At 46.1% G+C, this 144,179-nt stretch overlaps 3 protein-coding genes and 2 non-coding genes across 5 annotated transcripts; 2 read left to right on the top strand and 3 right to left on the bottom strand.

The window, feature by feature from the left end:
• The first annotated feature begins 10,231 nt into the window (after positions 1-10,231).
• trnaw-cca (transfer RNA tryptophan (anticodon CCA)) lies at positions 10,232-10,303 on the top strand. The gene has a single exon. It is a non-coding gene; the product is annotated as a tRNA-Trp (tRNA).
• A 36,322-nt stretch (positions 10,304-46,625) lies between these two features.
• On the bottom strand, positions 46,626-46,697 carry trnae-cuc (transfer RNA glutamic acid (anticodon CUC)). The gene has a single exon. It is a non-coding gene; the product is annotated as a tRNA-Glu (tRNA).
• A 10,209-nt stretch (positions 46,698-56,906) lies between these two features.
• Positions 56,907-80,609, bottom strand: LOC148143881 (uncharacterized). Its single transcript, XM_087975279.1, has 5 exons — positions 80,199-80,609; positions 77,670-77,735; positions 73,734-73,906; positions 67,337-68,452; positions 56,907-58,538 (listed from the first exon to the last, which is right to left on the bottom strand). Exons 4-5 carry the CDS (start codon positions 68,045-68,047, stop codon positions 57,327-57,329), a joined length of 1,923 nt encoding a protein of 640 aa, XP_087831405.1. The 5' UTR covers positions 68,048-68,452; positions 73,734-73,906; positions 77,670-77,735; positions 80,199-80,609; the 3' UTR covers positions 56,907-57,326.
• A 46-nt stretch (positions 80,610-80,655) lies between these two features.
• On the bottom strand, positions 80,656-107,693 carry LOC148143880 (uncharacterized). Its single transcript, XM_087975278.1, has 3 exons — positions 106,435-107,693; positions 91,923-92,615; positions 80,656-81,826 (listed from the first exon to the last, which is right to left on the bottom strand). Exons 1-3 carry the CDS (start codon positions 107,294-107,296, stop codon positions 80,901-80,903), a joined length of 2,481 nt encoding a protein of 826 aa, XP_087831404.1. The 5' UTR covers positions 107,297-107,693; the 3' UTR covers positions 80,656-80,900.
• A 12,017-nt stretch (positions 107,694-119,710) lies between these two features.
• Positions 119,711-123,377, top strand: LOC148143879 (uncharacterized). Its single transcript, XM_087974518.1, has 2 exons — positions 119,711-119,837; positions 120,809-123,377. The coding sequence occupies exon 2, from the start codon at positions 121,076-121,078 to the stop codon at positions 121,616-121,618; it is 543 nt and encodes a 180-aa protein (XP_087830644.1). The 5' UTR covers positions 119,711-119,837; positions 120,809-121,075; the 3' UTR covers positions 121,619-123,377.
• Positions 123,378-144,179: the final 20,802 nt, after the last annotated feature.

Raw genomic sequence — 144,179 nt, 5'->3', positions numbered from 1 at the left:
TTTGATTAGCAGTGCCAAACTTCGACCTTTACCTCGCTTCTTATTCAACTTGAATGCCACGTACCCCCTCAATATTTAGATCCAATCCTTGTCATCCTGAAGCCATGTCCCTGTAAGGAGTCTCAGATCATAATTATTCTCTTCAACGTGTGCAGTCAATTCATTCAGTTGTGTTACATTGCAGCACACATTCAGCCACACAGTCTTCAGTTTCAATTCTTGTGTTCTGTGGAATCCAGTTTTGATTGATTAGCTTCGATTCCCTACAGTGTGGAAACAGGCCCTTCGGCCCAACAAGTCCACACCGACACCCTGAAGAGTAACCCTCCCAGACCCTTTCTGATTAATGAACCTAACTATGGACAATTTAGCATGGTCATTTGACCTGACCTGCACATCTTTGGACTAGGACATTTACTTTCCGTGTCCCTTTCTATCATTCTCCGATGTTCATTTCCACATCACTACATTGCTCACCTGCCTTGATACGGATTGGCCATAAAAAATGCATGTTCATACATTCCCAGTAATAGAAGCAGGAGTAGGCCATTTGGTCCATCGAGCTACTCCACCATTCATTAAGATCATGGCTCATCTATCCATCGTCTCAGCTTCTCTTACCTGCATTATCCTGACTATTCTAAATTCACCTACCATACAAAGTCCCATCTAACTATGTCTTGAATATGGCTACTTCTACTGCTTCCTTGGGCAGAGAATTCCAATGATTCACCACTCTCTGGGAAAAGCAGTTCCTTCTCCTCTGTCTTAAACCTACTCCCCCTAATCTTGTGACGTAGTCTCACTCACCATAGAAACAACTAGATAGGGTGGGTCTGGGTGGCATGCTCGTCGGATGGGTCAGTGTGGACTTGATGGAATGAATGGCCTGCTTCCACACTGTAGTGATTCTATGATTTACCGCAGTTGTGTTTGCCATGGACCGCAGCACCAGAACCTCCCACCTTCTGCAAATCGAAAGACAAGTCCCACCCTGCCCTCTTGTACATGTGTTATCTAACTGCTTAATCATTTCTAGTGAATCCAGCCCACGCCTCCCGCTGCTGCCAGTAATCTTTACAAAGCTGATGAGACAATGCTATACCTGCAGTACTGAAAATCATAAGGCTTCTAACGATACCAGTTGCTGATTCACCACTCCCACTGATGGACAGCATTGGAAATACAATGTTGGAGGCAGAAAGAAATGAGCAGTTTAAAACAAAAACTCACATAACCCTTCACTAGGCTCCCTGCTCAGCACACTTTACTTAAATCACTTCAACTCCACATTGCAACAAATTCCCACTTTCCACCAATATCCTGAATGTCCTCACTCACTCAGTTGCTGTCTCACAAATGAAAGGTTTCATTATAGCTGCTGCTCCCAGTCAGGACAAAACATCTTTGAAAGCTGCTCTGAAAGTCCAGTCTTCACAATGACACTTCTGCTTTCCTTCAGTCCAAATTGTCCGTGCTGACCAGATATCCCAAATTAACATAGTCTCATTTGTCAGCACATAACCCATACCCCTCTCAATTCTCCCTATTACCAGATGCCTTTTGAAATGCTTTAATTATACCAGCCTCCACCACTTCCTCTGGCAGCTCATTCTATACACACAACACCCTCTGCGTGAGAAAGGTGCCTGTAAAGTTCCTTTTAAATATTTCCCCTCTCACCTCAGACCTATGACCTCTAGTTTTGGTCTCCCCTACTCTGGGGAAAAACGTTTGGCTATTCACCCTATCCATGCTCCTTATGAACTTCTATAAAGTCAACCCTCAGCCCCCAATGATCCAGAGAAAACAGCCCCGGTCTATTCAGCCTCTCCATATAGATCAAACCCTCCAACTCTGGCAATAGCCTTGTAAATCTTTTCCAAATCCTTACAAAGGTTCGTAACACTTTTCCCGTAGCAGGGAAACCAGAACCGAATACAGTATTCCAAAAGTGGCCTAATCAATGTCCTGTACAGCCGCAACATGACCTCCCAACATCTGTATTGAAATGCACTGACCTATTAAAGCAAATATACCAAACACCTTCTTTGCTCCCCTGTCTACCTGCGACTCCACTATGAACCAGCACTCCATGGTATGTTTATTCAACAACACTCCCCATCAAATGTGCAGATCCTTCCCTGATCTGCCTTTCCAAAATCCATATTTCAAAATGGGGTCGAGAAACGTACAAGCCGTGATTGAATGGTGGAGCAGATCTGATGGACTAAATGGCTTAATTTCTGCGCCTATGTCGTATGGTCTCTTGCTGTCCTGGACACAGTGAGAGAACTGGAAGCAGGAATAGGTCATTTGTCTTTCCAGCTTTCGCCAGTATTGAACAGTTCATAACTGGATATAAATATACCTGAATCTAGATGGATAGGCTAGGACTTTTTTCACTGGAGCATCAGAGGTTGAGAGGTGACCTTAGAGAGGATTATAAAATCATGAGAGGTATAGATGAGGTGAACGGCAGGTATTCTTTCCCTAGTGTGGGTGGTTCAAGATTAGGGAGCAAATTTTGAAGGTGAAGAAAGAAATATTTTAAAAAGAAATGAGGGGCACCTTTTTTAAAAAAAGATAAAGAATAGTTCGTTTGAGGAATCAATGTCCAGAGGAGTTGCTGGATGCAGGTACAGTTACAATGTTTAAAAGACATTTGGATAAGTACACGAATAGGAAAGGTTCGGAGGGATATAGGCCAATCACTGGCAGGTGGGACCAGTTTAGTTTCAGAACACCGCCAGCATGGACTAGTTCAACTGAATGGTCTGTTTCTGTGCTGTATGACTCTGTAACCGTTCTGTACTGGTTTTAAAACCATTTTCTTGCCTTCTCCCATAACTTCTTTGTTCTTCAAAGTCACATGAACTCAGCCTTGAATACATTCACTAACCGACCTAACTGCAGGAAGATATCCCCACTTCTGAACTCAATTCCTCTTGCTGATATACCATTTGCTTTGCTCATTGCTTGCTACACTTTCTGACAACTGGCAGTGACTGGTGTAGAAGGACACTGAGGCCCCTTGGTCTATCCACACATCACTCCTGATGAAGGGCTCGTGCCCGAAATGTCGACTCTCCTCCTCCTCAGTTGCTGCCTGACCTACTGTGGTTTTCCAGCGCCACAATATTCAACTCTGATCTCCAGCATCTCACTTTCGCCACATGTCAACAGATCACCATTTAAACAATGCACCTCCTTTCAGTTTTTTTTTATACTGCAAAGGCTAGAACTTCACATTGTGGTACTGCATTTTCCATGTGTTTGCAAGTTGACACACAGACCTGGATCAACTTTTCCAGAGTCTGGCCCCTCCCTCGGTTCACTCTTGAACCCCAGAATGAAAAGGTGGTGAGAAAAACACTGTTGTACTCACAAATGTTAGACAGAGGAAGGAAGTTACAGTCTGGGGTGAAGTTTAACCTTATGCAGAGAGAAGAGACCAACAGCAGCTTCAGAGCTCATGGTCCAACCTCTGCATTTTCACAATGGCCTGCTCTAATTGGTAGGAGGACCAGACTCCTTCCGGTCCTCCAAGCTTGTCCACTGCTCCACGGAAAGGGGCTCGCGTGCCGTTTCTGCGTACTCCCAAGAGGATACGCAGTGCTTGCTGACACCGCGGAGCATGCTCAGTGTGCAGGAATTTGTTACAAATTTTAAAGTTAAAAATCACAAAGCACCTGGTGATAGTCCAACAGACTTATTTAGAAGCACTAGCTTTCAGAGCGCTGCTCCTCCATCAGGTGGTTGTGGAGTATAACATCGTAAGACCCAGAATTTATGATCTTACGATCTTATATTCCACAACCACCTGATGAAGTAACAGCGCTCCGAAAGCTAGTGCTTCCAAACAAGCCTATTGGACTGTAACCTGGTGTTGTGTGATTTTTAACTTCGTACACCTTAGTCCAACACGGGCACCTCCCGATCATGACAAATATTAAGCGTCCAAATGCGAATACGAGAGAAAAATGCCGAAGCTATTTTATTTTGCCGATCTTTTTCCCCTGTGCCTCGACATTTTATTTCTTTTGCATTTTGTTTGGCTGCTCAACGTTTCTGTCTTTTCCCCAGGATAGAGGTATTCCAAAACTAGAGGGTAAAGGTTTAGGGTGTGGGGAAAGATTTTAAAAGATTTAAAAGACTAGGACGAGAACATTCACCCCTTACTGGGCGAAAGTGAGGACTGCAGATGCTGGAGATTAGGGTCGAGAGTGTGGAGCTGGAAAAGCACAGCAGGTCAGGCGGGATCCGAGGAGCAGGAGACTCGACGTTTCGGGCAAAACCCTTCGTCAGGAAATAGCCATGGGGAACTGCAGGGCTGTAGCGTAAACGAGTGAGTCTAAGTGGGATGCTGTTGGGAAGGTCGGTGTGAATGGCCTGTAGGGATGATATGGTTCCACTACCTTATCCACGCGTATTTTGAGAAATGTGGGAGGAGTGGGTTCCAGTTCGTGGGACATTGACACGAGTCCTGGAGAAGGTGGCATTTGTGCTGTCTCTCTCTTCACATTCTGCCCCCTGTCCATTTTCTCCCCATCCATTGCCCCCTGCCCATTCTCTCTCCTCACATTGCACCCTCTATTCTCTCCCCCAACCCTCTGAACCCCTGTCCATTTCCCTCCCTTCTCCACCACCATCAGCGACCCCCTCACCGCCTCCCCCCCCGCCCCCCGACCTCCACAATCGTCCTTTCTCGTGCCTCAGCCCTCTTTGATCGCTGTATGAAGTCTTTCTCAGGGAAGAGAGAGAATGGATGGTGATGACTTTACCTGGGAAACACGGCATGTGAGAAATAGCTGATTTTTAAAATTGAGAATAACTAAAACCATATATTCAGAAACTTCGTTACAGTCGGGAAGAATGTTATTTTTTTTCAAAAAAAAAGCTGCACAAATCTTTCTGAAACTTGCATTGATGTATGTGCAGTTAGGCCACAACAAAGGACAGGCTGTAAGGAGTGAATGAGTGAATAAAAGACAAGTCCAACCTTGCTCTCGAGGAGAAGGTGAAAAATGCAGATGCTGGAGATCAGAGTCGAGAGTGTGGTGCTGGAAAAGTACAGCAGGTCCGACAGCATCCAAGGAGCAGGAGAATCGACGTTTCGTGCATAAGCACTTGGCGCTCGGCCACCGCTCCTTCAATCCCCCTGCGATGGCGCGTGAACGCACTGGTGCCTCCGCAGGTGGGAGGAGCAGGTGAAGCCCTCCCGGCACTGACAGCAGGTGAACGGCCTCTCTCCGGTATGGACCCACTGGTGGGTCAGCAGTGCAGCTGACTGAGTGAAACCCCTGCCACACATGGGGCACGTGAATGGCTTCTCTCACTTGTGGACTCACTCATGCGTCTGCAGATGGCTGATCCGACTGAAGCCCTTCCTACACACTGAGCAGGTGAATGGCCTCTCCCGGTGTGAATGCGTCTGTGGGTTTCCAGCAGGGATGGGGAAGGGAATCCATTCCCACAGACCCCACATTTCCAAGGTTTCCCCTTTGGAGGGAGCTTTCCTTGTGTTGCTCTGGAATTGAAATTACAAACAGAACGGGTACATAGCCTTTCCCACCTTGAGGGGTGAGACTTTGATTCCTCCAAGCTGAGTAAATGGTTTGAAGCACTTTTCACAGTCAACGCACTGAATCTCCCTCACTCGGTGTCTCAGTATTCTTCCTGCCACAGGACTGTCCAAAATCTCTCAAACAAAAAAAAGCAAACATGCCTTCTTGATTGGAATGATTGCTGATATTCAAGTCCCAATGAATCAAGTGGCTGTCAGAAGTTGATGTATCATTTGCTATAAGATTTCTTTCTGCACGTCTTCCTGCAAAGAAAAATCACAAAATAAGTGATCACTGTCAGTACAGTTAATGAACATAACATTGGTGGCAATTCCTGTAGATTGCGAGATGTCTGCTGATCACATATTATCCAGGCCACAGAAACCTGAAAACACTCATGCAGCCAGATAGCCTGGGCTGTGCATGGAGGAAAAGTTCATTTCAGTGACAATAACATGGAACAAACTGCCTACAAAGATGCTGGAAATGGAGCTGAATCAAGGATATGAAAATGAAATGTTAATGCTGCTTGAGAAAAGAAAGGCAGTAAAATTGCTGAATGACTTCCTGCTGACCTATTAAATAAAAATATTATGACAAAAAAAGGACGTAACTCCATTACTACATTAGAAGGTGAATAATAATTACAAAGAAACTTTTACAACAGCCAACAGTATCAGATATACACCATATTGAACAAAGAACAAAGAAAGTTTACAGCCCAGGAACAGGCCCTTCACGCCTGAGCCGATCCAAATGTACTGTCTGAACCTGTCGGTCAATTCCTCAGCATCTGTATCCCTCTACTCCCCACCCACTCATGCATTTATCCAGACGCATCTTTCATGAATCGACCGTGCCTGCCTCGACCACCTCTGCTGGCAACGCGTTCCAAACGCCCACCACCCTCTGTGTGAAGTAAAACGCGTTTTCGCTTTGAGTAAGTGCTGCCCTTGCCGCGTTCATTGTAACGGGAGCTCTGCCCCATCCCTGACTCAGGCAGTCGGATCTCGTTTAATGAAGCTGCTTTTTGAGAGTATCGACTGGCCGTTTTTGCACAAGGCAGTATAAGAAACAAGGGGTCGTCCGGGATTTGAACCCGGGATCTCTCGCATGCCCACGCAACAGAAGGCCCGAAGCAATAATCACACCTCTAGACCAACAACCCACAGGCCCCAGGAGTCTTACATTTTTTGAGCAATGTGCCAATCCCGTAAATGCTGCTCAGTTCCTTGTGAATTTAACCTTTTAGTTGTGAACATGAGGAAAGGAGCAATCCTTTTCTAGGGTGCAAACTGTATACGTGCCAAACTGAGGGAATACACAAGGAAAATAGCTTTAAGAGAGATAGAAAGTATTTGAGCACCTTTGGAGTGTCTGCTCCCTCCCTGGATTCACTCCACTTGCGACAAGTGAACAATGTTTCACCCACCCCGACATCCCCTTTCCCCTGGCTGCTGGAGGATGGTATATGGAAAGGGGGAGACATTGCTTGGCTCCCAGATGTTGCCCAGAGGGAAGGAGTTTCACTCTGAAACTGACAGGGCTGCATCCGCATTGTGACGTCAACAATGGAGGGCGGGCTGGACAGCTGTCCTGCAGTTGAGGCACGTGTGGAGGGGAGGACACTTTGCAAATCCAACTCTCCTCCAAGTCAATGCAGTTTGAGTCCAAGCAAAGCAAGGGGTTTAAATATACTTTAGCAAACCTCCTTTGTGCCGTGGGAAAACTCCGGCCGCGGGAAATGCAGTATTACAGATTCATAGTAACCTTCCTACCCTCCAACCTCCACCCCTGGCAACATCCTTGTAAATATTTTCTGCACCTTTTCTAGTTTCACAACATCTTTCCGATAGGAAGCAGACCAAAATTACATGCAATATTCCAAACGTGGCCTGACCACTGTTCTGTACAGTGGCAACATGAGCTCCGAACATCTATCCTCGATGCTCTGACCAACAAAGGAAAGCACACCAAACGCCTTCTTTACTATCCAATCTGCCTGCGTCTCTACTTTTAAGGAACTTTCAACCTGAACTCCAAGGTCTCTTTGTTCAGCAACACTTCCAAGGAACTTACCATTAAGTGTAAAAGTCCTGCTCTGATTTGTTTTTCCAAAATGCAGCACCTCATATTTATCTACATTAACCTCCAACTGCCATTCCTCAGCCCATTGGCCCATCTGCACAAGGTCCCGTTGTGATCTGAGGGAACCTTCTTTACTGTCCACTTCGCCTTCAATTTTGGTGTCATCTACAAACTTGCTAACTATACCTCCTCCGTTTACATACAAATCATTTATATAAATGACAAAAAGTAGCGGACCAAGCATCAATCCTTGTGACACACCATTGGTCACAGGCCTTCAGTCTGAAAAGCAACCCTCCATCACCACCCTCTGTCTTCTGCCTTCTCGCCAGTTCTGTATCCAAATGGCTAGTTGTCCCTGCATGCCATGAGATTAAACCTTGCTCACCACTCTCCCATGAGGAACCTTGATGAACGCCTTCCTGAAGTCCAGAGAGATCAAGTCCATCGCTCTGCCCTCATCAATCCACTTTGTTACTTCTTCAAAAAACCCAATCATGTTCATGAGACATGATTTCCCAAGCAGAAAGCCATGCTGACTATCCCTAATCAATTCTTGCCTTTCCAAATACATGTAAATCCTGTCTCTTAGGATTCTCTCCAAAAACTTGCCCATCACGGATGTCAGGTTCACTGGTCTATAGTTTCCTGGCTTTTCCTTACCACCTTTCTTAAATAGTGGCAACACGTTAGCCACCCTCTAGCCTTCCGGCCCCTCAGCTGTGACTATTAATGATACAAATATCTCAGTAAGAGGCCCAGCAATCACTTCCCCAGTTTCCCATGGAGTTCGAGGGTACTCCTGATCAGGTCCTTGGGATTTATCCACTTTTATGCATATCAAGATATCCAGCAATTTCTCATCTGTAATATGGGCATTTTTTCAACATGTCACCATCTACTTTCTCACATTCTATATATTGCATGCCCTTCTCCACAGTAAACACTGGTGCACAATATCCGTTCAGTATCCCGCACCCCCCGCCCCATCTACTGCAGCTCCACATAAAGGCCGCCTTGCTGATCTTTGAGGGGCCGTATTCTCTCCCTTGTTATCCTTTTGTCCTTAATGTATTTATAAAATCCCTTTGGATTATCCATGACTCTATTTGCCAAGGCTATCTCATGTCCCCTTTTTGCCCTCATGATATCCCTCTTAAGTATGCTCATACTGCCTTTATACTCTAAGGATTCACTCGATCTCTCTGCCAATACCTGATATGTGCATCCTTCTTTATCTTAACCAATATCTCATTTTCTCTAGTCATCCAGCATTCCCCAACCTACCAGCCTTTCCTTTCACCCTAACAGGAATATAGTCTACATCAGACAATCACCTGATGAAGGACCATCGCTCCAAAAGCTTGTGTGCTTCCAAGTAAATCTGTTGGACTATAACCTGGTGTTGTGTGATTTTTAACTTTGTCCACCCCAGTCCAACACCAGCATCTCCGAATCAGGAATATACTGTGTCTGGACTCTTGTTATCTCATATTTGAAGGCTTCCCATTTTCCAGCAGTCCTTTAACCTGCGAACATCTGCCCCCAATCAGCTTTTGAAAGATCTTGCCTAATACCTGAGTCTTCCTCCAATTTAGAACTTCAACTTTTAGATCTGATATATTATTTTCAATCACTATTCTAATGTTCATAGAATTATAGTTGCTGGCCCTTAGGTTTTGCACCCTCGCCAGTATGTACATCCACATTGTGAATTAGAAAATGTCCTTGGACACACTTAACAAATTCCTATATTTGGCAGACAGGTAAATGGGCAGGAGTTATACCTTGTGTCCACTCTTTCTTCATTCCCATCAACCCTAACCCCATTCCCACCCCAATAGTCCGACGGCACTTTCCCCTGTAACTGCCGAATGTGTGACACCAGCCCATTTACTTGCTCCCTCCTCACTATCCAAGGGCCCAAACTTGCCTTCCAGGTGAAGCAGCACTTTACCTGCACTTCCCACAACCCAGTCTACTGCATTTGCTGCTCATAATGTGGTCTCATCTACATTGGGGAAAACGAAGCATAAACTGGGTGACTGCTGCACAAAACATCTACGTTCTGCCTGCAAAAAAGACCCTGAGCTTCCAGTTGCCTGCCAATTCCACACCCCACCCTGTTCCCTGGCCAACATCTCTGTCTCAGGTTTGCTGTAGTGTTCCAGCGAAGCTCAGCACCTGCAGAACGAAGAGCACCGAATATTACACTTGGGGACCATACATCCATCTGGTCCCAATATCGAATTCAATAATTCTAGGGCCTGAAACCCATAGTATCCTCGTCCCTTCCACACACACTATCTCCTGCATATAAACCAACGTTTTCCCAATCACCATCAGTTCTGTGGAAGGGTCACCGGCAACTCCTGTTTTTTGTTTCTGATACACAGCATCCACAGTTCTTTCTCCTTTTTATTGAGGTAGAGTTGGAAATTGTTTCGAGAGACAGAAGGAGAGGAGGGAGAGACAGAACAGACATGAACTGTTGATCTCCCTTGTTTCTCACAACGTAAAATTATTGCAGTGCAATCACTTCCCTTAAGCATGAATAGAGGGGGCTGGCTATGCGTGAGCTTGTGGCGCAACGGTAGCGCGTCTGACTCCAGATCAGAAGGTTGCGTGTTCAAATCACGTCAGGCTCACTAACGTCAACTTTTTACATTTCAAATCAATAAATGAGTACGTTTGCTCCGAATATCTGTTGAGCCAAATCTTCTTTGCGGAAACGTTCAATCACTCTCGTCTGACGGCCTCGCTCCACATTAACGGTGAGCCTGAATTTTATAAACGGTGTCAGTAAAATCCAGTGGCGGACACTGATTTGGTTCAATCGATTTTTTTTGCCAAGCGTAATTCACCGAGAGGATGCTGCTGTGTGAAACAGCGTGGGGAATTACTGCAGGGCCTCCTGCACATGGAACACACCGCAATTGATGTGTTTCACTTCACCAGTTTATTCCTATCTCGGAGAAGAGAGGTTTGATGATTCGGATCATAGCAACCAGACAGAGGACAGGAGAAGAGCACTCAGACATTCACAAGCTTGTCACCACAGCTGGGTCACCGTGGCCCGTGTATCAGTATGGGGTAGTGAGCTGCATCTACTGACTGGAAGCACAGCAAATTGGAGTGCTGGTGGGACTATCACACAGGAGAAAACGGCTTCGACCTATCAACTGGAGTGGTTCACAATGCGCAACTCCGCTCACCTCAACTGAATAACTGTAAACAAATTACTCCGTGATTCAAAGGAATGCTCGGTTTTGAATCTGCATTGTGTCATGTACCTTCGAGAATGATGTCAAAACACCTTCATTGCTGTGATGGAGTATCCTGTTGGGCACAATATACCCGTTGTCAAATTTCCCACGTTCTGTTGGTCCAACTCCGATTTCACTCAGAAACACGAAATGTGTGACAGCGCAGACTGAGGCTACGCAGCCCACCTTAGCTCTGCTGGTTCAACACAATATGTAAATAAGTGTCTCATTCTGTCGCCTTCTCCCTGTAAATCTGCACATTGTTACATTGAACATGCCCACCGAATTCCCTTTTGTGTCCATTGAATCTGCCTCTTTGTCACTGTCAGACAGCGACTTACTGACCCCACTCCCTGTGCGAAAACTGTCTTCCTAATGTCACTTTTACTTATTTTCCTGATGACTTTAAATCTCTGCCAAATCCTTCTCGCTCCTTTCAGGCCTGGGAGCATTTTCACTGCATTATTTCCTCTGTCTAAAACCCTCATGACGTGAAAAACTTCAATCAGACCAGTTCTCCAAAGAGAGCTGCCCCAAACTTTCCAATCTCCCTTCATTGCTGACATTCCTCAGGACGGCACTATTCACGTTAACCTGTTCAGCGCCGTCTGCAATCACTTCACTTCCCCGCTTCCTGAAGTATCACCTTCAGAATTGAGCGTAATACAGGTGGAGGATTCATTCAGACTCGGATTGCGCGGGCGAAACATCTGCAATTCTTGTTCTCACTTTGAACAAGTGTTTCCCTTCGCCGTGTTCACTGCAATGGCAGCTCTGCGCCGTCCCTAATTCAGGCAGTCCGATCTTATTTAACGAAGCGGCTTTTTGAGAAAATTCATCAGGTATTTTTGCTCAGGTCAATTTAAGGAATGATGGTTCACCTGGGATTGGAACCCGGGAATTCTCACACGGCTGCATATGCTCGAAGACCCAAAGCTAGAATCATATCCCAGACTAACGAGCCACCAGCCATGGGTGCAGCCACCTCCGGAAGCAGCTGAGACTTGCTCAGTATGAAATACATTGTACATTGCTCCCAGAATTGCAAGAAGGGAAGAGTTTCAAGAACACCTGCTTCTCAATCTGTCTCCCTGCTCCCAGGACGCTGCTGTTTTTCCTGTCCCCAGTGACCGGGCTCTCTCCACTGGTGGATAATTGAACCATTTCGTTTCTACTTGCAAGCTGTGCTGGTGGAAGGCAGAGCCCATTCACTCTTCTGCTCTCTCACACTATTACGTGAGGCAGGAGAAGTCAGTTACAGACATGCGTAGGAAATGGGCAACTTTGAACTTGTTCCAAAGGTCCTGTTAACGGAGAGATAGAAAGATGCTGTGCTGTCGGGACAGAGAGAAATGGACACCGGAGACTCTTCCCTCAGGTAAATTGATATCAGTGCATTTTTGTGCAGCCTGCTTGGTGCTCAGAATTTGTCTTAACACAACAATCCTGCAGGAAGTCTTTTCTTACACCGTTCGTTTCTTTACTGCGGGAAATGGACTAAAACAGCAAGTCATGTGTTTCAACTTCACCGGTTCATTGCCGTCTGAGAGAAGAGGTTTCACATGAGATCAGGACACACCGACAGAGACCAGGACAAGACAACTCAGAGCTCCACAAGGGTGCCAGCGCAACTGTGTAAATTTCACTTGTGTATCGATGTGATATATTGAGCTCAGATACCCGAAGTTTTAGGAAACAAATGACATGGCAAGGAAAAGAACAGAGCGCCGTTATACGGGAAAGCTACTAAAGACATTAAGTGAGTAGGAGAAAATGGTTTCGCTTCTGGGTTATGATCCCAGCATGCACCCGCTGTACCATTCTCCTGCATTGCACGGTAGCTTTTCCAGAGAAGTATTCAGCTTTTCACCTGGCGTGTGACTTGCCTGTTCGAGAATGACATCAAAAGATCTTCACTGCTGTAGTGTCATGTGCTGTTGTGCAGACATGTCGCCGATGTGCAAATATAAACTCAGAGAGCAATGTACACGAGAGACTCTGAGCCAGCTGAAACTTGCTCAGTGTGAAATACATTCCACATTGCTCCAAGAATTGCAAGCAGCAAAGTGTTTCCAGAACATCTGCTTGTCATTCTGTCCCCGGGGCGCTGATATTTGTCTCATCCCCAGGAACTGGTCTATCTCCACTTGCGGATAATTAAACCAATTTGTTTCTACTTGTACGCTTTTCTGGAGGGAGGGAAGAGTCCATTCGCTCTTCTGCTCTTTAACTCCCAATCCCTTGGGGTGAGAGGTATCACTTACACTTTGTGGGCGGCACGGTGGCACAGTGGTTAGCACTGCTGCCTCACAGCGCTAGAGACCCGAGTTAAATTCCCGCCTCAGGCGACTGACTGTGTGGAGTTTGCAGGTTCTCCCCGTGTCTGCGTGGGTTTCCTCCGGGTGCTCCGGTTTCCTCCCACAGTCCAAAGATGTGCAGGTCAGGTGAATTGGTCATGCTGCATTCCCCGTAGTGTTAGGTAAGGGGTAAATGTAGGGGTATGGGTGAGTTGGGCTTCGGCGGGTCAGTGTGGACTTGTTGGGCCGAAGGGCCTGTTTCCACACTGTAAGTAATCTAATGAGTGGGAAGTGAGTAACTTTGATTGTGAATTTCCTCCAAACGTCTGTTATCGGAGAGATAGAAAGATGCTGTGCTGGCGGGGCAGAGAGAAATGGACACCGAGGACTCTTCCCTCAAGTAGATTCATATGAGTACATTGTTGTGCAGTCTGCTTGGTGTTCAGAATTCGTCTTCACGCAGCAATCTTACAGAAAATCTCTCGCAAAGTGGGCATCGCTTTCATCGCTGCGACCGTGCAGCAGTTAACATCTGAGCCTAAGTGCCCCAGATGAAGAGAATCCGAGTGAAACCTTCACTCACTGAGAGTCATCCCCACGGCCCTGAGCTGCGGGACTGCAGGCAGTCCAACACGGAAGGGACGGTTAAATGAACCATTGTCGCTCCCTCAGCCTCTCTGTCCCATAGACAGGCAGCGGGACGGCAGAAACACGTACCATCGTTCTCCCGCCGACAGAGGCGGTCCAGCCCATCGTGTCCACGGCGACTCTCTGCCACTTGTCTCTCTCTGAGGTGATTCACAATCAGTGATATCTGTCCGAATACTAAGGGGCTGTGTCTGAATGGTGATACCGTTTCTGACATGCTGATCGTCTTGTTGTTCACGTCCAAACCGGCGAGGCGAATTATGGCAGGGAAGGCACGAAACCACAAGGTATGCGTCTCAGCTCACTGGCATCTCAGAGAAGTGGGTTTGCGATTCAGTTCATAGGAAACCGACGAAGAACAGAAGACCACTCAGACCTCCAAATGCACGTTACTTGAACGGTGTGAGTTTCGCGACAGTATCGGTATGATACGGGGCATTCAGACACGCAGGAAATCTCAATGCTGAACAGAGAGCCATCACAAAGAAAAGTCGCTCAAGGAGACACTGAACAATAGCAGAGGATGGTTTCTATCCATCGACCTCTGGGTTATGGGCCCAGCACGCTCCCGCTGCGCCACTCTGCTCTTATGCCCGCCCATTTCCACAGGTCCCTTCAGCCTTTCGTCGGGAGCGTGGCATGCACGTTCGAGACTGATGTCAAAGATCTCAACTGCTGTCGTCTTGTATGGTGTTGCGCAGACGTATGGAGGCTTTGTAAATATAAACTTTTTCTAACTTTAAAACTCTGCCGAATCGTTGCCGATCCTTTCAAGCGTGGGAGCATTTTGACTACATTACTTTCTCTGTCTAGACTTCGCAAGCTTCAATGGGGCCAGATTTCAAACTTCTGTTCTCCGAAGAGAGCTGTCCCAAATTTCCAATCGACCCTCATCGCTGACAGCCCTCAAACACCGCACCACTCACGTCAACCTATTCAACGGTATCGCCAATCATTTCACTTCGCTGCTTTCTGTCCCATTGGTACGCCAGGGAGCCCAAACTCGTTTAACGAAGGTGCTTTTTGAGAAAATTGAACAGGCACGTTTGCACAAGTCATGAAACGCGGGCTCGTCCGGAATTTGAACCCGGGATTTCTCGCACGTCCGCAGACCCAAAGCGAGAATCATCCTCCTAGACCAACGAGCCACAAAGACAGAGCGCCTGCGCCCCCGCTCTACCTCTTGAACCAGCTGAGTCTTGCTCAGAGTGAAGTATAGTTGACATTGAACAGGCAGGGGCTGTTTTCTCTGGAATGTCGGAGGCTGAAGGGTGACTTTATGGAAGTTTACAAAATTATGAGGGGCATGGATAGGATAAATAGGCAAAGTCCTTTCCCTGGGGTCGGGGAGTCAAGAACTGGAGGGCATAGATTTAGGGTGAGAGGGGTAAGATATAAGAGAGACCTAAGGGGTAACATTTTCACGCAGAGGGTGGTGCGTGTATGGAATGAGCTGCCAGAGAAAGTGGCGGAGGCTGCTACAATTGCAACATTTAAGTGGCGTTTGGATGGATATATGAATAGGAAGGGTTTGGAGGGATATGGGCCGGGTGCTGACAGGTGGGACGAGATTGAGGTGGGATATCTGATCGACATGGACGGGTTGGACCGAAGGGTCTGTTTCCATGCTGTACATCTCTATGACTCTATGAACAGCTGCTTCTCATTCTGTCTCTCTGCTGCCGTTTGCCCGTCCCCAGGAACCGGGCCCTCTCTACTGGCAGAAAATTAAACTGTTTTCTTTCTAAACTTTTCTCTGACACCGGAGTGACCAGTGACAAGCATTGCCCTCCTCAACATAGGGTACAGAGAACAGGAGAAGACCCCGCAGACCTCCACGAGTGTGTCATCTCAACTGTGCACATTGGGCCTGTGCATCAATGTGAAATATTTACGTCGAAGTTTTTTGGGAAGCAGATGAGAAGGCGAGGTGCACAACAGTGCGCCGTTATACGGGAAAGCTGCTGAAGCCGACATTGAGTGAAAAGGAAAGAGCTGGCGGGAAAGAGAGCAATGTACACTGGAGACTCTAAGCCAGCTGAAATTTGCTCAGTGAGAAGTACATTTCACATTGCTCCAAGAATTGCCAGCAGCAAAGAGTTTTCAGAACATCTGCTTGTCATTCTGTCCCCGGGATGCGGTTTCTGACATGCGGACCGTCTTGTCATTCACGTCCGAAACGGCGATTTGAACCCGGGATCTCTCTCAGATGACAAGCAACATGAGTTTTACTGGGACAACACTACTATTATAGGACAAGCCAAAACAGAGAACAGCCAGGGAATTCCTAGAGGCGTGGCACTCATCCACAGATTCTATCAACAAGCACATCGACCTGGACCCAATATACCGGCCACTGCAGCAGAGAGCTGGAACTAACAACCGGCCGTGGCACGGCGGTACAGTGGTTCGCACTGCTGCCTCACAGCGCCAGAGACCCGGGTTCAATTCCTGCCTCAGGTAACTGACTGTGTGGAGTTTGCACGTTCTCCCCATGTCTGCGTGGGTTTCCTCCGGGTGCTCCGGTTTCCTCCCACAGTCACAAAGATGTGCAGGTCAGGTGAATTGGCCATGCTAAAAAAATAATTGCCCATAGTGTCAGGTGCAGCGGTAAATGTAGGGGAATGGGTCTGGGCGGGTCGGTGTGGACTTGTTGGGCCGAAGGGCCTGCTTCCACACTGTAAGTAATCTAATCTAATACAGATCACTATAAATGCCGGAGGAAACAGCACAGAAGCGCTTCACAGGAGCCTCCCAAGCACTGAGGATGTCACCTAGACAGGGGACGAAACGTCTGCAACACAAATTCCCAGCTCGGCGAACAGAATCACAACAAAGTTTTTGCTTGCAGGAACTGAGTGACATAAACAGGATGCTCTCAAATTTCGGCAGGAATTACACTTCCGTTCAAGATTTGCGGAAAGCTTTGTAGCTCGGCTGCCGATTGTCGCAGCTCGCCGAGCTGGGAAGTTGATTTGCAGGCGTTACATCCTCTGTCTAGGTGACATCTTCAGTGCGTTGGAGCCACCTGTGAAGCGCTGCTGTACTGTGTCTTCTGGAATGTATTTGGTTCTGTTTCTGCTGCTTTTGTTTGACCGTTCTGATTGTTCGCTGCAGTGATAGGCATATGTCAATGTGTTTATTGGTGGAGTCCGTGGATGAGTGCCGTGTTTGTTGAATTTCTCTGGCTGACCTCTGTTCAGATGTACTATGACCGTTGTGCTGTCCCAGTCGATTTTATCGTCCTTGTCATCTGTGTTTGTGTGGGTACCAGAGATAGTGTTTCATGGGTAGATGTTGTTCATGGTTACAGATTGCTAGTTGTCTGCCTGTTTGTCCTGTACTGTCGACTTTTCGTGCAGCCTTTGCATGGAATCTTGTAAACTATATTTGTTTTCCACATGATATGGTTGGGTCTTTTGTTCTGGTGAGTTGTTGTCTGAGCGTGGCTGTCAGTTTATGGGCTGTCATGAATCCGAGTGGTCGGAGATGTCTGGCTATTAGTTCTGTGAGGTTTATTATATAAGGTAAAGTGGTGAGTGTGTTGGGTCGTGGCAGATCCTTGTCCCGTTGTTTGTCTGCTCGGCCCTTGTGGATGAAGTTGCGGGCATATCCGTTCCTGGTGAAGCCTCTGTAGACGTGTTCTTCTTCCTTTCACAGGTCGGCAGTGCTGCAGTGTGTCGTCACCCTTTGGAACAGCGTCCTAATGCAGCTTCTCTTGTCTGTGTTTTGATGGTTGTAGTTCAGGGTCTGGTCTGGGGGTGTGGCTTTTCTGTACACTTTTGTAGCACATCCCCCGTTCTGTGTCCTTTCTCCCATAGACCGTTAGCTTCCAGTTTCCTGTCACTTCAACTTCCCACTGTGTTCCCATGACACCATTTCAGTCTCTGATTTGTTGCAGTGCTCCCACAAGGCACAGCGCAAGCTGGAAGAGCGGAACCTCATTTTCTCCTGAGAGACCGTGCTACTTCAGGACCCAACGCCGAGTTCAATCATTTTAGAACCTGTCCACCTTCTTCCACGGTCTTTACCCGCCCACTCATTCCATCAGTTCCGAAGACGGATCGTTGGGCTCAAAACATTATCTCTCCTTTCTCTCCACAGATGGACTAGACCTGCTGGTTTTGTTAATTTGAAAATGAACAAAATGAGCAGGGAGACAGAATGAGAAGCACTGTTCTGGAAACTCTTGCTGCTTGCAATTCTGAGAACAATGGCGAATGTATTTCACACTGAGCAAGTCTCAGCTGGTTCAGGAGGTGCTGGAGCCAGTGGCTCGTTGGTCTAGGGGTATGATTCTCGCATTGGGTCTTCTAACGGGCAGACTTGCGAGAGATCCCGGCTTTCTTGACTTGTGCAAAAATGCCCGATTAAACTTCTCAAAAGGCACCTTCGTTAAACGAGGCTGGGCTCCCTGGAGTACGAATGGGGCAGGTAGCGGGGAAGTGAAATGATTGGAGATAGTGTTGAACAGATTGACGTGAGTGGTCCCGTGTTTGAGGAAGGTCAGCGATGAAGGTAGTTTGGAAAATTGGGACAGCTCTCCTCGGAGAACAGAAGTTTGAAATCCGGCGTGGCAAGTTTTCCAAGTCATGAGGGGACTAGAGATTGGAAACAATGTCGTGAAAGTGTTTCCACGCCTGAAAGGATCGAGAACGATTCGGCAGCGTTTTAAATTAATGAGGAAAAGAAGTAAAAGTGACATTCGGAAGAACGTTTTCGTACAAGGAATGGTTAGGGTCAGTAAATCCCTGTCTGACAGTGATAAAGAGGCAGATTCAATGGACACAAAATTGAATTCGGTGGTCATGTTCGACCAACAGAATGTTTATATTAACACAGCCTCCACACCTCTGCGCAGCAGTATATTACATAACAGCAGTGGAGATCTTTGATATGTGTCTGGAACGTGCATGCCAGATGACTGTCGAAAAGCTGAAGGGTTCTGAGAAAACGCACGGCATACTAAACACAGAGTGACGCAACGAAAGCGTGCGGGCCCCACAACCCAGAGGCCCATAGCTCGAGACCATCCTCTATTGCTATTGCTCAAACTCTCCTTGAGCAGCTTTCCTTTGTCGTGAGTCTCTGTTCTATATCTTTCCTTTGCATCTGCTCCCCAAAGAATCGAGTGTCTGAGTGACATGTATCGTACTGATCCACTCCCCAAATTCACGCAGGTGAAGTGACTTGCTTCTGGAGGTCTGAGTGGTCTTCTCCTGTTCTCCGTCGAGTTCCTCTGAAGTGAATTGTAAAACCACTTTTCTGAGATGTCAATGAGCTGATAAAGTTGAAACACATGCCTTACGTTTATGTCCATTTCCTGCAGTAATTCGCCATGCCGGTTCGGACGTGAATGATAAAACGGTCGGCTTGTCAGAAACCGCATTACGACTCAGACACATTCCCCCACGATTAGGACAGATCACCAAATTGAATAACCTCAGAGAGAGACAAGTGACAGATAGTCGCCGTGGACTCGATGGGCTGAACAGCCTCTGTGTGCGAGAATGATGCTACGTGTTTGTGCCGTCCCACTGCCTGTCTCTGGGACAGAGAGGCTGAGGGGGCAAAACTGGTTCATTTTTAACCGTCCCTTCCGTGTTGGACTGCCTGCAGTCCCTCAGCTCAGGGCCATGGGGATGACTCTCAGTGAGTGAAGGTTTCACTCGGATTATCTTCATCTGGGACACTTGGGGCTCAGATGTTAACTGCTGTGCTGTCGCAGCAAAGAAAGCAATGCCCACTTTGCAATAGACTTTCCGTAAGATTGCAGCGTGAGGACGATTTCTGAACAGCAAGAAGGCTGCACAACAATGTAAATTTACCTGGGCGAAGAGTCCTCGGTGTCTATTTCTTTCTGTCCTGCCAGCACAGCATCTTTCTATCTCTCCGATAACAGACCCTTGGAGCAAGTTCACAATCAAAGTTGTTCATGTTCCCCGCATTAATGTAACTGACACCTCAGACCCCAAGGGTTTCAGAGAGAGAGAGAGAGCAGAAGAGCGAATGGACTCTATCCGCCCCCCACCCTACACCTCGTCCCACCCCCAGAACAACGTGCAAGTAGAAATAAAATGGTTTAATTATCCACCAGTGGAGGTAGTCCAGTTCCTGGGGATGAGACAAATATCAGCGCCCCGGGGACAGAATGACAAGCAGATGTTCTGGAAACGCTTTGCTGCTTGCAATTCTTGCAGGAACGTGGTATGTACTTCATACTGAGCAAGTTTCAGCTGGCTCAGAGTCTCCGATGTACATTGCTGTGTTTGCCGCCAGCTCAGAGAGAGAACAATAGGAAGGACGTAGGAGTGAATAACGATCCGCGTGAGAGGGCGAATAACTGTTAATGGAGACTGTTAGCGGCTAACAATACGTAGTGTGTCATAGCAGACGAGGTGATAACAAGGAGTCGTTTGTGTGGTAGGGGTCAAGGACATGGGGGAGTTCAGGCCCTAAAGTTATGGAACTCGATATTGAAGACCGGAGGGCTGTAAGGTCTCCAAGTGGAAAATGAGGTGTTGTTCTTTCATCTGGAGCGAGAACACTGCTGCAAGCCTGAGACAGAGATGTTGGCCAGGGAACAGGGTGATGTGTTAAAGTGGCAGGCAACCGCAAGGTCAGGGCCTTTATTTCTGCGGGCAGAACCGGGATGTTCTGCGAAGCAGTCACCCAGTTTATGCTTCATGCTACATTGGGGAAACGACACTGTGAGCAGCGAATGCAGTGGACTAGGTTGTGGCAAAAGTGCTGCTTCACCTGGCAGGTATGTTTGAGCCCTTGGATATTCAGGAGGGAGCAGGTAAATGGGCAGGTGTTACACATTCGGCTGTTGCAGGGGAAAGTGCCTTGGCACTATGGGAGGTGGGTGTGGGGTGTTGCGAGTGAAGGAAGAGTGGAACCTATTGTTCTCTCTCTGAGCTGGCGGCAAACACAGCAATGTACATCGGAGACTCTGAACCAGCTGAAACTTGCTCAGTGTGAAGTACATTCCACATTGCTGCAAGAATTGCAATCAGCAAAGCGTTTCCAGAACATCTGCTTGTCATTCTGTCCCCGGGGCAGAATGCCCACTTTGTCTGATCCCCAGGAACTGGACTATCTCCACTGGTGGATAATGAAACCGTTTTATTTCTACTTGCACGTTGTTCTGGGGGGTGGGACGGGGAGTAGGGTGGGGGGCGGGGAGAGTCCATTCGCTCTTCTGCTCTCTCACTCTCTCTCTCTCTCTGAAACCCTTGGGGTGAGAGGTGTCAGTTACATTAATGCGGGGAACATGAACAACTTTGATTGTGAACTTTCTCCAAGGGTCTGTTATCGGAGAGATAGAAAGATGCTGTACAAGGACAGAAAGAAATGGACACCGAGAACTCTTCGCCCAGGTAAATTCACATTGCTGTGCAGCCTTCTTGGTGTTCAGAAATCGTCTTCACGCAGCAATCTTACGGGAAGTCTATTGCAAAGTGGGCATCGCTTTCTTTGCTGCGACCGCGCAGCAGTTAACATCTGAGCCCCAAAGTGTCCCAGATGAAGAGAATCCGAGTGAAACCTTCACTCACTGAGAGTCATCCCCACGGCTCTGAGCTGAGGGACTGCAGGCAGTCCAACACGGAAGGGACGGTTAAAAATGAACCAGTTTTGCTCCCTCAGCCTCTCTGTCCCAGAGACAGGCAGTGGGACGGCATAAACACGTAGCATCATTCTCGCGCAGACAGAAGCCTTTCAGCCCATCGAGTCCACGGCGACTGTCTGTCACTTGTCTCTCTCTCTGAGGTTATTCACAATCGGTGGTATACGTCCTAATTGTAGGGGACTATGTCTGAGTCGTGATGCGGTTTCTGACATGCTTGTCATTCTCGTCTGAACCAGGGTGGCGAATTAGTGCAAGGAATGGACGAAACCGCAAGGCATGTGTTTCAACTTTACCAGCTGATTGGCATCGCAGAGAACTGGGTTTGCGATTCAGTTCAGAGGAAACAGACGAAGTACAGACTACCACTGAGACCTCTAAAATCTTGCCACATGAGTTGAGTGGATTTGGCGAGTGCATCGATATGCTACATTTGGACACTCGGTAAGTAGATGCAAAGGCAGGCAGCTTGCAGAAGAGAGCACCGATCTTAAGGAACGCAGCTCGAGGTGACATTGAACAACAAGCAAACGACGGTTTCGATTCATCGGTTATGGGCCCAGCACGCTCCCGCTGCGCCACTCTGCTGCCACGCCCTGCGGCCCTTCCACAGAACACTTCAGGTTTCCGTCTGGCACGCGGCAGGCACGTTCGAGCCTGATGTCAAAGACCTCCACTGCTGTCGTGTAATATGCTGTTTCGCAGACGTATGGAGGCTGTGTAAATATAAACTTATTTCTAAATTCCCACATTCTGTTGGTCGAACTGTGATTTCACACTGAATCACAACATGTGTCACAGCGCAGACGGAGGCCATGCGGCCCACCTTCGCTCTGCTGGTTCTACACTTAAGTAAACGTGTGTCTCTGTTCGTTTCATTCTCTCGCCTTCTCAGCGTAAATCTGCACATCTGAACGTGTCCATTTAATCTTCCTCTTTGTCAGTGTCAGACAGGGACTTACTGACCCTACCACTCCCTGTACGAAAACGTTCTTCCTAATGTCACTTTTACTTCTTTTCATTGTGACTTTAAAATTCTGCCGAATTTTTGAGGTAGAGGTAAACAGCCAGAGATAATCACCGTCACTGATTTCCTTCCATCGATCCAACTTTGAGAATCAGTATCTTTCACTGACAAATAAAACACCTTTGTCCTCAGGTGCCTGCTTCATTTCGACCACGACTTCACGCCCCTCACTGTTCTCGTCTCACTTCCAAACACTTGGCTCATATCCTCAAAAACAGCTCTGTGGGTATCTGCTTGTTCCACCCTGACAGGCAGTGGGTTGCAGATTCCCGATCAGTCCCAATGTGATTGAAATATTTCAACCCCTCCACTGATTTGCATCTTTCAAAAAGCCGTGGAGCAATCCCCTTTCTTTTTGACGACAGTTCTCAACTGTAGTCGGCAGGGTTCACACCTGCGTGGGGAAACCGCAATGGATTTCATATCCATCGCATTCACCACTCGGCCCACCAATACAGAACCACACTGACAGCTTCATTTCCCAGGTCTCTCTGCCTGTGGAGCTGAGAAAGAGTAAATCATTGCAGAGTTTGTTTGAATCCAATCACTTCACAGGTTTCGAAAGGGTTAAATATCTGCAAATGGCGAGTCTGGGTGTTTCATCCCGAAAGATGAAATGGACGTTCAGTTAAAAACAAAACCAGAAATTGCAGGAGCAACTCAGCAGGTCAGGCAGCATCTGTAGAAAGAGAATCAGAGACAACATTTCAGGACTTTTTTTTCCCTCATCCAGGTACAGCCAAACCTACTGAGTTGCTCTAGCACTTTCGCCTTCTGTCTCGGACTCTCAGCATCTGCAGTCCTTTACGTTAGAAATTCAATCAATTCAGAAACCCCTTTGTGCTTCCTCAGTGGAAAAGATTTCCGTTTGGGAAATATTTTCCTGACACCATTAAAAACGCGCATCTTTGCAGACAAGAAATCGGTAGGAGCGTGAACAGCAAACGCCCCGTCCCTGGGTGGTCTCGAACCACCAACGTTCCGGTTAACAGCCGAACGCGCTGACCAGTTGCGCCACAGAGCCAGGCTCAGTCATTACTCGCACAGTCTCGTTGAGGAAGCATCTATTCAATTCATAATTCAACCTGCCCCGCCCAGAATTACCATTGTCTCCTATCAGTTCAAACACGGCGAATACTGCAGAAAGCCAACGGGTCGAGCTGCATCCGTGGAAAGGTAAACAGAGCCGACGTTTTGAGTGTGCTACGGTTTTTGTTCAGAACTCAGTGTTTTGCCTCTTCCCGAAGTTGGTCCAGGTCTGTGTCTCAATTGGCAAACACATGGCACGTGCAGTGCCGCAATGTGTAGTTATCGCCTTGGCTGTTTAAAAAAAAAGCAGTGCATTGTTTAAATGGTGATATATTGGAATGTGGAGAAAGTGAGGACGAGAGGTGAAAGTCGAAAAATGTGGCACTGGAAAAGCACAACAGGTCAGGAAGCATCTGAGGAGCAGGACAGTGAACGTTTCGGGCACAAGCCCTTAATCAGGAATGATGTATGGATGTACAAAGGGGTCTCAGAGTCCCTCCACACCAGTCAATGCCAGTTGTCGGGCAGATGCAGCAGGCAATGAGCGAGGCAAGTGGTATATTACGAAGAGGAATTCAGTTCACAAGTGGGGTATTTGAACATATTCAAGGCTAAATTCATCTGAGTTTTGAACAACAAAAAAGTGGATGGTTATGGGGGGAGGTAAGAAAATGGTTCTAAGACCAGTACAGGTCAGTCACAGAGTATGACAGCACTGAACAGACCCTTCATCCAACTCGTCCATGCTGAGTATGTTCTCAAACTAAACTCGTCCCACCTACCAGTGTTTGGCCCATAAACCTTTGAAACTTTCATATTCATGTACTTATCTAAATGTCTTTTAAACGTTGTAACTGTACGTGTATAAAATCATGAGGAGTATGGATAGGATAAATAGACAAAGTCTTTTCCCTGGGGTGGAGGAGTCCAGCACGAGAAGGCATGGGTTTATCGTTGGAGGGGAAAGATACAAAAGAGATCTAAGGGGCAACGTTTTCACGCAGAGGATTGTACGTTTATTGAATGAACTGCCAGAGGAAGTGGTGAAGTCTAGTACGATTGCAACATTTAAAAGGCATTTGGTTAGGTATATGAATAGGAAGGGTTTGGAGGGATATGGGGCCGTGTGCTGTCAGGTGGGACTAGATTGGGTTTGACATAGTTGGTCGGCATTGACAAGTTGGACCAAACAGTCTGTTTCTGTGCTGTACATCTCTATGACTCTATGACTTCTTCTGGACATTCATTCTGCACTCAGACCACTCTCTTAAAAAACGATCCTTGTCCTGTCTTTATAAAATCTTTCTCTAATCACCTCAAAATATTTACTCCCTGATCCTGAAACGCCCAGCTGAGGGAAAGGACAACTGCTGTTCAACTCATCCGTATCCCTCATGATTTTATAATCCTCTATATGCAGTGTGTAGTGGCTCATTGAAATAATGTCCTGATGCAGCGTCGTTTGTGGGTGTTGGGATGATTGCTTCTTTGGTTAAGCACTTGGTTTGCGTGTGTTGTTTTTCTGTAGACGCTAGTTTGAAGTTCCCCATTGACTGTTCGCTCTCCTGTGACATCTAGGAATGGCACTTTGTTGTTGTTCTCCTCCTCTTCAAACCAGGAGCCCCCCTCAGGCCATAGTCTCACTACTTGGAACACCAATATACAGACTAGTCAAAGGCCTCCACTGAAGACTGAAACACCAAGTCGAAGATTCACACCACTCCATTTACTCCATCCAAGAATTCCTGAACACCAAAGACACTAAGTTAGAAGATGATGGAATAATGATGTCCTTCGACATAACAGCCCTGTTCACATCCATTAACATCAACGTGTTCAAAGAAAACTGGAGACACTACTCGAAGAACCAAAGACACAAACACAGCACCAACTTCATCAGCAAAGATAGCACTATCCAGCTCGTGGAACTGTGCCTTAACTACCCACTTCATATTCAGTAACAAGCCCTACAAACAAATCAACGAAACACCCATGAAACCACCAGTATCAGGATTCCCAGCAGAAGCAATAATTCAGAGTCTCAAGCCAACAGCCCTTCCAACGATCCAACCCAAACTTTGTGTCCGCCACAGTGATGACACTTTAGTCATCAAAAAATGAAGCAAATTAGAGGAAAACTACAACACATCAACAATATCCTTACTGGCATAAAATTCACAAAAGAGGAGAACAACAACAAAGTGCCAATTCTAGATGTCACAGTAGAGCGAACAGTCAATGGTAAATTCAAAACAGCGTCTACAGGAAAAACAACACACACGAACCAAGTACTTAGCTACAGAAGCAATGATCCCTGCACATACAAACACGCCGGAATCAGGACACTATTTCAACGTAGCACTACACACTTCAGTAACCAGTCACGACGAAGACCAAGAAGTGACTGTCCAGCGCATTTAAGGAGAATGGGTAGGCAAAAGATCCACTGAGATATACTTCCCTGACCGGGAATCGAACCCGGGCCGCAGCGGTGAAAGCGCCAAATCCTAACCACTCGACTACCAGGGAGACAGCAGCGCCACATCACAGCCCTTTTGTAAATTGCTTCCCTGCCCGGATTTCGAACCCGGGCCACGATCGTGAGAAGGCTTCCACCAACATCATTGCTTGTATCCATTGCTCCCGATGCGGTATCCTCTACATTGGGGAGAGTGGAGACTCCTCGCAGAGTCAAGTCACAGCGCTTGAGGGAACATCTCCAGGACACCCGCACCAATCAACCCCATCACCCTCGCAACTCCCCCTCCCACTCTGCCGAGGACATGCAGGTTCTGGGCCTCCTCCATCGCCGCTCACTCCCCATCCGATGCCTCATCTTTCGCCTCGGATAAATTCAACCCCAAGACATCAATGTGGACTTCACCAGTTCCCTCATTTCCCCTCCCCCCACCTTACCTCAGTTCCAACTTTCCAGCTCAGCGCTGTCCTCATGACCTGTCCTACCTGCCAATCTCCCTTCTCAACTGTTCGCTCCATCTCCTCTCTGACCTGTCACCTCCATCCACACCCCCATTCACCTATTGTACTCTTTGCTACCTTCGGCCCAGCACCTCCCAATTTGTCTCGCCAACCATGGAAGCGTCCTGCCTCTATTCCTAATTAAGGGCTTTTGCCCGAAATGTCGATTTTCCTGCTCCTCGGAAGCTGTCTGACCTGCTGTGCTTTTCCAGCACCATTCTGACCTAAACTCTGGTTTCCAGCATCTGCAGTCCGCACTTTTGCCTACCCAATAAACCCAGTGTGACGATTTCACATCAACAAACTGACACTAGCAGACACAACGTCTGCAGAAACCCTAGCCACATTACTTTACATTAAAGACAACTGTGAAATGATTTCCAGACAACTCAACCCTCTCAGCATTAAACAACGGCTAGTGAACCTTGAATACCCTATGCAAACAACCCGTAAACGAATGTTATTTACAAAATACCATACAAGGAAATATATACATGAACTCTGCCGCACAGTTCTCTGTGGCAAGAAATGCTGGGATGAGATAAGGAAGATTTTTTCAGCCAAAACGAATCGGCACTGACTGGACACAGCCATTTAAAATCAACGCTGTCAGGCCAGGATGGAAGACTGGAAGGGATAATCAGTTTTCTTATTTCCTGATGATTTACAAAGCTGAGACTGGGTTTTGGCGTTTCTTCCCTTTCCACTCCCAGAAGTCGCAGTGGTTGAGGCGGTGAGTTGGGGAAAGTGAAATGTGCCCGTGAGCAGCGTATGGGGCTCTTTCAGCTTCCCCTCCTCTGACAGCGCTGTGACGTGACTCTGATGTTCTCAGGGACACTGACTGACGCGAGACAGTGAAAAGATTCTCATTCCCGCAGATCGGGAATTCAAACCGTATGCCGGCTTCAGGACAATGTGAAAGATTACTTGGGGTGTGTGAAGAAGCTGTGAGCTGCATTTCAAACAGGTAGGTGGAGTCAGATGCGTCATCTATTGCGCCCCTGGCCGTGTGCGTACCTGACGCCACCATGATGCAGAGTTCTGACGTTAATATGGACATGCGCAGCAATGGGAACATTGACAAGGTGAACAACCAAAGATAATCACCGTCACTGCTTCCCTTCCATAGTCCCAACTTTGTGAAGCAGTGTCTTTCACTGGCAAATAAAACACCTTTGTCCTCAGGTGCCTGCTTCATTTCGATCACGACTTCACGCCCCTCACTGTTCTAGTCTCATTTCCAAACTCTTGGCTCATATCCTCAATAGCAGCTCTGGGGATATCTGCTTGTTCCACCCTGACATGCAGTGGGTTGCAGATTCCCGACAAGTCCCAATGCGATTGAAATATTTCAACCCCTCCACTGATTTGCATCTTTAAAAAAAAGTGGAGCAATCTCCCTTTCCTTTTGACGACAGTTCTCAACTGTCGTCGGCAGGGTTCACACCTGCGTGGGGAAACTGCAATGGATTTCATGTCCATCGCATTCACCACTCGGCCCACCAATACAGAACCACACTGACAGCTTCATTTCCCAGGTCTCTCTGCCTGTGGAGCTGAGAAAGAGTGAATCATTGCAGAGTTTGTTTGAATCCAATCACTTCACAGGTTTCGAAAGGGTTAAATATCTGCAAATGGCGAGTCTGGGTGTTTCATCCCGAAAGATGAAATGGACGTTCAGTTAAAAACCAAACCAGTAATTGCAGGAGCAACTCAGCAGGTCAGGCAGCATCTGTAGAAAGAGAATCAGAGACAATATTTGAGAACTTTTTTTTCCTCATCCAGGTACAGCCAAACCTACTGGTTGCTCCAGCAGTTACGCTTTCTGTCTCGGACTCTCAGCATCCGCAGCCCTTTACGTTAGAAATTCAATCAATTCAGAAACTCATTTGTGCTTCCTCAGTGGAAAAGATTTCCGTTTGGGAAACATTTTCCTGACACCATTAAAAGCGCGCATCTTTGCAGCCAAGAAAGCGGTAGGAGCGGGAACAACCAACGCTCCGTCCCTGGGTGGTCTCAGAAGCACCAACTGTCCGGTCAACAGGCGAACGCGCTGACCAGTTGCGCCACAGCGACAGGCCCCGAGCACCCTGCACAGTCTCATTGAGGAAGCTACTATTCAATTCATAATTCAACCTGCCCCGCCCAGAATTACCATTGTCAAAGCACTGATAACATGGTAGTTTGGTGTCAGCTCGGATTACAGGTCCTGATTTCTCTGTCCTCTGGTCTCCCTGTTCCCACAGAGTTAAATGTTGTCTGTTCTCAGCTCTGCTCGATTTCTGCTGAATCTTTGACCCCCTTTTACACCTTCTGGAGCAATTAAATATTCTGAGTCTCCAGGAAATGACACCTTATCTATACCCCTCCTGATTTTTAAAATCTCAATAAAGTTATCTGTCAACTTGCTCGGCTTCGTTGGAAAAATGTCCCAGCTTCTTCTTAACTCAAACCCTCCATTCCCAGCAGCACGCTGGTAAAGTAGGGAATAAGGATTTGTATCAAATCACATAAATGTACTGTCTGAAAAATTATGGCTGTGTTCTTGCCTGAGATATTGAGAGTCCCTGGTGTAAGTAATTACGAATGCAATTATTTTGGTCACAGAATTGAACAATCATTTTGCAACAAAGGGGTCTACTCTGATAAGGAGGTAGTGGTCATTTCTCGGGTAAGTGAACAGTTTGTAGATCAGGGAGATGAAGTTCCAGACACTTGGGAAAGGCAAGAAATGATTGTGATAAATAAGACAAAGAACTGTGGATGCTGGAAAACTGAAATAAAAACTGAGAACACTGGAAAAACTCAGCAGGACTGGAAGCATATGTGGAGAAAAAAGCAGAGTTAAGGTTTCCAGTCCAACAACTCCTCTTCAGGATTCTGAAATAGTTTGTGAGAACCTCTTAAGACTACTGCTCCGCTTTAAGACCATAATACACAGGAGCAGGATGAGGCCATTTGGCCCATCGAGTCTACTCCACCAGTCGATCATGGCTGATATATTTCTCCATCCCATTCTGCTGCCTTCTCCTCATAACCCTTGACCCCTTACTAATCAAGAACCTATCTCTGTCTTAAATGCCCTCAATGACTTGGCATCCTCAACCCTTCTCCTAGTGGAAACATCATCTCCACATCCACACTATCCGGTCATAGAGTAGCACAGCGCTGCCTGACCCACTGTGATCTTCAGCATTTGTTGTTTTCAGGAAGGATTCCAGCATCAACAACAACGCGCTTCTAAATTTTGTACCCAAGTGGTTAGCTCTCCCTGGATCCCGTGAGATTTAACCTTTCTCAACAATCCACTGTGTGGTACAATTAACAAAGTTCCCAGTCCCCACCTCCTTTTGCACACGTAAGTAGCACAATCAGTGGTGAGCACTGCTGCCTCACAGCACCAAGGACCCCCGTTCGATTCCAGCCTTGGGGCGACTGTCTGTGCGGAGTCGCCCGCACATGAGCGTTTGCATATTCTCCCTGCCGTGTCTGCGTGGGTTTCCTCCAGCTGCTTTGGTTTCCTCCCAAAATCTAATGATGTGCGGTTTCGGGAGAAGTGACCATACTAAATGGGCCCTGAGTGTGCAGGAAGTGTCGTGTAATGGGATAGGTGAAATTGTATGCATGGGTTACACTTTGGATGGTCTGTGTGGACTTGTTGGGCTGAATGGCGTGTTTCCACATTGTAGGAATTCTACGTGGCATTCCCCCAACTCCAGAGTCTCAGCGCTCTTGGCTTTTCCCATGGACAGTGTTGGGATGGGAGACATTGTTCGACACGGGAGGAAGGTTCAGCGAGTGTGAAGCTAAAAGTACACGCAGTGCATTGCTTGAGCTGTTTTCCCCGGAATACTAGAAACTGAGGGGTGACCTTACAGACGTTTATAGAGTCATGCAAGGCATGGATATGTTAAATAGACAAAGTCATTTCCCAGGGATGGGAGAAGTCCAGAACAGGAGGGTAGTATGTTTGGGGTGAGAGAGGCAAGTGTAAGGCATGATCTGCCGGAGGAAGTAGTGGCTGTAGGTCAAATTATAACATTTAAAAGGCGTCTGGATGGATATATGAATAGGAAGAGTTCAGAGGGATATGGGCCAATTGCTGGTAAATGAGACGAGATTAATTTAGGCTATCTGATCGGCACGGATGAGTTGAATCGAAGGACCTGTTTTTGTGTTGTGTATCTCTATGACTCTGGCTTGCCCGTAATGTTTGCCATGCCTGTATGTTCTGTTTCTGTCTGGTGTCGGTGCCAATGCCTTGATATCTCATTTCCTCCATCTCCCCAGATGTTAACCATTCCGTGTCTGGTTGTTTCTCAAGAAACTGCATTGAAGGTTCATCCTGAATTGATACTTGTTTTGCTTCCCAAAATCAGACTTACTCACTCCTACATATCGTGAAAGATACTAACTTTCATGTGGATGTATCCAAAATTCAGAGGTGTCTGTCTTGATGTTTTCACTTTTCGGTCTCTGTCAGATCCTGAATCAGTACCATCGGGAGAATTAGTTTGAGCGGAGTGGGAATAGAAGGGTGAGAGAGGGTGGGATGGTGCTTTCAATTTTGTGGAAAAAGAAAAGAGTGTTCTGCAGAAAGTAGAATTGCTTGTTTGGAATTTCTAACCTGGACTAACAGTGATGATTTTTGTAATCTCTTTTTACAGATTATTTGAAGATCTGAAGACGGAAGTTTCAATATCAATAGCTGAAGGGCTTTGCCTGAAACATTGACTCTGTTGCTCCTCGGATGCTGCCTGATCTGCTGTGATTTTCCAGCATTGCACTTGCACTCTGACCTTTCAGCATTTGCTGTCCTCAATTTCACGTCAATGTCTGACAGTCACTGAATCCATCGGGACTATAACAATTTTCGACCATGATTCTGTGAGAAGGAACCAAGCTTTTTGGTTCCTGTTTCAGTACTTTTTCAACATCAGTGAGACTGGAAGAGAGACACTACTGTTGCAGCACTCTGACTGTGGAGCCAGAAAATGTTATACAGACTGGGAGGTGAAATTCACGGCAGAGAGGTGCTGTACACGCGTTTGTGTGCAGGTGAAGCTTCGGTCATGGAGAAACCTAAGGAATCCCGTCCCGTGGAGAAACCATGGAAGTGTGGCGACTGTGGGAAAAGCTTCCATTTCTCATCTGACCTGGAGACTCATGGGCGCAGTCACACCGGGGAGAGACTGTTCTCCTGCTCTGAGTGCGGAAAGGGCTTCAGCAATTCCACCCACCTGAATTGTTACTTTTTTTGCTTCCCAAAATCAGACTTACTCACTCCTAGATGTCGTGAAAGATACTAACTTTCAGGTGGAGGTATCCATAATTCAGAGGTGTCTGTCTTGATGTTTTCACTTGATGAGCCATCAGCGGGTCCACATTAGGAAGAGGCCCTTCAGCTGCCCTGAGTGCGGGAAGACCTTCAGCAATTCCTCTGCCCTGCTGAGGCACCAGCGGGTCCACACCGGGGAGAGCCCGTTCTACTGCCTCAAGTGTGAAAAGCGCTTTACCCAGGCATCCCACCTTCGGATCCATACGGGGGAGAGGCCCTTCCCCTGCCTAGAGTGCTGGAAGGCCTTCAGCAATTCCTCCCACATGCTGAGGCACAGACGGGGCCACACTGGGGAGAGGCCGTTCACCTGCCCCGAGTGCAGGCGGAGGTTCTCATCATTCTGCACCTTGCAGAAGCACCAGTGGGCACACCAGTGCTCCCAACAATCTGATTCTGCTGGTGAAACTGCTGTGGATCACTGTGAGGACTGAACCCCTGCCCATTCTGACAGTGCTTATAGTGGGAGTGTCGGTCGGATTTTTTTGTTTTATGCCGTCGTGCTCCCCCACCCCCGCAACTTTGCTTCCAGTGGGGGAGCCCAGGAGCCCAGGAGCTTTCTCTCTAGTTTTTTTTCTGTCCAGTTAAAGAATTATTGCCTCTGTCTGGGAACGGGCTCCAGTCTGTAAGAAATAGCTGAATACTTCAGGGTGTCCATTCACATTCAGCAGTGACATTGAAATTAAATTTACAGTTATGTGCCTGTGAACAACTCATCATCGAAGGATTACCCAACGGCTTGGCAATCCATTGTTGGGAACTATTTGCTTGAATTGATAATTTTAAAAATTCTCTTCCTTAATTTACCCCTTAATTTTGTGTCTATGGGATGGTGGAGGACTTGATCATAAGGCTTAAATCATTGCTATTAACTGGATTATCTTGTTTAACTTTGCCCAAGTAAATTTGCGGTATTCATAATTGTTTGTTCTTGTTTAAATTATAATTCTGGTGTGCAAGATCTGTTCATCAAGTGCGGTCCTCTTGATGAAACTGCTGTGGGTCACTCCCAGGACTGAGCCCCTGTGCATTCTGACAGTGTGTGTGCAGTGGGAGAGTCAGTGGGCTTTTTAGTTTTATGCCCTTGCCCCACCCTGCCCCGCCGCCAACTTTGCCTCCATTGGGCGTTGCTGCTTGTTGAGCCCAGGAGCTGTTCTCTCTAGATTCTACTGTCCAGTTAAAGAATTGTTGGCTCTTTCTGAGAATGAGTCCCAGCCTGAATGAAATGGCTGAATACTTTGGGGTGTCTATTCACATTCAACAGTGACTTTTAAATTAGATTTACAGTTACGTGTCTGTGAAAAGCTCATAGTCCAAGTATTGCACAAAGGCTTGGCAATACATTGTTGGAAACTGTTTGTTTGAATTGGTAAGTTTTAAAAATAAATTCTTTCTTAATTTGCCGCTTAAATGTCTGTCTCTGAGATGATGGGGGACTTGATCAAAGGGTTTAAATCTTTGCTATTAATTAGATTATCTACTTAACTTTGCCCTAGTAAAGTTGCCTTATTTATAATTGTTGGTTTTTGTTTAAATTATAATGATGATGGTGCAAGATCTGTTCTTCATCAAGTCTGGTTCGGAACAGTTGAGAAATTAAGGGACATTGCATGTTTTAATTTCACTGTGTTGTGAATCTGGTGAGAGTGACATTCATTTGTATTGGGTTGCTTACCATTAGTTGTAATGTCTTTCACCCCAACTATTCACTATGGTAGTGAGTTCCAGAGTCTCACCACACTCTGAGGTTTTTCATGAAATCCTTAGTACAGACTTGGAAGGGAAAATGTTGACGAGGGCAGAATATAGGGTCTTAACTGCAAAAGCCAGGAAGTCATTCGACAAAGTAAGACCATGACAATGTAGGGACAAATAAGGAACTTTGACAGCAATGAAGAGGTCACACGTCAGAGTTCAAGATAATGGTCGTGACAAAAAGAAAAAGTACTCTGCGGATATTGGATATTGTAATTAAGCAAGTTTCGAGATGCTGCAGTTGGTTGAATATAATGACGTAAGAGATGAAATAACCAAAACCACGAATGTAATTTGATGTCGGTAACCATGAAGCAAGTGTATACTATTGATTGATAGAGGTCAATTGCGTGCAAGTAGGCCATTCAGCCCATCGAGTCAACATTGACTGACCGTCCCACCCAGACCCAGTTCGTTACCCTATCTCTGCAACCCTGCATCTCCCATGGTCAATCTACCCTCACCTGCACATCCTTTGGATTGTGGGAGGAGGCCAGAGCACCAGAGGAAACCCACGCATACACAAGGGGAGAGGTGCAAACTCCACACAGAGAGTCGGCCCGAGGGTGGGATCAATCCGAGGTCACTGATGCTGTGAGGCAGCAGTGCTAACCACCGTGCCACTACCACATGCTGCTCTCTAAACAAATGAATTTCAAAGACTCGGGAACACTTGAGAGAAAAACAAAACTCTCCTATATTAAATGAGAGGCTCGTCTCTGGCTCGAAATGAGTGGACATTACATTTACATTAAGTCCTCTCCAGATGTTATACAGCTTCATCAGATCATCTGTTTCTTCTAAACTCAAACTGATACAAGCCCAGCCTGACATCCTCCTGTCCCCGATTATAAGTTGAGTAAATCAGCGACCCTCGACCTGACTGGCATGACACAGGATGCCCCCAATCCAAGTTGACCTTAATTGTCTAACCTCTTGACGCCTACACCACCATGTGGTCAGCCGCAACTCAGCCCTGAACGAGAGCAGAGGAACTGAATAGACGGCAGTGAGGTGGACATTGCATTCCCAGAGAATATTGTTCAAGTGAGAAAGTTGTTCAGCTCACATTCGGATCATTGCAGGGACCATGTCTCCTGTCATTTAAATATCATAGATCCCAATAACAGTCTACTTTTGCTGTACATTGTGTGTGTTTTACCTGATTTACTGTTGCTGTCATTCCCATTAGGGTGTGTGAATTCAGTACCAGATAATAGGCTCAGTTCTGTATTATCCTTGAGGATTGGTGTAGAACTTACAAAGTGTCAGTCATAATGGAAGAAGCTCTACTGTTTATTTAACCCTTTGCTGCCATTGTCCTGGGACTAAATGAATGGGGAAGTGTAGAGGGAGTTTTACTCTGCATCTAACCCAATGCTGTCTTTGTCTTGGCAGTGTTTGTTGGGGACAGTGTTGAGGTAGCTTCACTTTCAATTTAAGAGTAGAGGAAGCTTTATTCTGATTGTAATCCCATGCTGTCCTTGTCCTGGGAGTGTGAGATGGCATCTGTAATTGAAGTGAATGCAGACTTGCTGTGGGAGTGGAGGGTACTTCTACCTGAGCACACCCATCTTTGAGATTGCTGTGCTGATCAAGACACTCTCAGACACCTTCATTCACTTTTCCAACCAACCACAGGGTGGTTAAGGATGGTATAAATGCAAACGTTGCCAGCGATGCCCACACACCATGCATGTATAAATACTTTTTGTTTAAAAGTTACATTCACGTTCCAAACCCTCTAATGTATGATTACTTACATGGAAAATTCCTGTCAGTTTCGAATATCATTTTAAAACATAGGAATGTGTCAACCATGTAGAAATATAACAAGAACAACAAATGGAGAAGTTAACAGGTAATGAGCAGGACCAGAATGCTGAGTCAGTCTGACCTCCATGGCTGAGAGAGTTCTCCCAGATGTTGAAGTTACACCAATGCCTTTTACTCTTGCAGCTTCCCCAAAAGTTTGTCCCCGATGTCAGTTCATTCAATGACATGAAGAACTAACTATTTTTATCTCCATAGCTGCTGCCAGACTTGCTGAGTAATTCCAGCCCTTCTGCTTTATTATTTCATAGGATTTGAGCTTCCCTAAGTCAGTGTAATGAAGAACTGCAATGCTGGAGATCTGAAACACAAAAATGCACCAATTGCTGGAGAAACTCAACAGGACTGGAATCAAAAGTGGAGAGAGAAGCAGAGTTAGCATTTCAAGTGCTGTGACCCTTCTTCACAACAGTTCTGGACGCAGGCCAGGATATTGACTTTGTTTCTTTCTCTCTCTCTATCCACCAGTGTTGCCAGACAGGCTGAGTTTCTCCAGCAATTTCTGTTCTGGCACTTTCACAAGGTTGATGTTTGTTATCCATCCCTAAGTGCAAGGTGTCTTGCTTGTGCCAATTTAGAGGGCAATTTAAGAGTCAACCACATTGCTGTGGATCTGGAGTCACATGTAAGCCAGACCGGGTAAGGATGGCAGTTTCCCTCCTGAAAGGACATTGGTGAACATGGGCTTTTATGACAATTGACGTCAGTGCCATCGATACCATACTGAGACTAATTTTGTGTTCCCCATTTATGATTTGAATTATTCACATCTCACCTCTTGCTGTGGTGGGATTTGAACTCATGTTCCCTGGATTACTCATCCTGTGACATTATGTTCACAGTGTTGCTTCCCATCCTTTGCTATTTTGTGTTTGCCCTTTATGTCTTTGTCCTCTGATGTTTGGGAAATTGAACCTGTTTAAAAGATTGCCCTAAACCTGCCCCTTTGACCAAGTCTTTGGTCACCTGTCCTAATCTGTGCTCCACTCTTGTGATTTTTAAAGGAATTCTCATTATGTTCACGTGAAGCACTTTGAGATAGTTCACTGTACCACAGAAGTTATTTGAATGCAGTTTGTATCCCTATCTTAATATCTGAAAGTAGAGGGTCATATTTTAAAAGTAGAAGACAAAAATAAGGATGATTTTTTTTTTCTTTCTGATGGTTGTGTGTCTTCCTCAAAAGGCAGTGAATTCAAAATCTTTAAGGCAGATGTAGATAGGTTCTTGATAACCAAGTGGATGACAGATTGTCGGGGATGTGTAGGAATGTAGAGTTGAGGTTGAATTCAGATCAGCCATGATCTTATTGAATGTTGCAGCAGGCTCGAAGGGCCGAGTGGCCTACTCCCGCCCATTGTATGTCTGTATCAAGCAGTCTGTGTCTCCCTTCTTATAGGTATGAACTGGGTCATTCCTTTCCAATATTGCGTCTTGTAGACAGTTAAGTGAACACCAGGTGGCCTCCTATTGGGAGCAGGCATATTGTCGGAATTGCAATATTTCTTGTGTTAATTTTGTTGCTTCTCACTCAGTGTTGCTGAGAATCATCTAAATAAAAACCAAAACACTTCTATTATTATCGCACCAATGGAAGTGTTGGTTTGGATGTAACATTGTTGAATAAGCCATTCCCAGCTTTTCCAGAATTCTGTGTTTAAAGCCCTAGAGTCTGGTTTGTACCCCTGAAACAGTTCTTATCAAGGTCATATTTGACATCCTTTGTAACGGTGATAGGGATGAACATTGCCTCGTCGACCTGCGGACAGCCTCGATCAGAGTTAATGACAGTACTGACCCTCTCCAACATCGCTGTATGCTCTGGGAGGGTCTGCTTTTAGCCTCTTCCGTTCTTATTTATTTAACCGTAGCTGCTGGTGTTGGCATCTATACTGATGATATCCAACTGTGCCTGAACACCACTTCTCTCCCGACTCCTCTGTCATTTATAATTTACCAATAATTTCATCTGAATGCCTGCCCAATTTCCAGCATTGGATAACCATAAACATTCCCTTAGTTAAATATTGTGAAGGGTGAAGCCATTGTTTTAATCCCCAAGTTCGACCTGACACCCCCTCCAACCCCAGTAACTCTGTTGACATCCTTCTTGTCACATTTAAAACAAGGATCGATAGATTCGTGAACAGCCGGGGGATGAACAGTTACAGGAAAAGGGCAGGGAAGTGGATGTGGGGAATGTCAGATCAGCCACGATCCGACTGAATGGAGGAGCAGGCTCAAGGGGCTGAATGGCGTATTCCTGTTCCTATTTTTTATGGTTCCCGAGCCCTTACCTCTGATACAGGGCCCTGGCTTCAGTATGTGCCATTACTGAGAGTGCTGATGTTCCCTTGTGTAATATCAACAACGTAGCAGCTGCTGCAACCTCTCGCTCCTTTGTTACCTCTAAACACAATAAGCCAATGTGTTCAGGGGAGGCGATGGCCACTTTGTTGTCACCAGACCATTCACCCAGGTAATGTTCACAGGACTTGGGTTCAAAACCTGCCACGGCAGATGGTGGAATCTGAATTCAATATAAATCTGGAATTAAGAGTCTAATGATGAAATCGTTGTGGTTTGTTTTAAAAACTTATCTGGTTTCCTGCTGTCCGAAACTGGTCTGATCTACATGTGATTCAGATCCACTGTCAGCTGGTTGAATCTTCACTGCACTTTCAATCAAAACCTCCAGGCGGAGGTTCACAATAACCTCCCCACTTTTATACTCTATTTAAATGCCAATCTCCCTTTTGCCTTCCCTATCACTCACTGAACTTAGATGAAGAGTTCATAGATGCTTCCAAATCCTCCTATTCAGCAACTTTCTCCATTTAACATTCAGCACATTTCCTGCTGGCAAAGTGCACGAACCCCATTTTCCCACATTCTATTCCATCTGCCAAGGGTTTGCTCATTTGCTTAACCTGTCGATATCCCTCTCCATGTCATCCTCACCACCTGCATTCCAATCAACTGTCTCTACTGCAGTCTTGGCAATAGTACATTCACTTCATGTTTCCAAGTAATTCATATCCATATTGTAAATAATTTTGGCCCCAGCCCTGATCCCTGTGGCACATTGCTCGTTACAAGTTGCGATCCTGAACATGCCCCTTATCCCTACTGCATCATTGGTTAGCCAATCATCTATCCATACGATTAGACTGTCGTCGATATCGTGCGAATATCATTGGCTCTGCCAGCAAATCTTTCCAAACTGTCCTTGAAAAAGTGGGGGTGGGCTGCCTCTTAAATTGCTTCACAAATATGATGTGGTCTATAATAAATGTTCAGGAGCGAGTTCCAGGATTTTGATCAATAACATCGAAGCAATGCGTATATGTCACAGTTGGAATGTTGTGTTTACACTTATCTCCTCTTGCTGGTTGAAGTGATGGAGTGGAAGTTGCTCTTGAAGAGCCGCCACTCATATAATCAAGCCAGACAGATCGATTGTGGCCAGAGACTCTGCCATTTCGGCTTCTCATAAATCTACATTCTTTCCATCCAAGTTTTAGTTACATCAAACTGCCACAGAACGCTGTTATGGCCTCAGTAAACTATAATAACGTGAAGATCGCTGGGATGACTTTCTACATCCTAATATAAACACAGATCATTGTTTCCAGTTTTGGTGGAACAAAAGACAGCATATTGGTGGATAATACAGTTAGTGCAAACACAGCTAGCCATCGATAAATATTAATCCTGTTCACTTCAACGGCCAAATTTCAATTCAGAAACCAAGTGCACTCGGCTGCTTGTAACAGAGACAACATGACAAAATGGCTCATACGAGGAGAAATGGGACATTGAGGAGGAGTGAAATGTTTGCTTTTGGTCACCTCCACAATTGTTAGAAAAACAGGTTGAAATGATTCTTTAAAGCTGGCTGAAGTAATGGTGAAAAAAGACATTTATTATTTCTGAAAGAATGGGGAAACAGAAGAGGGAATGAAATCTGACTTGGGAGCTATTTCCTATTTGTTGAGGATGTTGCTTCATCACAGTCTTGGTTTAGAGCATAAGCTCTTCATCAGGAATAAAGGGTGGCCCAAGGGTGCTGAGAGATAACTGGGAAGGAAGTGGGGCTGGAGGGAAGGCAGCTGGGAGTGCAATAGATAGATAGAGGTAGGGATTGATGGTGATAGGTCAGAGATGAGGGTGGAGCAAATAGGTGAGAAGCAAGGTGGACAGGTATGACAGGTCAAGAGGTTGGTGTCGAATTGGAAGGTTGGATCTTGGACAAGGTGGGGGAGAGGGAATTAGGAAACTGATGAAATCGATATTGATCCCATGTTGGAAGGGTCCCAAGGCAGATGATGAGGCGTTTTTCCTACAAGCGTCGGGTTGCAAGAGTTTGGCAGTGTAGGAGATCCAGGGCTTGCATGTCCTTGGTGGAATGGGAGGGGGAGTTAAACTGTTCAGACACAGGGCCGTCGGTCGTTTGGTTTTATTGTCCCAGAGTTGTTCCCAGAAACGTTCCGCTAGTTGGCGTCCAGTTTCCCCAATGTGGATGAGACCATATTGCGCGCAGTGGAAATAATCTTATAAATAGATTGCATAAATCTTAGCCTGCCAGAGTTATTTTCTTTAATTAAATTAAAGAATATTTTAATTAAATTGGGTGACTGCATGAAACGGTTTGTTGGTCAGACATGAATCATCACTCCCAAATGAGACAATGCCATGAATATTTACATTGCTGGTCAACCTTCTCTGGACTGCCTCCAATGCCGGTATATCTTACCTTAGCTAAAAGGCCCAAAACTCTTCCCAGTTTTCAGTTGTGGCCTAATTGGTGTCTGATTTAGGTTCACTATAACCTCCCTACTGTTATATTCCATTTAAAAACCAACATCCCATTTATCTTCCCTATTACTGTCTGAACCTGGATGACGTATTCATGGATACGAGCATTCAAATCCTCCTATTCAGCAGCTTTCTCCATTTAACATTCAGCACTTTTCCTCCTGGCAAAGTGCACAACCTCATTTTCCCACATTCTATTCCATCGGCCAAGGTTTTGCTCATTTGTTTAACCTGTCGATATCCCTCTCCATGTCATCCTCACCACCTGCATTCCAATCTACTGCAGTCTTGGCAATAGTACATTCACTTCACTTATCCAAGTAATTCATATCCATATTGTAAATAATTTTGGCCGCAGCACTGATCCCTGTGGCACATTGCCAGTTACAAGTTGTGATCCTGAACATGCCCCTATCCCTACTATATCATTGGTTAGCCACTCATCTTTCCATACGATTAGAGTGTCTCCAATATCATGTGAATATCATTGGCACTGCCAGAAAGACTTCCCAAACCGTCCATGAAAAAGTGATGGTGAGCTGCCACTTACATTGCTTCACAAATATGATGTGGTCTATAATAAAGGTTCTGGAGCGAGTTCCAGGATTTTGATCAATAACATCGAAGCAATGCGTATATGTCACAGTCGGAATGTGGTGTTCACACTTATCTCCTCTTGCTGGTTGAAGTGATGGAGTGGAAGTTGCTCTTGAAGAGCCGCTCATCATATAATCAAGCCAGACAGATCGATTGTGGCCAGAGACTGTGTCATTTTGACTTCTCATCAATCTACATTCTTTCCATCCAAGTTTTAGTCACATCAAACTGCCTCGCAATGCTGTTATGACCTCAGTAAACTATAATAACGTGAAGATCGCTGGGATGATTTTCGACATCCGACTGCAATATAAACATAGATCAATGTTTCCAGTTTTGGTGGAACAAAAGACATCATATTGGTGGATAATTACAGTTAGTGCAAACACAGCTAGCCATCGATAAATATTAATCCTGTTCACTTCAATGGCCAAATTTCGATTCAGAAACCAAGTGCACTCGGCTGCTTGTAACATAGACAGCATGACAAAATGGCTCATAGGAGGAGAAATGGGGCATTGAGGAGGAGTGAAATGTTTGCTTTTGGTCACCTCCACAATTGTTATAAAAACAGGTTGAAAGGATTCTTAAAAGGTGTCTGAAGTAGTGGTGTAGCATAACATTTCAGACAGTGGAAAGTGGAAGATCGCTTTCTAGTGGAAGAAAAAGACATTTCTTATTTCTGAAAGAACTGGAAAACAGAAGAGGGGATGAAATCTGACTTGGGAGCTATTTCCTATTTGTTGAGGATGTTGCTTCATCACAGTCTTGGTTTAGAGCATAAGCTCTTCATCAGGAATGAAGGGTGGTCCAAAGAGGCTGAGAGATAAATGGGAAGGAAGTGGGGCTGGAGGGAAGGCAGCTGGGAGTGCAATAGGTAGATGGAGGTAGGGATTGATGGTGATAGGTCAGAGATGAGGGTGGAGCAAATAGGTGAGAAGCAAGGTGGACAGGTATGACAGGTCAAGTGGTCGGTGTCAAATTGGAAGGTTGAATCTGGGACAAGAGGAAATGAGGAAACTGATGAAATCTACATTGATCCCATGTAGTAGGAGGGTCCCAATGCAAAAGATGAGGTGTTTTTCCTACAAGCGTCGGGTAGCAAGAGTTTGGCAGTGGAGGAGGCCCAGGACTTGCATGTCCTTGGTGGAATGGGAGAGGGAGTTAAAGTGTTCAGCCACAGGGCAGTCGGTCCCAGAAACGTTCCGCTGGTTGGCGTCCAGTTTCCTCAATGTGGATGAGACCATATTGCGAGCAATGGACATGATCTTATAAGTAGATTGCATAAATCTTAGCCTGCCAGAGTTATTTTCTTTAACTAAATTAAAGAAAACTTTAATTAAATTGGGTGACTGCATGAAACGGTTTGTTGGTTAGATTTGAATCATCACTCCCAAATGAGACAATGTCATGAATATCAGTGAACCTCTCTTTTTGTTAAAAACCACAAGTTCTTGATTTATTTTCACAACTTACTGGTATTCACAGAATACCAGTAAGTTCTGACATCAGAAATGAAATTACAGCATTAATTTTGACTTACAATATTCGAAGAAACAAATTAATAGCACACAATGAATCCCAAGTCTGATTAATATGAAGTTCTTGATTTATTTTCACAACTTACTGGTATTCACAGAATACCAGTAAGTTCTGACATCAGAAATGAAATTACAGCATTAATTTTGACTTACAATATTCGAAGAAACAAATTAATAGCACACAATGAATCCCAAATCTGATTTATATGAAATTAAATTTGACCCCCAAAAAATATAAAATCAATTGGGAGATAAGAAATGGGGGAAGGGCAGAAGGCAAGAAATGCAGCATCATAGAGGGTGCTCCTCCAGGGAGTGCATTTTACCAACTACCACTGCGAAATATAACACTCTGATATGATCCTCCGGTTTTAATGTAAAACATAGCCCCATACAGTAGGTACCATTTAAATGAGTTAAAAATACAAGCCTTGAGCAAATCCAGTCTCCAGCCTTACCCTCCGCTTCTTGGAGCTCGGGCCTTCTTCCAGCTCCGGGGGATTGATGCCACTACCACTCCTCCACTGAAGAAGCTTTGGGAAGCAGATGCAAAGGCAAAATACAGAACAGAGCACCTTTGCAAATGAAAGCAGCTTTTAGAGACATTGAGCAATAGCATCACATGGTTTTGACCCATCGACCTCTGGGTTACGTGCCTAGCACACTCACGCAGCACTACTCTGCTTCTGGGCTCCCAGTAGCTGGATTGTGGATCAGTTTAAAGTAGGTCCTATATTCTGATTACATCGGTACACAAGGCAGTGAAGAAAGGTTTCAGCACACTGGCCTTCATCAATTAGAGAACTGAGTATAGATGTTGGCAAGTTATGTTGTAGTTATACAGGACGTTGATGAGGCTGCACCTGGAATATTGTGATCAGTTTGGTCCCCTTGGTGTTCTGACTTCTTCAACTCTGGGTTTGTGTTGAACTTGATGGGATACTTTGTCCAACTCAGCATGTTTAAACAGTATCTCTCAGAGGGATTCATTTGAAACTTTTTAGGAAGTGAGCTCAACAAGATTGAACTATTCAAAGTTACTTGGACTCTATTTTAAACTTACATCAGGACCAGTAGTCAGAGACACGTACAGCATAGAAACAGACCCTTCGGTCCAACTTGTCCATGCTGACCTGATATCCTAAATTAATCTACTCCCATTTGACAGCACCTGGCCCATATACTCTGGCAGCTCATTTCATATAAGTACCACCCTCTGCATGAAGAATTTGTCCCTTTAATATATTTCGCCTCTTACCCTAAACCTATGCCCTCTAGTTCTGGACTCCCCCACCCCAGGGAAAAGACCTTGTCTATTACCCTGTCCATGCCCCTCATGATTTTGTAACCTCTATTAGGTCAATCCGCTGCCTCCGATGCTCCAGTGAAAACAGCTCCAGCCTATTCAGCCTCTCCCTGTAGCTCAAATCCTCCAACCCCCAGTAACATTCCCGTAAATCGTTTATCATAGAGGAGTCAACGTTACAGTCCTGAAGAAGGGTTAATACCCAAAACGCTGACTACTCCACATTCTGGTGCTGCCTGGCTTGCTGTATTCTCCCAACCTCCTGCTTGCCTACTTCGGGTTGCAATATTTAGTTGTTACCACTGCAGCCTCACAGTGCCGGGTACCCAGGTTTGATTCCAGCCTTGGGTGGCTGTCTGTGAGGAGTTTGCACATTCTCCCAGTGTCTGCGTGGGTTTTCTCTGGATGATCCTGTTTTCTTCCATAAACCAAAGATCTGCAGGTTATGTGGATTGGCCATGCTTAATTGTGCATAGTGTTAGGTACATTAGTCAGAGGGAAATGGGTCTGGATGGGTTACTCTTCGGAGGATCGGTGTGGACTTGTTGGGACAAATGGCCTGTTTCCACACTGTAGCTAATCTCATCTGCACTACTTTTGTCACTAAAGAATGGCAGAGAAGACTTGACGGGCCGAATGGACTAACTTCTGCTCCGATGGTCTTGCGGTCTTAGGTTTCTCTGGAACATTTCATTGGCAATGTGCAGTCCCGGACTCAATGAGCAGCAGCGTCCATTGAAAGCAAAGCTCATAGTATCGTAGAACTCCTACAATGTGGAACCAGGTCCTTCAGCCCAACACATCTGCACTGATCTTCCGAAGAGTAACCTACTCAGATCCATTTTTCTACCCTCCGTATATTGCACACAGACCCCCTAGGGTGGAATTGATCCTGGGTTCCGGTGCCATGAGCCAGCAGTGCTAACCCTGAGGCACCATGGGGTTGTGGTTGTGGGGTGTAGGGGAGGCACTTGCAGTCCAGCAGAAAACAAAAACAGCCCACCTACTCTCCCACTGCACCCACTGTCAGAACTGGCAGAGGTTCAGTCCTGGGGTGTGACCGAAGGCAGCGTCACCGGTGGGATCTGATTGCTGGGAGCGCTGGTGCCCCCGCTGGTGCTTCCGCAAGTTGCAGGAAAACATGAACCTCTTCCCACAGTCGTGCCAGCTGAAGGGCCTCTCCACGGTGTGGACGGACTGGTGCCTCAGCAGGGCTGAGGAATTGCTGAAGGCCTTCCTGCACTTAGGGCAACTGAACGACCTCTCCCCAATGTGGACCCACCAATGGGCCAGCAGGTCGGAGGAAAGAGCAAAGCCCTTCCTGCACTGTGACATCTGGGCAGAAGAATGGCCTCTCCTCGGTGTGGACCCACTGGTGTCTCAGCAGGTGGGAAGAACTGCTGAAGGCCATCTCGCACTTGGGGCTGGAGAACGGCCTTCACTGGTGTGGACCAACTGGTGCGTCAGCAGGGCAGAGGAATCACTGAAGGCCTTCCCGCACTCAGGGCAGCAGGAGGGCCTCTTCCCTTCTGCGGAACCATTGGTGCTTCAGAACCCTTTCAAATTTCACAATATGCTTCTGATAGGAGGGAGACCAGAATTGCACACAATATTCCAAAAGTGGTCTAACCAATGTCCTGTACAGCCACAACATAACGTCCCAACTCCAATACTCAGTCAGAGGATTGGGAAAGCTTTCGAAACCCACAAAAAACAAGCAGGAAAGAATGGAGGGACAAACCGAATTTTTGAGAGTCAGCTTGGAAGTATCAATGAGAAATCAGCGGACTGGGTTTATTGGGTATCCGTTCTCCTTAAATACATTATATACGTATTTCTCTTGTGCTCTTCGTAGTTTCTCTGTGCTGCAGTGTGTAGTGACTCGTTGAAATAATGTCCTGGTGCAGCTTCGTTTGTGGGTGTTGGGATGATTGCTTCTGTGGTTAAGAACTTGGTTTGCGTATGTTGTTTTTCTGTCGACGCTAGTTTGAAGTTCCCCATTGACTGTTCGCTCTACTGTGACATCTGGGAATGGCACTTTGTTGTTGTTCTCCTCCTCTTCAAACCAGGAGTCCCCCTCAGGCCACAGTCTCATTACTTGGAACACCAATATACAGACGAGTCAAAGGCCTCCACTGAAGACTAAAACACCAAGTCGAAGATTCACGTCACTCCATTTACTCCATCCAAGAATTCCTGAACACCAAAGACACCAAGATCGAAGATGATGGAATAATGTTGTGCTTTGGCATAACAGCCCTGTTCACATCCATTGACATCAACGTGGCCAAAGAAAACTGAAGACACTACTCGAAGAAGCAAAGTCACAAACACAGCACCAACTTCATCAGCAAAGATAGCACTATCCAGCTCGTGGAACTGTGCATTACCACCCACTTCATATTCAGTAACAAGCCCTACAAACAAATCAACGGAACGCCCATGAAACCACCAGTGTCAGGATTCCTAGCAGAAGCAATAATGCAGAGACTCGAACAAACAGCCCTTCCAACGATCCAACCCAAACTTTGGGTCCGCTACAATGATGACACTTTTGTCATCACAAAATGAAGCAAATTAGAGGAAACCTACAACACCATCAACAATATCCTTTACGGGCATAAAATTCACAAAAGAGGAGAACAACAACAAAGTGCCATTTCTTGATGTCACAGTAGAGCGAACAGTCAATGGTAAATTCAAAACAGCGTCTACAGGAAAACAACGCACGCGAACCAAGAACTTAGCTACAGAAGTAATCATCCCTACACATACAAACAAATCTGAATCAGGACACTATTTCAACGAGACACGACACACGAGAACACCCAGGAACTTCGAAGACCAATCAATAACTGTACAGCGCATTTAAGAAGAACGGGTAGGCAACAAACCCCACAGAAAATTGCTTCCCTGACCGGGAATCGAACCCGGGCCGCGGCGGTGAGAGCACCGAATCCTAACCACTAGACCACCAGGGAGATGTCAATGCATGGTGCCAGATCTGCTAGAAATGACTTACCTGCCCGAAAATCGAACCCTAGCCACGGTATATCGAAGGCTTTCACCTGTGCATCCACCAATATCATTACTTGTATCCATTGCTCCCGGTACGGTCTCCTCTACATTGGGGAGACTGGAGACTCCTCGCAGAGTAAAGTCACAGCGCTGAGGGAACATCTCCAGGACAACCGCACCAATCAACCCCATCGCCTTATGGCCCAACATTTCAACACCCCCCCCCCACTCTGCCGAGGACATGCAGGTCCTGGGCCTTCTCCATCGCCGCTCCCTCCTCATCCGATGCATGGAGGAAGAACGCCGCATCTTCTGCCTCGGATACATTCAACCCCCAGGACATCAATGTGGACTTCTCCAGTTTCCTCATTTCCCCTCCCCCCACCTTAGCTCAGTTCCAACCTTACAGCTGACCTGTCCTACCTGCCAATCTCCCTGACCACCTATCCGCTCCACCCTCCTCTCTGACCTGCCACCTCCACCCCCACCCCCATTCACCTATTGTACTCTTTGCTCCCTTCTGCTCAGCTCCCCCCCCCCCCCCCCCCCACCAATTTATCTCTCCACCCTGGAGGCGTCCTGCCTCTATTCCTGATGAAGGGCTTTTGCCCGAAACGGCGATTTTCCTGCTCCTCGGAAGCTGTCTGACCTGCTGTGCTTTTCCAGCACCACTCTGATCTAAACTCTGGTTTCCAGCATCTGCAGTCCTCACTTTTGCCGAACCAATAAACCCAGTGTGCCGATTTCACATCAACAAACTGACACAAGCAGACGCAACGTGTGCAGAAACCCTAGCCACATTACTTTACATTAACGACATCTGTGAAATGATGTCCAGACAACTCAACCCTCTCAGCATCATGGTAGCCACAAACCTACCAACACACTTGAACAGCGGCTAATGAACCTGAAATACCTGATACAAACAACCCGCAAACAAATGTTATTTACAAAATGCCATTTAAGGAAATATACACATGAACTCTGCCGCACAGTTCTCTGTGGCAAGAAATGCTAGGATGAGATAAGGAATATTTTTTTCAGCCAAAACGAATCGGCAATGACTGGACAGCCATTTAAAATCAACGCTGTCAGGCCAGGATGGAAGATCCAAAGGGATGAACAGCTTTCTTATTTCCTGAGACTGGGTTTTGGTGTTTGTTCCCTTTCCACTCCCAGGAGCCGCAGTGGTTGGGGAGGTGAGTTGGGGAAAGTGAAATGTGCCCGTGAGCAGCGTGTGGGGCTCTTTCAGCTTCCCCTCCTCTGACAGCGCTGTGACTTGACTCCTATGTTCTCAGGGACATTGACTGACGCGAGATAGTGAAAAGATTCCCATTCCCGCAGATCGGGAATTCAAACCGTATGCCGGCTTCAGGACAATGAGAAAGATTAATTGGGGTGTGTGAAGAAGCTGTGAGCTGCATTTCAAACAGGTAGGTGGAGTCAGATGCGTCATCCATTGCGCCCCTGACACTGTGCGTAACTGACGTCGCCATGCTGCAGAGTTCTGACGTTCACACGGACATGCGCAGCAATGGGAACATTCACAAGGTGAACAACCAAAGATAATCACCGTCACTGCTTCCCTTCCATAGTCCCAACTTTGTGTAGCAATATCTTTCATTGGGAAATAAAACACCTTTGTCCTTCGGTACCTGCTTCATTTCGATCACGACTTCACGCCCCTCACTGTTCTTGTCTCATTTCCAAACACTTGGCTCATATCCTCAAAAACAGCTCTGTGGGTATCTGCTTGTTCCACCCTGACAGGCAGTGGGTTGCAGATTCCCGACCAGTCTCAACGTGATTGAAATATTTCAACCCCTCCACTGATTTGCATCTTTAAAAAGCCGTGGAACAATCTCCCTTTCTTTTTGACGACAGTTCTCAACTGCAGTCGGCAGGGTTCACACCTGCGTGGGGAAACAACAATGGATTTCATGTCCATCGCATTCACCACTCGGCCCATCAATACAGAACCACACTGACAGCTTCATTTCCCAGGTCTCTCTGCCTGTGGAGCTGAGAAAGAGTGAATCACTGCAGAGCTTGTTTGAATCCAATCACTTCACAGGTTTCGAAAGGGTTAAATATCTGCAAATGGCGAGTCTGGGTGTTTCATCCCGAAAGATGAAACGGACGTTCAGTTCGAAACAAAACCAGGAATTGCAGGAGCAACTCAGCAGGTCAGGCAGCATCTGTAGAAAGAGAATCAGAGACAACTTTTCAGAACTCCTTTTTCCTCATCCAGGAACAGCCAAACCTGCTGAGTTTCTCCAGCCGTTTCTCTTTCTGTCTCGGATTCTCAGCATTCGTAGTCCTTTACGTTAGAAATTCAATCAATTCAGAAACCCCTTTGTGCTTCCTCAGTGGAGAAGATTTCCGTTTGGGAAACATTTTCCTGACACCATTAAAAACTGACACCTTCGCAGCCAAGAAAGCGGTAGGAGCGAGAGCAACAAACACTCCAACCCTGGGTGGTTTCGAACCACCAACCTTCCGGTTAACAGCCGAACGGGCTGACCAATTGCGATATACAGATACGCAAACGCACAGCTTGCACAGTCTGTTAGAGGAGGCTGTTCGTCAATGCATAATTCTGTCTGTCGTGCCCAGCATGAACATTGTCCTCTCCAATATAACTAGGAACTCGCCCTCCTACACGGGGGCCATCGTCCTTTGAGCCTTTCCGTGTCTTGCTGTTCCCGACTTTTCACAGTGACCCGGAGCCGGAAGGCGTTTGAATTCCTGATGTGCAGGAACGAGAATTTTATCAATGTCTCAGTTCAGTTCATGTCCCGAGAATAATAGAGTCAATCTCCCGGCCTCTGAAACAAGGGGACGGTGTCTGGACTGTCTCTGCTCAGTCGGACAGTTCATTCCTTCATTCTCCTCTAATTCCATTTCCCAAAGAGTTTCTAAAGATTCACAAAGCTGGAGACTGGGATTTCTGTTTTACTTCATGAACATTTTTCCACCTGCTAACTGACAATATTTTGCCAAAATCTCTTCCCGATTGTCCAGCCATGAGGTATTTCCATTTTGGGAATGTTCTCTTTGGAGCAAAGAAGGTTAACTGGAGATGTCCAGGGGCTGTTGGCAATGCTGGTAGAAGAAGTGGTGGGAATGGGCAGGTTAATGATCAGAAGAACCTATTGCCACTGACTAGGGTCAGTTACCAGAGGACAGGGATTGAAGTTTTTTAATGGAAAGCAGCATTTGTGTAGAACAAACACAGCGAATACTGCAGAAAGCCAACGGGTCGAGCAGCATCTGTGGAAAGGTAAACAGAGCTGACGTTTTGAGTGTGCTGTGGTTTTTGTTCAGAACACGAGTTTCCTGCATGGCAATCAATTCCCAGACGTGAGAAAACGGGACTTTATTGAGACGGGTTTTGTGAAGTTTGAGCGATAATGCAACCAACAGAAAGTCATTTAAAATCGCCAGCGAAGAAAGCATCGTCAGCAGGTTACCATCCTGGGCGGGGGAACCCCACAGGGTGTCTAAGGCAGCAACGTAAATGTTCGGCCACAACTAGAGGCCTAATATTTCTCATGGAATGTTTCCAACAGGAAAGGTGAGTATTGGGCTTGTCAGCCTATTTCAGCTTCCCCTCCTCTGACAGTGCTGTGATGTTCTCAGGGACATTTACTGACGCGAGACAGTGAAAAGAGTCTCGTTCCTGCAGATCAGGAATTCAAACCGTATGCCGGCTTCAGGACAATGAGAAAGATTAATTGGGGTGTGTGAAGAAGCTGTGAGCTGCATTTCAAACAGGTAGCTGGAGTCAGATGCGTCATCCATTGCGCCCCTGACACTGTGCGTAACTGACGTCGCCATGCTGCAGAGTTCTGACGTTCACACGGACATGCGCAGCAATGGGAACATTCACAAGGTGAACAGCCAAAGATAATCACCATCACTGCTTCTTCCATTGTCCCAACTTCGTGAAGCAGTATCTTGCATTGGGAAATAAAACACATTAATCCTCAGGTGCCTGCTTCATTTCGATCACGATTTAAAGCCCCTCACTGTTCTAGTCTCATTTCCAAACTCTTGGCTCATCGCCTCAAAAGCAGCTCTGTGGATATCTGCTTGTTCCACCCTAGCTGTATCCTTTACCTGGTCTCACCAACAGGTGACTCCAAACCCACAGCAGTCTTGTTGACTCTCTACTGCCCCAACTCTCAAACCACCCTCCCCCAGCAGATGGGCTGGGAGAATCTTACATGGAGACAGGGTCTGGGTTGAAATTGCTGAGTGAGGCAACACTTCCTCTGGATTAAGGTTGTACCAAGGATCCAATTACAAAGGGACAACTTGGTGGTTACCAATAGTAAAGGAAGTGAGGTGGGATGGTGTTTGCGCGCTTTGACCTAGAGTTGTTTAAAAAGCAGCTACGTTTTCCATGCCTTTTTACTGGGGGGAATCTGAAGCTGTAACAAAGTTGTCACAATAAAGGTTACCTGAACTTATCACCGGGCTCAAGCTCTCATTAAAAGCTTTGAGCTCCAAGAGGTTCTTGTTTTAAAGCTGCTCATTTCTTTCAGCCTTCTGCACGAAGTTTCCAATGTCGTGTATCAGATGGAGCAGTGAATGAGGAGCTAGTATTGTTAGAAATTGTAAACTTTTCAGGACAGCAGGTAATGTGTTGTTACATCAGCATTGTAAAGTTTACTGGCAACACTGGGCGATGTGGGCTGTATTCACTAGAAACAATGTGGAGTAGCTGGTATTGGACTGGGGTGTACAAAGTTAAAATTCACACAACACCAGGTTATAATCCAACAGGTTTATTTGGAAGCACTTGCTTTCGGAACGCTGCTCCTTCGTCGGTTAGCTGACAGGTATGAATAAAAGTGACGGCTTGCATTTTCCTAAAACAAGGAAGGGCAGGACTTGTACAGTTAATGGTAGGGCCCTGGATCATGTTGTGAAACAGAGAAACATTGAGGTGGAGGGGCATTCAGATACATAGTTCTTTGAAAGTTGCATCATTGGTGGACAGGGTGGTTAAGAAGGTATTTAGCACCATTGCATTTATTGTTCCCCCCACTGCGTATAGGAGTTGGGACGTCATGTTGAGGTTGTACAGGATGTTGGTGAGGCCACTTCTAGAGTACTGAGTACACTTCTGGTCACTCTGTTACTGGAAGAATACTGTGCTGTACATCTCTATGACTCTATAAAAGATCCATTACAAATTTGATGGACCAAACAATTGCCTTTTGAGAGAGATAAACGAGAGGATCAATATTTAAATAAACTTCCAATTTTTGTTCTCCTGCCAAAGTCTCTGTTTTGTCGGGGACAGGGTAAGCCAATAGACCTTGCAACTCAACCTCATCTTGTCCTCACCCAATATTTAAGGAAAATAAGGGATGATGAAAAATACTGGCTTTGCCAGTGATGCTCACAGTCCATGAACAAATAAAACAGATTAGGGTGCTGCCATCACTGCATGTGTCAGAATTAAGTGATCAGAAAAATTCTGAACTCACACTACACACAGTTTGCGCACAATGCCATCATGTCTACTAATTCTGATCATTTCAATTGATATTCAGTCTGTACCAAATTCAGAGCAGCCACGGTATATGTTTCATTGGCAATTCTACATGTTGACTTTCTATTATCACAATCTCTTTGATCTTTATTTAGATTGGTTGTGTCTTTAATTGTGAAACAGACTGAAAATTCACAACTTCACCAAATGCCAAAACGTTTTTATTTAGGATGTTTGGGCACTAGCACTGACAAATAAAATATCAAAGAAATACAAAGTTATCAAGAGAGATACATATCTTGTTTAATCAAATACATTGGCAGTGCAGAGAATTTCAGCAAAGTGCAATAAATATTCACTTTGTACCCCTTATTCAACTCATTCAAGATTTTCAAATTGAGCTTGAGGTAATTCAAGAGAAAATGGCAACATTCGTTTGTTAATACACTCACCATAAACTCTGATAAAAATAATCTTTCAAAGTCACAATGTTTAATCCCAAACAGAGCAATTAAGTGCAAAGTTACTTTCAACCATTTAATAAAACACTGCAAATTTTATTTCCTATGAAAAACAATTTTATAGTTTTGATAAGATCTTTACAAATATATTTCACAAAATAGCTTTCCTGTGTATCAATATTTACAACAGTTATGCAGCTAATATTCAGCAATTGACCAACTAATTGAAATAATTTCAGAATAAATTAGCTGCTTCATTATAATACATGAAGATATTTTAATAAAGTCATGAAAAGGAAATCTTTAACACAAAATTAAAATACAAAACCATCTTACAGAATTCAATTCAAATCATATCTGTTGAATCACTAAAAGATGATGCTCAATGTACCAATGACAGACAATCACTGGTAATGAAGGAAAAACATTGTGAAGAACATATATATCTCAATTATATCTTAAATGAATATCTACTTTGTCTTGGACAACAATGACTGAAAGTTTTTTTTGGCAAATTGAAAACTACAATAGCAAAGCTTTAGAAAATCCATCACTGAGCCCAACCTTCAATCAATGTTTTTTTCAGGAAATCCTTTTCAGATTTCAGGCTTCTCCAGCTACAATTAGCACGAAGGGAAAGGATGAGCAATGGCAATATCTTGGCTCTCACCCAAGTATTCTCTGAAGAAAAAAAAATGCATCTGGATGGGGACATGAATAAGGAAGGAATCAGAGGGATATGGGCCAAATGCTGGCAAATAGGTCACTAGGTTACTTTAGGATATCTGGTTGGCCTGGACTGAAGGGTTTGTTTCTATGTGCTCATTACAGATACTCCTCTTCTGTGATCCCCAATCATCTCCCCATAGCAGCTGTACTTTCCATGAAATAATTTGACAATTGTTGACTTCTATCAACCTCTTCGATCCTGAGAAATGTCCTCTCTCTGCAAAATGTGGTTCACGTTGGCAAGTTCAATCCTCCTCCGTTCCTCAGGAATGCACTTTATAATGTGCAATATTCTCAATAGCTGTTTAACATTCAATGGGGAAACTATTTTCAGTCCAACAGTTAGACAGAATTTCTCTGAAATGTTTATAGCAAATGCACTGTCCCACAAGAGCTCGTGGGGCCAAAGTTAAAATGCTTTTAACAGCCTTTTCTTTAAATTTCCCTGCCTTCCCAGGATAGAAATTTTCTCCCAGAAATTACTTGCCCTGAAAAAAATCCAGCAATAAAATGATTATGGAGCTATCAGTAAAAATGTCTCAGTTGGGGTATCCAAGGTTAGAAATGGAAAAACATCTCTCTTCAAGGTTACAGTTCAATTTGCCCTTTCAGCGTTCCTTGAAATTAAGGTGTTCCATCATAGTGTTTAATTATGATCCATTAAAAGCAGTATCTACTCTCATCTGAGTGCAGAACCAACTCAACTGACTGAACAAGCAAAACAACTTTTCTATATGCACTTTAGATGTGACATCCTCTCCCTCTCTCTCTCTCTGTTGACCCAACAGGATGACCAGGGCCAAAGAGTAACGATTGCTGATCTACAGTTTGCTTCTGCTGGTTAACATAAGCATTTAATAACTGCCAGCCTGGTCATCCCCAAAGTCAAAGAACAGACTGTTCACCTGTGCCTGCGCAGAGGATAAATTTCACTTGGAACAGATCACAAAATGACAACTGTTACCAGTCCCACAACTCATGAGTTTCCATGGACAAAGTTAAAAATCACACAACACCAGGTTATAATCCAACAGATTTGTTTGGAAGCACTACCTTTTGGAGCACTGCTCCTTCATCAGGTGGTTGTGGAGATTGAGATCATGGTCACGGAATTTATAGTCAAAGGAGTCAAGTATTATGGAAATGTGATACATTAAACAATTTTAGATTAAATCTTTCATCTTTTAGAATGGGTTTCTGCTCTTTGGTATGTTAATCCCAGAGTTTGGTTTTAATTACCTTCTCAAGAATGCCATTGAAATGCAGAGCTTTTCGAAGAGAGGTGTGAATTCTGTTTGTGTCCCAATGTCCAGTCAGACTGACATTTTTCTTAGAAAAGCTCTGTACTTAGATTACATTCTTGAGAATGTAAATTATAGATTAGGGTGGATTGGCAGTGCTAAATTACCCACAGTGTCCAGAGATGTGCAGGTTCGGGTGGATTAGCCATGGAAAATATGGAGTAAGGGGGTGTGTATGGATGGGATGCAGTATGGAGGGCCAATGTGGAATAGATGGGCCGAATGGTCTGCTTTCACATTGTCAGGATTCTGTGACCCTCCCCAACAAAGGCACATTTTATCTGCATCTATGCTTTCAAACCCCTTTCAGAATTCTACTGGTTTCACTTCTGATTCAGAGAGATATACAGCACAGAAACAGACCCTTTGGTCCCAATCATCCATGGATTCTCAAAGTGAACTCGTCCCACTTGCCTGTATTTGGCTCATAATCCTCTAAACCTTTCTTTTCATGTACCCATCGAAATGTAATTTAAACGCTGTAACTGTCCCTGCATCTCCCACTTCCTCAGCAAGTTCATTCCTCATGTAAACCACCCTCTGTCAAAACGTTGCTCCCCAGTTCCTTTTACACCTCTCTTTTCATCTTAAAAAAATTCCTCCCACCTTTGAGCTCCCCTACACTAAGAAGACCCTTACTATTCACCTTACCTCCACTCCATGATTTTATAAATCTCAGTGATTGCACCCCTCAACCTCCTGTGTTCTCATGAAAAAAGTCCCAGCCTCTCCTTGCAACTGAAACCCTCCAGTCCTGGTAAATCTTTACCAAACCCTCTCTAATAGTATTCTTCCTCTTACAGGGTCACCCAGAGCTGTACTCAGTACCCAGAAAGTGGCCTCACCAACATTCTGTACCTCAACAAGATGTTCCAACTCAACGGTATGAACAGTGGAGGCAATGCTGCTGAATGCCTTCTTAACCTCCCTGTCTAGCAATGATGCAACTTTCAAAGAACTATGTACCCTAACTCCCCCAATGTCTCTGTTTTACAACATGACCCAGGGCCCTACCATTAACTGTACAAGTCCTGCCCTTCCTTGTTTTAGCAAAACGCAACTGCTCGCTTTTATTCATACCTCTCTCATACACACGCTCCCTCTCTCAGTCACATACATGTACACACACCCCACCCCCTCGAACACTCTCTCAGACTTATACTCCATCACACTCACACTCTACCAAATGTTCACACAGTCTTACACACACTCGCATGCACAAACTGACATGCACACAATCACACTCTCATGCACACATATGCACAACGCTATGGGGTGAATTTGGCAGAATTATATTTGCAGATACATTCAATTTTGCTCAAAAAGCACAGAATCTTATAAATTCCTATTTTGGAAATAGAACCAGTCTGATTCAAGATTGGGATACTGATAGACTCGAAGCTCACACCTGTAATGCATTGTCTGAGCTAAGATATCACTTTTTTAAAAAAAACCATAAGTCATCTCAAGACTATGACTTAAAAGTAGTTCTGGGATTTACGTATTAACGAACTAAAACCTGCAACCCATTCTAAAAGATGAATGGCTTAACAGCACTCTAGGTTTGTTCAATATATCCTATTAGTTGCATGACACTGTGATTTTTACAATAAAATATGTGTCTTATGATCCTGCTCCACAGCTACCTGATGAAGGAGCAGCGCTCCGAAAGTTAGTGCTTCCAAAGAAACCAGTTGGACTATAACCTGGTGTTGTGTGATTTTTAACTTTATCCCCCCCAGTCCAATGCTGGCATCTCCACATCATATCTCGCGAACACAGCCCACACCTTGGTGCTGCCAGTAAGCTTTACAATGCCGATGAAACGACGCACTCTACACTCCTGAAAAATTTACAATTTCTAACGATACTCATTTCCTGCTCCATCTGACACACGACATTGGAAACTTAGTGCAGGAAGCTGAAAGAAATGAGCAGCTTTAAAACAAAAACCTGTTGGAGCTCAAAGCTTTCAAAGTCTGAGCCCAGCAGTAAGTTCAGGTTACCTTTATTGTGACCCAACTTTGTGACAGCTCCAGATCACCTCAGCAAAAAGGTGTTGAAAAAGTAGCTGCTTTTTAAACAGCTCAAGGTCAAAGCACCCCACCCCACCACCACCACCCCACTTTCTTTACTACTGGTCACCACTGACTTATCCCTTTGTAATTGGATCCTTGGCACAGCCTGAACCTGGAGGAAGTATTGCTTTTCTCAGCAATTTCAACCCAGACCCTGTATCCAAGTAAGTCTCTCCCCGCCCATCTGCCGGGAGGGAAAGAAGTGGGGGGAAGCAGATGGAGTCAACTACACTGCTGTCGGTCTGCAGTCACGTGTAGGCCAGACCGGGTAAAGGATGCAGCTGGGACGACTGAGTGAATTCTTTGCCACAACAGCAGTTTCCTTCCCTAAAAAGGACGTGACTGAATCAGAATGGGGCTTCCCCCCCACCCCACCCGATGGTTTCATTGTTAGATTCTGACCTCCAGATTTCTGACCGAATTCCAAATCCGCCATCTGCTGCGGTGGGATTCAAACCTGGGAGTTCCAGAACTGGGTTGGTAGCCCAGTCCATAATGGCACTCGACAGTCGCTCCTTCAATCCCCCTGCGATGGCACGTGAACTCCTTGGTGCCTCCGCAGGGTGGCTGCCCGGGTAAAGCCCTTCCCACATTCGGGACAGCTGAAGGGCCTCTCCCCCGTGTGGACCCGCCGATGCTTCACCAGGGCGGAGGAATTGCTGAAGGCCTTCTCACATTCGGGACAGCCGAAGGGCCTCTCCCCCGTGTGGACCCGCTGGTGCTTCAGCAGGTCAGAGGAATTGCTGAAGGCCTTCCCACACTTGGGGCAGGGGAATGGCCTCTTCCCCGTGTGAACCCGCTGGTGTTTCAGTAGGGTGGAGGAATCGCTGAAGGCATTCCCACACTTGGGACAGATGAAGGGCTTCTCCCCGGTGTGGACCCGCTGGTGCGTGCGCAAGTTGGCCTTCTGAGTGAATCCCTTCCCACACTCAGGGCAGCAGAAAGGCTTCTCACCTATGTGAATCCGCTGGTGGATCAGCAGGACCGACGCCTGGGTAAAGCTTTTCCCACACTCGGGGCAGCTGAAGGGCCTCTCCCCTGTGTGGACCCGCTGGTGCTTCAGCAGGGAGGAGGAATTGCTGAAGAGCTTGCCACACTCTGTGCAGGGGAAAGGCCTCTCCTGCGTGTGGACCCACTTGTGGGTCTGAAGGGCAGAGGAATCGTTGAAGGCCTTCCCACACTCGGGGCAGCTGAAAGGCTTCTCCCCCGTGTGGACCCGTTGGTGCGTCCGCAACTTGCCCTCCTGAGTGAATCCCTTCCTGCACTCGGAACAAGGGAATGGCCTCTCCCCAGTGTGGACCCGCCAGTGGGTCAGTAGGGTGGAGGAGGTGCTGAAGGCCTTCCCACACACAGTGCAGGAGAATGGCCTCTCCCCCGTGTGGACCCGTCGGTGGGTCTGCAGGTCAGAAGAATAGCTGAAGTCCTTCCCGCAATCGGGGCAGCTGAAGGGCCTCTCCCCAGTGTGGACCCATCGGTGCCTCAGTAGGGCGGAGGAATTGCTGAAGGCCTTCCCACACCTGGGGCAGATGAATGGCCTCTCTCCGGTGTGACTGCGCCGATGAATCTCCAGGGCAGATGGAGCACGGAAGCCTTTCCCGCAGTCGCCACACTTCCACGATTCCTCCACGGGGTGGGATTCCTCAGGTTTCTCCATGGCCGAAGCTTCAGCTGTACACAAATGCGTGTAGAGCCCCTCCTCACCGTGAATTCCTCTTTCCAGGCCGGACAACTATTTCTGGCTCCACGCTCAGTGCGCTGCCAACAGTAGGGTCACTCACCCAGACCCACTGATGCTGAAAATTTACTCAAACAGGAACCAAAAAGCTTTGCTCCTTCTCACAGAATCACAGTCAAACATTGTTGCAGTCAGACATTGAAAACAAAGTGAGGACTGCAGTTACTGGACAGTCAGTGCTGGAAAAGCACAGCTGGTCAGACAGCATCTGAGGAGCAGGAGCGTCGACGTTTCAGGCATAAGCCCTTCATCTGTAAATTTTGAAACTTCTGTCCTCAGATCGCCAAATACTCTGTAAAAAGAGATTACAAAAGTGATCATTGTCAGTCCAGGGTAGAAATTCAGAACAAGCATTTCTACGTTCTTTTCTTTAGTTATTCCACAAAATTGAAAGCACCATCTTACTCTCTCTCGGTTCTCACATTAACGCCCCTAGGAAGTGGGGGGAAAGGAGACATCAAAGCATTAACACCGACACCAGAGAGAAACTGTAAATATGTTAGGAGTAAGCCAGAGTCATAGAGATACACAGCACAGAAACAGACCCTTCGGTCAATCTCTTCCGTGCCAACCTGATACCCAAAATCAATCTAGTCCCATTTGTCAGTACTTGGCCCATATCCCTCTGAACCCTTCCTATTCAAACACCCATCCAGATGCCAGCATCCACCATTTCCTCTGGCAGCTCATTCCTTACGCACATCACATTCTGCATGAAAAAGTTGCCCCTTAGGTCCCTTTTAAATCTTCCCCCCACCTTAAACCTATTACCTTCTGTTTCTGGACTCCCCCATCCCAAGGAAAAACCCTTGTACATTTACCCTATTCATGCCCCTCATGCTTTTCTAGAAGTCTATAAGGTCACCCCTCAGTCTCTGGCGCGGAAGGGAAAACAGCCCCATCCCATCCCTCCTCACCCGGGTAATTAAGACACATTCCTGAGTTTGCAGAGTCTGCCCCCTCCCTGGAATCACTCCAGTTGCTTCAAGTGAACAGATTTTACCCCCACTCCCTCCCAGGATGAAGGGTTGCCCAGAGGGAGGGAGTTTCACTCTGAAACGGACAGGGCCACTTCCGCGTTATGACGTCATAGATGAAGCGAGGGGGCGTGGAAAGACCGACAACAGCTCCGCCCACTGCGCCTGCGCTGCCCTGCAGTTTGCAATTGGGTAATCCCTTCCTTTCAGAGAATTCCCAGAGTGTGGAAGTAGGCCACTCGGCCCAAGGAGTCCATACCGACCCTCAGAAGGGTAACCCACCTACACCCATCCCCCTATTGCCCTGACTAATGCACCTAACGTGCACATCCCTGAGCACTACAGGTAATTTAGCTTGGTCAATCCAACCTAACCTGGACAAAGTTAAAAATCAAACACCCAACAGGTTGATTTGGAAGGACTGGTGTTAACAGCGCTGCTCCTTCATCAGGTGGTTGTGGAGAATAAGATCATAAGGCACAGAATTCATGGAAAAACATTACAGTGTCCTGCCACTGAAATGATATCTCGAATAGATCTGGATTAAGTCTTTCATCGTTTAGAATGGGTTGCAGGTATCAACAATCTGTAAATCCTAGAACTTCCTGTCAGTTACGTGTGTGCATGGGGGAGAGAAAAAGTCTCTTTCTGTGCCGTATATCTCTATGTATATTTGATAACAAATGCTTTATTTACGTTGGTGTAAATATTGTTGTAAATCATAGCTGGGTGATAATAGTTAGATGTAAGGGAGAGAGTATTCCTCAAGAATCCTGAGAAAGCTCTATTTCTGGTTTACTTCCTAAATGAACAAACATTTGGGGGCAGCATGGTGGCTCAGTGGTTAGTACTGCTACCTCAGCACTAGGGACCTGGGTTTGATTCTGTGTGGAGTTTGCACATTCTCCCCGGGTCTGAGTGGGTTTCCACCGATTGCTCCTGTTTCCTCCCACAGTCCAAAGTTGCGCAGGTCAGGTGAATTCGTCATGCTAAATTGCCCATAATGTTAGGTGCATTAGATAGGGGTAAATGTAGAGGAATGGGTCTGGGTGGGTTACTCTTCGGAGGGTCAGTGTGGACTTTTTGGGTGGAAGGGCCTGTTTCCATACTATAGGAATCTAATCTAATTAAGCACGAGCACCAATATATTTAACTTTGTTTCATTTTTCTTGTTTGATTCCATGCTATGACTACACTCTTGTGTCTGATTGGTTTGAGAGACTGGGAGATTGTGGGTTGGGTCTCAATTCACAATGTTTTATTGTTCCAGAAGGTGTAAAGGGGTGGGGGTGGGGTGAAAGCTTCAGCAGAAATCCAGCAGAGCTGAGAGCAGACTCACATTTTACTCTGTTGGAACAGGAAAATCAACAGAGGACATAGAAACCAGGACCTGAAATCCGAGCTGACACCAGATTACCCTGTGATCAGTGCTTTCATTAGCACCTCTCCCATTCTCTTACTTTCCATTTGACTACACCCCTCAATTTTCAGGATCCAATCCTTGTTATCCTGAAGCCATGTCTCCATTAGGAGTCACAGATCATAATTATTCTCTTCAATGTGTGCAATCAATTCATTCGCTTTTGTTACAATGCAGCACACATTCAGACACACCATTTTTAGTTTCCATTTTTGTGATCTTTAGAATCCAGTTTTGATTGCTGGTATATTTACTCTCCTTGTCCCTTTCTAGCATTCTCTGATGTTCATTTCCACATCACGACATTGCTCACCAGCCTTGATTTGGATTGGCCAGGCTAAATTTCCCAAAGTGTCCAGGGATGTGCAGGTTCGGTGGGTTAGCCATGAGAAATGCAGGGTTATAGTTCCATAGTAATAGAAGCAGGAGTAGGCCATTGGCTCATCGAGCCTCCTCAGCCATTCATTAAGCTCATGACTGACCTATCCATCGTCTCAGCTACTCCTACCTCCATTGTCCCAACTACCCTTAATTCCCCTACCATTGCAAAACCCCATCCAACTGTGTCTTGAATATACTTAATGAAGCTGCCTCTCCTGATTCCTTGGCAGAAAATTCCATAGATTCACTACTCTCCAGGAAAAGCAGTTCCTCCTCATCTCTGTCCAAAATCTATTCCCCCTATTGAGTCTGAGTCTCATCTACCAGCAGAAATGACTGGATAGGGTAGGGCTTCATCCCCACAGTTCAATGAATTCTCACTTTCCAAGATGTATTCACTCATTCAGTTGCTGTCTCACAAATAAAAGTTTTAATTGCAACTTCTTCTGTTCCCAGACAAGGCAAAACATCTTTGAAAGCTGCTCTGAAAGTCCAGTCTTCACAACCACACATCTGCTTTCACCGAAGATGATTAGAGTCATACAGCACAGAAACAGACCCTTTAACCCAACTCATCTGTGCCAACAAGAAATCCTAAATTAATCTAAATCATTTCCCAGCATTTGGCCCATATCCCCCTAAACTCTTCCACTTCCTATTCCCATCCAGATGCCTTTGAAATTTTGTAGTAATTGGATCAGACTCCATCACCCTCCGTGAAAACGTTGCTCCTCTGGTCCCTTTTAAATCATTCCCTCTCACCTCAAACATATGCCGTCTAGTTTTGGACTCCCCTACCCTGGGTACTCATCCTATCCTGCCCCTTATAAACATCTATAAGGTCACCCCTCAACCTCCATTGCTCCACGGAAAATTTTCACCGGCCTATTTAACCTCTTTCTGTGTCTTAAACACTCCAACTCTGGCAACAGCCTTGAAAAACCTTTCTGAACCCTTTCAAAGTTTCACAACATCTTTCCTGTAGCAGGGAGACCAGAACTGAACACAGTATTCTAAAAGTGGCCTGACCAATGTCCTGTACAGCCACTCCATGACCTCCTAAGACTCACTTTCAAGGAACCATGAACCTGCCCTCCAAGATCTCTCTGTTCTGTGACACTCCCCTTAACTGTGCCAGTCCTGCCTGGATTACTTGACCAAAATGCAACACCTCATATTTCTCTAAATTAATCTCCATCAGCCACTCCTCGGTCCATTGGTCCATCTGATCAATTCTAATTTACAGCAAACTCTTTTTCCTCTCTTATTCCCTGGAAGCTGAAAATCTCCATCTCACACACTCTCCCTCCAATCTCACTTTGCTGAACCTAATCCCTGCTGTACCTCATCCTGAAGGGTCTGGTTCATGCTGATTAACGGGTGTCACAAAGCTAGTTCCTTTTTTGATTAGACGCTTTTCCCTGGCTCAAGGAGACTCTGTCCATGACTTTTTTCAGAGAGGTAATAAACCGGCCGGGTTCTGATCAGTCTGGTTTGAACGTGGATGAAACGGATTTTGAAAGGCCTTTTGTTGATATGTAAACAGGTGTGACTTCAGGCCAAATTGGTCATGTTTTAGAAGTGACCTGTATAAAGAAAGGGGAGTGAGCTGAGCAGTTTTAGTTCAGTATTGAACTGGTTGGCAGTTCAACAGGGAGCTATGTGGAAACTCTCTCTCGTTTCCGCCTGTCAACTTCAACCTATAAGCATGTGTTCCATTTATACTGGTTTTCAAAGGGAGTTGGCTTATTGGGACTGTTGTGTATATTCAGAACAGCATAACTGAGTCTAGTTGGCAAGGTTGAGTTCTGTCGGGGTTCTTTATTCTGATATTTGTGTTTCATTGTGTAATTTTGTGAATAAATTTTTGTCTGTTTTAAAATCTAGTAGTCAACCGAGCCAACTTACTCCAGGTAATTTTCACTGTACACTTACCAAATCAAATTGCAAAGTTATGGTCTGGGGCTGCCTGCTTAAGAATGTTTTGAGTGGTCTGGCTTAGTCCATAACACAGGCCCACACTCACACTCAGGGGAGATATAAATGAAACATACAGAACATTGAAAGGCCTAAACAAAGTGGGCATTGGGAAGATGTTTCCATTGGTGGGAGAGACCAGAACCTGAAAGAGACTAGAAAAGGGAAGACCTTTTAGAAGGGAGAAACTTTTCAGCCAGAGAGTGGTGAATCTGTGGAATTTATTGCAACATGAGGCTGTGGAGGCTAGGTCACTGAGGGTAATTAAAACTGAGATAGATAGGTTCTTGAGTATCAAGGGGATCAAGGGTTACAGGGAGGAAGTGGGAGAATGAGGTTGAGAAACTTATCAACCACGGTTGTGTTGTATGAGCAGACCTGATGGGCTGAATGGCCTAATTTCTGCTCCTATGTTTTATGGTCTCTTGCTGTCTTGGACACAGTGAGAGAGAATTGGGAGCAGGAGTAGGCCATTTGGTCTTTTGAGCATGCACCAGCACTGATCAGATCATAACTGGATATGAATATACCTACATCTAAGTGTATAGGCTGGGACTTTTTCCACAGGAGCACAGGAAGTTGAGAAGTTGAGAAAACCAAGAGGGTTGTCAATGAGGTGAGTGGCTGGTGCTGTTTCCTTCAGATGGGGGTTTCAAGATTAGGGAGCAAACTTTTAAGGAGAGAGGAGAAAGATTTTAAAAAGATATGAGGAACACCTTTTTTTGAAAGAGAGTAGTTTGTGTGTGGAATCAATGTCCTAAGGAAGTGGTAGATATAGGTACAGTAACAACATTTAAAAGACATTTGGATAAGTACATGAGTAGGAAAGGTTCAGAGGGATATGGGCCAAACTAGATGGGACTAGTTCAGTTTGTGAATATATTCAGCATGGACTAGTTGGACTGAAGTGTCTGTTTCTGTGCTGTATGACTCTGTAACTGTTCTGTACTAGTCTTAAAATCATTATTTTTGCTTTCCCCATCACCATCCACTTTTTTGTTGTTCAGAAATCAGATGAACGCAGGCTTGAATATATTCAATGGCTGCCTGATCACAGAAAGCAATCCCAACTTCTGAACTCTTGCTAATATACCACTTGCCTTACTGATTGCCAGTCTGACAACTGGCAGTGACTGGTGTGGAAGGATGTTGAGGCCCATTTGTACATCCACACATCATTCCTGACGAAGGGCTCGTGTCCAAATCACCAACAATCCTGGTCCTCGGATACTGCCTGACCTGCTGTGCTTTTCCAGCATCACACCTTTCGACTCTAATCTCTAGCATGTGCAGTCCTCACTTTGTCCACATCTCACTATATCACCATTTAAACAATGCACCTTTTTTCTGCATTTTCTTCCACAGCAAAAGCAAAATCATCACATTGTGGTAATGCATTTGCCAATGAGGACACAGACCTGAACCAACGCTTGCAGGGTCTGTTCCCCCAACCCCCGATTCACCCCATTTCCTTTCAGTTGCTGCAAGTCAACAACTGAATCTCAGAATTTAGAAAAGAGAGTGCCGTACTCACAGATGTTGGACAGAGGAAGGAAGTTGCAATCGAGGGTGAAGTTCAATCTTTATTCAGAGAGAGAGGAGCAACAACACCAACTTCCGAAGCTCATGTTCCAACTTCCGCATTCAGACAATAGGGGCGCTCTGATTGGCAGGAGGACCAGGCTCTTTCCGGTCCTCCAGTGCTTCCTATTGGTCCATTAAAAGAAGGGCGCGAGCCGTGTGCGCGGACACCGAGCTGCTGGCGCAGTTTTCTTGCTGACTCCGAGGAGCATGCGCAGTGCTTGCTGCCACAGAGACGCTGGAGACCCTGGGAGGTGGTATTACTGACAGAATTGAAGTGTCCAATTGCCAATAGGAGAAAAAAGGCTGGAGCCACTTTCTTTGCCCCATCTGTGGCTCGACTTCTTAGTCCTGTTGCATTTGTTTGGCTGCTCAACTTTTGTACATCTTTTCCCCAGGGTTGGGGGTCCTAAACTAGAGGGCATAGGTTTAGGGTAAGTGGGGAAAATTTGAGAGACTTCGGATTAGAAAGAAAAACAGTGTGAAAGTTAATTGGCCTCAAGAAATGCCCTCTCTTACACCCCAACAAAAATAGATTATTCACAGCCTATTGGTCACTCAGTGGGAAGAATGTTGTGAAACTTGAAAGGGTTGAGAAACGACTTGTAAGGATATTGTTAGGTTTGGAGCTACAGGGAGAGGCTGAAAGGGCTGGAGCTGTTTTCCCTGGAGTATTGGAGGCTGAGGGGGTAACCTTATAGAGGTTTATAAAATCATGAGGGGCATAGATAATGTAAATAGACAAGATATTTCCCCTGGGGTGGGGAGGTCCAGAAGTAGAAGTAGTTTAGGGTGAGAGGGGAAAACTTAAAAGTGTCCTATGGGGCAATTTGTTTCACGCAGCGAGTGGTGTGTAAATTGAATGAGCTGCCAGAGGAAATGATACAATTACAACATTTAAAAGGTATCTGGATGGGGACATGAACAGGAAGGTTTACAGGGATATGGGCAAAGTGCTGGCAAATGAGACTAGGTTAATTTAGGATATCTGGTGGGTCGGGGCCGAAGGCTTTGTTTCTGTGCTCTACAATTCTATGATTCTTTTTCGACATAGTCTGATCCAATTTTACAAGACTAGGAATACGACATTCACCCATTACAGCCTGTCCTCAACTGTGGCCTAACTGCACATATTTCAATGAGAGTTTCAAAAGATGTCTGCAGCTTTTTTATAAAATTAAACATGCTTTAATAATGTTTCTGAAAATATCATTTTAGCTATTCTTAATTTTAAAAATAAGCTATTTCCCAGGTAGAGTCATCACCATCCATTCTCTCTCCCTTTTCTTCTCGGTTCCTGAATCCTGGCACCAGGCAGACACCAATATCATCTGGCCTCCAGCTGGCAACTGCAGAGAACGGAGACAATCCCTGACCTAATCAGAAGGCTGTCCTGAGGGGAATGACCGTCTCCCAGAATAAAGTGTCCGGTTAAGATCCCCCCCACCCACCTACCACCACAGTGTCTGCAGCCTGGCTTCCAGCTGAATCTGAGCCGAAGGTCCTCCAGCATGTGTTTACCCTGGATGATAGCATCCAGAGCCTCCCACCTTCTGCGAGACAAGTGCCATTCTGTCCTCTCCGATGTGTGTTGTGTCACTGCTTAACTGTTTAAGTGGCTGAGCAGAGGTTGATGGCCAAGTTCATAACCCATGAGGATAACCTTGGGTGACCCCACTACACTCTACACTCTCTCTCACTCACGCAGACCCTCTCTCACACACATGGTCTCTCTCAGACACACACAAACCCACCACTGCACACACCCTCACAGGCTCATACAACATCATACACACATGCAAAAACACACACGCACACACTACTCTCTCATGCACGCACATACATACAAGTCCATGGGACGAATTTGCGTTTGCAGTGTTATATTTGCAGATAGATTCAATGTGTGCTTTTTGTGGAAAAATCAGCAGGCGGTTAATGAAGGCAATCAATCCATGTAGTATTTTATCAACTCATACTTTGGAATAGAACCAGTCTGATTCAAGATTGCGATACAGACAGACCGAACCTCTCACCTTTCATGCATTGTCTGAGCTGAGATGTCACCGAATTTGAGAACCTGAATTAAAAGTAGTTCTGGGATTTACATATTAATGAACAGAAACCTGCAACCCATTCTAAAAGATGGAAGACTTAACAGCAATCAAGGTTTGTTCAATATATCCTATCAGTTACATGAAACTGTGATCTTTTGCTATAAAAGATGTGTCTTCTGATCCTGCTCCACTGCAGTTCCCACATCAGCAGTTTCCTTCCCATAAAAGGTTGTGAGTGAATCAGATGGGGGTTCCCCCTCCCCTCCCTGACAATTGTTTCGTTGTTAGAAATCTGGAGTTCAGAATCTAACCGAATTCCAATTCCGCCATCAGCCTTGGCAGCTCCCGGAACTGGGTTGATAGTCCAGTCGATAAAGGCACTCAGCCGTCTCTGCTTTAAACCCCCTGCGATGGCATGTGAACTCTCTGGTGCCTCCGCAGGTGGGAGGAGCAGCTAAAGCTCTTTCCGCACTGAGAGCAGGTGAACGGCCTCTCCCCTGTGTGGACCCGCTGGTGCCTCAGCAGGTCAGAGGCCTGGGTAAAGCCCTTCCTGCACTCTGGGCAGCTGAAGGGCCTCTCCCCCGTGTGGACCCGCTGGTGCTTTAGCCTGTCGGAGGAACTGTTGAAGGCCTTCCTGCACTCTGTGCAGGGGAATGGCCTCTCCCCCGTGTGGACCCGCTGGTGGGTCAGCAGGGCGAAGGAATTGCTGAAGCCCTTCCCGCACTCGGTGCAGAGGAACAGCCTCTCCCCAGTGTGGACCTGACGGTGGGCCAACAGGGTGGAGGCCTGGGTAAAGCCCTTCCCGCATGCGGAGCACCTGAAGGGCCGCTCCCCTGTGTGGACCCGCCGGTGCCTCAACAGGTCAGAGCAATTGCTGAAGGCCTTCCCACACTCGGAGCAGCTCATGGGCCTCTCCCTGGTGTGGACCCGCCGGTGCCTCACCAGGTCGGAGGAATTGCTGAAGGCCTTCCCGCACTCGATGCAGGGGAATGGCCTCTCCCCGGTGTGACTGCGACGATGAATCGCCAGAGCAGATGGGAAACGGAAGCCTTTCCCACAGTCGCCACACTTCCACAGTTTCTCCACGGGGCGGGATTCCTCTGGTTTCTCCATGGCCAAAGCTTCAGCTGCACACAACACGTGTAGAGCTCCTCCCCTCTGTGAATTCCTCTTCCCAGGCCTTATAACTGTTTCAGGCTCCACACTCCGTGCACTCCAACAGTAGGGTCTCTCGTCCAGTCCCACTGATGCCGAGAACGGACTGAAACAGGAACCAAAACGTTTTGCTCCTTCTCACAGAATCAGTCAAAAATGGTTGTGGTCCCGATGGATTGAGTGACTGTCAGACATTGACATCAAAGTGAGGACTGCAGACACTGGAGAGTCAGTATCGAAAAGTGCGGCACTGGAAAAGCACAGCAAGTCAGGCAGCACCTGAGGAGCAGGAGAGTCGACATTTTGGGCATAAGTTCTTCATCTGTTGATTTTGAAACTTCCGTCTTCAGATCTTCAAATACTCTGTCAAAAGAGATTACAAAATTCATTACTGTCAGTCCAGAATAAAAATTCAGAACAAGCAATTTGTTTGTGTTGTTATTCCACAAAATTGAAAGCACTATCCCACTCTCTCTCCTCCCCGCCCTCCGCTCTAACTCATTCTCCTGAAGGTGTTGATTCAGGATCTTATCGGGGCAGAAAAGCAAAAACGTCAAGACTGACATCTCTGAGTTTTGGATAACTCCACCTGAAATTTAATATCTTTCACAACATTGGGATATTGCTGAGAGTGAGCAGGTCGGATTTTGGGAAGCAAAAAAATCTCAATTCAGGGTGAACAGGTTCTTGAAGAACAACCAGACAAAATGGTTAACATTCCCAGGAAGTGGGGGGGAAAGCAAAATGAGCCATCAAGGCATTGACACCGCCACCAGAGAGAAACTGAACATACAGACATGACAAACATTCGCCAGGAAGCCACAGTCATCGAGATGTACAGCACAGAAACAGACACTTCAGTCAAATTCTTCTGTGCCCAACCAGATATCTAAAATTAATCTCGTCCCATTTGCCAGCGCTTTGTCCATATCCCTTTGAACCCTTCCTTTTCATACACTCATGCTGATGACTTTTAAATATTGTCATTGTACCAGCCTTCACTACTTCCTTTGGCAGCTCATTCCATACATGCACCATCCTCTGCGTGAAAATGTTGCCCCTTAGGTCTCTTTGCAGTCTCCCTCCCCCTGCCCTCACCTTAAATCTATTACCCTCAAGTTCTGGACTCCCCATCCCAAGGAAAAGACCTTGTCTATTTACCCATGCCCCTCATGATTTTAAAAAAGTCTTATCAGGTTACCCCTCACACTCTGATGCACTAGGGAAAACAGCAACACCCTATCCTTCCAACCCTCCTTACCCGGGTAATTAAGACACATATCTGAGTTTGCAGAGTCTGCTCCCTCCCTGGGTTCACTCCAGTTGCTACAAGTGAACAAATTTCCTCCCCCCGCACTCCACCCACCGCTTCCCCCCTCCCCCCACACTCCACCCACCGCTTCCAACTCTCTCCCCCCCCCCCCCGAACAGTTAACAAAACTCCCTTCTCATCAGAGAACCCTCACTGTTCTAACAAGTCCACACCAACCTCCAAATGGCAACCTCACCACACCCATTCCCCTACTCCTATTGCTCTACATTTACCCCTTGACTAATACATCTAACCTGCACATCCCTGAGCACTATGGGTAATTTGGCCTGGCTAATCAAACCTTACCTGGACAAAGTTAAAAATCGCACAACACCAGGCTATCGTCCAATGGGTTTATTTGGAAGCACTAGCATTTGGAGCGCTGCTCCTTCATCAGGTGGTTGTGGAGTGTAAGAATTTCTGGAAAAGCATTACAGTGTCCTGGCATTGAAATGATATATTGAACAAATCTGGATCGTTAAGTCTTTCATCTTTTACAATGGATTGCAGATATCATTAATATGTAAATCCCAGAACTTCCTGTAAGGCACCTTCCCAGGATAACTTTAAGGCTTTATAACAAAAGGAGACACCTCAGCTCAAACAATGCATTAAAGGTGTGAGGTCAGAATTTGTCTGTATCCCAGTCTAGAGTCAGACTGGTTCTATTTCCAATGTGAAATTTACAAAATGTTACATATATTAACTGCCTGCAGATTGTGCATTTTTTGAGGAAAATAGAATGCATATGCAAATATCATTCTGCAAACACAAATTCACCCCCATGGACTTGTGCATGTGTGTGCATGAGAGAGAGAAAAAGTCTGTTTCCATGCTGTATATCTCTATGTCAATTTGACAACAGATACTTTTTTTTCTGTTGGTATAAATATTGTTGTAAATCATAGTGGGTACTAATAGCTCGATGCAAGGGTGAGAGAATTCCTCAAACAAGGCACTGTAGGAATCCTGGGCGAATAGTATTTCTGGTTTACTTCCTATTGAACAATATTAAGCACAAGCACCTACTTATTTCTAATTTTGGTTCACATTTCTTGTTTTATTCCCTGCTATGACTACACTCGGTGTCTGGATGGTTAACAGGCTGGGAGATTGTGGGTCTGGATTGACTTATTGTTCCGGAAGGTGTTAAAAAAAAAAGGGGGTCAAAGCATCAGCAGAAATCCAGGAAGGGTGAAATCAGGACCTGAAATCTGAGCTGACACCAGATTACCATGTGATCAGTGCTTTGATTACCTGTGCTAACCCTCGACCTTTATCACCTCCTCAATATTGAGGATCCAATCCTTGTCATCCTGGAGCCAGATCTCTGTAAGGAGTCCCATATTTTAATTGAAGGAGTTCCCTTCAACGTGTGCAGTCAATTCATTCGCTTTTGCTGCAATGCAGCACACATTCAGACAAACCATTTTTAGTTTCAGTTTTTGTGATCTTTAGAATCCAGTTTTGATTGCTGGGACATTTACTCTCCATGTCTTTCTGTCGTTCTCGGATGTTCATTTTTCACATCACTGTATTGCTCACTGGCCTGGATTTGGATTGGCCATGCTAAATTGTCCATAGTATCCAGAGATGTGCAGGTTAGGTGGGTTAGCCATGGGAAATGCAGGGTTAGAGTTTCATAGTAATAGAAGCAGGAGTAGGTCATTTGTCCTGTCGAGCCTGCTTCACCATTCATTTAGATCATGACTGATCTGTCCATTGTCCCAGCTTCTCCTCCTTGCATTGTCCCAACTACCCTTAATACCTTTACCATGCAAAAACCCATCTGTGTCCTGAATATACTTAATTAAGCTGCCTCTACTGCTTCCCTGGGCAGAGAATTACATAGATTCACGATTCTCTGGGAAAAGCAGTTCCTCCTCATCTCTATCCTAAATCTACTCCAACTAATCTTGAGGTCTGGTCTCACCTACCAGCAGAAATGATTGGATAGGGTAGGGTTTCATCCCCACAGTGCAATGAAATCCCACTTTCCACAAAATCTCAGATGTACTCACTCACTCAGGTGCTATCTCATAAATGAAAGATTTCATTGTAACTTCTTCTGCTCCCAGTAAGGACAAAACATCTTTGAAGGCTGCTCTGAAAGTCCAGTCTTCACAATGACACTTCTGGTTTCACCAAAGACCAGACAGTCATACAGCACAGAAACAGTCCAACTCATATATGCCGCCCAGATATCCTAACTTAATCTCGTCCCATTTACCAGCAGTTGGCCCATATCCCTCTAAATGCTTCCTGTTCTTGTACCCATCCAGATGCCTTTTAAATGCTGTAATTGTATCAGGCTCCACCCCTTCCTGTGACAGCTCATTCAATACATACACCACTTTCCGCGTGAAACAAGTTGCCCTTCATGTCCCTTTTAAATCATTCCCCTCTCACCTCAAACATATGCTCTCTAGTTTTGCATTCACCCTATCCATGCCCCTTATAAATATTTATAAGGTCACCCCTGAACGTCCGATGCTCCAGGAAAATATCCCTGACCGATTCAGCCTCTCTCTGTCGATCAAACCCTCCAACTCTGACAATAGCCTTTCAAGTCTTTTCTGACCCCTTTCAAAGTTTCACACCATCTTTCCTGTAGCAGGGAGACCAGAACTGAAAGCAGTATTTTAAAACTGGCCTAACCAATGTCCTGTACAGCCACAACATGACCTCCCAACTCCGATACTCAATGCTCTGACTAATAAAGGAAAGCATACAAAATGCCTTCTTCACTGTTCTGGCTTCCTGAGACTGCACTTTCAAGGAACAATGAACCTGCACTCCAAGGTCTCTTTGTTCTGAAACACTCTCTTAACTGTGCTGCCTGGATTGCCTTACCATAATGCAAACATCACATTTCCCTAAATTAATCTCCATCTACCACTCCCTGGCCCCATTGCCCCATCCAATCAATTCTAATTTATAGCAAACTCTCTGTAATTCTTATTCCCTGGAAGTACAAAATCTCTATCCCACACACTCCCTCCATTCTGACTTTGCTGAACCTAATCCCTGCTGTACCTCATCCTGAAGGGTCTGGTTCATGCCGATTAACAGGGTCACACTCAGGGGAATCTAACTGAAACAAACAGAATACTCAATGGCCTGGACGAGTTGATGTTGGGAAGATGTTTCCATTGGAAGGAGAGACTAGCAGCCGAGGGCACAGCCTTAGAGTAAAGGGAAGACCTTTCAGAACCGAGATTAGGAGAAATTTCTTTAGCCAGAGAGTGGTGAACTGATGGAATTCATTGCCAAAGAAGGCTGTGGAGGCCAGGTAACTGAGGATAGTTAACACTGAGACAGAAACAGTTCTTGAGTATCAAGGGGATCGAGGGTTACAGGGAGAAAACAGGAGAATGGGGCTGAGACACTTATCAGCCGCAGACCCAGTGGGCTGAATGGCTTAATTTCTGCTCTTATGAATAGGAAAGGTTCAGAGATATATAGGCCAAACAAGGTAGGACTAGTTTAGTTTATGAATGTAGTCAGCATGAAATCAAGTATCTGTTTCTGTGCTGTATGATTCTGTAACTGTTCTGAAAACCATTTTTTCTGTTCCCTCATAACCATCCACTTCATTGATGTTCAAAAATCAGATGAACTCAGCCTTGAATATATTCAATGACCTCCTAACCGCAGGAAGGCCCCACCCCACTTCTGAACTCAATTCCTCTTGCTAATACACCACTTGCCCTGCTGACTGCTTAGTGCACCTATCTGACAACGGGTATTGACTGGTGTAGAAAGACACTGAAACCTCTGTACATCCACATAACGTTCCTGATGAACGGCTCGTGTCCAAAACGTCAACTCTCCTGGTCCTCGGATGCTGTCTGACCCGCTGTTCTTTTCCAGAGTCACACTTGTCAACTCTGATCTCCAGCATCTGCACTCCTCACTTTCTCCATATCCCAACATGTCACCATTAAAACAATGCACCTCCTTTCTGCTTTCTCACATTGTGGTAATGCATTTGCCATGTGTTTGCCAATTGAGACACAAATCTGGACCAACATTTCGAGACAAAAAAAGTGAGTACTGCAAATGCCGGAGATTAGAGTCGAGAGTGTGGTGCTGGAAAAGCACGCAGGTCAGGCAGCATCTGAGGAGCAGAAAAACGTCGATTTTCTTGCTCCTCGGACGCTGTCTGACCTGCTATGCTTTTCCAGCACCACACTCTCGACCAATATTTCTACACTCTGTCCCCTCCCTGAATTCACTCCCTTTCCTTTCAGTTGTTGCAAGTCAACAATTGAACGCCAGAATGATAAAAAAAGTGGAATAGATGGCGAGAAAAGAGAGTGCTGTACTCACAGTTGTTGGACAGAGGAAGAAAGTTGCAGTTTGGGGTAAAGCTCAATCTTCATTCAGAGAGTCAGGAGCAGCAGCAGCAACTTCAGAAGCTCATTATCCAACTTCCGCATTCAGACAATAGCGGTGCTCTGATTGGCAGGAGGACAAGACACCTTCCGGTCCTCCCGAGTTTCCTATTGGTACATCAAAAGTAGGTCATGAGTCGTTTGTGTGTACAACCAGGAGCATGCACATTCTTTTGCTGACACCAGTGGACATGCGCAGTACTTGCTGACACCGAGGGGCATGCGCATTATGCTCTTCAGAGATGCTTACGTTACTGACAGATTTGAAGTGTCCAATTGGACCGCATTCTGGGGAAGGTGGGACCTGTACAAGCAGGACGGGTTGCACCTGAACCAGAAGGTCACCAATATCCTGGGGGGTAGGTTTAAACTAATTTGGCAGGGGGATGGGATCCGGACTTGTAGTCCAGCAAGTAGGCTAGCTGTTTGTCAGGATGTCCAAGAGTGTAGGGAGGCTGTGAAGAAGGAAGCACAGACAGGGAATACTTGCGGACACAGAGATGGGTTCAAATGTGTATACTTCAACGCAAGGAGTATCAGAAATAAGGTGGGTGAACTTAAGGCATGGATCGGTACCTGGGACTACGATGTTGTGGCCATCACAGAAACGTGGATAGAAGAGGGACAGGAATGGTTATTGGAGGTTCCTGGTTACAGATGTTTCAGTAAGATTAGGGAGGGTGGTAAAAAAGGAGGGGGGGGTGGCGTTGCTAATTAGAAATGGTATAACGGCTGCAGAAAGGCAGTTCGAGGGGGATCTGCCTTTGGAGGTAGTATGGGCTGAAGTCACAAATAGGAAAGGTGCAGTCACCTTGTTGGGTGTTTACTATAGGCCCCCCAATAGCAGCAGAGATGTGGAGAAACAGATTGGGAAACAGATTTTGGAAAGGTGCAGAAGCCACAGGGTAGTAGTCATGAGCGATTACAACTCCCCAAATATTGATTGGGAGCTCTTTAGATCAAATAGATTGGATGGGGCGGTGTTTGCGCAGTGTGTCCAGGAAGCTTTTCTAATTAGTATGTAGATTGTCTGACCAGAGGGAAGACCATATTGGATTTGGTACTCGGTAATGAACCGGGACAAGTGATGGGCTTGTTAGTGGGTGAACATTTTGGTGATGGTGACCACAGTTCTGTGACTTTCACCTTGGTTATGGAGAGAGATAGGTGCGTGCAACAGGGTAGGTTTTACAATTGGGGGAAGGGTAATTATGATGCTGTAAGACAGGATCTGAGGAGCATAAGTTGGGAGCATAGGCTGTCAGGGAAGGATGTCGTGGAAATGTGAAACTTTTTCAAGGAACAGATACGACGTGTCCTTGATATGTATGTACCTATCAGGCAGGAAAGAGATGGTCGTGTGAGGGAACCTTGGTTGACGAGGGAGGTTGAATGTCTTGTAAAGAGGAAGAAGGAGGCTTACATAAGGTTGAGGAAACAGGGTTCAGACAGAGCAGTAGAGGGATACAGGATAGCCAGAAGGGACCTGAAGAAAGGGATTAGGAGAGCTAAGAGAGGGCATGAAAAATCTTTGGCGGATAGGATCAAGGATAACCCAAAGGCATTTTATGCGTATGTGAGAAACATGAGAATGACGAGAACGAGGGTAGGTCCGATCAAGGACAGTAGTGGGAGACTGTGTATTGAGTCGGAAGAGATAGGAGATGTTTTGAATGAGTACTTTTCTTCAGTATTTACGAACGAGAGGGACAGTATTGTTGAAGAGGAGAGTGTGAAACGGACTGGTAAGCTAGAGGAGATACTTGTTAGGAAGGAAGATGTGTTGGACATTTTGAACAACTTGAGGATAGACAAGTCCCCCGGGGCCTGACGGGATATATCCTAGGATTATGTGGGAAGCAAGAGAGGAAATTGCAGTACCATTGGCAATTATCTTTTCATCTTCACTGTCAACGGGGGTGGTACCAGGGAACTGGAATGGCGAATGTTGTGCCCTGTTCAAAAAAGGGAATAGGGATAACCCCGGGAATTACAGGCCAGTTAGTCTTACTTCTGTGGTAGGCAAAGTAATGCAAAGGGTACTGAGGGATAGGATTTATGAGTATCTGGAAAGACACTGCTTGATCAGGGACAGCCAGCACGGATTTGTGAAGGGTAGGTCTTGCCTTACAAGTCTTATTGAATTCTTTGAGGAGGTGACCAAGCATGTGGATGAGGGTAGAGCAGTGGATGTAGTATACATGGATTTTAGTAAGGCATTTGATAAGGTTCCGCTTATGCGGAAAGTCAGGAGGTATGGGATAGAGGAAAATTTGGCTAATTGGATAGAAAACTGGCTAACCGGTCGAAGTCAGAGAGTGGTGGTAGATGGCAAATATTCAGCCTGGAGCCCAGTTACAAGTGGAGTTCCGCAGGGATCAGTTCTGGGTCCTCTGCTGTTTGTAATTTTTATTAATGACTTGGATGAGGGAGTCGAAGGGTGGGTCAGTAAATTTGCAGATGATACGAAGATTGGTGGAGTTGTGGATAGTGAGGAGGGCTGTTGTCGGCTGCAAAGAGACTTGGATATGATGCAGAACTGGACTGAGGAGTGGCAGATGGAGTTCAACCCTGCCAAGTGTGAGGTTGTCCATTTTGGAAAAACAAGTAAGAATGCGGAATACAGGGTTAACGGTAGGGTTCTTAGTGGAGGTGGAGGAACAGAGGGATCTTGGGATCTATGTTCATAGATTTTTGAAAGTTGCCACTCAGGTGGATAGAGCTTGTAAGAAGGCCTATGGTGTATTAGCGTTCATTAGCAGAGGGACTGAATTCAAGAGTCGTGAAGTGATGTTGCAACTGTACAGGACTTTGGTTAGGCCACATTTGGAGTACTGTATGCAGTTCTGGTCGCCTCACTTTAGGAAAGATGTGGAAGCTTTGGAGAGGGTGCAGAGAAGATTTACCAGGATGTTGCCTGGAATGGAGAATAGGTCGTACGAGGATAGGTTGAGAGGGCTAGGCCTTTTCTCGTTGGAACGGCGAAGGATGAGGGGTGACTTGATAGAGGTTTATAAGATGATCAGAGGAATAGATAGAGTAGACAGTCAAACTTTTTCCCCGGGTGCAACAGAGTGTTACAAGGGGACATAAATTTAAGGTGAAGGGTGGAAGGTATAGGGGAGATGTCAGGGGTGGGTTCTTTACCCAGAGAGTGGTGGGGGCATGGAATGCGCTGCCTGTGGGAGTGGCAGAGTTAGAATCTTTGGTGACCTTTAAGCGGCAATTGGATAAGTACATGGATGGGTGCTTAAGCTAGGACAAATGTTCGGCACAACATCATAGGCCGAAGGGCCTGTTCTGTGCTTAATTGTTCTATGTTCTAAATGCCAATCGGAGGAAAAAAAAAGTTGAACCACAATTTTTTCCCCCCTGTGGCTCGACATTGTATTCCTTTTGCATTTTGGCTGGCTGCTCAACTTTTGTATATCTTTTCCCTCGGTTAGGGGAGTCACAAACTGGAGGGCATAGGTTTAGGTTGAGTGGGGAAAGATGGGGGACCAAAGGATGAGAAAAAACGTGAGACATTTAATTTATCTCAAGAAATGCCAGAACTAGAGGACATTAGTTTTGGGTGATTGGGGAAAGGTTTAAAAGTGACCTAAGGGACCTAACTTGTTTCACGCAGAGGATGGCAAATGTATTGAATGAGCTACCGGAGTGGAGGCTGGTACAATTACAACTTTTAAAAGGCATCTGGATGGGTGTACGAATAGGAAGGTTTAAAGGGTTTGGGCCAAGTGTTGGCAAATAGGAGTAGATTAATTTAGGATATCTGGTCGGCACAGACCAAACTGTTTTATTCCATGCTCCATGACTCTATTTCTTCATAGTCTGAACCAATTTGACAATATTAGAATAGGCAACTCACCCCTTACAGCCTGTCCTCAACTGTGGCCAGACTGCACATTTTTCAACACAAGTTTCAGTAAGATGCCTGCAGTTTTTTTAAAAATAGAATTGAACATGCTTTAATGTTGTTTCTGAGTAGCTATGCTCAATGTTAAAGATCAGCCACTTCTTGTGCACCCCCATCTCCCAGGTAGAGTCATCACCATCTGTCTCTCTCTTCTTAGAAGGGCTTGATACAGCGATCAAAGAGAGATGGAGGCATGAGAAATAATAGGTGGTGGGGAAAGAGAATGGTTGGGGGGGCGGAGGAGGAGCTGAGGGTGGGTGTCAAGAGAGAGAAAATGGACAGGGGGACAGAAAGAGAATGGACAGAGGACAGTGACACTATAAATCCCACCTTTCCCAGGACCACAGTAATCATTTCTCAATATACAAATGGCTAAAGCAGTAGAATCACATAATCCCTGCAGGCTATTCAGCCCATTCACCTCACACTGACCTTCCAAACAGCATCCCACCAGACCAACCCACTTACCATACAACCCTGCAGTTCCCCATGGCTTACGCACCCGAAAATGCATATCCCTGGACACTTCAGTACAGCTGATCCACCCTAAACTGCAGATCTTTGGACTGTGGGAGGAAACTGGAGCACCTGAAGGAAACCCACATAGACACAAGGGGGACAATGTACCAAAGTCATCTGAGGCTGGAATCAAACCCAGCACTGTGAGGCAGCAGTACTAACCACTGTGCCACCATGCCACCCAGAGCTTTGATGTTCTGCTTTGTTTTCATAGCTTCTGACTTCTCATGCGCCCTCAGCAGAAGCTCTCCCCTCCCGAGATTTGTGGACCACACCCACTGCAGCCTCCCTTTCATACTTCTCCTGTCCTGAGCACGTCAGTTCCTGAACCTGGTGCCAGACAGACACTGATGCCATCTGGCCTCCTGCTGCTAACTGCAGAGAAAGACGACAATCACCTGTCAATATTCTGCTCCTTACCCCGAGCGCCCCCCCCCCCCCCACCACTCAGCCAGTTAGCTCCTCCCTGCTGCCCAATCTCAGATCCCCTTTACCTGTGTGATTCACACTCTCACCCTTCTGACCCTGTTCAATGACCTAATCAGAAGGCTCTGTCCAGAGGGGAATGACCATCTTCTGGAATAAAGTGTCCGGTTAACTTTCCCCATGACATGTCTGCAGCCTGGCTTCCAACTCCATCTCTCTGAGCCAAAGGTCTTCCAGCGTGTGTTTACCCTGAATCACAGCATCCAGAACCTCCCACCTTCTGCAAAGTGAAAGACAAGTCTCACCCTGCCCGCTCCAATGTGTGTACGTGTAGATTAGATTTGATTCCCTACAGTATGGAAACTGGCCCTTTGGCCCAAAATGTCCACACTGACCTTCCAAAGAGTAATCCACCCAGACCCATTCCCCTCCCTATATTTACCCCTGACTAATGCACCCAACACTATGTGGAATTTAGCATGGCCAATTCACCTGACCTGCACACCTTTTGGATTGTGGGAGGAAACTGGAGCACCCGGAGGAAACCCGTGCAAGCATTGGGGAGAATGTGCCAACTCCACATAGACAGTTGCCCAAGGTGGGAATCGAACCCGGATCCCTGGTGCTGCGAGGCAGCACTGCTAACCACCGAGCCACCATGCCACCCAGTAACTGATTAATTGTTTCTACTGGCCAAGCAGAGGCCGATAGGCAAGTTTGGAAGCCATGAGGACGGTCTCAACCGGGACCTTCACGATACTTAACACTGTCTCTCACTCCCACATGCACACATACACACCCAGTCACGCAGACCCTCTCTCACACACATACACCTCCCACACTCAAATCCATGCACACACCTTCTCACAGGCTTATACTCCATTGCATCGACACACTTTATCAAGCATGCACATGCAAACACACACACTGTCTCTCTCATGCGCGCGCACACACACACACACAAACCTATGCAGTGAATTTGCATTTGCAGATACATTGTGCTATTTGAGCAAAACACAATCTGCAGGCAGTCAATCTATGTAATATTTTATAAATTCCTACTTTGGAAATAGAACAGACAGACAGACTTGAACCTCACACCTTTCTTGCATTGTCTGAGCTGAGATGTCACCTAATTTTATGAAACCTTAAGTCATCGGGAGAATGTGAGTTAAAAGTAGTTCTGGGATATACATGTTAATGAACCGAAACCTACAACCCATTCTAAAAGATGAAAGACTGAATTGCAACTGGACTGGTTCAGGAAATCTTATCAACTGCATGACACTGTAATGTTTGGCCATAAATTCTATGTCTTATGATCCTGCTCAACAGCTACCCGATGAAGGAGCAGCGCTCCAACAAAAGCTAGCACTTCCAAATAAATCTGTTGGGACTATAACCTGGAGTTGTGCAGATTTTAACTTTATCCACCTCAGTCCAACACCAGCAACTCCGCATCATTTCTAATTAACACAGCCCACACCTCCTGGTGCTGCCAGTAAACTTTACAATGCCGATAAAATGACACAGTACCTGCACTCCTGAAATATTTGCAATTTCCAACGATACTAGCTACTCATTCACTGCTCCATCTGATACACGACATTTGAAACTTCGTGCAGGAGGCTGAAAGAAATCAACAGGTTTAAAACAAAAACCATTTGAAGCTCAAAGCCTTCAATGAGAGTCTGAACCTGGCGGTAAGTTCAGGTAACCCTTTATTGTGACACAACTTTGTTACAGCTTCAGATTCCCCCCAGTAAAAAGGCGTAGAAGAAGTAGCTTTTTATTTAAAAACAGCTCAAAGTCAAAGTGCACACACTCCCTCTCTTAACCTGTAGGAAGTATTGCCTCATTCAGCAATTTCAACATATACTCTATATCCAAGTAGGTTTCTCCCTGTTCATTTGCTGGGGAGAGGGAGGGGCCCAGTGGGGAAGAGAACAGAGTGGGGGTGGGGGGGGAGGAGGGGGTGGGGGGGGGGAGGAGGCAGTGTAGAGTCAACCATAGGCCAGACAGAGTAAAGGATGCAGCTGGGACGACTGAGTGAATCCTTTCCCACAACGGCAGTTTCCTTCCCGAAAAATGACGTGAGTGAATCAGATGGGGGTTTACTTCCCCCTCCCCCCCAAAAAATGGCTTCATCATTAGACTTGGAACTCCAGATTACTGACTGAATTCCAATTTCACCATCTGCCACAGCAGGATTCGAACCCGGGAGGCCCTGGAACTGGGTTAATACTCCAGTCGATAATGGCACTCAGCCGTCACTCCTTCAATGCCCCTGCTATGGCACGTGAACTTGCTGGTGCCTCTGCAGGTGGGAGGAGCCTTACTGCACCTGGGGCAACTGAAGGGCCTCTCCCCTATGTGGACCTGCTGGTGTTTCTGAAGTGTGATGGCCTGGGTAAAGCACTTCCCGCACTCGGGACAACTAAAGGGCCTCTCCCCCGTGTGGATCCGCTGGTGGGTCTGGAGGTTGGAGGCCCGGGCAAAGCCCTTCCCGCACTCGGGGCACCTGAAGGGCCTCTCCCCGGTGTGGGACTGCTGGTGTCTCAGCCGGGCAGAGGCCTGGGTAAAGCACTTCCCGCATTCACAGCAGCTGAAGGGCAGCTCCCCTGTGTGGAGCCGCTGGTGGATCAGCAGGGCAGAGGCCTGGGTAAAGGCCTTCCTGCACTCGGAGCAGCTGAAGGGCCTCTCCCCCGTGTGGACCCGCCGGTGGGTCAGCAGGTGGGAGGAATCACTGAAGGCCTTCCCGCACTCGGGGCAGGAGAGTGGCCTCTCCCCCTTGTGGATTCGCTGGTGCCTCTGCAGGGCGAAGGAATTGCTGAAGACCTTCCCACACTCGTGGCAGCTGAATGGCCTCTCCCCCGTGTGGACCCGCCTGTGGGTCAGCAGGGCAGATGCCTGGGTAAAGCCCTTCCTGCACTCGGGGCAGCTGAAGGGCCTCTCCCCGGTGTGACTGCGCCGATGAGTCTCCAGAGCAGACGGGGCACAGAAGCCTTTCCCACAGTCGCCACATTTCCACGGTTTCTTCACGAGGCGGGATTCCTCGGGTTTCTCCATGGCCGAAGCTTCAGCTGCACACAAACGTGGGTACAGCCCCACCCTGCCGTGAATTCCTCTTTCCAGGCCGTACAACTGTTTCAGGCTCCATACTCACTGCGCTGCAACGTAGAGTCTCTCATCCAGTCCCACTGATTCTGAAAATGTATTCAAGCCGGAAGCAAACGCTTTGCTCCTTCTCACAGAATCACAGTCAAAAATCATTGCAGTCCCGATGTCCCAGTGTCACTGTCAGACATTGATGTGAAAGTGAGGACTGCAGATGCTGGAGAGTCAAGAGTTCAAAAGTATGACGCTGGAAAAGCACTGTAGGTCAGGCAGCATCCAAGGAGCAGAAGAGTCAATGCGTCGGACATAAGGCGATTTTGAAATTTCCGTCTTCAGATCTTCAAATACTCTGTAAAAAGAGATTACAAAAGTCATTACAATTAGTGCAGTGTAACAATTCTGAACAAGCAATTCTACTTTCTGCAGATTATACTTTTCTTTTGTTATTCCACAAAATTGAACGCACCATCCCACTCTCTCTCCCCCTCTGTTCTCACTCCACTCTAATTCTCAAGGTGCTGATTCAGGATCTTACAGATGCAACCAACAGAGTCATAGAGATGTACAGCATGGAAACAGACCTGAACCCAGGGAAAAGACTGTCTATTTATCCTATACATGCCCCTCATAAATTTGTAAACCTCTATAAGGTTATCCCTCAGGCTCCAAAACTCCAGGGAAAACAGCTCCAGTCTGTTCAGCCTCTCCCTATAGCTCAAATCCTCCAACCCTGGCAACATCCTTGTAAATCGTTTCTGAACCCTTTCAAGTTTCACAACATCTTTTCGTTGGAAGGAGACCAGAATTGCACGTAATATTCCAACAGTGTCCTAACCAATGTTCTGTACAGCCGCAACATGACCTCCCAAGAGTTCAAAATTAACATGAAAGAAGTCTTCGATAAGCATTTGGTCCTTAAAGTTTGACAAGGCACTGATGAAATGCATCCAACAATCTTGAAGGAAGGGACTTGGAGGAGGTGCCAGAAGACTGGAGAATTGCAAACATTGCAGCCTGGTTTAAGAAAGGTTGTAAAGTTAATCTCAGCAATTATAGAGTCATAGAGATGTACAGCATGGAAACAGACCCTTTGGTCCAACCCGTCCAGATATCCCAACCCAATCTAGTCCCACCTGCCAGTTTAAATTTGGTGGAGAAGCTTCCAGTAATACTTATTCTGGTCAAAATTAGTAGTCACATGGAGAAAGGTGGATTGATTAGGAAGAGTCTGCATGGGATTTCTGACGGGGACACTGCATTTAACTAACTTGTTAGAGATTTGTGAAGACATTACAGGCTTGATAAGGATAACACTTCAGCTCTCCTGTATGTTATCCATCCTGGCTATCTTGGGGAGCCTGGTACCCCTCTAGCCTTGACATTATTCTGAATGGCATGCGTTTGAGGCGATTAAAGCACCAAAGTGTGACTTCAGATTACTTGGCTACATTGGTGTCTCAGTTTTGCTATCCTATCTTTCCCATAAAGGCTGACAGAACAGGCTGTGTGCAGGAGTCTGCTGGGCACCACCTTCGTTAATCAAAAGAGAACGAGCTATTGATTCAGCACCTCAGTAAATCTTGAGGCAGTCTTGGCTCCTATGCACATGTTGGGATACATGAAAGGAGATGTTTATATTTTGCTTCTGTACTTAGAATTCATAAATTGAAGCCAGTGCACATTTTTAAAATCTTCAAGATTAAAAGTACAGAGGAGATCAATATTATACAACCATCCAACAACCCCGTCCCAAGACAACAGGCGCCTGACCCTCACAAAGCTGGCGGCCGGTTGCCTGGGCAACCCGAGAGCTCCTTCGCTGGTGAAGTAAACACTGGGCCTGTGGGGCTTCTATTGGAGGCCTGAGGCCTCCCCCTAGGTGTTTATAAACACCCCAGTCTCCCTCCTCCCGCGGGTCCCAATCCTACCCTGTCTCACTGTCTCCTCTCCCCGGGGGCAGGAGCCAGGTCTTGGCGCTCGGGCCTGGCGACCTCCCCGGGATGTTCCTGAAACCTGGTCCTGTTCTGAAGGAGGATCCCCGGACCCGAAACACCTCCTCACATTCCTCCCGACACGAGCTGCCGGACCTGCTCAGCTTTTCCAGCGGCTCCTGCTCTTGTTCCTTTAGCCGCCGGCGCCATCCCTCTCCCACACTCAGTCACACTGTCTTTGTCCGGCCGCGGGACCTACACTGCACATGCGCCAGCTCACGGGGGGCGTGGTCCACACTATGCCGTCACCAGTTGAGGGGGCGTGGTTGGGAGAGCCCTCCAACCAATAGGGGACAAGGGGTGTTGGTTTTCCCCGCCCCCAGCCACCTGAAAGGTGGGTTTCTTTTTAATTGTCAGCCTGTTCAGGAATGTTACTCCAGACCTTTGGAAAGCTGAAACATGGGGAAACTTCCAGACACAAACAAAGGAATTTTCAAAAATGAATAGAAATAGGTAAGGTAAATTACGAAAGAAACATAGCATAAAATATCAAAAGCTTCTGTTGGTCTGCCAAAGGGAACAGTGTCGCTAAAGTAAATGTTGGTTCCTTGGAAGGTGAAGCAGGTGAGTTAATAAGGGGAACACTGAAATGACAGAGCTGCTAAATCAATACATTTCCTCAGTTTTCACGTTAGAGGACAGCAGTACCATTCGTATTGAAACGAGCAAGTCAAAGGCTCTAGAAAAGGTAGAACTTAAACAATCAACGTCGATAGGTACACTGTTAGGATTGAGGGCAAACAAATCCCCTGGGCCTGATGGCCTACATCCTAGGGTACTAAAGGAAGTGGCAGTGGAGATTGTGGATTCATTAGTTACAATATTCCAAAATTCCCTGGACATGAGAAAGATTCATTGAGTTTATTTAATACAGAGATAGGTAGGTTCTTGATTGTCAAGGTGATCAAAGAAAGCGGGAGAATGGATTTGAGAAACGTTTCTTCCATGATTGAATGGCTTAGTTTCTGCTCCTATATCTTAGGATCTTATGGTTCCAGTGGATTGGAAAAATGCTAATGTAATGCCTGTATTCAGAAAGAGAGGCAGGCAATATGTGGGAAATTGCAGACCAGTTAGTTTAACATCTGTTGTTGGGAAGGTGTTAGGGTCAATTATCAAGGAAGCAATATCAGGACGTTTGAAAAGTCAAAACTCTATCCATCAGAGTCAGCATGGTTTTATGATGGGCAAATCAGATTTGACTAAGTTCTTCATAGATGTAACAAGTGGATAATAGGGGTCCTGTAGATGTAATATATCTGGCTTTTCAGAAGGCATTTGCTGAAGTGCCACAGAAAGCGTTAACTCGCAAGGTAAGATCATATGCGATATGAGCTGATTTATCAGCTTGGATAGGTGGCTGGCTGATGGGCAGAAGACAGACAGTCCAAATTGATGGCTTTTCTTTCTGGATGGCAAGAAGTAACTAGTCAGGTGCCACAGGGTTGGGTCCTTGGACCCCAGCTATTTACAATCTACATTAGTGACTTGGATACACATATAAAAGGCTCATTTGCCAAATTTGTGGATGACACATAAATAGGCGTGATGGTAGATTGCAATGAGGATATATGAACCTTACAAATGGATCTGGATAGGTTAGGAGAGTGGGCCAAAATGTGGCAGATGGAGTTTAAGGTGGATAAGTGTGAGGTCTTGCATTTTGATCAAAAACAAAACCAGCAAAGCAACCTATTATCTAATAGAGGGTTTGGGGTGATCTGGTGCAGAGGGATCTGGGTATCCTCATTAATTAGTCACAGAAAACTAGCATGGAGGTACAGTAGATAAGTAAGAAAGTGAATGTAGCATTCACTTTTATCGCTAAAGGAATAGATCATAAATGGAAGTGTTGCTGCAACCAAACATAGCATTGCTGAAACTGCACCTGGAGGATTGTGCCCAGTTTTAAACTCATTTCCCCTTATATAGTTATGGTAGGGGATTTAACTTTCCAACCATAGACCAGGACAGCCATAGGTTTAAGGGTTTAAATGGGGAGGAATTTATTGAGCGTGTTCAAGAAAGATTTCTGACTTAGTATGTGGATATATCTATGGAGAAGGTGCAAAACTTGACCTACTCTTGACCTACTCTTAGTGGGCGGCACGGTGGCCCAGTGGTTAGCACTGCTGCCTCACAGCGCCTGTAGACCCGGGTTCAATTCCCGACTCAGGCGACTGACTGTGTGGACTTTGCACATTCTCCCCGTGTCTGCGTGGGTTTCCTCCGGGTGCTCGGTTTCCTCCCACAGTCCAAAGATGTGCGGGTCAGGTGAATTGGCCATGCTAAATTGCCCGTAGTGTTAGGTTAAAGGGGTAAATGTAGGGGTATGGGTGGGTTGCGCTTCGGCGGGTCGGTGTGGACTTGTTGGGCCGAAGGGCCTGTTTCCACACTGTAAGTAATCTAATCTAATCTAAATAAGGCAGGACAGCTGACTGAGGTGTCAGTGGGGGTGCACTTTGGGGCCAGCAACCATAATTCTCTTAATTTTAAAACAGTGATGGAAAAGGATAGACCAGATCTAAAAGTTGAAATTCTAAATTGGAGAATGTCTCATTTTGACAGTAATAGGCAAGAACTTTCAAAAGCTGTTTGGGGGCAGATGTTTGCAGGTAAAGAGACGACTGGAAAATGGGAAGCCTTCAGAAATGAGATAGCGTGAATCCAGAGACAGTATATTCCTGTTAGGGTGAAAGGAATGTCTGATAGGTGTAGGGAATGTTGGATGACTGGAGAAATTGATTGTTTGGTTCAGAAAAAGAAGGAAGCATATGTCAGGTATAGACAGGATAGATTGAGTGAATCCTTAGAGTATAAAGGTAGTAGGAGTATACTTAAAAGGGAAACCAGGAGGGCAAAAACTGGACATGAGATAACTTTGGCAAATAGGGTTAAGGAGAATCCAAAGTGTTTTTACAAATACATTAAGGACAAAAGGCTCACTAGGGAGAGAATAGGGCACATCAAAGATGAGCAAGGCAGCCAATGTGTGGAACTACAGGAGATGGGGGAGATACTAAACAAGTATTTTGCATCAATGTTTACTCTGGAGAAGGACATGAAAAATATAGAGTGTAGGGAAATAGATTATAACATCTTTAAAAATGTCCATATTATTACAGAGGTGGTGGTGCTGGATGTCTTGAAACACGAAGGTGGATAAATCTCCAGGACCTGATCAGTTGTACCAGAGAACTCTGTGGGAGGCTACGGGAAGTGATTGTTGGGCCCCTTGCTGAAATATTTGTATCATTGATAGTCACAGGAGAGGTGCCAGAAAACTGGAGGTTGGTTAACGTGGTACCACTATTTAAGAAAGGTGATAAGGAAAAGCCAGAGAACCTGACATCGGTGGTGGGCAGGTTGTCGGAGTGAAACCTGAGAGACAGGGTTTATACATATTTGGAAAGGCAAGGACTGATTAGGGATCGTCGGGCATGGCTTTGTGCATGGGAAATCATGTCTCACAAACTTGATTGAGTGCTTTGAAGAAGTAACAAAGAAGATTGATGAGGGCAGAGCAATGGACATGATCTATATGGACTTCAGTAAGGTATTTGACAAGGTTCCCCAAGGGAGACTGGTTAGCAAGGTTAGATCTTATGGAATACAGAGAGAACTAGCCCTTTGGATACAGAACTGGCTCAAAGGTAGAAGGTGGTGGTGGAGAGTTGTTTTTCAGACTGGAGGCTTATGACCACTGGAGTACCACAAGGATCGGTGCTAGGTCCACTCCTTTCTGTATTTTTTTATGCAAATGACTTGGATGTGAACATAGTTGTATAGTTAGTAGGTTTGCTGATGACACCAAAATTGGTGGTGTGGTGAACAACGAGGAAGGTTACCTCAGATTACAATGGGATCTTGATCAGATGTGCCAATGGGCTGAAGAGTGGCAGATGGAGTTTAATTTAGATGAATGCGAGGTGCTGCATTTTGGAAAAACAAATCAGAGCAGCACATCTACACTTAATGGGAAGGTTCTAGGGAGTGTTGTTGAACAAAGAGACCTTAGAGAGCAGGTTCACAGTTTCTTGAAAGTGGAGTTGCAGGTAGATAGGATAGTGAAGGTGGTGTTTGGTATACTTTCCTTTATTGGTCAGAGTATTGAGTATAGGATTTAAGAGGTTATGGTGTGGCTGTACAGGAGAATGTTTAGGACCCTTTTGGAATAAGTGTACAATTCTAGAATCCTTCCTCTTGGAAGGATGTTGTGAAACTTGAAAGGGTTCAGAAAAGATTTACAAGGATGTTCCCAGGGTTGGAGGATTTGAGCTATAGGGAGAAGTTGACTAGGATAAGGCTGTTCTCCCTGGAGTGGAGGCGGCTGAGGGGTGACCTGAGAGGTTTATAAAATCATGAAAATCACGGATAGGGCGAATAGCCAAGGTCTTCTACCCCCCGAAATGGAGGAGTCCAAAACTAGAAGATACAACTTTAAGATGAGAGGGGGAAAGGTTTAAAAAGGAACTAAGGGGCAACGTTTTCACGCAGAAGGAAGAGCATGTATGGAATGAGCAGCCAGAGGTAGTGGTGGAGGTGGGTACAATTACAACATTTAAAAGTTGTCTAGATAGATAGTTCGGATTTAGAGGAATATGGAGCAAATGCTGGAACTTGGGACTGGGCCAGATTGGAATATCGGGTCGGCATGGATGAGTTGAACTGAAGTGTCTGTTTCTGTGCGGTGTGACTCTAAGTCTATAACTGCTATGACCGAAACTAGACCTTTTACTGATAATCTTCCTGCTGGAATTTTTTAGTGCACCCAGTTTCAGTCGATTTCTGGTGGGGAAAATTGGCATATGTCCTGTATCCTGGAAATTCTGAAAAATAAAAATAAATAATTCTCCGTGAATGGTACAATCAACACCCCGTGATGGGAATGGTACAATCCTCCCCTCCCCTTTTCCTCCTCCACACCCCTCCACCTTCGAATGATGCAATCGTCCCCCTCTGAATGGTATAATCCTTTACTCCCCCACCGCCATTAAGGGTAAAATCCTCCCAAGTCTCAATGGTACGATCCTTTCCACACCACCCCGAATGAATGGTACAATCCTCCCCCTGAGCTGGGATTCCCCAATCCCTTTCTGTTTCACATTTCCGAAGCCTTTCCTATTTTGAGAACAGTCTCTGTTTCTGGTCTTCCCACCAAAGTGCAAAACCTCAGACTTGACCACATTGTATTCCATCTGCCCCTTCTCTGACCATTCTCCTGGCCTGTCCAAGCATTCTCAGTATGGACCCCTTTGGAACTCCGAAGACCCCTTTATGCCAACTCTCTGCCTTCTGCCAGTTAGCCAATCCTCTATCCGTGCCAGTACCTTGCTCCGACACCAGGGACTCTTATCTTACTTAGCAGCCTCCTGCACGGCACCTTGTCAAAGGCCTTCTGGAAATCCAAATCGCTCACATCCACTGGCTCTCCCTTTGTCTAACTTACTCATTACCTGCTCAAAGAATCCGAATAGATTTGTCAGATATGACCTCCTGTTGTCAAAGCCATGCAGACTCGGTCCTGTTTTAACATGCACCTCCACATACTTCCCACTCTCACCCTTTATAAAACCTGCTAAGTTGACCCATTTTTACCATAAATACGTTGTTCTGCTCTTTAAAATGAATTCAAGTTTAAAGATTTCATATTATGTATGTACACTACCTTTGCCCTTCATAATATTTTATCCTTCTGAAGAAGACCTTCAAAAGAGATTAGCACAAGGTATGAAACTGACTGTGTGACTGCATCAAGTAAAGGAGTTAGTAAGAATGAGAAAGGAGTGGCTAAATATCTAAACGTACCCATGCAACGGTCAAGAAGGCACAACAACGCCTTTTCTTCCTCAAGATGCTCAAGAAATTCAGCATGTCCATAATGACACTCACCAATATTTACAGATGCATCACAGAAAGCATTGATTCTGGGTGCATCACGTCCTGCTACGGCAACTGCTCTGCCCAGGACCGGAAGAATCTACAGAAGGTGGTGTGCACAGCACAGTCCATCACGGAAGCCAACCTCCCACCCATGAAATCCATCGACACTTCTCGTTATCGTGGAAAGGCTACCAACCTCAAAGACCCCTCCCACCATTGATCTCCTGCAAAGATCCCACCAAAGACCCCTCCCACTATTGATCTCCTGCACCATCTTCTGTCAGGCAGAAGATACAGAAGCTTGAACACATGTACCAACAGGTTCAAGAATAGCTTCTTCCCTGCCATTATTAGACTGCTGAATGGAGCTCTCGAATTTGAAATTTAATGTTGACCTTGCTTCTGTGCACCTCCTGTGCAGCTGTAACCCTGTACGCCTCACTCTGTCTAAGCGCAGTATGACCTGCATGTCCTTGTTTGCTCGGATCTGACTGTACTGCTGATAAAACAAAACTTTTGACTCTACTTAGGTATATAGCACAGTACAGGCCCTTCGGCACTCGATGCAGTACCGGCCCTTTATCCTACTCTAAGATCAGACTGACCTACATACCATTTATTGCACTAACTGTCATGTACCTATCCAAGAGTCGATTAAATGTCTCTAATGTATTTGACTCCACTACCACTGTTGACAGTGCATTTCACACAGCCACCACTATCTGAGTAGAGAACCTACTCTGACATCTCCCCGAAACCTTCCTCCAATTACCTTAAAATTATGCCGAGTGTGGGGTGCTGGAAAACTATAGAAGTAGGTGGAGCTGAGATTGAAAAGTTGATGGAAAAGGTCAAGAGGGCAGTGCTGAGTTGAAGGCATTGGGGTGGGGGGGTGGAAAATGATGTCTGGCATTTGCAGTCCTCATTTTCTCCTCCTCAAAATTATAGACATTTGTAAGGGGCATAGATAGGGTGAATACCCAAGGTCTTTCCCCAGGTAGGGGAGTCCAGTACTAAAGGGGCATAGGTTGAAGGTGAGTGGGGAAAAGGGACCTGAGGGGCAACATTTTCACGCAGAGGGTGGTCCGTGTATGGAATTACCTGCCAGCAGAAGTGGTGGAGGCTGTTACATTTAACAAACAACATTTAAAAGGCATCTGGATGGGGATATGAATAGATGGGGTACAGATGAACATAGGCCAAATGCTGGCAAATGGGTCACCAGATTCATTTAAGGTATGGACTGAAGGGTTTGTTTCAGGCTCTACAACTCCATAACTATGTCTACATAGTTGAAACCAATTTCACAAAATGAGGAATAGGTCATTCACCCCTCACAGCCTGTCCTGAGCTGTGGCCTAACTGCACATATTCCAGTGCAAGTTTCAGAAAGATTTCAGCAGCTCTTTTAAAAAATTGAAATGCGTTGAGACTTCAATGATGTTTTTGAATATATCATTTTAGCTATTCTGAATTTTAAAGATAAGAGTTTCGAGTGAACACAGCCCACACCTCCCAGTGCTGCCAGTAACCTTTACAATGCTGATGAAACGATGCAGTACCTGTACTCGTTAAAAATTTACAATTTCTAATGATACTAGCTACTCATTCACTGTTCCATCTGATACACGACATTAGAAACTTAGTGCAGGAGGCTGGAAGAAATGAGCAGCTTTAAAACAAAAAATCATCTGGAGCTCAAAGCTTTCAATGAGAGTCTGAGCCCAGCACTAAGTTCAGGTAATCTTTATTGTGACCCAACTTTGTTACAGCTACAGAAACCCCACCCCCCCCCCCCCCCCCCGCCCCCAGCAAAAAGATGTAGAGAAAGTAGCGGCTTTTTAAACAGTTCAAGGTCAAAGCGCACAAACTCCCCCGCCGCCCCCCCCCCCCAGCGACCTCACTTTCTTTACTATCGGTCAGCACAGAGGTGTCCCTTTGTAATTGGATCCTTGGTACAGCCTTAACCCGTGGGGCCGGGAACGGGGGCAGTGTGGAGTGAAACAGACTGCTGTGGGTCCAGACCAGGTAAAGGATGGAGCTGGGACGACCGAGTGAATCCTTTCCCACAATGGCAGTTTCCTTCCCTAAAATGGGCGTGAATCAGATTGGGGTTTTCTCTTGCCTTCCCCCCCACCCACAGAAAATGGTTTCATCGTTAGATTCTGACTGTATTCCAATTCCGCCATCTGCCGCGGTGGTATTCAAACCCAACAGATCCCAGAACTGGGTTAATAGTCCAGTCGATAACGGCACTCGCTTTGTCAGTCCCCCTGCGATGGTACGTGAAGTCGCTGGTGGCTCCGGAGGTGGGAGGAGCGGGTGAAGGCCTTCCCGCACTCAGTGCAGCTGAAGGGCCTCTCCCCCGTATGGACTCGCCGGTGGGTCAGCAGGGAGGAGGAATCGCTGAAAGCCTTCCCGCACTCGGGACACCAGAAGGGCCTCTCCCCCGTATGGGCTCGCCGGTGGGTCAGCAGGGAGGAGGAATAGCTGAAGGCCTTCCCACACTCGGAACATTTGAAGGGTTTCTCCCCTGTGTGGACCCGCTGGTGGGTCAGCAAATTGGAGGAACGGCTGAAGGCCTTCCCACACTCGGGGCAGCTGAAGGGGGTCTCCCCCGTGTGGACCTGCTGGTGCCTCAGCAGGGTGGAGGAATCGCTGAAGGCCTTCCCGCACTCGGGACAGCTGAAGGGCCTCTCTCCCGTATGGACTCGCCAGTGGGTCAGTAGGGAGGATGAATCGCTGAAGGCCTTCCCACACTCAGGGCAGCTGAAAGGCCTCTCCCCCGTGTGGATCCGCTGGTGCCTAAGCAGGGCAGAGACCTGGGTAAAGCCCTTCCCGCACTTGGGACAGGAGAACGGCCTCTCCCCGGTGTGGATGCGCCGATGAATCTCCAGGTCAGACGGAGTACGGAAGCCTTTCCCACAGTTACCACACTTACACGGTTTCTCCATTTCCGAATCTTCAGCCACAAGCAAATGCATGTACTGCCCCTCACTGCTGTGAATTCCTCTTTCCAGGCCGTATAACAGTTTCAGGCTCCACACTCAGTGTGCAGCAACAGTAGGGTCTCTCATCCAGAGCAACTGATAATGAAAATGTACTGAAATAGGAACCAACAAGCTTTGCTTCTTCTCACAGAATTATAATCAAAAGTCGTGGCTGTCCCAATCGATTGAGTGACTGTCAGATATTGACGTGAAAGTGAGGACCGCAGATGGGGGAGAGTCAGTGTTGAAAAGTGCGGCGCTGGAAAAGCACAGCAGGTCAGGCAGCATCCAAGGAGCAGGAGAGTCAACATTTCAGGCATAAGCCCTTCATCTGTTCATTTTGAAACTTCTGTCTTCGGATCTTCAAATACTCTGGAAAAAGAGATTACAAAAGTCATCACTGTCAGTGCAGGGTAGAAATTCAGAACAAGCTATTCTACTTTCTGTGGAGCATTCTTTTCTTTTGTTATTCCACAAAATTGATAGCAACATCCTTCTCTCTCTCCCCCCCTCTCTGTTCTCACTCCGCTCTAAGTAATTCTCCTGAAGGTGTTGATTCAGGATCAGAACAGCAAAAACGTCAAGACTTACATATTGGATAACTCCACCTGAAAGTTAACATCTTTCACAACATTGGGATACTGCTGAGAGTGAGCAGGTCTGATTTTGGGAAGCAAAACAAAATGTGTCAATTCAGGATGAATCGGGAATGTAGCTTGAGGAATAACACAGACACCAGAGAGAAACTGAACAGAAGAGACGTGGGAAACGTTAGTAGAAAGCCAGAGTCATTAAGATATACCGCACAGTAACAGACCCTTTGGTCCAATTCGTCTACGCTGACCAGATATTGTAAATCAATTTAGTCCCATTTGCCAGCCCTTGGCCAATCCACCCGACCTTGCACATCCCTGGACACTACGTGTAAGTTAGCATGGCTAACCCACACAAACCTGCACCTCCTTGGGCACGATGCGTACTTTAACATGGCCAATCCACCCTCACCTGTACATCCCTGGGCACTATGCATAATTTAGCACGGTCAATCCACCCTAACCTGGGCAAAGTTAAAAATCACACAAACCCGGGTTATAGTCCAACAGGTTTATTTGGAAGGACCAGCGTTCGGAGCACTGCTCCTTCATCAGGTGGTTATGTAGAATAAGACCATAAGGCACAGAATTTATGGAAAGATGTTTGTGGCCTGCCACGGAAATGATATATTGAACAAATCTGGATTGTTAAGTCTTGCATCTTTTAGAATGGATTGCAGGTATCATTAATATGTAAATCCCAGAACTTCCTGTAAGGCACCCTTTCAAGATAACATAAGGCTTTACAACAAAATGTGGTATCTCAGCTCAGACAATGCACTAAAGGTATGAGGTCAGAGTTTGCCTGTATCTCAGTCTTGACTCAGACTGTTTCTATTTCCAAAGCAGGAATTTATAAAATATTATCTGGATTGACTGCCTGCATGAACTGCCGAGTCTCATCCACCAGATGAAATGACTGGATAGGAAGGGCTTGATCCCCACAGGGCAATGAATTCCCACTTTACACCAAAATTCCAAATGTCCACACTCACTCAGTTGCTCTCTCACAAATCAAATTCTTCTGCTCCCAGTAAGGGCAAAACATCTTTGAAAGTTGCTCTGAAAGTCCAGTCTTCACAACCACACTTTTGCTTTCACCGAAGCCAATTAGTCATACAGCACAGAAACAGACCCTTTGGTCAAACTCGTCTGTGCCAAACAGATAACCGAAATTAATCTAGTCCCATTTGCCAGCATGTGGCTCTTATGGTTCTAAACCATTCCTATTCATGTACCCAGCCAGACGCATTTTAAAGATAATTGTACCAGCCTCACCACTTCCTCTGGCAGCTCGTTCCATACATGCACAACCCTCTGCGTGAAAAAGTTGCCCCTCAGGGCCCTTTTAAATCATTCCCCTCTCACCTCAAACATATGCCCTCTAGTTTTGGACTCTCCTACCTTGGGGAAAAGACCTTGGATATTCACCCTATCCATGCCAGTTATAAACCTCTATAAGGCTGCCCCTCAGCCTCTGATGCTCCAGCGAAAATATCCTGGATCTACTCAGCCTTTTCCTGTAGTCCAAACCCTCCAAGTCTAGCAACATCCTCACAAATCTTTTCCGACCCCTCTCAAAGTTTCACAAGTTCTTTCTGAAAGCAGGGAGACCAGAACTGGACGCACTATTCCAAAAGTCGCGTTACCAATGTACAGCCATAACATGACAACGCCTATACTCAATACGCTGACCAATAAAGGAAAGCATACCAAACACCACCACCACTATCCTGTCTACCTGCAACTCCACATTCAAGGAGCTATGAACCTGCACTCTAAGGTCTCTTTGCTCTGCAACACTCCCCTTCACTGTGCCAGTCCTGCCTGGATTGCTTGACCAAAATGCAAAACCTCACATTTCTCTAAATTAAACTCCATCTGCCACTCCTTGGCCCATTGGTCCATCGGATCAATTCTAATTTATAGTGAATTCTGCTTCCTCTCATTCTCGAGAAGCTGAAAATCTCCATCCCACACACTCTCCGTCCCTTCTCACTTTGTAGAACCTAATCCCTGCTGTATTTTATCCTGAAGGGTCTGGTTCATGCTGTTTAACAGGCCCACACTCAGGGGAGATCTAATTGAAACATACAGAATACTGAACGGCCTGGACAGAGTGGATGTTGGGAAGATCTTTCCATTGGGAGGAGAGACTAGGGCTCGAGGCACAGTCTTAGAGTAAAGGGAAGACCCTTTACATTGGAGATAAGGAGAAACGTCTTCAGCCAGAGAGTGGAATCTATGGAATTAACTGCCACAGAAGGCTGTGGAGGCCAGGTCACTGAGGATATTTAAGACTGAGATCGATAGGTTCTTGAGTATCAAGGGGATCGAGGGTTACGGGGAAAAAGCAGGAGAACGCGGATAAGAAACTTAACAGCCACGATTGAATGGTATGAGCAAACCCAATGGGCTGAATGGCCTAATTGCTGTTCCTATATCTGACGGTCTCTTGCTGTCCTGGACACAAACTGCATGAATCCAAGTAAGATTCTGTTAATCCATTTTTTAAGATTAGAATCAGTCTAACCGTTGTGGTACAGACAGCCTCACACAGGGAAACTCACACCTTCAATACGTTATCTGGGACAACATGATACCAATTGGGAATGTAACTTTTAAAAAAGGTTTTGCTATTTACATATGAAAGAACTGAAACCAACATGGTTATTCTAAAAGAGGAGAGACTAAACAATAACCCAGGTCTTTTTCAATATATAATTTCAGTTACACCCCACTGTAAACTTTTGCTATAAATTCAGTGTCTTACAATGGTATTCTTCACAACCACCCGATGAAGGAGCAGCAGTCTGAAAGCTAGTGCTTCCAAATAACCCTGTTGGACCATAACCCTGTGTTTTTGATTTTTAACTTTGGACACAGAGCGTGAGAATTGGGAGCAGGAATTGGCCATTTGGTCTTTGGAGCCTGAACCAGCATTGAACAGACCATAACTGGATATGAATCTTCCAACATCTCGGTGGATAGGCTGGGACTTTCTTCACTGGAGCACAGGAGGTTGAGAAGTGACCTTATAGAGGTTTATAAAATCATGAGAAGTATACATGAGGTGAATGGCAGGTGTCATTTCCCTCAGGTGGAGGTTTCAGGATTCGGCAGCAAATTTTGAAAGGAGAGAGGAGAAAGGTTTTGAAAAGACTTGAGGCAGCTTTTTCTTTTTAAATACAGTAGTTCATGTGTGGAATGAATGTCCAGAGGAAGTGATGTTACTTTCAAAAGACATTTGGTTAATTACATGAACAGGAAAGGTTTGGAGGGATATGGGCCAAACACTGGCAGGTGGGACTAGATTAGTTTGTGAATATATTCAACGTGGACTAGTTGGACTGAATGGTCTGTTTCTTTGCTGTATGACTCTGTAACTGTTCTATACTTGTCTTAAAAAACATTTTCTTGCTTTCTCCCATAAACATCCACTTTATTGTTGCTCAAAACTCAGATGAACTCAGCCTTGAATATATTCAATGACCCCTAACTGCAGGAAGGCATCCACAATTCTGAACACAATTCGGTCTTGTCAATATACCACTTGCTTTGCTGATTGCTTGCTGCACCTGTCTGACAACTGGCAGTGACTGGTGTAGAAAGACACTGAGCCCCCTTTCTACATCCACATATCCTTGTGCCTGAAACATCGACTGTCCTGCCCCTCAGATGCTGTCTGACCTGCTGTGCTTTTCCAGTGCCACACTTACTGACTCTAATCACCAGTATCTGCAGATCTCACTTTCTCCACATCTCAGTATATCACCATTTAAATAATACACTTCCTTTCTGCTCTTTTTCACAACTTCACATTGTTGTTCTCTTTTTCTCATGTTTTCCAATGGTGGTCTTCTCTACATTGGGGAGACTGAGCATAAACTTGGGAACGGTTTGCTGAGCATCGCAGGTAGGTCCACAGAGGTTGACTGGACCTCCCAGTCACTACCCACTTTAATTCCCCTTCCCCCTCCCTTTCTGAAAAGATTATCTTAGGCCTTATCCATTGCCACAATGAACCAAACAGCAAATTGGAGGAACAACACCTCATCTTCCGCCTGGGCAGCCTATAGCCCAGAGGACTCAACATTGAGTTCTCCAGTCTCAAATAACCTCACTTCCCATTCCCCCCACCCCCACGACTCCCTTCTCAGCTCCTCCCCCTCATTTCCACTCATCACTCACGAACCAGATTTATTCCTCCCATTCACCAACCAGGTCAGACCTTTCACCTATCCCCAATTCACCACCCTGCCCCAAGGACACTCTTTATCTGCACCCATCCCCAATCCTGAAGAAGGGTTACCCCTGAAACATCGACTTCTCCACCTCCTGATGCTACCTGGCTTGTTCTTCCAGCCTCCTGCATGTCTATTTTGCCAATTGCGACACAGACGAGGAGCAACGTTTCCAGAGTCTGTCCACCCCGATTCACTCCCTTTCCTTTCAGTTGCTGCAAGTCAACAACTGAAGCCCTGAATGAAAAAAAAAAGAAATGGAAAAGGTGGTGAGAAAAGCGAGTGCCATACTCACAGATGTTGGACAGAGGAAGGAGATTGCAGTCTGGGGTGAAGCTCAATCTTCAGTCAGAGAAACAGGAGCAGCTTCAGAAGCTAATGGAGAAAGTGAGGTCTGCAGATGCTGGAGATCAAAGTTGAAACTTTATTGCTGGAACAGCACAGCAGGTCAGGCAGCATCCAGGGAACAGGAGATTCGACGTTTCGGGCACAGGCCCTTCTTCAGGAATGAGCAGACAGTGTTCAGCAGGAGAAGATAAAAGGTAGGGAGGAGGGACTTGGAGGAGGGGCGTTGGAAATGTGATAGGTGGAAAGAGGTCAAGGTGAGGGTGATAGGTCGGAGTAGGATGGAGGCGGAGAGGTCAAGACGAAGACTGCAGGTGAGGAAGGCGGTGCCGGCCGACCTATCACCCTCACCTTGACCTATCACCCTCACCTTGACCTCTTTCCACCTATCCACCTATCACATTTCCAACGCCCCTCCTCCAAGTCCCTCCTCCCTACCTTTTATCTTCTCCTGCTGAACACTCTGCTCATTCCTGAAGAAGGGCCTGTGCCCGAAACGTCGAATCTCCTGTTCCCTGGATGCTGCCTGACCTGCTGTGCTGTTCCAGCAATAAAGTTTCAACTCAGAAGCTAATGGTCCAACTTCCGCATTCAGACAATGGGGTGACTCTGATTGGCAGGAAGACTAGACTCCTTCTGGTCCACCTGTACTTCCTATTGGTCAATCAAAAGAAGATCGCGCGTCTTTTTGTGCGGACTGCGATGATCATACCCAGTGTTTTTGCTGACACCGGCGAGCATGCGCATGGCGTTGCTGACACCGGCAAACATGCGCTGTATGCTCTATCGGGATGCTGGTGTTCTTGACAGATTTTAAGTGTCCAAATGCCAAGAGGAAAAAAAAAGGGGTCGAGCCACAATATGTTTTCCCCGTGGTTCGACATTTTATTGCTTTTGCATTTTGTCTCGCTGTTCAACCTTTGTATGTCTTTTCCCCTTGTTGAGAGAGTCTCCCCGTGAGCTGACTGTGGGCAGCGCTTTAACCAGTTACACAGACTGAAGAAACATTACACTATTCGCAGGAGGGAGTGACTGTACACGTTTCCTGAGTGTGATCACACTTTCAATTGTTCATCGGAAACACAGAGCCAAAATGTCACCAGAACTGCGGAGAAGTTGTGGAAATGTGGGGACTGAGGGAAGGGATTCCATTCCCTGTGGGCACTGGAGATTCATCAGCTCAGTCGCAGTACGGAGAGGCCGTTCTTCAAAAAATTATTACAACATTATTTCCCATTGACAAAAACACATTCACGCTGCCTGATTACCTTGAACTGATTACTACCTGATTACAGTGCCCTGTCATAATATCTTTGATAATAGCTTTGAACATTTTCCCTATGGCATATGTTAAGTTAAATGGTCTGCAGTTTCCTGTTCTCGGTCTCCCTTTTTGAAGAAAGGATTTTTCCAATCTAAAGAAACCATCCCTGAAACTAATGAGGTTTGGAAAATTAAAACCAATACATTAACTATTATGGGGAGAATGCGGGTAAGTAGAGTTGAAATATCCATCAGCCATGATTGAATGGCAGAGTGGACTCGATAGGCCGAATGGCCTTACTTCCACTCCAATGTCTTATGGTTTTATTTCACTCGCTAATTTCTCTTTTAGAGTCTAGGATGAATTCCTTCAAATACCCGGGACTTATCAGCTCGTAGCTCCAACAGTTTACTCAGTTCTAGTTCCTTAGTGATTGTAATTTTCTTCAGTTCCTCCCTCCCTTTCAATTCCTGATTTACAGCTAGTTCCAGGGTGTTACTTGTATCCTCTCTAGTGAAGAGAAAGTGAGGACTGCAGATGCAGAGGCCTCATTCCTGAAGAAGGGCTTATGCCCAAAAGGTCGATTCTCCTATTCCTTGGATGCTGCCTGACCTGCTGCGCTTTTCCAGCAACACATTTTCATCTCCTCTCCAGTGAAGTCAGATTCAAACTCTTTTCAATTCATCTGCCATCTCTTTATCCTCTGTTACTGAATCCCCAGACTCATTTTCTGCAGAACCAACACTTATTTTGTTAACTTTTTTTAAGAAAAGCTGACAAAACTTTCCAACCTGTTTTTATAATTTTTTTCGCGAACTTTCTAACCCTAATTGCCGTGCTACTGCCTGCATTATTTCTGATATTTTGCCACAGCTCTCAACTCTAGCATCAACTTGTCTGCGTATTCTATTGAACTGACCTTGATTAAGTGTTGCAAAACACATAAGGGCAAATCTTTACTCTCCAGAAAGTCTTAGTACTAAACACGATAAAATTCACTTTGAAATATTGTTCATCCAAATTTTACCAAGCACATACTACAGATTCAACATCCCACAATGACACCCAGTTTTGTTATGATCTTTAATTCTGAAGAGACATTTGAATACCCAGTGAGTAACTGGAAGAACTCTTCATTAAGTTTTCACATTTTTAAACAAATAAAAATTACCAATTAACTGGAGTAACTTAGCAGAATGGGATGTATGGCCTTAAATTGTAAATCCCGTTTTCTTTACATCCCTGCAAGAGTTCCCACGAATCTTTACAAGAGTCTTGATAGTTCATTCACTTTCTGGGAATAGTCCAAGGGATGCAACATCTCTCTAGGATTTACTTGAATCCTTCTCGGATTCCAAGTATTCCTGGTAATTGTATGTGGGAAAAGATCTGCCACCCTGGCAACCCACAATAGGCCCACAAAAGCAAAATTGGCCAAACTGTACCAAAACACCCAGAATGCCTCAGCAGGGACCAAGCAGGCTGACAAGCAAAACTAGACAGCACTTGCAGACAAGGGAATACCTGTACACCTCAAGCACCCACTAACAATGACAGAGTACCACAGCTATCCCAAAGCCCCGAAGGCAGCTTCACAACCCAGCAATACCAAAGCCACACAAAGGACAGGTCAGACAGAGAGGCACCAGCAAGAGCATTGCTCCCAGGACAGGACAATGGAAGCACCTCATCGCTTCAGAGGAGACATTAGCACCTACCTGCGAAGAGGAATGGAAGCTCCTGATCCATCGATACTGTCAGAATGTTGCTTTGTGTAGAGAATTAGGACATTCCTCTGATAACTGTTTTCCGATGAGCATCATTGTAACGAGATTACTCCATTTCCAGCAGCAACATTTCACTGCCACCCAGAGAATTGGCTGTGAGGTTGCTTTACTATCCAAAGCCATCCTGTCCCTACAACGTGCCCCTGCCCTGAACCCCACCACCCTGCTCCCACTCTGACCACCATTACAGATGACCACGACCGTTTAGACCTTGTCCAGCAGGTCGTCGCCCCGTTCCCTGACCTCACTGGAACACCTCTAGACAACTCTGACCTCATACTCTATACAGATGGCTCATCCTTCAGGCCCTCAGACCACTGCACACTGGCAAGATATGCCCTCTGCACTCCTTTCACAGTTCTTGAGTCAGCTGCACTACCAAATGGCACATCTGCACAAGCTGTGGCGGTGTTTGCACTCACTAGGGCTTGTGTCATTGCTAAAGGACACACAGCAAACATTTATCCTGACTCCAGATATGCCTTCGGAGTCAGCCACGATTTTGGCACATTCTGGAAACAGAGAGGCTTCATCACGTCAGCAGGGAGGCCACTACAACACGCTACGCTGATTTCTAATCTCCTGGAAGCAGCCCTGTTACCCTCAGCCCTAGCAATTATCAAATGCCGCGCCCATACCTCTGCCACTGACCTGGTCACCCTCAGGAATGCCTCAGCTGACACAGCAGCCCGGAAGTCGCACTGCACCCCACAATCTACATCCTGCAGGCCCCCAGAATAGCGCAGGCCCCAGTATTCCATGACCCCATGGAGGCTGTAAGTGAGGACTGCAGATCAGAGCCGATCATGTGTTGCTGGAAAAGCGCAGCAGGTCAGGCAGCATCCAAGGAGCAGGAGAATCGACGTTTCCAGAAGAAGAGCTCATGCCCAAAACGTAGATTCTCCTGCTCCTTGGATGCTGCCTGACCTGCTGCGCTTTTCCAGCAACACATTATCGGCCCATGGAGGCTGTGCAAGCTACCCAAGAGACTGCTCCACAGCAGGAAAAGGACAGTTGGGCTTGCACTGGGGCCATACAATCTTCTTCCCTCAACCTGCTAATACACCCTGATGGCCGCATCAATTGCCCAAGTGCCCATCTACACACACTGGCCCTTGCAGCCCACAGCATTGGCCACACGGGCAAGAGGGGCATGATACATACTGTAACGCAGTCCTGGTATGCACCAGGATTCACTGCCGCTGCCCAAGTCCTGCTGTCACAGTGCCTCATCTGCCTGCAGAACAATGCAGGGAAGCCAGTTGCCAAGTACCTGCCAGTTCCTGAAGGGCCTTTCAGCCTCTTACAGATTGACTTCACACACATGCCCCAGAAACAGGGTTACAAGTACATCCTGGTCATCAACAACATGTTCTCCAAATGGGTGGAAGCATTTCCCATAAGAAAGGATGATGCACGTATGGTAGTAAAATGCCTCCTAAAGGATGTCATCCCCAGATATGGAGTTCCCAGCAGCATAGAGACGGAGAGGGGGACTCACTCATGGCTTGGCTTGTGACTGGCATTAGCGAGGCACTAGAGATACTATGGCGACACCCATTCCCTACCAACCCCAGTCGTCAGGCATGGTCGAGCGGATGAATGGCATCCTGAAGACCACACTGACTAAAACCACCCAGAAAACAGGACTGACCTGGTCAGCCGCCTTGCCACTTGCCCTCTATGCTACACATGCGCAGCCAAACTGAACAGCTGTGCTCACCCCTTTTCAAGTACTTATGGGGCAGCCTATGACCATTGCCACGAGACCCTTGACACTCACCACAGATACAGCCCTGCTTCTGACACAAGAGGCCCCACTAGAGTATGTCCAGGCCCTTAGCAGGAGCATTAGTGCTACACACAACCAGGTCAGGGCTGCGTTGCCCACACCCCAATCATTGCCCATTCATCAGTTCTGACCTGGGGACTATGTCATGATAAAATCACAAGAAAAAGATTCTCTCTCCCCTCGGTGGAAAGGCCTGTACCTGATCCTGATGACAACCCGGACTGCTGTGAAACTGGAAGGATGGCCCGAATGGACACATACCACCCGCTGCAAGAGGGCTCCACAACCTCTGAACAGGGACCACACAGAGGAAGGCACCACTCCGACCACCGAGGATGGATCCACCTGCTCGCGGCAGCCATCACCATCTGATCTGTCTGACCATCACACTGTGGCTTGCTGGTAAGCAGGGCCAAGGGGCAGCACATTTCATAACCCACTGTGATTTGCAGGCCAACACCTTCCTCAAAATGGCCCATGGGTATCTGATTTAATCAGACCCGCTGCTGGGTCTGCATTAGGTCCCTGTCCACTCTCATGGGGGGCATTTCCTTAGCCTCAATCCCCTTAAATATCTCTGACATGGTGGAATGGTGCCTGGAACCAGACAGGTCCCCTGAAGTTACCACACTCAAAATACCACCAGCAATGACCAAATATGGGGGCAACAGCCCAGCCCGCTGGAGGTCTGCGGGTTACCACCTGGAAAAATATAAAGGGTGGTTTTACCCGACCTACAACCTCTCCCATGAGCCCCCAGCCCTGACCATTGCTGACACTAACACACACGGGCCACCTGCAGGATCCATCTGTTTGAAACACACACAGCCATCTGGATGGGAGGCTGGCTGGAGCCGGTGCACTGACTCCCTGCTCCTAACTCCCGCAGCACGCAGATCCGCTGCAGAAGGCAGCATTTTGAAGCGACAGGTCCTCAACAGGATCACCCAGAATACCACCTTCCTCACCAGCTGGACAGGGACCCAGACACTCCATCTCCAGACCGACAACGGCACCTATTTTATCTGTGGCCACAAAGCCTACCCCTGGCTGCTGTTGTCCTGGACTGGGAGCTACAATTTGCGTATGCGGTACCATTCATTTATCACTCCCAGTCCCCTCCCCTCCCAAAGCCCATGCCATTCAGCAGACGAGCCCTCGCTGCCATTGAAGCAGCTGTCTACCTGATGTCACCCCACTCTGCAACCTTACAGTTACAGGTAGAAGCCCACAAACTCGCTGTCACAGTACAGGAGGTGGCAAACTCCACAGCAGACGCATTCGCTGAATGTGGAGGCTGTTGCCATCTGTACTGTGACTCTCCAGAACAGGATGGCCCTGGACTACCTACTCGCTGTGAAAGAGGGCACGCGCAGAGCCTGACTGCAGGGACTGATAGCCCTCATCGCTATCATTGCTGGGCTTAGAGTGCTAGCCATGGCTATCTGACTGTGCTGCTCACGCCTACGTACAAATCTGTTACCCTCTGTCCCCCTTACCACTCAGCTAGCACAGATCCACTGGGAGAACATCCGTGTCCCTAAAATAGCCTCTCCTGGACCAGACTCGGACACTGAGAGCTAGCTGTCTGATATCGAGACCCCCACCCGACAATCCCCCTGGCTCCGGCTACATTGCCCCTTCTCGTCCCTCCCCTAAGCAAAACAAAAAGAAAAGGGGGGGAAGTTGTGGAAAAAGATCTGCCACTCTGCCAACCCACAATAGGCCCACAAAAGCAAAATTGGCCAAACTGTACCGAAAACACCCAGAATGCCCATGCAGGCTCGCAAGCCAAACCAGACAGCACACACGGACAAAGGAGTACACTTCAACCTCACTAACAATGACAGAGCACCACAGGTATCTCAAAGCCCCAAGGGCAGTTTCACAACCCAGCAATACTAAAGCCACACAAAGAGCAGGTCAGACAGAGAGGCACCAGCAAGGACTTGCTTCCAGAACAAGAAATGGAAGCACCTCACCACTTCAGAGGAGAAGTTACCACCTACCTGTGAAGAGGAATGGAACCATCGATAGTCAGGATGTTACACTGTGTGAAGGAACAGGACATTCATCCGATAACTGTTTTCCACTTCGCATTCCTTGTAACTAGATTACTCCATTTCCAGATACATTGTATATTCCCCATTTCTTAATCAGCCTTATTGTACAGCATTATTATAAAAACTGGTCTCATCCTCAGCTCTTAGAAGAGAAATTCTGATCTACCTGTACAGACTATCAGTTGTCAGCCTACTCAGTTTCTCTTCCAGTGACATTGCTTGTAATAAAGTGTTTGTCAATTTCACTTCGAACTGTGCTTTGTGATCTCTAACTTATTGGGCAAATTTCTCCCACATGCTATAACAGGGCGAGCAGAACTGTACTCAGTACTCTGAAAGTGGTCTTACCAACATGATGTCACAACTCCTATTCACAACGTTGTGAACAATGAAGGCAAGTGTACTGAACGCCTCTTAACCACCCTGTCTACCAATGATGCAACTTTCATAGAACAATGTACCTGAAACCCACCATGTCTCTGTTCTACAACGCAACCCAGGGCCCTATCATTAACTACACAAATCCTGCCCTTCCTTGTTTTAGCAAAATGCAACCCCTCGCTTTTATCCATACCTCTCTCATACACATGCTCTCTCTGAGACACTCACACCCTCTCACAGGCTTCTCCTCCATCACACTCACGCTTCAAGCATGCACACACGCAAACAGACACACACGCTCTCATGCACACACACTCTCTCATGCACACACAGGTCTATGGGGTGAATTTGCATTTGCAGATACATTCAATTTTGATCAAAAAGCACACAATCTGCAGACAGTTGATACATGTAATATTTGTAAATTCCTACTTTGGAAATAGAACCAGTCTGATTCAAGATTGGGATACAGACAGACTCAAACCTCACACATTTCATTATTGTCTGAACTGAGATGAAACCTATTTATATAAAACCTTAAGTCATCTCGAGAATCTGACTTCAAAGACTTTCTGGGATTTACACATTAATGAACTAAAACTTGCAACCTATTCTCAAAGACAAAAGACTTCACAACAATCTAGGTTTGTTCAATATATCCGATCAGTTGCACTATACTGTGATCTTTTGCTATAAATTCTGCCTTATGATCCTGTTCCACAGCTTCCTAATGAAGGAGCAACGCTCCGAAAGCTAGTGGTTCCAAATAAACCACTATAACCTGATGTGTGATTTTTTAACTTGATCCAACCCAGTCCATCTCTGGCTCCTCCACATCATTTCTCGTGAAGGCAGCCCACCCCTCCCGGTACTGCCAGTAACCTTTACAATGTTGATGAAACGATGCAGTACCTGTACTCCTTAAAAATTTACAATTTCTAATGATACTAGCTACTCATTCACTGCTCCATCTGATACACGACATTAGAAACTTAGTGCAGGAGGCTGGAAGAAATGAGCAGCTTCAAAACAAAAAACCATCTGGAGCTCAAAGCTTTCAATGAGAGTCTGAGCCCAGCAGTAAGTTCAGGTAACCTTTATCAAGACCCAACTTTGTTACAGCTTCAGATTCCCCCAGCAAAAAGGTGTAGAAAAAGTAGCTTATTTTTTTAAAAACAGCTCAAGGTCAAAGAGTACACAGTCCCCCCACCCCCCACTTTCTTTACTATTAGTCAGCACCAAGTTGTCCCTTTGTAATTGGATCCTTGGCACAGCCTTAACCCGGAGGAAGTATTGCCTCACTCAGCAATTTCAACCCAGACCCTGCATCCAAGTGAGTTTCTCCCTGTTCATTTCTGCAGGTAGGGGAGTCAGGTGAGAGCAGGTGAATGGCCACTCCCCAGTGTGGACCCACTGGTGGGCCAGCAGGGTGGAGGCCTGTGTAAAACCCTTCCCACACTCAGGGCAGCTGAAGGGTCTCTCCCCCGTGTGGACCCGCTGGTGCTTCAGTCTGTCGGATGAATTGCTGAAGGCTTTCCCGCACTTGGGGCAGGTGAAGGGCCTCTCCCCGGTGTGGACCCGCCGGTGGGTCAGCAAGGTGGAGGCATGGGTAAAGCCCTTCCCGCATTTGGGGCAGCTGAAGGGCTTCTCTCCAGTGTGGACCCGCTGGTGCTTCAGTCTGTCGGAGGAATTGCTGAAGGCCTTCCCGCACTCGGGGCAGCTGTCGGGCCTCTCCCCCGTGTGGACCCGCTGGTGCCTCAGCAGGGCGGAGGAATTGCAAAATAACTTCCCACACTCAGGGTAGCTGATGGGCCTCTCCCCAGTGTGGCCCCGCTGATGCCTCAGCAGGGCTGAGGAATTGCTGAAGGCCTTCCTGCACTCGGTGCAAAGGAACGGCCTCTCCCCAGTGTGGACCTGCCGGTGGGTCAGCAGACTGGAAGCCTGGGTAAAGCCCTTCCTGCATTCGGGACAGCTGAAGGGTCTCTCCCCCGTGTGGACTCGTTGGTGCTTCAGCAGGTCAGAGGAATTGCTGAAGGCCTTACCGCACTCTGTGCAGGTGAACGGCCTCTCCCCGGTGTGAGTGTGCCGATGAGTCTCCAGGGGAGACGGGAAATGGAAACTTTTCCCACAGTCACCACACTTACATGGTTTCTCTACGGGGCGGGATCCCTCAGGTTTTTCCATGGCCAAAACTGCGCACAAAAATGTGTAGAGCCCCTCCCTGCCCTGAATCCCTCTTTCCAGGCTGTATAACTATTTCTGGCTCCACACTCAGTGCACTGCAACAGTACGGTCTCTCATCCAGTCCCACTGATTCTGAAAACATACAGAAACAGGAACCAAAAAGCTTTGCTCCTTCTCACAGAATCACAGTCGAAAATTGTTGCGTTCCCAATGGATTGAGTGACTGTCCGACATTGACATCAAAGTGAGGACTGCAGACACTGGACACTCAGTGTCGAAAAGTGCGGCGCTGGAAAAGCGCAGCAGGTCAGGCAGCATCTGAGGAGCAGGAGAGTCGATGTTTCAAGCATAAGCCCTTCATCTGTTGATTTTGAAACTTCCAAATTCAGATCTTCAAATAATCTGTAAAAAGAGATTACAAAAATCATCACTGTCAGTGCAGGGTAGAAATTCAGAACAAGCAACTCTACTTTCTGCAAAACGTTTTTTTCTTTTGTTACTCCACAAAATTGAAAGCATCATCCCACTCTCTCTCTTCTCTCCCCCTCTGTTCTCACTCTGCGCTAATTCTCCTGAAGGTGCTGATTCAGGATCTTACAGGGGCAGAAAAGCAAAAATGTCAAGTCTGACATCTCTCTGAACTTTGGATAACTCCACCTGAAAGTTGATATCTTTTCCAATATTGGAATACTGCTGAGACTGAACAGGTCTGATTTTGGGAAACAAACACTGTGTCAATTCAGGGTGAACCTGCAATGCAGCTTCTTGACGAACAACGAGACACGAAATGGTTAACATCCCCAGGAAGGGGGAGAAAAGGAGACATCAAGGTATTGACACCGACACCAGAGAGAAAGTTAACATGCCGATCAGGTATCCAGAAATAATCTAGGCCCGTTTGCCAGCACTTGGCCCATTTTCCTTTAACCCCTTCCTATTCATATACCCATCTGGATACCTTTTAAATGTTGTGATTGCACCAGCCTCCACCATTTCCTCTGGCAGCTCATTCCTGACACACACCGCCCTCTGAATGAAAACTTTGCCCCTTACGTCCCTTTTAAACCTTCCCTTCCCCACCCACCTGCCCACCCTGAACCTATTACCCTTACATTCTGGAGTATCCCATCTCAAGGAAAAGACCTTCACTATTTACCCCATCCATGCCTCTCATGATTTTATCAACTTCAGCCTCCAGCGCGCAAGGGGAAACAGCCCCAGTCTGTTTGGCCTCTCCCTATCACTCAAACCCTCCAACCCTGGCAACATCCTTGTAAATCTTTTCTGAACCCTTTCAAGTTTCACAACATCCTTCTGATAGGAGTGAGACCAGAACTGCACACAACCTTCCAAAAGTGGCTATGGTTCTGCTGAACAATGGCAATTTAATTCCAAAATATTAATTTCTTCATGAGAAGGGAATAATTGGCAATGTAGCTGTAAGAGGCCTCTTGCGGAAGAGTGAAGAACTGAGTGAGAGAACTTTCCATTAAAATGGAGAGGAACAGAGGTGATTCTGAGACTGGGGACTTAAATCTAAAGCAAGGAAATTACAATGGCAGCGGCACAAACAGGCCACAACAAATGAAGGAACATTTTTGAAAGAAATGACAAACATTGAAAGAGCACCTGGAGGAACTGCAACAGTTGTCCATTCCTGTCTGAAAAAATAAAACACAGAAGGTGACACAGCCACGGCTAACAAGGGACATGATGGATAGGACGAGATCCAAAGGAGTGGCGTACAAATTGGCTCAAAATAAAGTAGCAGATCTGAAGACTGGGAGCAGTTCAGGTTTCAACAAAAGGATTGGTCAAAAGGGGAAAATGGGGTATGTGAAGAGGAAAATAAAATTAGAGAAAACAATAACAATGAGAACAGGCAAAGTTCTCAGGTGGAACAAAGAGATGGCAGACCAATTAACCACATATGTTGCTTCTATCAAAACACAGGTAACATCCCATGTTGGGGAACACATGGTCCAATGAGAGCAGAACTGAAGGAAATGAGCAGTTGTGGGGAAGTGGTGTTGGGGAAACTGATGGGATTATGCGTTTACAAATCCCTGTGCTGGTAACCCACACCCCAAACTATGGTCTGAGGTCATGCAATTGGAAAATCTTGGGCTGATCTTAGCAGAACTGTTTAATGGTAAGGTCCTATGGAGTGTTACTGAACAAAGTGACCTTGGAGTGCAGGTTCATCGCTCCTTGAAAGTAGAGTCGTAGATAGATAGGATAGTGAAGAAGGTGTTTGGTATGCTTTCCTTCATCGGTCAGAGTATTGAGTACAGGAGTTGGGAGGTCATGTTGCAGCTGTACAGGACATTGGTTAGGTCACTTTTGGAATATTGTATGCAATTCTGGTCTCCTTCCTATCAGAAGGATGTATGAACCTTGAAAGGATTCAGAAAAGATTTACAAAGATGATGCCAGGGTTGAGAGATTTGAGCTGTAGGGAGAAGTTAAACATGCTGGCGGTTTTCCGTGGAGAGTCGGACGCTGAGGGGTGACCTTATAAAGGTTTATAAAATGATGAGATGCACGGATAGAATAAATAGACAAAGTCTTCTTGCTGGATTGGGGTAGTTGATAACTCTAGAACATAGGTTTAGGGTGAGAGGGGAAAGATTTAAAGGAGATGTAAGCGGCAATTTTTTCATGCAGAGAGTGGTAAGTGTATGGAATGAGCTGCTGGAGGAAGTGGAGGAGGCTAGTGCAATTGCAACATTTAAAAGGCATCTGGATGGGTATGTGAACAGGAAGGGTTCGGAGGGATATGGGCTGGGTGCTGGCTCAAGTTATCCCTCCTCCTGCATTGAATTTCAAATCCATCTTCATCATGTCTTTCCTCCACTCCTGGCGTTCTCTTTTCTCCTGTCTACAAACTGAAAATAACATCAACACATCAATGCTCTCCTGGTCACTGCGATCTTGGAAGTACCCAGTTTCTGTTCCAGCTCCACAAATGATCAGATTCATTCACCTCAAATTCACAGTCCGCCTTCGTGTCATTCTAGATGTCTCTCTCCCTCCCACTCCCTTTTTCCTGTTTTAAGGCCACACAGACCAAGCTCAGGGCCAGGTCTCTCAGAGTGAAATGAGGAAATTCTAGTTGAATGACACCAACTGTCACTTCTCTCCCGGAAATGACAGCTGATGGTGCCCTCACCAAGATGGCCGCCCGCGCTCCCCGCCCCAAGTCAACATGCGCCTTATCCTTACAAAGATGGCGCCCTGTTACCCGGGCAACACGAGAGCTCCTTCGGTGGTGAAGTGGGCCTGGGGAGGTTTTATTCACGGCCTCAGGCCTCCCCCTCGGAGTTTATAAACTCCCCAGTCTCCCTCCTCCCGCGGTTCCCAATCCTCACTGTCTCCTCTCCCCGGGATGTTTCTGAAACCTGGTCCTGTTCTGAAGAAGGATCACCGGACCCGAAATGCCTCCTCGATTTCTCTGGACAGGCGCTGCCGGACCTGCTCAGCTTTTCCAGCGGCTCCTGTTCTTGTTCCTTCAGCCGCCGACGCCATTTCTCTCCCGCACTCAGTAACTTTGCCTCACCGCACGCATGCGCACAGCCAGGGCCCTATAGGAAGGTTTCTCGATCGCATGGGATCGTGGGAACTGAAGGCGCCATTAATGTCATGAAATCCAGTATCCCATATGCCCTCTTACCTGTCCTATTCACGTGTTATTGAAGTTAATGAAGAAGGGCTCATACCCGAAACGTCGATTCTCCTCCTCCTTCGATGCTGCCTGACCTGCTGCGCTTTTCCAGCAACACATTTTCAGCTCTGATCTCCAGCATCTGCAGTCCTCACTTTCTCCTCCTTAATGAAGTACACGTCGGGGTAAATCATTCATCGATTTTAGATTTATACATTGAGTGGAACACTACAGGTGTTTAACTCTAAACTCTAGTTCCAATTCAGTGTCAGTATAATTGCTTTTTATCTGCTCTAAAATAAGCATCGAATCAATGCACTCCATCTGACCCTTCTGAACGTTGATTTTCTTTAGTTTGCAGATTCCAACACTGTTTCAATAATTTATTAAAATCTACTTCTGGTACATGGGCGTCACTGGCTGGCCAGCATTTGGTTCTCCTTGAGAATGTGGTGGTGAGCTGCCTTCTTGAACCGTTGCAGTCCAAACCCTGTACGGTGACCCACAGCATCTTGAGTGAAGGAATTCCAGGATTTGGACCAGTGACACTGAAGAAACATTTCCAAGTGAAGATGGTGAGTGGCTTGGAGGGGTACTTGCAAGAGGTTGTGTTCCCACGTATCTGTTTTCCTGGTCCTTCCAGATGGAAGTGGTTGTTAGTTTGAAAGGCAATTTGTAAGGTGCTTTGGTAAATTTTTGCAGTGCATCTTGTAGGTACTACACACTACTGCTTCTGAACAGTGGATATGGTACCAATCAAGCAGGCAACATTGACCTGGATGGTATGAAGCGTTTCAAATACAGTTGAAGCTGCAACCCCATCCAAGCTAGTGGGGAGTATTCCATTACACTGCTGACTTGTGGCATGTCGAAGTTGGAACAGGTTTTGGAGAGTCAGGAGGTGAGTTACTCACTACAGTATTTCTGGCCTCTGACCTGCTCTTGTAGCCACTGTGTATATATGGTTCATCTAGTTGAGTTTCTGTTCAATGGTAAACCCCAAGGATGTTGATCATGGGGTATTTAGTGACAGTAACATTGTTGATATCACAGGTCAGTGGTCAGATTATCTCTTTTGGGGATGAGTCATTCTGTGACATTTGCATGGCATTCATGTTACTTGCCACTCATCAGCCCATTGGATATGGTTAAGATCTTGTAGCATTTCAAACTGAACTGCTTCAGTTTGTGGGGAGTTGTTTATAGTGCTGAACATCTGCAATTATTGAAACATCTCCACTTCTGAACTTATGATGGAGGAAGGTCATTGATGAAGATGGTTCGGACTATGAACTCCTGCAGAGTTGTCCTGAAGTCGAGATGACTGACCTCCACAAATAATAGCCATCTTTCCATGTGCTAGGTATGACTTAACAATTAAGACATATAAAACTAATTGAAGGAATAGGTATGAGACAACCCTCTTCAGGGTGTCTCCAGTGCAGGTTTTTCTGTTCTCGAAACAATCTGATAAATGTTGACATTCATCAGCCTTTTGATCTTGGCAGTTTCCATTCTCTCCAACATTTGTTTCACGTTAGCAAGTTGAATTCTTCTGCATTTTTCAGGAAAATGTTTTACAGAAGGTAACATTCTTAATATCTGTGTAATATTCCGTGGGAAAACTGTCTATAGTCCACCAGTTGGAGAAAATTTCTCTGAAAAGGTTTGTCAAATGCCCTGCTTCCACAAGACCCAGTGTTCCCAAAGTTGTACTTTTAACAGCCCCTTTATATTTTCCAGAATTCCCATGATAGGAGACATGTGCCACTTGTACCCACCACAAATCTCCTGAAACTGGGTGCGCTACAAAAGTCCAGCAGGAAGATTATCAGTGAAAAGGTCTGGTTTCAATCACAGAGTTAGAGACATCTAGAGACACACTGCACGGAAACAGATCCTTTGGTTCAACTCATCCATGCTGACCAGATGTCCCAAGCTGACCCAGTCCCAAGTTCCAGCCTTTGGCCCATATCCCTCCCAGATGCCTTTTAAATATTGTAATTGTACCCACCTCCACCACATCCCTGGCAGCTTGTTCCACACACACACACACACCACCCTCTGCATAAACAAATTGTCCTTGAGGTCACTTATTCCCTTCTTGCTACCCACAGCACCTCTTCTCTGTTCCCCACCACCCTCAGCATTCCCTGTCCATCCACAGCGCCTCCTGTCCATTCCCACCCTGCCACCCACAGTGCCCCATGTCCATTTCCCTCTCCCCACCCTCTGCCCACCCATCCATCCTCTCTCTCTTCCCTCACCCTCCACTCTCCATCTCTCTGTTCCCTGTCCATTCTCTCTCTCCACCAATTCTCTGCTGCCCATTCTTCCACTGCCCCCACTCTCTCCTTGCCACTCATTCTCTCTCTCCACCCACCCTCTGTCCCCGTCCATTCTCTGACTCTCCTCACGTTCTGCACCCCACACCATTCTCTCTTCTGCCCCCCCCTCCCCCAACACACTACCCCCACATTCTCCCTCTCAGACCCTTCCCCCCCATTCTCTGGGTCCCCCACGCTCAGCCCGGCAGGCCTTTCTCTCCCCCCAAGTCCTTCTCCTCTCCCTCACTCTCTGCTCCCCCGTCCATTCTTTCTCTCTGTTCTCCGCAGCTCCACCCAGCCCCCGTCTATTCTCTCTCTATTATCCCCAGCACCCGTCCATTCTCTTTCTATTCTCCCAAGCCCCACCCTAGAGCCCCCATCAATGAGAGGAGGGAATCTGGTTGGTGGCTGGGAGGAGGAGGAGGAGCTAGAAAGATAGGGAGCTTATTTGAAATTGAGTTCCCCAGTGTTGAGTCCTCCCAACTCTACGCAGCCCGGGCGGAAGATGGGATGTTGTTCCTCCAATTTGCAGTTTGATTCATTGTGGTAAGGGAGGAGGCCAAAGATGGTTATGTCAGAAAGGGAGTGGAAAGGGGAATTAAAATGGCTGGTAACTGGGAGGTCTGGTCAGCCTCTGCGGTCCCAGGTACGAAGCTCGGTGAACTGTTCCCCAAGTCTCCCCGATGTAGAGAAGTCCACAATTGGCAAACACATGGCAAATGCAGTACCACAATGTAAAATTATAGCCTCTGCTGTGATAAAAAAGCAGAAAGGAGGTGTATTGTTTAAATGGTAATGTATTGGGATGTGGAGCAAGTGAGGACTCCAAATGCTGGAGATCAGAGTTGAAACGTGTGGCACTGGAAAAGCACAGCAGGTCAGGCAGGATCCAAGGAGTAGGAGAGTTGACGTTTTGGGCATGAGCCCTTCATCAGGAATGATGTGTGAATGTACAAAAGGGGGCTCAGCGTCATTCCACACCAGTCAGTACCAGTTGTCAGACAGGTGCAGCAAGCAATCAGCAAGGCAAGTGCTATGTTAACAAGACGAATTGAGTTCAGAAGTGGGGATGTCTTCCTGCAGTTAGGGGGTAATTCAAGGCTGAGTTCGTCTGATTTTTGAACAACAAAGAAGTGGATGTTTATGGGGGAAGGCAAGGAAATGGTTTTAGAACATTTTCAGTCCAACTAGTCCATGCTGACTATGTTCTCAATCTAAATTAGTCCCAACTGCCTGTGTTTGGCCCATATCCCTCCAAATATTTCCTATTCATGTACTTGTCCAAATTTCTTTGAAACGTTGTTACAGTACCTGCATCCTTCCTCTGGACATTTATTCCACACACAAACCACGCTGTGTTTTTTTTTAAAAACTGGTGCCCCTCATGTCTTTTTAAAATCTTTCTCCACTCACCGTCAAACTTTGCTCCCTAATCTTGAAACCAGCCGAGAGAAAGAAGACCCACCCTTCACCTCATCTATATCCGTCATGATTTTATAAACCTCTATAAGGTCACCTCGCAACCTGCTGTGCTCCAGTGAAAAAGTCCCAGCCTATCCACTCAGATGTAGTTAGATTCATATCCAGTTATGATCTGTTCAATGCTGGTGCAGGCTCCAAAGACCAAATGGCCAAATTCTGTTCCCAGTTCTCTTACTGTGTCCAGGACAGCAAGAGACTATATGACATAGGAGCAGAAAGTAGGCCATTCAGCCCATCAAGTCTGCTCATACCATTCAATTGTGGTTCATAGGTTTCTCAATCCCATTCTCTTGCTTTCTCTCCATAACCCTCGATCTCCTTGGTACTCAAGAACGTGTGTCTTAGTCTTAAATGTACTCAGTGACCTAGCCTCTGCAACCTTCAGTGGCAATGAATTCCATAGATTCACCACTATCTGGCTGAACAGTTTTATGTTTATCTATGTTCAAAAAGGCCTTCTCTTTACTCTGAGGCTGTGCCCTCGGGTCCGAGTCTCTCCTACCAACGGAAACATCTTCCCAACGTCCACTGTGTCCAGGCCATTCAGTATTCTGTGTGTTTCAATTAGATCTCTCCTGAGTGTGGGCCTGTTAGTCAGCATGAAGCAGACCCTTCAGGATGAGGTACAACATGGATTAGGTTCGGCAAATGGAAAGAGAGTATGTGGGATGGAGATTTTCAGCTTCTAGGGAATAAGAGAGGAAAGAGAGTTCATTATAAATTAGAATTGTTCAGGTGGGCCAATGGGCCAAGGAGTGGCAGATGGAGTTTAATTTAGAGAAATGAGAGGTGTTGCATTTTGCAGCTGTATAAGACATTGTTTAGGCCACTTTTGGAATATTGTGTTCAGTTCTGGTCTCCCTGCTATAGCAAAGAGGTTGTGAAACTTTGGAAGTGGTTGGAGAAGATTTACAAGGCTGTTGTCATGCTTGTGACCGACAGTGAGAGGCTGAAGAGGCCAGGGGTATTTTCCCTGGAGAATTGGAGGCTATGGGGGTGATCTAAAAGATGTTTATGAGGGGCATGGATAGGGTAAATACTCAAGCACTTTTTGCCAGGGTAGGGGAGTCCAAAACTAGAGGGCATATCTTTGAGGTGAGAGGGGAATGATTTAAAAGGGACGTGACCGGCAAGGTTTTCATGCAGAGGATGGTACATGTGTGTAACAAACTACCAGATAATGACAACATTTAAAAGGCATCTGGATAGGTACATGAATAGGAAGGATTTAGAGGGATATGGGCCAAATGCGACTAGGTTAATTTAGGATATTTGGTTGGCATGACAAGCTGGGCCGAAGAGTCTGCTTCTATGCTTTATAACTCTAATCAGCTTTACTGAAAGCAGAAGAGTCAGAGCACTTTCAGAGCAGCTTTCAAAGATGTTTTGCCCTTACTTGGAGCAATAGACAATAGGTGCAGGAGTAGGCCATTCTGCCCTTCGAGCCTGCACCACCATTCAATATGATCATGGCTCATCATCCTTAATCAGTATCCTGTTCCTGCCTTATCTCCATAACCCTTGATTCCACTATCCTTGAGAGTTCTATCCAACTCTTTCTTAAATGAATCCAGAGACTGGGCCTCCACTGCCCTCTGGGGCAGAGCATTCCACACAGCCACCAGTCTCTGGGTGAAGAGGTTTCTCCTCATCTCTGTCCTAAATGGTCTACCCCGTATTTTTAAGCTGTGTCCTCTGGTTCGGCACTCACCCATCAGCGTAAGCATGTTTCCTGCCTCCAGAGTGTCCAATCCTTTAATAATCTTATATGTCTCAATCAGATCCCCTCTCAGTCTTTTAAACTCAAGGGTATACAAGCCCAGTCGCTCCAGTCTTTCAGCGTAAGGTAGTCCTGCCATTCCAGGAATTGACCTCGTGAACCTACGCAGCACTCCCTCAATAGCCAGAATGTCTTTCCTCAAATTTGGAGACCAGAACTGCACACAATACTCCAGGTATGGTCTCACCAGGGGCCTGTACAGCTGCAGAAGCACCTCTTTGCTTCTATACTCAATCCCTCTTGTTATGAAGGCCAGCATGCTATTAGCCTTCTTCACTACCTGCTGTACCTGCATGCTTGCCTTCATTGACTGGTGAACAAGAACACCCAGATCTCTCTGTACTGCCCATTTACCTAAATTGATTGCATTTAAGTAGTAATATGCCTTCCTGTTCTTTCTACCAAAGTGGATAACCATACATTTATCCACATTAAACTGCATCTGCCATGCATCTGCCCACTCACGTCACCTGTTCAGGTCACCCTGTAATCTCCTAACATCCTCCTCACATTTCACCCTGCCACCCAGCTTAGTATCATCAGCAAATTTGCTAATGTTATTACTAATACCATCTTCTATATCATTAATATATATTGTAAAAAGCTGCGGTCCCAGCACTGATCCCTGCGGTACCCCACTGGTCACTGCCTGCCATTCCGAAATGGAGCCGTTTATCATGACTCTTTGTTTCCTATCAGCCAACCAACTTTCAATCCAAGTTAGTACTTTGCCCCGAATACCATGCACCCTAATTTTGCTCACTAATCTCCTATGTAGGACCTTATCAAAAGCTTTTTGAAAGTCCAGGTACACTACATCTACTGGATCTCCCTCATCCATCTTCAGAGTTACATCCTCAAAAAATTCCAGAAGATTAGTCAAGCATGATTTCCCCTTCATAAATCCATGCTGACTCTGACCTATCCTGTTACTACTATCCAGATATGTCGTAATTTCATTCTTTATAAGAGATTCCAGCATCTTTCCCACCACTGAGGTCAGACTAACTGGTCTATAATTTACTGCTTTCTCTCTCCCACCTTTCTTAAAAAATGGTACAACATTAGCCACCCTCCAATCCGCAGGAAATGATCCCGAATCTATCCAACTGTGGAAAATAATCACCAACGCATCCACGATTTCTCGAGCCACCTCCTTCAGTACCCTGGGATGTAGACCATCAGGCCCCAGGGACTTATCAACCTTCAGACCTAACAGTCTCTCCAACACCAAATTATGGCAAATATAAATTCCCTTAAGTTCAGGTCCTTCAGCCACTGTTACCTCAGGGAGACTGCTTGTGTCTTCACCAGTGAACACAGATCTGAAGTACCAATTCAATTCTTCTGCCATTTTTTTGTTCCCCGTAATATATTCCCCTGTTTCTGTCTTCAAGGGCCCAATTTTAGTCTTAACCATTTTTTTTGCCTTTCACATATCTAAAAAAGCTTTTACTATCCTCCTTTATGTTTTTGACCAGTTTTCCTTCGTACCTCATTTTTTCTCTGTGTATTTCCTTCTTAGTTATCCTCTGTTGTTCTTTAAAAGCTTCCCAGTCCTCCATTTTCCCACTTATCTTTGCTATATTATACTTTTTCTCTTTTAACTTTATATGTTTCTTAACTTCCCTCGTCAGCCATGGCCACCCTTGCCTCCTCCTAGGATCTGTCTTCCTTTTTGGAATGAACTGATCCTGCATCTTCTGCATTACACACAGAAATATCTGCCATTGTTCCTCCACTATCATCCCTGCTAAGGTATTGCACCATTGAACTTTGGCCAGCTCCTCCCTCACAGCTCCATAGTTCCCTGTATTCAACAGAAATATTGTCACTTCCGATTGTACCCTCTCCTTCTCAAATTGCAGATTGAAGCTTATTGTATTATGGTCACTACTTCCCAATGGCTCCTTCACTTCGAGGTCCCTGATCAATTCTGGTTCATTGCACAGAACAAATTACAGTGAAATCTTTAATTTGTGGGACAGCAACTGAGTGAATGAGTACATCTAGAATTTTAGTGGAAAGTGGGAATTCATTGCACTGTGGGGATGAAGTGCTTTAAGGTTTACCGGCAGTAAGTACATTGTGCTGAGTGGGGAGCTGAGTGAAGGGTTAGGTGGGTTCTTGTTTTAAACTGCTCATTTCTTTCAGCCTCCAGCATCGTATTTCCACTGCTGTACATCAGAAGAAGTGAATTAGTCACTGTTATCATTAGAAACCTTACAGTTTTCAATACCTCATTGTTTCCTGAGCATTTTAAAGTTTACTGACAGCAGCGGGGTTTAGGCCGTATTCACTGGAAACGATTAAGCAGACAAATAACACTCATATGAGAGGGCAGGGTGGGACTTGTCTTTTGATTTGGTGGAAGGTGGGAGGTTCTGCGTGCTGTGATCCGGGGCAAACGCGACTGCAGTAAATCATTCAATCTCTACCGTGTGGAAGTAGGCCATTCAACCCCTCTGAAGAGCATGCCATCCCGACCCACGCCCACCAGCTCCCTGCCCTGTCGAGTAGTTTCTGCTGGCGGATGAGACTCGGCCATAAAATTAGGGGGAGTAGATTTAAGGTCGAGATGAGGAGGAGCTGTTTTTCCCAGAGAGTAGTTAATCTGTGAAGGGTGAGGGTGGATTGGCCATGCTAAATTGCCCCACATGGTCCAGGGATGTGGAGATTAGGGTGGATTTGCCATGTTAAATTACCCATAGTGCCCAGGTATGTGCAGGTGAGGTCTATTCGGGGGGTAAATATCGGGCAGGAGGGGAAAGGGGAATGGATGTGGGTGGTTACCCTTCGGAGGGTCGGTGTGGTCTCATTGGGCCGGGTGACCTGCTTCTACATTGTGCGGATTCTCTGAAGGGAAAGGATTTTTGCAAACTGCGCAGGGCAGTGCGGGCCGTCAATCCGGAGCAGGCGCAGTGCGGAGCCGCCGTTCGCCCCGCCCCTTCGACTCGTCACGCCCCGTCTCGCAGGCCGTCGCTCGACACTTGCTCCTCCCACTGTCCCGGCCGCGCTCCGTCTCTGTACCCGCCTTTCGCTCCACCCAGTGGCCCCGCCCCTGACCCCGATCGTCGCTCCGCCCCCCTCCCCGCTGCTCGCTCCTCCCCTTCCTGTCTCTCCCTCCGCCGCCTCGACCCATCGATGACGTCACAACGCGGAAGTGGCTCTGCTCGGTTCAGAGTAAAACCCTTTCGCTGGGCAACTCTTCAATCTCAGAGGGAGAAAATCTGTTCACTGGTCGCAACTGGAGTGAATCCAGGGAGGGCGCAGACTCTGCAAACTCAGGTATGTGTCTTAATTGCCCGGGTGAGGAGGGACGGAAGGATAGGTTGGGGCTGTTTCCCCAGCCCGCGCCAGAATCTTAGGGGTAACTTATAGACTTTTATAAAATCAGAAGGAGCATGGATAGGGTAAATAGACATGGTCTTTTCCTTGGGGTGGGGGAGTCCAGAACTAGAGGGTGATTGGTTTAGGGTGAGGGCGGCGGGGGAGCGGGCGTGGAGATTTAAAAGAGACCTAAGGAGCCAACTATTTCACGAGGTTTGGGCGGGTGTGAATGTGTGTACGGAATGACCTGCCAGAGAAAGTGGTGGAGGCTGGTACAATTACAGCATTTAAAAGGCATTTGGACGGGTGTATCAATACGGACGGTTAAGAGGGCCAGGGAACACGTGCTGGCAAATGTGACTAGATTAATTTAGGCTATCTGGTCAGCACAGAAGAGTTTGACTGAAGTGCCTGTGTCTGTTTCTGTGTGTATATCTCTAGGACTCTGGCTTTCCACTAACGTTTGCCACGTCTGTCTGTTCAGTTTCTCTCTCTGGTGTCGGTATTAATACCTTGGTGTCTCATTTTGCTCCCCTTCCCGGGGACATTAACCATTTCTTGAGGTTGTTCCTCAAGAAGATGCATTGCAGGTTCATCTTGAATTGGCACACTTTATTTTGCTTTCCAAATCAGACCTGCACACTCTCAGCATTATGCCAATGACGTGAAAGATATTAACTTTCAGGTGGAGTTTCAGAGAGATAAGTCTTGACGTTTTTGCTTTTCTGCTCCTGTAAGATCCTGAATCAGCACCTTCAGGAGAATTAGTTTAAGTGGAGTGAGAACAGAGGGGGGGGAGAGAGAATGGGATGGCGCTTTCAATTTTGTGGAATAATAAAAGAAAAGAATGTTCTCCAGAAAGTAGAATTGCTTCTTCTGAATTTCTACCCTGCACTGACAGTGATGACTTTTATATTCTCTTTTTACAGCGTTTGAAGATCTGAAGACAGAAGTTTCAAAATCAACTGTAACGTCAACTCTCCTGCTCCTCGGATGCTACTTGATGTGCTGTGAATTTTCAAGTGCTGTGCTTTTTGACAGTGACTCTCCAGAGTCAGCAGTCCTCACTTTGGTGTCAATGTCTGACAGTATCAGCGGGACTGGATGAGAGACCTACTGTTGCAGTGCACTGAGTGTGGAGCGTGTAACAGCTATACCACCTGTTAAGAGGAAATCACGGTGCGAAGGGGCTTTACATGCGTTTGTGTGCGGCTGAAGCTTCGGCCATGGAAAAACCTGAGGAATGCCGCCCTGTGGAGAAACCATGGAAGTGTGGTGACTGCGGGAAAGGCTTCTATGTCCCATCTGCCCTGGAAACTCATCAGCGCAGTCACACCAGAGAGAGGCCCTTCAGCTGCCCTGAGTGTGGGAAGGGCTTTACCCAGGCCTCTGCCCTGCGGACTCACCAGCGGATCCACACAGGGGAGAGGCCGTTCCCGTGTCCCGAGTGCAGGAAAGCCTTCAGCAATTCCTTCAACCTCCAGACACACAGGCGACTCCACACTGGTGAGAGGCCGTTTTCTTGCTCCGAGTGCAAGAAGGCATTCAGACATTCCTCTGATCTGCTGACCCACTGGCGGGTCCACACGGGGGAAAGGCCCTACAGCTGCCCCGAGTGTGGGAAGGCCTTCAGCAATTCCTCCCACCTGCTGACTCACCAGCGAGTCCACACGGGGGAGAGGCCGTTCACCTGCCCCAAGTGCGGGAAGAGATTTAGTCAGGTGAGCAACTTGTGGTAGCACCAGCGTCTCCACACTGGGGAGAAGCCCTTCAGCTGCCCCGAGTGCAGGAAGGCCTTCAGCAGTTCCACCACTCTGCTGACCCACCGGCGGATCCATATGGGGGAGAGGCCATTCCCCTGCACAGAGTGCGGGAAGGCCTTCAGTAAATCCTCCATCCTGCTGAGACACCAGAGGGTTCACACAGGAGAGTGGCCCTTCAGCTGCCCTGAGTGCAGGAAGGGGTTCAGCGATTCCTCCAATCTCCAGACCCACCAGCGGATCCACACTGGGGAGAAGCCCTTCGGCTGCACAGAGTGTGGGAAGGCCTTCATCCGCTCCTCCCACCTGCGGAGGCACCAACGAGTTCATGTGCCATCGCAGGATGATTGAAGGAGTAACAACCGAGTGCCATTAGGGACTGGACTATCAACCCAGTTCCTGGGACTCCTGAGTTTGAATCCAGCCGCAGCAGATCATGGAATTGGAATTCGGTCAGAAATCTGGAGTTCAGAATCTGATGATGAAACCGTTTTTAGGGTGGGGTGAAATTGCTGAGTGAGGCAATACTTCCTCCAGGTTATGGCTGTACCAAGGATCCAATTACAAAGGACAACTTGGTGATCACCAACAGTAAAGAAAGTGAGGTAGGATAGGGGGTGTGAGAAGTATGCGCGCTTTGACTTTGAGCTGTTTAAAAAGCAGCTACGTTTTCTACACCTTTTTGCTGGGGGGATCTGAAGCTTTAACAAAGTTGGGTCACAATAAAGATTACCTGAACTTACCGCGGGCTCAGACTCTCATTGAAAGCTTTGAGCTCCAAGAGGTGTTTTGTTTTAAAGCTGTTCATTTCTTTCAGCCTCCTGCACTAAGTTTTCAATGTTGTGTATCGGGTGGAGCGGTGAATGGGTAGCTAGTATCATTAGAAATTGTAAATTTTTCAGAAGTGCAGGTACTGTGTTGTTTCATTGGCATTGTAAAGTTTACTGGCAGCACTGGGAGGTATGGGCTGTGTTCACTAGAAACGATGTGGCAGTGCCAGTATTGGACTGGGGTGGATAAAGTTAAAAATCACACAAGACCAGGTTATAGTTCAACAGATTTATTCGGAAACACGAGCTTTCGGAGCGCCGGTCCTTCCACAGCTGTGGAGCAGGATCATAAGACACAAATCTTATAGCAAAATTCATAGTGTCATGCAACTGATGCCTTTTAGAATGGGTTGCAGGTTTCGGTTCATTAATATGTAAATCCAAGAACAACATCTAAGTCATGCTCTTGAGATGACTTATGGTTTTATATATTTTTTAAAAAGTGACATCTCAGCTCACACAATACATTAAAGTTGTGAGATTCGAGTCTGTCAGTATCCCAATCTTGAATCAGACTAGTTCTGTTTTTAAAGTAGGAAAATATAAAATATTACATGGATTGACTGCCTGTAGATTGTGCGCTTTGTGAGCAAAATTGAAAGTATCTGCAAATATAATTCTGCCAATACAAATTTACTCCATAGAGTTGTGTGTGTGTGCATGTGAGTTTGTGTGTGAGAGTGCATGTAAGAGTGTGTGCATGCTTGGTAAAGTGAGTGTGATGGAGTATAAGTCTGTGAGTGTGTGAGCATGTTAGAGCTGAAAATGTGCTGCTGGAAAAGCGCAGCAGGTCAGGCAGCATCCAGGGAACAGGAGAATCGACGTTTCGGGCATAAGCCCTTCTTCAGGAATGAGGAAAGTTTGTCCAGCAGGCTAAGATAAAAGGTAGGGAGGAGGGACTTGGGGGAGGGGCGTCGGAAATGCGATAGGTGGAAAGAGGTCAAGGTGAGGGTGATAGGTTAGACTGGGGTGGGGGCGGAGAGGTCAGGAAGAAGATTACCGGTTAGGAAGGCGGTGCTGAGTTCGATGGATTTGACTGAGACAAGGTGTGGGGAGGGGAAATGAGGAAACTGGTGAAATCCGAGTTCATCCCTTGTGGTTGGAGGGTTCCGAGGTGGAAGATGAGGCGCTCTTCCTCCAACCGTCGTGTTGTTGTGGTCTGGCGATGGAGGAGTCCAAAGACCTGCATATCCTTGGTGGAGTGGGAGGGGGAGTTGAAGTGTTGAGCCACAGGGTGGTTGGGTTGGTTGGTCCGGGTGTCCCAGAGGTGTTCTCTGAAACGCTCCGCAAGGAGGCGGCCTGTCTCCCCAATATAGAGGAGGCCACATCGGGTGCAGAGGATGCAATAGATGATGTGTGTGGAGGTGCAGGTGAATCTGTGGCGGATATGGAAGTTTCCTTTGGGGCCTTGGAGGGAGGTGAGGGGGGAGTTGTGGGCGCAAGTCTTGCACCTCCTGCGGTTGCACGGGAAGGTGCCGGGAGTGGAGGTTGGGTTAGTGGGGGGTGTGGATCTGACGAGGGAGTGGTCTTTACGGAATGCTGATAGGGGAGGGGAGGGAAATATATTCTTGGTGGTGAGGTCCGTTTGGAGGTGGCGGAAATGACGGCGGATGATGCGCTGTACATGGAGATTGGTGGGGTGGTAGGTGAGGACCAGTGAGGTTCTGTCCTGGTGGCGGTTGGAGGGACGGGACTCAAGGGCGGAGGAGCGGGAAGTGGAAGAGATGCGGTGGAGGGCATCGTCGACCACGTCGGGGGGGAAATTGCGGTCCTTGAAGAAGGAGGCCATCTGGGTTGTACGTTTCTGGAACTGGCCCTCCTGGGAGCAGATGCGGCGGAGTCGAAGGAATTGGGAGAATGGAATGATGTTTTACAGGGGGCAGGGTGGGAGGAGGTGTAGTCCAGGTAGCTGTGGGAGTCGGTCGGTTTGTAGTAGATGTCCGTGTTGATTCGGTCGCCTGAGATAGAAATAGAAAGGTCGAGGAAGGGGAGGGAGGAATCTGAGACTGTCCAGGTGAATTTGAGGTCGGGGTGGAAGGTGTTGGTGAAATGGATGAACTGTTCAACCTCCTCGTGGGAGCATGAGGCGGCGCCGATACAGTCATCGATGTAGCGGAGGAAAAGGTGGGGGGTGGGGCCAGTGTAGTTGCGGAAGATGGACTGTTCCACATATCCTACGAAGAGGCAGGCATAGCTGGGGCCCATGCGGGTGCCCATGGCTACTCCTTTTGTTTGGAGGAAGTGGGAGAATTGGAAAGAGAAGTTGTTCAGGGTGAGGTTCAGGTTCAGTCAGTCGAAGGAAGGTGTCAGTGGAAGGGTACTGGTTGGGACGGCGGGAAAGGAAGAAGCGGAGGGCTTTGAATCCTTCGTGAAGGGGGATGGAGGTGGACAGGGATTGGACGTCCATGGTGAAGATAAGGCGTTGGGGACCGGGGAAGCGAAAATCATGGAGGAGGTGGAGGGCATGGGTGGTGTCCCGAACGTAGGTGGGGAGTTCTTGGACTCAGGGGGACAGGACCGTGTCAAGTTTGTGGAGAGGAGTTCGGTGGGGCAGGAGCAGGCGGAGACAATGGGTCGGCCGGGGCAGTCAGGTTTGTGGATTTTGGGCAGGAGGTCGAAGCGGGCGGTGCGGGGTTGTGGGACTATGAGGTTGGAGGCGGTTATTGGGAGATCCCCCGAGGTGGTGAGGTTATGGATGCTCTGGGAGATGATGGTTTGGTGGTGGGGGGTGGGATCATGGTCAAGGGGGCAGTAGGAGGTATCTGCGATCTGGCGTTTGGCCTCAGCGGTGTAAAGGTCGGTGCACCAAACTACTACCGCGCCTCCCTTGTCTGCCGGTTTGATAGTGAGGTTGGGGTTGCAACGGAGGGAGTGGAGGGCTGTGCGTTCCGAGGGTGAGAGGGGTGGGGGAGTTCAGGTGGCGGTTAATATCGCGGCGGCAGTTGGTTACGAAGAGGTTGAGGGCAGGTAGGAGGCCAGCACGGGGTGTCCAGGTGGATGAGGTGTGTTGGAGGCGTGAGAAGGTGTCGTCAGAGGGTGAGCGAGAGTCTTGGTTGAAGAAGTGGGCTCGGAGGCGAAGGCGGCGGAAGAATTGCTCGATGTCACGCCGTGTGTTGAACTCATTAATCCGAGAGCGTAGAGGAATGAAGATGAGGCCTCTGCTGAGGACTGATCCTGTGAGCATGTTAGGGTGTGCGTATATGAGAGAGGTACGAATAAAAGCAAGGGATTGCATTTTACTAAAACGAGGAAGGACAGGACTTGTATCGTTAAAACAGAGACCTGGGAGGGTTCAGATACATAGTTATGCAACCTGCAAAGAACTGGTAGACTGGATGGTTAAGAAGGCATTTAGCACCATTGCCACCCAGACCCACCCCCTTACTTCATATTTCTCATAGCTAATCCACCCTACCTTGAATATCCTGAACAATAAGGGTAATTTAGCATAGCCAATCCAGCCAAACCTACACCCTAATCTAAAAACTACCTTCTCAAGAATGTAATTTAAATGCACAACATTTCTAAGAAAAATGTCCGTCTGACTCAACCCTGGGACCCATACAGAATTCACACCTATTGTTAGAAAAGCTGTGCATTTGAATGACTTTCTTGAGAAGGTAATTAAAAACAAGTTCTGGAATTAACATGCCAAAGAGCAGAAACCCATTCTAAAAGATGAAAGATTTAATCTAAAATTGTTTAATATATCACATCTCCATGACACTGGACTCCTTTGGCTATAAATGCCATGATCATGATCTCATTCTCCACAACCAACCTGATAAAAGACCGGTGCTCCAAACGTTAATGTTTCCAAATAAATCTGTTGGTTTATAACCTGGTGTTGAGATTTTTAACTTTGTCCAAGGAAAGACGTGTTGTGGGACTGGTAACAGTTGTTATTTTGTGATCTGTTCCTCCTGAAATTTCTCCTCTGCGCAGGCACAGGTGAACAGTCTGTTGTTGTGCTTTGTGTGAGATCAGGCTAGCAGCTTTTAAATCCTTAAAAGAAAACTGTAGGTTAGCAATCGTATTTCGAGAATTGTACTTCCAGCTCTGATAGTCCTGTTGGGTCACCAGAGAGGGACGGAGAGAAGATGTCACATCTAAAAAGCAAACCGAAAAGTTGTTTTGTTTGTTCCGTCAGTTGAGTTGGTTCTGCACTCCGATGAGACTGGAAACTGATTTTAATGGATCAGAATTGAACCCGACAATGGAACCCCTTAAATTTGAAGAACGTTGAAAGGGCAAATCAAACTGTAACCTTGAAGAGATATGCTTCCATTTCTAACCTTGGGTGATCCAAATGAGACATTGTTACTGATCACTCCATTTCAGAGTGCTGCTCTTTCATCAGCTGGTCGTGGACAGTAAGGTCATGATCACAGAATTTATAGCCAAAGGAGTCCACGGTCATGGAGATGTCCTTCACTAAAAATTTTAGATTAAATCTTTCATATTTTAGAATGGGCTTCTGTTCTTTGGTACGTTAATCCCAGAACTTGTTTTAAATTACCTTCAAGAATGTCATTTAAATGCAGAGCTTTTCGAACAACAATGTCAGTCTGACTCGATATTGGGACACACAGAATTCACACCTATTGTTAGAAAAGCTCTACGTTTAAATGACATTCTGAAATGGCTGATCTTTAACATTGAGAATAGTTACATTGATATATTCAGAAACATTGTTAAAGTTTGAAAGCATGTTCACTTTTTGAAAAGAGCTGCTGAAATCTTTCTGAAACTTGCATTGAAACGTGCGTAGTTAGGCCACAGCCCAAGACAGGCTGTAAAGGATGAATGGCCTCATCCTAGTTTTGTGAAATTGATTCTGTCTATGTAGAAATAGTCATAGAGTTGTAGAGCACAGAAGCAAACCCTTCAGTCCAGACAACCAAATATCCTAAATTAATCTAGTGACCCATTTGCCAGCATTTGGTGCATAGCCCTCTGATTCTTTTCTATTCATGTCTCCAACCAGATGCATTTTTTTTCTTCTTCAGTTAATTGAAGCTGGAGAAGCCTGAAATCTTTAAAGGATTTCCTGAAAAAAACTTTTATTCAAGATTTGGCTCAGTGGAGGATTTTCTAAAGCTTTGCTATTGTAGTTTTCAATTTGTCAAAACAACTTTTCAGTTGTTATTGTCCAAGGCAGAGTAAATATTCATTTAAGATATAATTGAGATATATACATTCTTTACAATGTTTTTCCATCATTACCAGTGATTGTCCATCATTTGGTACATTGAGCATCATCTTTTTGTGATTCAACAGATATGATTTGAAGTGAATTCTGCAAGATACTTTTGTATTTTATCTAACTTTGCTTTGTATTAAAAATTTCCTTTGTGACCTTTTAATTAAAATATCTCAATGTATAATAATGAAACAGCTAATTTATTCTGAAATTATTTCAATTAGTTGGTCGATTGCCAAATAATAGCTGCATAACTGTTGTAAATATTGACACCCAGGAAAGCTATTTTGTTTAATATATTTCCTTTGTTAAGATTTTATAAAATGATTGTATTTTCATATGAAATAAAATTTGCAGTGTTTTATTGAATGGTTGAAAGTAACTAATTGCTCCATTTGGGATTAAACATAGATTATTTTTATCAAAATCATATTCACAATTTATGGTGAGTGCATTAACAAACAAATATTGCCATTGAATTGCCTCAAACACAATTTGAAATTCTTGAATGAGTTGATTAAGGGGTACACTGTGAATATTTATTGCGCATTTCTGAACTTCTCTGCACTGCCATTGCATTTGGTTAAACAAGATATGTAACCCTCCTCATAACTTTGTATTTCTTTGATATTTCATTTGCTATTGCTATTGCCCAAATAACTTCATCAAATGCCAAAACATTTTTTAAGCTGTGAATTTTCAGTCTGGTAATGTCATTCAGTTGTGAATAATCTGAAGATTAATTTAAATACATATAAGAATGTCAAAGAGATTGTGATAATAGAAAGTCAACATGTAGAATTGTCAGTGAAATGTAAACCCTGGCTGCTTTTAATTTGGTACAGACTAAATATTAATTGAAATGATAAGAATTAGTAGACATAATGGCATTGTGCACAAACTGTGTGTAGTGTGAGTTCAGAATTTTTCTGATCATTTAATTCTGACACATGCAGTGTACAGCAGAACCAGTATTTTTCATCATCCCCTCTTTCCCTTGAAAACTTGACTACTAAGCACCGATATGAATATTGGGTGAGGACACAATGAGGTTGAGTTGCAAGGCCTACTGTGGCATAACAAATTGTACTGGCTTACACTGCACCCTGACAAGACAGATTTTTGGGAGGAGAACAAAAATTGGAATTCCGACTTAAATATTGATGCTCCCATTTATATCTGTTTGCTCCATAAATTTGTAATTGCTCTTTTGTTGAATTATTTTCCTGCATCCGCATATATCTGGAATCATTTTCTTTTTCAAGAATTTTGTATTAACGTTTGCCACTTACTGCTGCCATCACCCCTTCAACATCATTCCAAATCGTAATAACTTGCTTATTTTCTTAAAAATTAAATCTTACCCCCCGCCCCAGCCCAAATCCCTTTTCTTATAAAGTGGCTGCACTATTTCGAACATGGTCATGCTTTGTAAATATTACCATGTACTTTTAATTATGACCAAGTCTTTTTAGATTTCAATGTGTCTTTTTAAATATAAAAATGCCCCTTCACATGTAGTTATTTCCTTGAAATGTGTTGTGTTCCTTTAAGTGCAATCTTGTCCCTCTACAGTGTATCTTTACCCCTTTAGATACGTCTCTTCGAAATGTAGATTCATTTAGATATGACTGCGTCATTTTGCATATTAAGATATCCCTTTGAATGTGCCTACATCCCTTTGAAATGTAATTTTGTCCATTTCAATCTATTTGCAGAAATGGCCCGTTAAATGTCCATGTCCCTTTTAAAATGCAGATTTCCCGCTTCAGGTAGCAGCAGTTGTAGCGCGAGGTGGCTGTTGCTTGGTGACGGTGAGGCTCCCCCGGCCCCACCCATCCCCCTGAGCTGACTTCACGCGGGGGCGAAGGCGGTTGGGAGGAGAAGGCGCTTGAGCGGGGAAGCGGCGGCCGTTCGGAAAATGGTGCCGTGCGGCCCGGGGCAGACACCCGTCACTGGGCACCGCCGCCTTCCTGGCGCAGCTGCTGTGTCACGGCCACACCGGCCGGCTGTACAGCAGGCAGGAGCCGGTGAGCATTCTGGAGGCGGATGTTCCTCAGTCATTGAAAGGGCAGGACCTGTTGAGAATGGTTAGTGAAGTGTGTGATGTACTGAGCCTTATTAACATGGATATAGTTTATAATTTGTCAAAGTATACATTTTTATTATTTAGAATGGGAGAGATGTACTGCACGGAAACAGACCCTTCGGTCCAACCCGTCCATGCCAACCAGATATCCTAAATTAATCCAGTCCCACTTGCCAGCACTTGGCTCATGCCTCTAAGCCCTTCCTATACGTATACCCATCCAGAGACCTTTTAAGTGCTTTAATTGTAGCAGCCTCCACCACTTCCTCGCGCAGCTCATTCCATTCACGCACCACCCTCTGCATGGAAACGTTGCCTCTTAGATAACTTTTATATCTTTCTGCTCTCACCCTGAACCTAGGCCCTCTAGTGCAGACCTTCACCCCTCCACTAGGGAAAAGACATTAGAAAGTTGAGCAGCCAGACAAGATGCAGAAGCTACAAAATATCGATTCAGATGGGGAAAAAAGTTGTGGTTCTACCTTCTTTTTCTCCTATTGGCATTTGGAGACTTCAAAATCTGTCAATAATACCAGCATCGCCACTGAACATATTGCATACGTTCCTCTGTGTCAACAAGCATTGCACATGTTCCTTGCTTTGGGTGTCACCCTTGTTCAGGACTGGGGGTGCGTGTTGAAAGAGCTGCAGAACAAGGGTGTGCTGGGAGCAGGGTGGTGAATTGGGGATAGGTGGAGACAAGTAGAGGGTACAAACTGTTGGTCACTGGGAGGAAGGAATCTGGTTGGGGGCAGGGAGGGGTGGGTGTGGGGAAGGAGGTTATTTGAAATTGGAGAACTCAGTGTTGAGTCCTCCAGGCTGTAGGCTGCCCAGGTGGAAGATGTTGTGGTGTTCCTCCAATTTGTGGTTTGGTTTGTTGTGGCAATGGAGGCGGCCTAAGATGGTCATGTCAGAAAGGGAGTGGGAAGGGGAATTAAAATGGGTGGTGATTGGGAGGTCCGGTCGGCCTCTGCAGACCCAGCTGTGACGCTCGGCGAACTGTTTCCCACGTTTACCCTCTGTCTCCCGAAGACCACAATTGGCAAACACATGGCAAATACAGAACCCCAATGTGAAGTTAGAGCCTTTGCGGTGTTTAAAAGAAAAACAGAAAAGAGGTGCATTGTTTAAATGGTAACATATTGAGAATGAGAAAGTGAGGACAGCAGATGCTGGAGATCAGAGTCGAAAGGTGTGGTGCTGGAAATGCTCAGTCAACATTTGATGAGCAGGAGAGTTGACGCTTCAGGCACGGGCCCTTCATCAGGAATGACGTGTGCATGTACAAAAGGACCTCAGCGTCATTCTACAACAGTCAATGTCAGGTGCAGCGAGCAATGCAAGTGGCATATTAGCAAGTGGAAATGAGTTCAGAAGTGGGGATGCCTGCCTGCAGTTAGGGGATCATTGAATATATTCAAGGCTGAGTTCATCTGATTTTTGAACAACAAAGAGGAGGATGTTTATGGGGGAAGGTGAGAAAATGGCTTTTAAGACCAGTACAGAACAGTTACAGAGTCATACAGCATAGAAACAGACCCTTCAGTCCAACTAATCCATGCTGACTATGTTCTCAAACTGAACTAGTCATACCTGCCTGTGTTTGACCCATATCCCTCTGAACCTTTCCTATTCATGTACTTATCCAAACGTCTTTTAAATGTTGTTACTGTACCTGCATCCACCACTGTGTCGGGATGTTCATTCCACACGCAAACCACTCTTTAAAAAAATAATGCTGCCCCTCAAGTCTTTTTAAAAATCTTTCTCCTCTCACCTTCAAAGTTTGCTCTCTAATCTTAAAATCCCCACCCGTGGGGAATGACACCCATTATTCACCTCATCTACCACCCTCATGATTTTATAAATCTCTAAGGTTACCTCTCAACCTCCTGTGCTCCAGTGAGAAAAGTCCCAGCCTATCCACCGAGATGTCGGTGGATTAATATCCAGTTACGTATGGGACTTTGGTGGAAAGTGGGAATTCACTGCACTGTAGGGATGAAACCCTACCCTATCCAGATATTTCTGCTGGTGGATGAGACTAGGCCACATAATTTGGAGGACTGGATTTCGGACAGAGATGAGGAGGAACTATTTTTCCTGGATAGTAGTCAATCTGTGGAATTCTCTGTCCGAGGAAGCAGTAGAGACAGCCTCATTAAGTATATTGAAGACACAGTTGGTTAGGTTTTTGCATGGTAGGTTAATTAAGGATAGTTGGGATAATGCAGGGAGGAGGAGCTGAGACGATAGGCAGTTTTACCATTATTTTAATGAATGGCGGAGCAGGCTGGATGGGCCAAATGGCCTACTCCTGCTTCTATTACTATGAAACTATAACCCTGCATTTCCCATGGCTAACCCACCTAACCTGCACATCCCTGGACATGATGAGCAATTTTGCCTGGTCAATCCAAATCAAGGCTGGTGAGCAATGTAGTGATGTGGGAAATTAACATCAGAGAATGATAGAAAGGGACAAGGAGAGTAAATATACCAGCAATCAATACTGGATTCTGAATGATCACAAAAATGGAAACAAAAAGTGGTGTTTCTGCATGTGTGCTGCACTTTAACAAAAGTAAATGAATTGTCTGCACGAGAATAATTATGATCTGAGGCTCCTTACAGAAACATGGCTTCAGGATGACAAGGATTGGATCCTGAGTATCGAGGGGGTAGTCAAATGGGAAGCGAGGTAAAGGTCGAGGGTTGCCACTGCTAATCAAAGCACTGACCACAGGGTAGTCTGGTGTCCGCTCTGATTTCAGGTCCTCATTTCTCTGTCCTCTGATCTCCCTGTTCCCAAAGAATAAGATGTCAGTCTGTTCTCAGCTCTAATGGATTTCTGCTTAAGCTTTGACCCCCACCCCCTCTTTTTTTCACCTTCTGGAACAATAAAATATTCAGTCAGTCAATCAAAGCCCAATGCACAATCTCCCAGTCTCTCAACCAACCAGACACAAAAGTGTAGTCATAGCAGGGAATCAAACAAGAAAAATGAAACAACATGAGAAACAAATAGGTGCGAGTGCTTAATGTCTGTTCATTAGGAAGCAAACCAGAAATAGGACTCTCCCAGGATTCTGATTGTGCCCAACATGAGGATCCTCTCTCCCTTACATCTAACTGCTAGTACCCAGCTATGATTTACAATATTTACACCAGAAATGAAGCATCTTATCAAATAGAGATAGACACGTACAGCACGGAAGTAGACTTTCTCTCTCTCACGCGCGTGTACACACAAGTCCATGGGGGTGAATTTTTATTTGCAGATACATTCTATTTTGCTTAAAGATGCACAATCTGCAGACAGTCAATATATATAATATTTTGTAAATTTGACTTTGGAAATAGAACAAGGTTTGGACTCTGACCTCACACATTTAATGCTTTGTCTGAGCTGAGATGTCATCTTTTGTTACAAAACCTTAAGTTATGTTGAGAAGTGCCTTACAGGAAGTTGGAGATTTACATATTAATGAGGCCTGCAACCCATTTGAAAAGATGGAAGACTTAACAATCCAGGTTTATTCAATATATAATTTCAGTGGCAGGACACTGCAATGTTTTTCCATAAATTCTGTCCCTTATGATCTTATTCTCCACAACCACCTGATGAAAGAGTTTCGTGCCGAAAGCCAGTGCTTCCAAATAGCTTGGTGTTATGTGATTTTTTTTTACTCCGTTTTTTTTTAAACCCCCACACTACCGCCTAACCGCGGTAGTGCTTATTTTTTTCCCCCAGCACCCATGGTGTGTGTGTGCAGGTGTGAGACACAGTGAAAGACACAAAGTGAACGAATCTTTATTCAATTTCCACCACCAGGAAGATAGGAAAACACCCGAGTGGCCAGTGACAAGCAGTGCCCTTCACATCAAAGGGCAGCGCTGTGTGATCAAAACAGTGAAGGGGAGGGTAGGGACTAAATCAAAATAGAGTTGGAGGGGGAAATAATGCACTCCACTCCCTGCGGCGCCCACCTCTCCCTGAACAACTCCAGGGTGTTGGTGGACACCGCGTGCTCCTTCTCCAAGAACACCCGGGCTCTAACGTAACCGCGGAAGAGGGGCAGGCAGTCGGCCGTAAAGACCCCCTCCACAGCCCGCTGCCTGGACCTGTTGATGGCCAGTTTGGCCAGGCCCAGGAGCAGACCCACGAGGAGGTCTTCAGACCTGTCCTCCCTCCTCCGTACCGGGTGCCCGAAGATGAGGAGCGTGGGACTGAAATGCAACCAAAAGCAGAGGAGGAGGTTTTTAAGAAAATCAAAAAGGGAGTGCAAACGCCCACACCCAATATATTATGTGATTTTTAACTTTGTCCAGGTTAGGGTGGATTGGCCATGCTCAAATTACCCATAGTGCCCAGGGATGTCCAGGTTAGGTGCATTAGTCAGGGGTGAATGTAGAGAAATGGGGGTAGGGGAGTTACTTTCTGGAGGGTCGGGTGGACTTGTTGGGTCGAGTAACCTGCTTCCACACTGTGGGGATTCTCTGGAGAGAAGAGATTTCTGCAAACTATGCAGGGCAGCACAGGTGTCTCCATGTGAGTTTGTGCGTGAGTGTGTTTTTGCATGCGTGCTTGCTTGGTGAAGTGAGTGTCATGGTGTATCAGCCTGTGCGAGGGTGAGTATTGGGGATGTGTGTGTGTCAGAGAGTATTTGCGTGTGTCAGAGAGTATGTGCACAAGAGAGGTGTGGATAAAAGCCAGGGGTTGCATTTTGCTAAAACAAGGAAGGGCAAGAGGGTCTGCAGAGGCTGACCAGATGTCCCAGTCACCACCCATTTTAATTCCTCTTCCCTCTCCCTTTCTGACATGACCAGCTTTGGCCTCCTTCATTGCCACAATGATCCAATCCACAAATTGGAGGAACAACACCTCATCTTCCACCTGGAGTTGTCTAATTTCTCCCCTCCCATCCCCCAACTCCCTTCACGGCCTCTGCCCCTCCCATTCACTCTTCCCTGCCACCAACCAGATTCCTTCCTCCCATCGACCATCAGGTTGTACCTCTGTCTTCACCAATCCCCACTTCAACACCTTGCCCACGGCACCCCTTTATCTGCATCTTGTTCTCCACCCATCCCCCATCCGGAAGAAGGATTACACCTGAAACGTCGACTTCTCCACCTCCTGATGCTGCCTGGCTTGCTGTGTTCTTCCCGCCTCCTGAATGTCTATGTTGTCAATCGAGACACAGACCTGGACCAACTCTTCCAGAGTCTGTCCCCTCCCTGGATTCACTCCCTTTCCATTCAGTTACTGCAAGTCAACAATTGAACCCCAGAATGAAAAAATAAATTGAAAAAGTGGGTGAGAAAAGAGAGTATTTTACTCACAGATGTTGGACAGAGGAAAATAGTTGCAGTCTGGGGTGAAGCTCAATCTTCATTCAGAGAGAGGAACAGCATCTGTAATCAAATAGACAGAGTCATAGATGTACAGCATAGAAACAGACCCTTCACTCGAACCTGTCCATGCGGAGCAGATATCCTAACCCAATCTAGTCCCACTTGCCAGCACCTGACCCATATCCCTCCAAACCCTTCCTATTCATAAACCCATCCAGATGCCTTTTAAATGTTGTAATTGTACGAGTGTCCACCACTTCCTATGGCAGCTTATTCCTTAAATGCACCACACTCTGCGTGGGAACGTTGCCCCTCAGAACTCATATCTTTCCCCTCACTGAAAACCTATGTCTCTAGTTCCCCCCCCCCCCCCCCACTGACTCCAGGGAAACGACCTTGTCTATTTATCCTCAGCCTCTGACCCTCCAGAGAAAATATCCCTGGCTTACTCAGCCTCTCCTTGTAGCTGAAACACTCCAACTCTGGCAGCAGCCTTGTAAATCTTTTCTGATCCTTTTCAAAGTTTCACAACATCTTTCCGATAGAAAGGAGACAAGAGGTGGATGCAGCATTCCAAATGTGGCTTAACCAATGTCCTGCACAGCCACAACGTGACCTCCCATACTCAATGCTGTGACCAATAATGGAAAGCATACCAAACACTGCCTTCACTATTCTGTCTACCCGAGACTCCATTTTCAATGAAGTATGAACCTGCACTCCAAGGTCTCTTTATTCTGCAACACTCCCCTGTCAGTCCTGCCTGGATTGCTTGACCGAAATGTATTTCTCGAAATTAAACTCCATCTCCCATTGGCCTATCTGATCAATTCTAATTTATAGTGAACTCTTTTTCTCTCATTCTGCAGAAGCTGAAAGTCTCCATTCCTTCATACCCTCCCTTGATGCTGCCTGACCTGTTGGGCTTTTCCAACACCACACTCTCGACTCTGATCTTCAGCATCTGCAGTAGTCATTTCTCCAACATTTCCAGAGTCTTCCCTCCCACCCCACGATTCACTCTCTTCCGTTTCAGTTGCTGCAAGTCAACAACTGAAGCCCCGAATGAAAAATAAATGGAAAAAGAGGGTGAGAAAAGAGTGCCATACTCACAGATGTTGGACAAAGGAAGGAAGTTAGTCTGGGGTGAAGCTCAATCTTCATTTAGAGAGAGAGAAACAGCAACAGCTTCAGAAGGACATGGTCCACCTTCCACATTCAGACAGTAGGGGGGCTCTGATTGGCAGAAGGATAAGTTTCCTTCCAGTCCGCCAATGCTGTCCATTGGTCCATGAAGGTCGCGAACCGTTTCCGGGGACAGCGATGAGCATGCAGTTTTTGCTGACACCGGCTAACCCGCACAGACCTTGCTGACACCGAGGAGCATGTGCAGTATGCTCTGGAGATGCTGCTGTTACTGACAGATTTTAATTGGTCAAATGCTAAGAGGAAAAAAAAAAGAGTAGAGCCACAATTTTGTTCTCCTGTAGATTGACGTAACCGTACATGCTTGTCGCTATTTTTGCTATTTGTCTTACCGACACCACTCATGATTTTCTAAGTCTCAATAAGGTCACCCCTCAACCTCCTGCACTCCACTGAAAAAAGTCCCAGTCTCTCCTTATAACTCAATCCCTCCAGTCCTGGCAACATCCTGGAAAATGTTTTCCAAACCCCCTCCAATAGTATTCTTCCTATTACAGGGCGACCAGAACTGTACTCAGTACTCAAAGTGGCTTCACCAACATCCTGGACATCCTCAACATGTCCCAACTCCTATCTCAACGGTGTGAATAATGAAGGCAATGTTGCTAAATGCCTTCTTCACCATCCTGTGTCCCAGCAATGCACCTTTCAAGAACAATGTACCTGAAAGCCACCATGTCTCTCTGTTCTACAACACGACCCAGTGCCCTACCATTACCTGTACAAGTCCTGCCCTTGTTTTAGCAAAATGCAACCCCTCGCTTTTATCCACAACTCTGTCATAAACACGCTGTCTCTCAGACACACACACATATGCACCACTCACCCCAACCAAAATACTCACCCTCTTACAGACTTATACTCCAATCACACTCACACTTTACCAAGCATGCACACACGCAAACACATACACACTCACACACAGATAATAGTCTATGGGGTGAATTTGCATTTGCAGATACATTCAATTTTGCTCAAAAAGTGCACAATCTGCAGGCAGTTAATCCATGTAATATTTTATAAATTCCTACTTTGGAAATAGAACCAGTCTGATTCAAGCAAGAATGGGATACAGACAGACTTGAACCTCAGACCTTTCATGCATTATATGAGCTGAGATGTCACCTATTTTTATAAAACCTTTATAAAACATTTGAGAATGGGTACCTAAAAGTAGTTCTGGGGTTTACATATGAATGAACGGAAACCTGCAACCCATTCTAAAAGATGAAAGACTTACTATCATTCTAGGTTTTTTCAATATATCCCATCAGTTGCATGACACTGTGATATTTTGCTATAAATTGTGTCTTATGATCCTGTTCTACAGCTACCCGATGAAGGAGCATCGTTCTGAAAGCTAGTGCTTCCAAATAAACCTAGTGGACTATAACTGGTGTTGTGTTTTTAACTTTGTTTACCCCAGTCTAACACTGGCTCCTCCACATCATTTCTAGTGGAGACAGCCCATACCTCCCGGTGCTGTCTATAAACATTACGATGCCGATGAAATGACGCAGTAACCGCACTCCTGAAAAATTTACAATTTCAAATGATATTAGCTCGTCATTCATTGCTCCATCTGATACATGACATTGGAAACTTCGTGCAGCCTCTCCCCGGTGTGAATGCGCCGATGAGTCTCCAACACAGACGGGAAACAGAAGCCTTTTCCGCAGTTGCCACACTTCCACGGTTTCTCCACAGGGCAGGATTCCTCGGGTTTCTTCATGGCTAAAGCTTCAACTGCACACAAAATTGTGTACAGGCCCTCCCTGCTGTGAATTCCACTTTCCAGGCCCGTATATCTCTTTCAGGCTGCACACTCAGTGCGCTGCAACAGTAGGGTCTCTCATCCAGTCCCACTGATACTGAAAACGCACTCAAGCAGGAACCAAAAGCTTTGCTCCTTCTCATAGATCCATAGTTGAAAATTGTTGCGGTCTCAATGGATTGAATGACTGTCAGACATTGACATCAAAGTGAGGATTGAAGACACTGGATAGTCAGAGTCGGAAAGTGCGGCACTGGCAAAACACAGCAGGTCAGGCAGCATCTGAGGAGCAGCAAAGTCTGTTTCGGGCATAAGCCCTTCATCTGCTGATGTTGAAACTTCGGTCTTCAGATCTTCAAATACTCTGTTAAAAGAGATTACAAAAGTCGTCACTATCAGTCCAGGGTAGAAATTCAGAACAAGGAATTTTACTTGCTGTTGAACATTCTTTTCTTTTGTTATTTCATAAATTTGAAAGCACCATCCCACTCTCTCTCCCCCTCTGTTCTCCCTCTGCTCTAACTAATTATCCTGAAGGTGCTGATTCAGCATCTTACAGGGGCAAAAAAGCAAAAACGTCAGGACTGACATCACTGAATTTTGGATAACTCCACCTGAAAGTTAATATCTTTCACAACAACATTGGGATATTGCCGAGAGTGAGCAGGTCTGATTTTGGGGAGTAAAACAAGTGCAAATTCAGGTTGAACTTGCAATACAGCTTCTTGAGAAAAAAACAGACACAAAATGGTTAACATCCCGGGAAGTGGGAGTGGAATGAGATATTAAGGCTTTGACACCGACACCAGAGAGAGACTGAACATACAGACGTGGCAAATGTCTAGTGGAAAGCCAGAGTCAGAGATATACAGCACAGAAACTCTCAGTCCAACTTGTCCATGCCGACCAGATATCCCAAATTAATATCGCCCCGTTTGCTGGCACGTGGCTTCTATTCCTCTGTACCCTTCCAATTCAAATACCCATCCAGATGCCTTTTAAATGCTGTAATTGTACCAGCCTCCACCACTTTCTCTGGTAGCTCATTCATTGCAAGCACCACGCTTTGAATGAAAAAGATGCCCGAGGTCCCTTTTAAATCTGCACCCCATCCCACAGCCCTCACCCTGAACCTGTTACCCTCTAGCTCCGGACTCTCCCATCCCAAGAAAAAGGCCTTGTCTATTTACCTTATCCATGCCTCTCATGCTTTTATAAACGTCTATAAGGTCACCTCTCAGCCTCCGGCGTGCAAGGGGAAATAGCTCCAGTCTGTTTGGCCTCTCGCTATCACTCAAACCCCCTGGCTACATCATTGTAAATCTTTTCTGAACCCTTTCCAGCTTCACAACATCTTTCCAATAGGAGGGAGACCCGAATTGCACACAATCTCCCCAAAATTACAATGGTTCTGTTGGCTAATGGCAATTTAATTCCAAAATGTTAATTCCTTCATGAGAAGGGAATAATTGGCAATGTAGCTGTGAGAGGTCCCTTGCGGAAGAGTGAAGAACTGAATGAGAACTTTCCATTACGATGGAGAGCAACAGAATTGATACTGAGACTGTTGACTTAAATCTGAAGCAAGGAAATTACAGGCACAAACAGGCTGCAACAAATGAGGGAACATTATTGAAATAAATGACAAACATTTAGATAGCACCTGGAGCAACTGCAATAGTTGTTCCATCCTGTCTGAAAAATAAAACACAAAAGGTGGCCCAGCCACTGCGAACAAGGGATATTATGGGCAGGACTGGATCCAAAGAAGTGGCATACAAAATAGCTTAAAAAAGCAGCTATTCTGAAGACTGGGAGCAGTCCAGGTTTCAACAAAAGGATTGATTAAAAGGGGAAAATGGGGGTGAAAAAAGAGGGGAAAAAAAGGATTGGTGAAAACAATTACAATTAGAAACAGGCAAAGTTCTCATGTGGAACAAAGATGGCAGACCAATTAACCACATATGTTACTGATATAATCACAAAAGGAGGGCACAAGTAACGTCCCCAAAATGTTGGGGCACACATGGTTCATTGAGAGCAGAACTGAAGGAACTGAGTAGTCATAGGGAAATGGTGTTGGAGAAATTGATGGGATTAAAAGTTTACAAATCCCCAACACCTGGTAATCCACACCCCAGACTATGGCCCGAGATGCATCATGCAGTTGTCGAATTTAGGCTGATCTTAGCAGGACTTCAACACATAATGATAAGGTCTTTGGGAGTATTGCTCAACAAAGAGACCTTGGAGTCTAGGTTCATAGCTTCTTAAAAATACATTAGGTGGAGATGGTGGATTCACTAGTTATAATATTCCAAAGTTCTCTAGACGTGAGAAAGATTCATTGAGTTTATTTAAGACTGAGATAGGTAGGTTGTTGATTGTCAAGGTGATCAAAGGTTATGGGGAGAAAGTGGGAGAATGGGGTTGAGAAACCAGTCAACAATGGAGATGGGCTGAATGGCCTCATTTCTACTCCTACATCTATGGTTCCAGTGGATTTGAAAAATACGAATGTAACACCTGTATTCAAAAAGGGAGGGAGGCAATATGTGGGAAATTGCAGACCAGTTAGTTTAACACCTGCTGTTAGAATCAATTATCAAGGAAGCAATATCAGAACGTTTTGAAAGTCAAAACTCCATCCATCAGAGTCAGCATGGTTTTATGAAGGGCAAATCAGATTTGACTAAGTTCTTCAAAGACGTAACAAGCATAATGGATAATGGTGACCCTGTAGATGTAATATATGTGGCCTTTCAGAAGGCATTTGCTGAAGTGCCACACAAAAAGTTAATTCACAGGTGGGATCATATGGGATTAGGGGTAATTTATCAGCTTCAATAGGTGACTGGCTGATCAGCAGAAGACAGACAGTCCGAATCTATGGCTTATTTTCTGGACGGCAAGATGTAACTAGTGAGGTGCCACAGGGTTGGGTCCTTGGACCCCAGCTATTTACAATCCACATTAGTGACTTGGATACCGGGATAAAAGGCTCTTTTGCCAAATTTGTAAATGACACAAAAATAGGTGGGACGGTAAATTGCAATGCGGAAATAAGAACCTTACAAATGGATATAGATAGGTTAGGAGAGTGGGCCCAAATGTGGCAGATGGAGTTTAAGGTGGACAAGTGTGAGATCATGCATTTTGGTCAAAAAAAGGAAGGTGACCTACTGTCTAAATGGGGAGAGACTTTGGGGTGCTCTGGTGCAGAGGGATCTGGGTATCCTCATTAATGAGTCGCAGAAAACTAGCATGCAGGTACAGGAGATCAGAAAGAAAGTGAATGCAACGTTGGCTTTGATAGCTAAAGGAATAGAATACAAAAGGTAAGGAAATGTTGCTGCAACTATACATGGCATTGCTGAGGCCGGACCTGGAGGATTGTGCCCAGTTTTAGACCCTTTTTTCCCCTTATATGGTTATGGTAGGGGATTTAACTGTCCAAACATAGACCGGGACTGCCATAGGTTTAAGGATTTCGTTGGAGAGGAATTTAAGTGTGTACAAGAAAATTTCTGATTCAGTATGTGGATGTACCTACTAGAGAAGGTGCAAAACCTGACTTACTCTTGGGAAATAAGGCAGGGCAGGTGACAGAGGTGTCAGTGGGAGAGCACATTGGGTCAGCGCCCATAATTCTATTAGTTTTAAAATAGTGATGGAAAAGGATAGACCAGATCTAAAAGCTAAAGTTCTAAATTGGAGGAATCCTAAGTCTGACAGTATTAGGCAAGACCTTTCAAAAGCTAATTGGGGCGGATGTTCGCAGGTAAAGGGATGGCTGGAAAATGGGAAGTCTTCAGAAATGAGATAATGAGGAGACCAGAGATGTTATATTCCTGTTGGGGTGAAAGGAAAGTCTGATAGGTGTCGGGAATGCTGGATGACTAGAGAAATTGAGGGTTTGATTCAAAAAAAAGGAAGCATATGTCAGGTATAGACAGGATAGATCGAGTGAATTCTTAGAAGAGTATAAAAAGGTACAAAGTATAAACAAGTATACTTAAGAGAGAAATCAGGAGGGCAAAAAGGGGACATGAGATAGCTTTGGAAAATAGGGTGAAGGAGAATCAAAAGGGTTTTTACAAATATATTAAGGACAAGAGGATAGCTAGGGAGAGAATGGGACACCTCAAAGATCAGCAAGGTGGATTGTGTGTGGAACCGCAGAAAATGGGGGAGATACTAAATGAGTATTTTGCATCAGTATTTCCTGTGGAAAAGGTTATGGAAGATATAGACTGTAGGGAAATAGATGGTGACATCTTGAAAAATATCCATATTACAGAGGTGGTGGTGCTGGATGTCTCGAAACACAAAGGTGGATAAATACCTGGGACCTTATCAGGTGCCCCTAGAACTCTGTGGGAAGCTAGGGAAGTGATTGCTGGGCCCCTTGCTGAGATATCTGTAACTCAATAGTCACAGGAGAGGTACCAGAGGTTGGTTAACGTCTGAACTCAATTTTTCTTGCTAATGTACCATTGCCTTGCTGATTGCTTGTTGCTCCTGTCTGACAACTGGCATTGATTGGTGTAGGAGGACGCTGAGGCCCCTTTGTACGTCCATTCCTGATGAAAGACCCATGCCCAAAACGGCGACTCTCCTGCTCCTCCGTTGCTGTCTGACCTGCTGTGTTTTTCCAGCACCACATTTTTCGACTCTGATCTCCAGTTCTCACTTGATCCACATCCCAATATATCACCATTTAAATAATGCACCTCCTTTCTGCTTTTTCTTGGCAGCAAATGCTATAACTTCACATTGTGGTACTGTATTTGCCATGTGTTTGTCAACTGTGGACTTCTCTACATCGGGGAGACCAAGAGTAAACTTGAGGAACGGTTCGCCGAACATCGCAGCCGGGTCCGCAGAGACTGACTGGTCCTCCCAGTCACCACCCATTTTAATGCCCCATCTACAGTTCTCCCTACACTCTCCCCCACCGCCCACTCCGCCACGAAGAAGCTTTACACCCAAAACATCGACTTGTCCACCCCCTTATGCTGCCTGGCTTAGTGTGTTCTTGCAGTCTCCTGCCGATGTATTTTGCCAATTGAGACACAGACCTGGACCAATTTTTCCAGAGTATGTCTCTGTCTGGATTCACTCCTTTTCCTTTCAGTTGCCGCAAGCCAACAACCGAACCCCAGAATGAGAAAACGTGGGTGAGAAAAGAGACTACCATACACACAGATGTTGGACGGAGAAAGGAGGTTGTAGTCTGGGGTGAAGCTCAATCTACATTCCAAAGAGAGGACCACGAGCAGCAGCTTCAGAAGCTCGTAGTCCAACTTCCGCATTCAGACAATGCGGTGGCTCTGATTGGCAGGAAGACCAATCTCCTACTGGTCCTCCAGGGCTTCCGATTGGTCCATCAAAAACAGGTCGCGCGCCTTTCGTTTGGGCAGCGATGAGCATGCGCACTGCGTTGCTGACACCAGCAAATATTGGCAATATACTCTTGTGGGGATGCTAGTTTTACGGACAGATTTTAAGTGTCCAAATGCAAATAGGAAAACAAAGGTAAAGCAACAATTTTGTTCCCCCGTGGCTCGACATTTTATTGCTTTTGCATTTTGTCTGGCTGATCAACTTTTGTATGTCTTTTCCGCATGTTTTGGGGGGGGGGGGGGGGAGCCCAGAACTGGAGGGCATAGGTTGAGGATTATAGGGGAAAGATTTCTGAGGATCTTAAGGGCCAACCTTTTTGCACAAAGGGTGGTATGTGTATGCAATGAAGTGGTGGATGCTGGTACAGTTACAATATTTAAAATGCATTCTCATAGGGCTATGAATAGGAAGGATTCAGAGGGAAATGGGCCAAATGCTGGCAAATGGGTCATGAGATTAATTTAGTTTGTTTCTGTGCTATACAAATCTATAACTCTATTTTGACATAGGCAGAACCAATTTCATGAGACTAAGAATAGGCCATTCACCCCTTACAGCCTGTCCTGAGCTGTGGCCTAACTGCGCTTATTTCAATGCAAGTTTCAGAAGATTTCAGCAGCTCTTAAAAATTGAACATGCTTTCAGACTTTCATGATGTTTCTGAATGTATCATT

This window comes from Chiloscyllium plagiosum, unplaced genomic scaffold, assembly GCF_037043375.1.
Source record: "Chiloscyllium plagiosum isolate Xiang-an unplaced genomic scaffold, Cpla_swu_hap1 HiC_scaffold_27, whole genome shotgun sequence".
Taxonomy (NCBI): domain Eukaryota; kingdom Metazoa; phylum Chordata; class Chondrichthyes; order Orectolobiformes; family Hemiscylliidae; genus Chiloscyllium; species Chiloscyllium plagiosum.
Note: the sequence above shows the minus strand (reverse complement) of the source record. Positions and strands in the feature narration are given on the sequence as shown.

Coding starts and splice junctions, on each gene's coding strand:
- LOC148143881 (XM_087975279.1), bottom strand. CDS start 68,047: ATGGAGAAACCAGAGGAATCCCGCCCCGTGGAGAAACTGTGGAAGTGT. Junction 58,539..67,336: donor TTCACATGCCATCGCAGGGG/GTTTAAAGCAGA, acceptor AGCCAGAAATAG/TTGTCCGGCCTGGAAAGAGG.
- LOC148143880 (XM_087975278.1), bottom strand. CDS start 107,296: ATGGAAAAACCTGAGGGATCCCGCCCCGTAGAGAAACCATGTAAGTGT. Junction 92,616..106,434: donor GAAACTCACTTGGATGCAGG/GTCTGGGTTGAA, acceptor TTGTGGCTGAAG/ATTCGGAAATGGAGAAACCG. Junction 81,827..91,922: donor TCACGTACCATCGCAGGGGG/ACTGACAAAGCG, acceptor TTGCAGCGCAGT/GAGTATGGAGCCTGAAACAG.
- LOC148143879 (XM_087974518.1), top strand. CDS start 121,076: ATGCGTTTGTGTGCGGCTGAAGCTTCGGCCATGGAAAAACCTGAGGAA.